Source organism: Leiobunum rupestre, chromosome 4, assembly GCF_980474605.1.
Source record: "Leiobunum rupestre chromosome 4, qqLeiRupe1.1.hap1, whole genome shotgun sequence".
Taxonomy (NCBI): Eukaryota; Metazoa; Arthropoda; class Arachnida; order Opiliones; family Sclerosomatidae; genus Leiobunum; species Leiobunum rupestre.
This window is the reverse complement of record NC_143387.1, coordinates 60,609,690-60,739,769: the sequence shown is the minus strand read 5'-3', so window position 1 is coordinate 60,739,769 and position 130,080 is coordinate 60,609,690. Positions and strand designations below refer to the sequence as shown.

General features: G+C 37.5%; 12 protein-coding genes and 1 long non-coding RNA gene across 15 annotated transcripts; 7 read left to right on the top strand and 6 right to left on the bottom strand.

The window, feature by feature from the left end:
* Positions 1-30,852: 30,852 nt before the first annotated feature.
* Positions 30,853-33,686, bottom strand: LOC149948597 (uncharacterized). Its single transcript, XM_090173644.1, has 4 exons — positions 33,527-33,686; positions 32,849-32,900; positions 31,915-32,595; positions 30,853-31,163 (listed from the first exon to the last, which is right to left on the bottom strand). The coding sequence occupies exons 2-3, from the start codon at positions 32,874-32,876 to the stop codon at positions 31,928-31,930; spliced, it is 696 nt and encodes a 231-aa protein (XP_090029770.1). The 5' UTR covers positions 32,877-32,900; positions 33,527-33,686; the 3' UTR covers positions 30,853-31,163; positions 31,915-31,927.
* A 1,236-nt stretch (positions 33,687-34,922) lies between these two features.
* Positions 34,923-39,459, bottom strand: LOC149948596 (GPI ethanolamine phosphate transferase 1-like). The gene is made up of 23 exons (XM_090172212.1): positions 39,002-39,459; positions 38,714-38,934; positions 38,548-38,654; positions 38,366-38,490; positions 38,180-38,307; positions 38,004-38,120; positions 37,809-37,909; positions 37,601-37,749; positions 37,437-37,515; positions 37,296-37,375; positions 37,019-37,212; positions 36,786-36,961; positions 36,543-36,727; positions 36,430-36,480; positions 36,286-36,367; positions 36,115-36,223; positions 35,958-36,060; positions 35,797-35,884; positions 35,630-35,728; positions 35,501-35,556; positions 35,353-35,428; positions 35,179-35,295; positions 34,923-35,117 (listed from the first exon to the last, which is right to left on the bottom strand). Exons 1-23 carry the CDS (start codon positions 39,229-39,231, stop codon positions 34,938-34,940), a joined length of 2,853 nt encoding a protein of 950 aa, XP_090028338.1. The 5' UTR covers positions 39,232-39,459; the 3' UTR covers positions 34,923-34,937.
* Positions 39,460-54,508: 15,049 nt separating this feature from the next.
* Positions 54,509-58,838, top strand: LOC149948595 (2-Hydroxyacid oxidase 1-like). The gene is made up of 10 exons (XM_090172211.1): positions 54,509-54,867; positions 54,953-55,118; positions 55,201-55,352; positions 55,645-55,903; positions 56,441-56,562; positions 56,626-56,717; positions 57,010-57,168; positions 58,476-58,545; positions 58,621-58,681; positions 58,758-58,838. The coding sequence occupies exons 1-9, from the start codon at positions 54,780-54,782 to the stop codon at positions 58,677-58,679; spliced, it is 1,167 nt and encodes a 388-aa protein (XP_090028337.1). The 5' UTR covers positions 54,509-54,779; the 3' UTR covers positions 58,680-58,681; positions 58,758-58,838.
* A 727-nt stretch (positions 58,839-59,565) lies between these two features.
* Nelf-A (Negative elongation factor A) lies at positions 59,566-62,770 on the bottom strand. The gene is made up of 9 exons (XM_090173642.1): positions 62,561-62,770; positions 62,301-62,472; positions 62,080-62,241; positions 61,699-62,016; positions 61,445-61,633; positions 60,900-61,072; positions 60,754-60,837; positions 60,590-60,689; positions 59,566-60,486 (listed from the first exon to the last, which is right to left on the bottom strand). The coding sequence occupies exons 1-9, from the start codon at positions 62,768-62,770 to the stop codon at positions 60,314-60,316; spliced, it is 1,581 nt and encodes a 526-aa protein (XP_090029768.1). The 3' UTR covers positions 59,566-60,313.
* On the top strand, positions 61,357-63,011 carry LOC149948593 (uncharacterized). The gene is made up of 2 exons (XR_016480672.1): positions 61,357-61,468; positions 61,789-63,011. It is a non-coding gene; the product is annotated as an uncharacterized LOC149948593 (long non-coding RNA).
* Positions 63,012-63,885: 874 nt separating this feature from the next.
* Positions 63,886-65,336, bottom strand: LOC149948592 (ribosome biogenesis protein NOP53). The gene has a single exon (XM_090173640.1). It carries the CDS (start codon positions 65,289-65,291, stop codon positions 63,972-63,974), a length of 1,320 nt encoding a protein of 439 aa, XP_090029766.1. The 5' UTR covers positions 65,292-65,336; the 3' UTR covers positions 63,886-63,971.
* A 908-nt stretch (positions 65,337-66,244) lies between these two features.
* Positions 66,245-76,052, top strand: Pdcd4 (Programmed cell death 4). 2 transcript variants are annotated; one of them, XM_090173638.1, is made up of 8 exons: positions 66,245-66,980; positions 70,585-70,691; positions 73,892-74,005; positions 74,076-74,297; positions 74,356-74,453; positions 74,556-74,889; positions 74,977-75,116; positions 75,198-76,052. In XM_090173638.1, the coding sequence occupies exons 1-8, from the start codon at positions 66,632-66,634 to the stop codon at positions 75,256-75,258; spliced, it is 1,425 nt and encodes a 474-aa protein (XP_090029764.1). In that variant the 5' UTR covers positions 66,245-66,631; the 3' UTR covers positions 75,259-76,052. The 2 variants fall into 2 exon arrangements, with proteins under 2 accessions (XP_090029764.1, XP_090029765.1); XM_090173639.1 differs by lacking the exon at positions 66,245-66,980 and adding an exon at positions 67,621-67,713.
* Positions 76,053-77,545: 1,493 nt separating this feature from the next.
* DCTN2-p50 (dynactin subunit 2) lies at positions 77,546-79,041 on the bottom strand. The gene has a single exon (XM_090172210.1). It carries the CDS (start codon positions 78,923-78,925, stop codon positions 77,711-77,713), a length of 1,215 nt encoding a protein of 404 aa, XP_090028336.1. The 5' UTR covers positions 78,926-79,041; the 3' UTR covers positions 77,546-77,710.
* A 6,514-nt stretch (positions 79,042-85,555) lies between these two features.
* On the top strand, positions 85,556-87,758 carry LOC149948589 (rRNA N(6)-adenosine-methyltransferase ZCCHC4). The gene is made up of 5 exons (XM_090173637.1): positions 85,556-85,764; positions 85,831-86,228; positions 86,318-86,479; positions 86,543-87,243; positions 87,537-87,758. The coding sequence occupies exons 1-5, from the start codon at positions 85,686-85,688 to the stop codon at positions 87,556-87,558; spliced, it is 1,362 nt and encodes a 453-aa protein (XP_090029763.1). The 5' UTR covers positions 85,556-85,685; the 3' UTR covers positions 87,559-87,758.
* On the bottom strand, positions 87,635-90,856 carry Trc8 (TRC8 ring finger protein). The gene is made up of 3 exons (XM_090173636.1): positions 90,209-90,856; positions 88,957-90,139; positions 87,635-88,899 (listed from the first exon to the last, which is right to left on the bottom strand). Exons 1-3 carry the CDS (start codon positions 90,486-90,488, stop codon positions 88,413-88,415), a joined length of 1,950 nt encoding a protein of 649 aa, XP_090029762.1. The 5' UTR covers positions 90,489-90,856; the 3' UTR covers positions 87,635-88,412.
* Positions 90,857-93,337: 2,481 nt separating this feature from the next.
* Positions 93,338-94,545, top strand: RfC4 (replication factor C subunit RfC4). The gene has a single exon (XM_090172208.1). It carries the CDS (start codon positions 93,444-93,446, stop codon positions 94,488-94,490), a length of 1,047 nt encoding a protein of 348 aa, XP_090028334.1. The 5' UTR covers positions 93,338-93,443; the 3' UTR covers positions 94,491-94,545.
* A 299-nt stretch (positions 94,546-94,844) lies between these two features.
* On the top strand, positions 94,845-106,705 carry LOC149948586 (glutathione reductase, mitochondrial-like). The gene is made up of 12 exons (XM_090173635.1): positions 94,845-95,143; positions 101,986-102,101; positions 102,204-102,273; positions 102,345-102,480; positions 103,433-103,487; positions 103,552-103,651; positions 103,721-103,807; positions 104,210-104,341; positions 104,491-104,602; positions 104,731-104,862; positions 105,139-105,272; positions 106,381-106,705. The coding sequence occupies exons 1-12, from the start codon at positions 94,919-94,921 to the stop codon at positions 106,528-106,530; spliced, it is 1,449 nt and encodes a 482-aa protein (XP_090029761.1). The 5' UTR covers positions 94,845-94,918; the 3' UTR covers positions 106,531-106,705.
* A 1,182-nt stretch (positions 106,706-107,887) lies between these two features.
* Positions 107,888-123,029, top strand: LOC149948585 (protein phosphatase 1 regulatory subunit 3B-like). Of its 2 annotated transcripts, none has more exons than XM_090173634.1 (3): positions 107,888-108,203; positions 120,337-122,042; positions 122,321-123,029. In XM_090173634.1, the coding sequence occupies exon 2, from the start codon at positions 120,419-120,421 to the stop codon at positions 121,502-121,504; it is 1,086 nt and encodes a 361-aa protein (XP_090029760.1). In that variant the 5' UTR covers positions 107,888-108,203; positions 120,337-120,418; the 3' UTR covers positions 121,505-122,042; positions 122,321-123,029. The 2 variants fall into 2 exon arrangements, with proteins under 2 accessions (XP_090029760.1, XP_090029759.1); XM_090173633.1 differs by lacking the exon at positions 107,888-108,203 and adding an exon at positions 119,196-119,720.
* Positions 123,030-130,080: the final 7,051 nt, after the last annotated feature.

Genomic DNA, 130,080 nt, shown 5'->3' with positions numbered 1-130,080 from the left:
TTAAGCTACAAAGGCTGCGAGGATGGGAATCAGAATCCTGTAGTCCGATATTCTTAGTCACTTCAATGCATTCTTGATACTATACATTACACGAAGTCAATAACTAAACACTTAAGTATTCTTCAAATATTTTTCAAAAGTCACGTACCTTCCTCTCAGGTAGCGATTAGTTGGAGTGTTATTTTGTTGGAAAAATGTTGAACACATAAATTGTAAGCTAATTGTATAACATTGTGAAAGCTTTAAAAAAATTCTATAAAATATTCTATTATAATCATGACAGAGCTGTTTTTGAAGGCTATGCAAATTTTAGTCATTAAGGGCGCAACGTTTGAAGAACAGAAATAGATATTATTATGGTCATTCTGAAGTTCAAGCCAATTAAAAATAAATAATAAATAATTTTGAAGTGTATAGGATTTATGTTTATTTTTCTTTCAATACAATTATATTACTAATGTAATGACATAATAACATAAACACAATTATAATCAGTAATGTATGAAATCATTTGTTTAAAGTCATCTGGGCACTTTTTTCATTGATTTTATTCGGCATAAATTTAATATTTATATGAAATAAACTAATAACCCAATAAATCTAATGTTTATCTCTTTATCACAGTTGTTCTAGTAGGATAAAAAAACATGTAGTTTTAAATAAATATATAATTTACTTCATAATTAAAATAATTTTATCAGCTGCATTTTGAATCCTGGATGTTACGTATTCACATTAGAAATCCTGAATTAATTACCTTGACGACAATTCTTTCACTTACTTAGAATGTCTATAAATTGTATTTCATGATAAGCCGAATTTTTTAGAAAAACAACCCAATTATTCACCCACCATATTTTGAAATTTTCCATTAAAACTATTTCCTATTTTAAAAGATATGAAATATTTAATTTACTAAAATATTTTATCTTATTAAAAAGTATACCTTTCATAATTTTATCGGCAATGTTAAAAGTCATCCAAGACGCGTTATTTTAAAGATCTTTACGTATCCCGACCGCAGACGACGGCCGGCGAACACGCGTACGGAATAGGACGCGTTTGTTTTCCGCCACGTTTAAGTAGAGCCCTAGAGTGCCGCGGAATGATCTATCATGAATAAACCGAAGTGGAATACTTCCCCCGAAGGAATTTATCATTGACTTCTGATAATACTAATTATTATTTACATTTTAATTGGCAAATCTCAATAATTGTCGAATGTTTAACAAAAAAGATAAATCTGGCCTACTGACGCCTGTAGAAGTGTTCCACACGTTATACACCAGAGTTTAAGGATAAGTTAATTTACAGTGTTTGACCTATACTAGCGCCATCTATCAGCGGAATAAAAAGATATATTATACATTTTAATTGGCAAATCTCAATAATTGACGAATGTTTAAAATAAGAAGCATCTGCTATATTGGTTCCTGTAGAAGTGTTCCACACGCTATGAATGAACCAATGTGTATTTAATAATAATAATAATAATCAGCTAGGCTAATACCAAAGGCACCATCTTAGGCACAAGTCATCTAGCTACTTTTAATCCCTTTTAAATCAGGGTTGAGCCTCTTTTGAGGCTCTCAAGTAGCGATGCTGCTTTATTAGTATCGACAAAAGCCAAAATTAGAAAATTTAGAAAACGTATATACAATATTTAAAAAAAGAATAAAAATTCGAGTAGGTTAATATACAGGGTTTGACCTATACTAGTGCCATCTGTCCACGGAATAGAAAGATATATTTTTCATTTTGAAAAGTAATTTTCTTTGTACGAAGCGCGGGTAAGGTTTATCCACGACTATAATAACGGCAATGGAAAAACGAATTTGACGATTTATCTCCGCGAACAGGACGGTTTTATTTTTCAGCTGATCCGGTTTGACCATCAGTGCGGTTGCATCTCGGTCATTCCTTATTCAATTGAGGATGACGCCGGACGGAGAGAGCCGCGGCACGCGAAGGAATATAAGAGCCTCAGAACCGGACGTGCTTCGCTCAAAGTTTTAGAAAGTTGCCGCTATCGCTAAATTCCCGCAGCGTTTCGCTTCCCGTCCGTCGACCCTCCAATACGTCGCCTTATCGTTACAAGAGCTCTCCCCGAAGGCGCGACGCTTACGTTAGGGAGTGGCTGGAGGTCGGTCGCTTTTGCTACGTGGCTTTTGCAATAAATGAATTTCGTTTACTTATTTGCGACGATGAGATGAGATGGAAGGACCTCGATCTGATTAGCCTCGAAGTCACCGCTACTCTCATTACGGCGAACTCCAACTACTCTATTTTGACCCTATTGTTCCGGAACATTTCTGGGATAGTTACGAGTTTAATAAGCCGACCACACAGCCAAGATTGACGAAACTATACTAGAGATGCACCTACTCTAATAGACGATATTTTGAAAATGTCAAAACCGAGGAATACTTGAGCATACCCTATTAAAACTATGACCCTTTTTCGATGTAAATAATTAGTGTGTAATAATTTGTACCTTAAAATAATTATCGGTAAATTTTTATGTATTTTCAAAATGTTCCTTGTAGGAAATTTTCGTGGTATTGGAAGTTATTGTAAATATTGTAGGTTTTTTCAAGTGCAGGTGGTGGGAATTTTCTGGAAAGTTTTTTGGGAAACCACACTTACCCCCAACCCGACCAACCAAAAATAATCGATTACCAAGTAATACCATAAAACCTCGGTTACCGGTATTTTTAATAAAATATTCTGTTTTCAACAAAGTCGAAATTCATGATTTAAAAAATAACAAAATAAAGCCCATTTCGGTATATTTACTATCAGGAGTGAGAGTTAAAAATTACGATTTTTAGTATCAAGGCATTGGCGCCCCACAAACAAAATTGAGCACCCCCGAGTTTTGACGGCTGGTTACGGGCCTGGTGAAACCAATGTCATTTAACAGTTTCTAGAATCTCCGGAGCTTTCATAATCAGGCCCGACAAGAAAGGGAGGAAAACGGTACAAATGAACAGGGCCCAGCCTAGGGGCGAGTGTTTGAACAAACATGGTTTATCTCCGAAAATGTATAGTTATCTCCAGTAGTAACGGCTCTCCCGGGGCCCGGAACTTTTATTTTACCGGGGCCCGGGCTCGCTCTCGGAAGCCCTGTTGATTATTAATAGTTCAGCAAAGAATCACAATCAGCTATGCTAATACCCAAGGCACCACTTTAGGCCCAAGTCATCGAGGGACTTTTTAATGTCTTTAAACAGGAGGCCGGGTTACAATGCGTAGGAGGGTGGTGGCAAGCCCTTCATGCCACGCGAGCCAACAGCTCCCTACACTTACTAATATTAACTAAGCTAGGCTAATACCAAGGCACCAACTAAGGCCCAAGTCATCTAATGACTTATAATGCCTTTTAAACAGGTGGCCGGGTTACTATTACCGCTAGCCTCTACAGGTTTTTATGGGTAGGAAAAAACCACTTTAACCAGTGAGGAGAAAACTTGCAAACTCAACGCGGAAGGAGTGGTTCCGAGTTTTCACCCAGTGCCACAAGCTATAAATTTAAGCGTGGACTAGAACAGTGGTTTTCAACCTGTGTCGTATAAAAAATTTATAAAAAGGTTAAAAAAAGAAAAACCCAAAAAACAATTATAATCTAGCCTATTCTACTTCATATTTGTGTGGTATTCTGCAGTTTTGTTTATAAATAAATAATTATTATTATAAATAATAGTTTATTTTTTATAAAAAATAATTATTATAAATAATAGTTTATTTTTATAAAAAAATAATTATTATAAATAATAGTTTATTTTTTATAAAAAATAATTATTATAAATAATAGTTTCTTTTTATAAAAAAATAATTATTATAAATAATAGTTTATTTTTTATAAAAAATAATTATTATAAATAATAGTTTATTTTTTATAAAAAATAATTATTATAAATAATAGTTTATTTTTTATAAAAAAATAATTATTATAAATAATAGTTTATTTTTTATAAAAAATAATTATTATAAATAATAGTTTATTTTTTATAAAAAATAATTATTATAAATAATAGTTTATTTTTTATAAAAAATAATTATTATAAATAATAATTTATTTATTTTTAATTAAAAAATCATATATTTGAAATCTGAATCGTTTTGGTTTACAAAAATTGGTTTTCTATTTTACGTAGAGAAAGTTTAAGTCTGATTTGTGAAAAACATTTTTGGTTGCCATGGCAAAACGAATGGCCATTGATAACTTTCCCTTTTGGAGCTTTCAAGGTACATGAAGGTCTACTTAACCCCCGAGTTTGAAAAAAATCGGGGAGAAACACCTCGCCCCCCCCCCCCAAATAGTTGATATTTACGATGAGTATCATTTTAATATACGTGTAAGAAATCAATACAGCTTACTTTTTACATGCCGTCACGGTCTTTTACATGCAAGAGATACTGCAGCTACAGAAGAGCTACGTAACGTATACCTGCGGAGATAAATTTGCCAGAGCTTTAACAGCGGAACTTCGACCGTCACCTATATGCTAAAGTTCTTGCAGCTGCAGGACGAGTCACTGACTCACTTCTGGAAAATCGAGACCGGTATTCGGTGATAAATTTCAAGGCCGCGGCAGCTGCAGCGCTTAACGGCGAGGTGTTGACGGCCATTTTCATTCCTTCTTCTAGAGGAGGCAAGGGCGCGAGCCAGGCCAATGGAAAATGTACGATACATTGTGTGTTTTTTTTATTTAACTTCATTAAATGTTATTGTTATTTATAATTACAATTTATAACTACACAAAAACCTCGTTTTTGTCGCTGCTTCAACTTGTTTGGGTGCACGTATGCGATTATGGTAAGTCACAAGTATCTTAGTGATAAAATTATTTTAGTAAGCCTATTTATGAAATTACGGTATACAAATCCACAAGTGTCTGTTTTTTATGTCTTGAAAAAATCTACGCTTTAACTGGTATTTAAAATTTAGATATGTTCGCAGCCCAAACAGACCCACACACAGACCCACCCACAGACAGACAGACGGACAGACACAATGATTGTATAACCCCTCCAATGATTGTATAACCCCTCCAATGATTGTATAACCCCTCCCAAAAACAAAATTTAATAAAAGATATCTACCGAAGTATTGTACTCTTCCGTACTATACCCATATTGATGTCAATGGCTCATAGGTAAGGCGTCCGGGTGCTAACAAATTGACCCGGGTTCGATTCCTACTTAAACGTAAAATAAATAATTTTACACATTTCACAATTAATAAATATCTAAAATAAAATATACTCATTGGTAGAGCACTCATCTGCCATGCAGAAGGGTCACATAGTACCCTCGGAGAGGTAAAAAATCTGATGTTTGTGACATCATTTTGTAAGCATTATTTCCAGAAGATAGTTTAATCTTCTATACCGTATTGCAAATATACATTATTTTGTAACGCGACGTTTTATCGATTCCGTTGCCTGCATTGTCTTCTCTGTTATTATTATTAAATTGTCGTATAGAGGAAATAATATAATCATGGGTTTTATATTTATTATTAAGCAGATGACAAACGAAATGACGTGTATATTTTTTCTCGATATCCCTTCAACGTAATATTCAATCTAAAATCGATTAATAAAACATTAAGCAGTTTCCCTTTCAGTAACGTACAAAGTAAGTTACGTACGCCAAAAAAATCAATGGGAATATTCATTGCCATCTGATAACCAAAGTCCGACGTTAGAGAAAGCGTGGTTAATCTATTTCGCGTCTCTTTGATCGGCGCGGTAGTCAGTTCCTGATAAAATGTCAAAGATAGCGTAAAATCAGTGTAATGCGCTAGGATCGGAGTCTCGGGGACTTCGCAACTAGCTGCCTCAACAAAGGTCAAGGGGCAAAACCGAACTCTCCGACTAAAACAGAACGTCGATAAAAACTTCACACTCCGCCATTTTAGACCGTGCCTGAAAAAGTCGTTATACCCTCTCCGACAGTTTCAGTATGGAAAGCGCGACACTTTGGCTGTATTATTTGGTTACTTGGTAACACCGTTTCTCCATCTTTAGGAGGAATAAAATGGGAGGTCGTTTGGCCACAACGCCTTCTCGGGAAACCCACTTCCCAGTACCAGAGTGTACGCGTAAAAAAGGAAGATAAAGAGATGCTAAAAAGAGGGTCGGCGGGTTTGTTGTCAGTGTTGAGAAGGTTGACGGACGTGGTCTAATGAGCGCGTTGCCAGTGCCAGTATTGGGTGACGTTTACTTGAGCACGGTGGGGCCGCTTCGCTTCTATTTTCCGGGTTGTCTTCCATTCTTCGTCCAAAGTATGTCGTCGTCCGCTTCTCTAAAGTGGATGGACGCGGGACTCGAAGATCAGCCTAATGACATCCTCGTTTTATCGCGTTAGCTTTCGCAGTGTGGCCATCGGAAAAATAATCTCCAAGATGGGAATGATCTCGGCGAGACCTTCGTTTCGAAATAAAAGGTTTCGAGGGATTTTTTGAATGCAGAATAGTACTAAGATACGTTTTAAATTATTGAAGCTAAGCGAGCGAAGTTTCCATATCTGAATAAGTAGATTAGTCCATTATGAAAAGAGATAATAAAGCTAAACCCTAAACAAATTGGAAGAAATTTAAAAACTTACTAATAGCTCGTACCGATAGGTCTTCGAGCGAACAAAAAGACGCGAAACTCGGACCAAATAGATCTAAATTAAATTAAATAGCCAGAAATTTCAACGGTAGATCGGTTTCGTCCTATTTGGGACTCGTCAGTACCGTGCGGGAAATCTGGCTCGCGACTATATCCTTTACAATGCAGTCCATAGGTGGTTCCTTTTAACTGAAGTTTCCATATCACCTACTCAAATGGAGACATGTTTATTTTCTTCGTAGGCGTAGTAAAAGGTCAACGGTTTGAATGGAATTTTCAACGTCAGCGAGGCTGCTACTCGAGGCACCACCTTAGCGACTTTTGTTGCTTTTGATACGGGTGGCCGGGTTAATTTGCGTAGGAGGGTGGTGGCAAGTCCTTCATGCCAATACAGACAACCGCTCCCTACACGAGATTTAATATTCGCTAGTCAATGGGTACCTACGGCCGAGTGAAAACAAAATGAAGTATCTGAATTTTCCCGATATTTTATGTACGTTCTTCAATTGAAAAGTAGGTTTCTTAAAAGATGTCACCTAGGAGCAACCAACACAAGGAGAACGCAGCAGTGTTGCGTACAAATTTTATTGGACGAGCCTTTACGCTGCACGTTTTACGGAAAGGGGGGGGGGAGATAATTTCCGTATTTTCCCCTTCCGACGGCAGCAGGCGCTAAAGCGTCTAACCAATGAAAAATGTACGCGAGAAAATGCTCGACTTTTGACAGGTTGCGTTCTCCTTGTGTGGAATGCTGTGTTTGTTGCTCCTAGATGTCACGGATATTAACTCGCTAGAGACAATCTAGAAGTGCTTCCAACCAATTGTTATATAACAGTTGCTTTATCTGAACCGATAAAATAATAAAGATAGAACAAATATCAGACTTTTGACGGGTTGCGTTCTCCTTGTGTGGAATGCTGTGTTTGTTGCTCCTAGATGTCACGGATATTAACTCGCTAGAGACAATCTAGAAGTGCTTCCAACCAATTGTTATATAACAGTTGCTTTATCTGAACCGATAAAATAAAAAAGATAGAACAAATATCAGATTACCTGTATTTACGTTCAGATATCATTAGATCAGTTGATATTGGTCAATATGCAAATATTTATCTGAATTAACTGCAAACCGACAAACAGAAGATTATCTTTTTATATATCCTTGATTAAAATTACTTTAAAAATTTTAATTGGTTTTTAAAAAGATTCTATATACTAAACGTATAAGTCAGGTATATGTTGAGCAAACTGAATCTGGTGAGATGAACTATGTTTTGATCAGTTCAGATCGGTTCGAAGAAACTACGGGATTGATACGAACTTAAATAAAATTTAAAGAAATACAACAATTTTAAAGAAATACAACAAAGCTTTGCTTCTTACTAAAGCTCTTTATTGAAGCCTTTTTATTCTATATTGTTACTAATTAATAAATTTGTTTGTTTCATTCGGAAACTCTATTTTCTGCATCAGGCAGAGGCTGATTTTCTAGCTAGTTTACGCGAGCTTAGCTGACTCTGAACAAAGATAATCTATACTACGTACCCTAGATTGGAAATCTCCCGACGGTATAGAGACACTCGATTCCCTACTTGCAGGGGACAAAGAAATGGGGTTAGGTTAGAAAGTCGGAAAAATTCAGTTCAGTTCAGTTTTCACACTCGATTTCGGACCTGACCGTCTAAGCATTTTGAATAAAAATAAATAAAAATCCGATTATCTGAACTGGAAGACAACGGTTTAAATCTCGGTTTGAAACGCCGTACTGGAACTGTGAATTTATATTACTTATTTTCCTGATCAGATTTCATGGCATTTTGCTTTCCAAAGGTATTTCTTTAGAGACAAATGTTACGTTACATATACATGAAATAAAATCAAATTAAGGTTGACCTTCTTGTTTAGATGTATCAGGCGCATCACTCCTGACGTAGAAGTGACGTTTCACTATATGATAGCCAATAGACCCTAGCATCTAGGAGCAACTAACACAACGCAGGGTTGTGTACGAATTTCATTGGACGAGTGTCACGAGCGGAACGGTTTACGTGCGGGAGGGGAAGACAATTTCCGAATTTCCCCCTTCCGACGGCAGCAGGCGCTAAAGCGTCTAGCCAATGAAAAATGTACACAAGAAAATCCACGACTTTTGACGGGTTGCGTTCTCCTTAATAATATTTATTTTGCAAATAACACAAGCTTTGCTGGCAACCACGGAGGCAAAGCCTATTCCTTGTGTCGGATGTTGTGTTTGTTGCTCCTAGCTAGCTAGCTAGCATAAAATCTATTTATGTCTTATTCAACTTATTTAAAGTTAAACGCGCGCGTCTTGGTATTTTAGCGTAAATGGGCTCGAGCTTTTTCGCACGTGCTCCCTGAATTAAAAAAGTGCGCGAGCCTTTTTCGCTAAAATATCAAAGAGTGCGTGGAACATTTTAACAAGTTGAATAAGACATGAATTAAAATTCGACGAGTCGCCCTTTTTCTAACCTTCGAAACTGAACTGAACTCCTACGTACCTCGTGACGAAAGCGATACATTAAAACAAGTTCGGCAAGCGTAATGACTTTATAGAAAGGCTTATTATATTTTACGAAGGCTCGAAGTGAATATGGGAAATTCGTGTAAGAATTATACCACTAACAAGAAGACAGCGGAAGTATTTTTTATTCAATTTCCAAATAAAATAAATAAATAAAAATATATATAAAAAAAAAACACATTAAGACTACAACGAAGATAATTAAAATTATAATAATGACGCGTACATTTCTACCCCGTGCTCTGAATAGCTTCTCTCGAGTTCCGGTCAATTTGTATTGACCATTTCTGCCTCCCCTTCTGCCGCTGGAAGGTTTTTAGGCGAAATTCCCCGGTGCACCAGTTCCCCGAACTTCTTGGCCCCTGGGGATAGGAAATTACAAAACTCGCCAAAGACACCCAAGGAGGGTTTTTCTGCGAATTTCGCGATACCCAAATATTTCCGTACAATACATGATACATCCAGCGGTTAAAAAAAATATATACAACGGAAAATAGGAAATGGAATACATACAACAAATTAAAACTTAAACTATACAATGAAATGAAATTTATACAATATTTAATATTAACGTAAACAGGAAAACTCTAATTAACTTTTTACATTTTTAACACGGTTACTTGGAAAAATGTATCAGAAACAGTTTGAAATGAGATTTCTGAGTGAGGCGAATATAAAAGATTAAACAGATCGGACCAATAGTCTTAAGCCGCATTCACACTATCCAACTTTAGTCACCTAACTATGTCTGTCTGACTAGTCAGGTCAGCTTGGTCATGTGTTGGATGCGTTTTGTCGGGTTGTTTAGTTCGAACGTTAGACGCATGAGATCGTTTATATATCATTAACCAATCAGAGAAAGGAAATTTAGGTAGAAGCTGTCTGCTTGTTTTTCTGATTTGGGAATGTTGGCTTTGGCTCAATATTGTGACTGGTTAAATTTATTGTTTTTAGTGATACTAAATATGGAGTCTGATCAAAAAAAGAAAATTGCTTTATTAGGTATTGTTTTGATCGTAAATTAACAAAGGGTGAACAAAGAACGAACAATTAGATTAATTCTGTTATAAATAAAAAGGAAAAGAAATAATTATAAAACTTACGGTTTCTTTTACTATCAAACTTTCTCCACACAAGGATCAATACGTCGAAAAGATTATAAAAAACCTAAATTTAACGTCGTCCGCTCACTGCGATTTCACACGTGATCGCATTGAAGTCACTTTTTCTCGGTTTCTATTGGCTGCTACCACCTGACTAGCTAGTCTGCCCGATTTTAATCGCCTCTCTTCCCGATTCAAAGTCGGAAGCTTCCCCAACAAAAATCTTATCAGGTGAAGCATTCACATTACCCGACTTGTCGGTCAGACAAAAATCGGGCAGCTTGTCAGCTGACTAAAGTTGGATAGTGTGAATGAGCCTTTACATTGTTAGTCGATAGCTACGCCGCAAAATTTTCGTTTTGAAAACGAAAACATTTGAGAGAGTTGGCCGTTTTCGGTCTATCGAAATCTGGCAGCCTTGCCTGCCTTCCGGCCTGTATCTCCATACCGAAAATGGCCGACGATTACGCCGCCGAAAATATTTTACTAAACTGATCGGCGTTGTTTGTAATCGTTATTTTGAATTGTCGACTAAGACTATTGGCGATACTATAAAGTAAATTTGGACTTGTTAAAATGGGAAAACAAAATCACGTGACTACCTTTTCACAGCCAGGTTTGATTCGCTAAATCGTGTAAATAGTTGGCCGTGCGACTTTAAAGAAAAAAATAGTCGCTCGATGACTTAGGCCTGAGGTGGTGTCTTGGGTATTAGCCTAGCTTATTATTATTATTATTAGATTCCTTCCAGATACTGCAGACAGCTAATTGACTTACACTTTTCTATTACAAAATGTTTTAAATAATAAAAATAAATAGATAATTTAGACGAGTTGATCAAAATGTAAACCACCATTAGCAAAATAAAATGAATCCTATTTCTTAGGATAGATGGCGCTGCAGTTCTCCACAAAATCACGTGACTTCCATCTTTTCAGCCCCCTGGACTTTATAGTTTCGCCTATTGGTTACCTTCAGCTATCTAATAATTCCGACCCGAAAACCCTGATCAGTTGGCCGTTGGAAGCACTACAAACTAATTTTATAGTAGTAGCAGTAGCCGTTGTATGAAACTGAAGGAATCGAGACGAGTCCAATAGAGCGTTCTATAAAATCGGTCTGGTGTGCTTTCCCCCTTTTGAGATCGGAGGAGGTGAAGGTTTGGCCGATTTTTTGTCTTAGATAAAAATATTTATCTGGCAAACCCGTGAGAAATTGAGAGCAGTCGATTTTTAGGAGTAGCGTAGTTGCTAGCCTAGGCTTCACTAATTTCCGGCTTTCCGCGCCGTTTTCTTATTTTAAATGATTTTTGTAATAAATGTATGATGGCAAATAAGCAAAATACTAGTCCCAAATCCACGGGTTTCAAAAGAAACTTAGATCATGAAAATATCCTTAACCCCAAACATACTTCAACACCTAGGGTGCCTCACTGCCTCCTACAAGGCTACAACTCCTAAAAGGTACGTCTCTAAAATATTCATATAAAGACAGGACATAAGCCGAATTCTCTTAAACCAAAGAATAACGAAAGTTGTTAGTCCTGCTGAACCAGCTCTATAGTCGGTTTGAAAGGTTTGACCGGTTATGGACCGATTTTATAGGACGCTCTATTCTGTTTGGATCAAATAGTTTCGGTCAAATCGTGATAAAATTGAGTTTTACGCATTTTAATTGAATCAAATATTGAATATTTTTTAATCCAATATTCAAAGTCGAACTTGGATTAGACCAATTTAGGACACAATTTTTTAAAATGTAGTTTGATAGGGGAGCTCAGGGTTGGAAAGAACCAGCCACCTAGATTTAAATGGTTTTATCCACTAGAAAAATCCATGGATAAAACCAATTTGTTAAAATATAAATTAATATCAATAGCTATGAAAACAAGTTAAATAATCTTTTACTTCGAATAAAATATGAATAACAAGTGTCATTCAATAACGAAAGTACGAAATTAAAACTTTCTAATTTGAATCGTCTGCTAAAAAAATCAACACTAGGAGAAATACATATTAGGGCCCGGTCTGATATAAGAGTTTTTTAATGGTGGTTTCATTCTGTTTTTATCCGGCGAAAATCGAGGTTTTAACAGATTAAAACCATACTGACTTTCTAATTTTTAGAAAAAGCCGGTTTTTTTTAAACCCCCGAGTACTTTCGGCTTACGTATATTTAAGTGAGCGAGGCTTAAATCATAACATTACCGGAAGGAAATAAGCCTAAAGTACCCCAAACGATAAATAGGGCGAGTTGATAATCCCCTTTTATATTTTCGAGGAATAGCTTTGTTTACGCACTCTACCTAAAGCGGATAAATAATCGGATCAGTCCTTAGACTCCTTACTCTATAGGAAACCTAATTAACTAATTTCCACTCCTTCGGAGATACGTGATTTTGACACTTGGTAAATAGATAGAGTAGTTGGTCCTGAATGCGTCGCACACACACACTGGGGTCTTCAATCTCGAGAAGTCTATATGGCTCTGCCAATCGAAGATATATGCTCGTTGAATGAGAGAAGCAGAGTGTAGTGCAGCCTGGGAACAAAATAAAAACTCCAAACTTTTCCAAAAGAGCGAAGCGAGGAGAGGCTGTCGGGGGGGGGGGGCAGAGTCAATTCCTGGGCGCGTGAAGTACCCTCTCTAATATATTGATGGAAAAAGGAAGGGGTACGCTGTTCAGATTGGGGATCGAAGTCTCGGGAGCGAGAAGAAAACGCGGTTTATCGGAGACGGAGAGAGAGGTGACCCTAGCCCAAGCCCCTGTTTACCCTGAGCCTAAATCCGGGACAAGGTAGAGGTAGTCCAAAAAATGGATCTATAATATTTCCGATGCTTCGGGCCGAGTGAACGGGAGCGGAAGGACGCGATAGCGGCGTGGACGGGACTACCAGACGACAAACTTGGCGTTTCTTCAAAACGACGAGCGGTGTTGCCGGACGACCAGAAAAGGGTTTTTCAATTAAGTCGAAGGTATCCGTAATGGCGTCACGCGAGTCAGGGGGTGGGTTAATTCCCCCCTTTGGATCGAATATGGGGCGGGTAAGAAACGATAGTTTTTATTTAGCAAGGTCGACGCCTCCACCCCTCTTCTTCCGTTTACATCGTTTTTATTGCCTTAATAAAAACGCCCAGTCTTAAGACATTTCATTTTTCTTCGACGGCGGCGGAACATACAACAAAAGATGATTTACAACCTCTCTCTTTCTAGCCTGCTCGTTTGGGAAATATAATATATAACACATTTGGATGCTCTATGGAGGATCTGTCTACTATCGATTTTCCACTTAGCACGTCTTACCATTATTTAGTCTATGACGATCCGCTATGACGATGGTATAACCCCCCCCCCCCTCCGTGCCCTAGGAGGGGGGGGGGAGGAAAACGCCACCAGCTTACACTTCAATCGCGTTGGAAGACGTACGTTTAAGGGTAATCAGCTAGGCTAATACCCAAGGCACCACCTTAGGCCTAAGTCATCGAGCGACTTTTAAAGCCATTAATTCAGGTGGCAGGGTTACAAATCGTAGGAGGGTGGTGGAAAGCCCTTCATGCCACGCGAGCCAACAGCTACCTACACTCACTATTACCATTAACCTCAACAAGTTTGCGATTTTCAATAAGAAAAATAATAATAATCAGCTAGGCCAATACCTACGGCACCACCTTAGGCCCAAGTCATCTAGCGACTTATAACGCTTCTAAACAGGTGGAAGGGTTCGAGGGGTCGGACATTTACCAAAATCCCGTACACTTTGTCTAAAATCGCAAAATCTTTTAACTCTCTCTATGGTAAATTAACATTTAAATCCCAAAATCACTTCAAAAAGTAATGATAAAATCGCCAAAATCTCTACGAAATCCCGAAATCCCGTACAAAATAATGGCAAGTGTCCGACCCCTCGGCCGGGTTACAATGCGTAGGAGGGTGGTGGCAAACCCTTCATTATTGTACAATTCAATAAATCTAGCTTCGAATTTTGGTCGTACCATAATTTTACCAGTGTGCCATATGGTACGCCTTTTTGCAATAATTTTAACAGACCGTACCCAATTTTCAATAATTCTGATAGGACACATCTTATTTTCAATAATTTTCGAACACACTAACATTTTCCTCTCATGACAGCCCAAAAAGGTTATTATAGTCGCCTTGGTTTAAAATTAATCTTGACGTTGATAACGGAAATTTTAGGTCGTTAACTTTATTTTTTTTTAAACTCACCAATATGGCTCGGCGTTCGGATAAGAAATTTTCCGTTCATTTCTTTTATACAGGGTGGAAGCCTGGGCTCAGCCGTGGTCCAGCCTCGGTACTTCTCCTAGTACACCAGAGTGCTGCGGGTCGAACACTTCTACAGGCACTGGTATTCCACAAATAGACCAATGGCATAATTAGAAGCGCATCTTTGTCCAATCGCCCGAAAAAGCATTTGGAGGATGCGTTTCTAATTCTCCCATTGGTCTTTTTTTAGATTAGGAAAAGTACCGAGGCTGGACCACGACTAAGGCATCCCATTCTCCCATTGGTCTATTTTTGGCCTACCAGCGCCTGTAGAAGTGTTCCACCCGCAGTACTCTGGTGTACTAGGAGAAGTACCGAGGCTAGACCACGGCTGAGGCTTCCACCCTGTATCCATATCCGAAAATTGTAAGAATGAAAACTTTAGCCCGAGCGGGTTGATATTCTGATTTGTTCTTATTTGATGTCGCTATATGTAAATGATCAAATTTGAGTACGGCAGGTGAACTTCCCAGAAAAAAAGAAATGTAAATAATGAATTTTTAGTATTTTTCAAAGTACGTCCTTCTAAAAACAGGACTAGCAAAAAAATTAGAACTTAAAAGATAAATATATAAAATGTACCTATTGATTTTAACTTTACTTTGCCTTCCATTTCATTTTAAATAAACAAATTATTTTTAAGGATATACATTATATTTTGAATAATATAAATAACGTGATAAAAGAAAATTACAGAAAGATATTATCTAATTCGATTTAATTAAATATAGTAATAAAGCGTTAATATTTAAATCAACCTGAAAACAGGAGGCGTTTCTAAAGGAAACCGATAAAATATTAAAAAACCTGACAATGTTCTTTCCGCTATAACAAAACCCACCACTAAAACCAGGTTCACACTTAAGCCCGGTTCACACGATGCGATTTTTCAAGTCGCATGCGGCTGCGACCAAAAATAGGTATGAATAGCGGGCTTTGCGGCCGTGTTTAAAGGCTAGCTACTATACCATTTATATTGCCAACTAATAACCAACCGCGAAAGCAATTTAGCCGGCCATGGTTTGTACAAAATGGATGCGTCGTGGACGTGGTTTGTACAAAATGGGACGAGGTTTGTACAAAATGGGACGAGGTTTGTACAAAATGGGACGAGGTTTGTACAAAATGGGACGAGGTTTTTACAAAATGGGACGAGGTTTTTACAAAATGGGACGAGGTTTGTACAAAATGGGACGAGGTTTGTACAAAATGGGACGAGGTTTGTACAAAATGGGACGAGGTTTGTACAAAATGGGACGAGGTTTGTACAAAATGGGACGAGGTTTGTACTAAATGGCACGAGTGTTGCACAAAATGGGACGAGGTTTGCACAAAATGGGACGAGGTTTGCACAAAATCGCACGAGGTTTGTACTAAATGGCACGAGGTTTGTACAAAATTGCACGAGGTTTGTACAAAATTGCACGAGGTTTGTATAAATCGGGACGAGGTTTGTACTAAATGGCACGAGTGTTGCACAAAATGGGACGAGGTTTGCACAAAATGGGACGAGGTTTGCACAAAATGGGACGAGGTTTGCACAAAATCGCACGAGGTTTGTACTAAATGGCACGAGGTTTGTACAAAATTGCACGAGGTTTGTATAAATCGGGACGAGGTTTGTACAAAATGGCATGAGGTTTGTACAAAATAGGTTATTATCCTTCAACTTGATTATACTCTTGCTTTAAATCATACAAACCTTCAAATATAGATTAGATAGATCCCATCAGGAATTCCTGACCTCATACATTCTCCATGAAGTCTCGAAAGGTTGTATGATTAAGGCAGGAAGAGCATTCGCGTTGGAAGATTAGATTAAAGAGATATGGAAAGTGTATACGCTCCGCTTTCGGTCGCCATTTCGTCAAGTTACGAAGTTAGTACCGCCAAAGAAAAGGTTCCCGCGTGAAGATTTGTTTCTACTAGCGCGCAAAATAGTACGCTTTTCGTTACGACCGTGGAAAATTTGTACGTACCAAAGTTACTTATACGCGCTGTAAAGCCCGCATTTGCAACCGCAAATGTAGGCTTTGTCCCTAGCCACCTTTCCCTTTACTTCGGAGAAAATTCTCGTTGTTTTGGGTGAACGCTGCTAGGGAGGGCCAAGACGACTCACCCTCGCTCGCGTCGTCTCTCTCTCGGAATTCTCCGAAAGCGGCGACCTCTGACCCAAAAGGTTAAGAGCGGGGTGAAGTCGCCGGTGACGCTTTATAGCACCTCCGAAGGTCCGTCAAGATTTCTTGGCGGGCTTTTTCCTTTAGCCAATCGGTTTAGAGGACGGTGGCGTCATCCGAGGGGACCCCTATAAATAGGGGTGCCGCGGGACGAAAGGGCATCTTTTTTTCCTGGAGCCAGCGAAGGACGAACTCGACATCTTCTTCCTCTCTTAAAGGGGTTTTTAGTTTATTCAATCTTTTTTTCATTTTTCTATTACGACTATGCCTAACTTGTAAATAAAGTTTTTTGTTTTATATTTTATATTGGTCTCTCGTACATGGGGTAAATATAAGCCGACAATTCTGGGCTTCACAGCGCGTAACTCAAAAAGTACACTTTTTGCGGAATAGTGGAAACCAAGCTTATAAAAGGATTTCTACCGTTTTCTTTCTGTATTTTCGTTCGTGAAAAAGGAGGTCTTCGTTTTAAACGGAAGGGGGAGAGGTGAAGTGTTTGAGCCTGAAAGGGAAGACGCGTTGACGCGAAATTGACCCATTAATATTATATTACAAAAAGACCTTTTCCTCGAAGTGAGATCCTTAAAACCGGGAGAGTGGAAAGCGAAAACGAGCAAAACATACTTGCTCAATCCGCGAAAACTCCTTAATTTCGGAGAGGGGGTATTAAAAGCGAGCAAACAACCCGGGGTGGAGTGAAAAGGTACCGAATAATATATGCAATTTTGGAAATATGCAAATCGCGGGGGGGGGGGGTATTTTAAAACCCTAGCCCCCCTCTTTGAACCAGCGGGGTGCGGGGGTGTTTACGCCGACTATTTAATTCAAATCGGTACCAAGGCCCAAATTTCCGAAGCATTACTCAATAGGCGGCCGTCTCATCGGGAGTTATAGGAACCCTTCGTCGAAATTTGCGCCACCCCCTTCGTAAATTGACTTTAGCGCGGTATATTCTATATTTTACACAAGTACGTATAAACAGAGAGATTGCTCGTGTTTACCGGCCCCGTTCAACCCTCTATCGAAATCGAATTAGTTAACTTCGATGATAATTAGTCTGCCAATGTCTGTTCGAACCTTGAGTAAACTCGAGTGATGTCAGGGAAGTTAAGCCCGAACAATAGAACGCCAAGAAAGCGTTTAATTTTTCGACATCTTGTTTTTAATGTGTTATTTGTTTCGAAGAACCTTAACTAGGACCATGAAATAATTATATGTGTTTACACTACACTGTTAAAAAAATTCGTTCAGAAGACGTTCAACTTAGAACAGTCTGTTCAAAAATGAACGATAGCGTTCTAAAGGTATGTAACAGAGAACGGTGTGTTCAAGGTATTTTTTTTCGTTCAAATAAGAACGAATGCTCTTTCGCCCTCTGGAGGAAGGCTTGTAAACTACACAATAGAATAGATTCGTTCCCCTTAGAACAGGTTTTACACACAACCCTATATGGATTTCTTTGTATTGGTTTCATGTACATGTACTAACATGTAAGCGTGACACTTTCAACGTATGGCCAAAAGTAATAAATAAGTGTGACACTATTTTGCGGAAAACGTCGTAAGGCCAAAAGTAACAAATAAGTGTTACACTATTTTGCGGAAAACTTCGTAAGGCCAAAAGTAACAAACAATTATAACATCCATAAAGTAATAAATAGGTGGTTTAGAGTGCGCTTTGTTATAGGTAGTTTTTCGTACATTATTATGTTGTTTTAAGTTATTGTACTGGTTGATTAAACTATTACTCGTAGTAGTTTATTTACAGGGTGAATTAGAACAGGTTGTAATGAAGTTGTTTTTGTAGCTGTATGTACAGTGTGTTTGGAAATTTACCGAAGATTCAATTTCATTAGCGACTCAAATGGTGTTAGGTCTGTAACGCTGTTTCTCAGAAACTACCCCACCTATTGAAAAGAAACTTCACACAAATAACAATATAAATAACCTCCGTGTCCTAACGAAGTGGAAAACGAAAAAGGGTTGTGAAAGGTCCGAACTTATAGGACACGCACCGTTTTTTTTAAGTATATTTTTATTTGATTGGCAAGGTAGACGAAATTCGTTCAGAAATGTAATTACCCAAGTTCCAGAATTTAAATTTACAGAAAATATTTCGTAATATACTGCAATTTGGTTTGACGTTTTAGCATAGAAATAAATTCTAAACTCGTTCGTTACCAGTTCTCGGCCTCTCGTCTGAGAATAGAATGTAATATCTTTTGCGCTATGAAAAGGTTTTATGTATGTTACCTGATGTTACGCATATCACTTTGGTGGTAGATATTTTAAATTTAATAAGATGGTTATAGTTGAGGTTGGAACTAAATTTAATTAAATAGTTTCAGGCCTGGTTCTCCTTTTCGGTGGGCAATGGGTTAGGTTAGGTTACTTTTATTAATTAAGCATGATGCACCGCCGGCAGGAGACATGAGCTATAATTTTGAAAGCAATTACTTCATGTACTCTTTGTATTGGATAACGATAAAGCATTCCAAGTCGAACCAGAAAATGATCCACGGCGAACGGCAAAGAGTTCTACCGCGAACGACAAAGCGTTCCGCGGCAAACTATAAAATGATCCACGGTGAATGACAAAGCGTTCCACCGCGAACGACAAAACGTTCTAATTTGAACAAAGAAGGTTTGTTCAATATAGAACATCTAAGTTCAATATTGAACGATCAACCATCGTTCTTTATCGAACGAATAATTTTTGTTCATATTAGAACAAAATGGCGTTCTGTTACAGGGACAACCTTCTGAACGGCAATTTGTTCAAATTAGAACAATTTTTTTTAACAGTGTAGGAATGTCAAAGGCGGCGAGAATTCCCATGGAAACGGGCGTGATTTACAGCGGAGAGTTTCGATCGCACCGAGGTAGTTTTCGCCATAGACAAACTATTCTCCAGGACTGCTATCTCCTCTAAAACGCGTCTACTCAACGTAACCAGGGGCGTAGGAACGTTCTAGAAGCTGGAGGGGGCAAAGAGAAACGAAAAGGGGTCTGGAGAATGGTTTTGAATTTTTAATGGAGTGTAGCTTCTCCGAAATCATGTGTACTCTTTACGACTATGTAAATTGGCGAGAAAAGAAATTTAAACACAGTTGAGGTTCTATAGGCTTTATATGCTTTTAAAATGAGAATTTCAGCCTTTTGAAGATTTCAACGGACCAAAAAGTTGGAAGGGGCAATAACATTAGTTTCCCCTCCCATCAAAATTCTAGGGAGGGGCATTGCCCCCTGGTTCCTACCCCCTGAACGTAACCCTCGACTACTAGCGACACGCGGAATTACTCCACTTTGGGTCACATACGTTTTAAAGATATTTGAGACTGACAAATATCGAACTTAATATTTTATTTGTCTATGATGAAGCTCGGTACCGATTTCACAAGAACTTATATCCATCTTCTTTTAAGTTTATTTTTGTGGGGGTCCTCCATTTTTTTTTTTTGAAGTGGCTTCTTAGCGACATCGGTGTAAAATAGTTAGAACGCGTCCCCTCTTTTACCCCCTTAGTATTTAATTCAAAGTTAATAATATGTGCGTGTTTAAATTTATTGTATAGTGTAATTTGTGATGTAAAATATAAAATTGATAAAAATGTAAAACTTCCCTTTCCTGTAAATAATTGGTGTATAATTTGTTATTCAATTCATTTCATTTATTTTGTTTCCATTTGGCGTATGTTTAATATGTATCTGTATTGTATCAATATATTTTGCTGTTTAATTTGTATTTTGAATTTATTTGTGGGAAAATTGGTTTCTTTTATGGTAATTGCGAAATCAAGGCTACTGTATGGGAGCCACCAGTTGATAAATATTGTGAAACGGGTAGGGCCGCGGAAATTGGGCAGAGGGTTAAGCCCGCCAGCTCTTTTTCCTCTTGTCGCCATTGTATTTGGAGAGAACGGGGAAACCGAGAAGTGGAAAGTTTCCAAAATATTGAAAGGAGAAATCCCGTGTTGTACGGGGTTTTTCCGAACATAAGACTAATTTTAGCGGTCAAGGAAGAGACTATAGTCGGTCTTAAGTCAGTTAGCAAGAACTCTCAACGAAAATCGGTCGCGGTAGAGACCACCTCTCCAGTTAGCGAGAAATTTACTTTCATTTACGCGAAGTGTAGCGTCTTGCAGTTATAATAAAGTTGTTTTGTTTAATCATCGCCTCGTCATTAAATAAGTTTAGTCGCGCCTAGTATTAAGTAATTTCAGATGTTTTTCAGTCGGCATCTGGAATAAATAGTAGCTCTCCCAACTTAGAAACCCCCTTTACCACCCGATAACGTCGATAACCTTTTCTTTAATCGGCGTAGTTTAAGCCCCACCCAAATGCATTCTGGGTACATCCAAGTATATAGATACATAATTTCCTAATCATACAAGGGCTTTTAAATATTATTAAATCAAGAAAGATGAGAGCCGCCGTTAGTATGAAATTGGGAGAATATTTATTACTTTAAAGGCCTAGGTTTTCTTCTGCCTGTCCCCCTTTAAATTAGGCCAACATGTTTAGCGGTTGGCCTACCACCAGGGTATTTGTACTCCACTAAGTTAATTTAAAGGGTGACAGGCAGAAGAAAACCTAGGCCTTTAAGCGAAACTTAATTAGATTGAAAGTGGTACTTCAGCCGTTAAGGCATTCTAGGAAAAAGGTCTTTGACTTTTTTTGGTGTAGTTTAATGTTTTTAAATATTGTAAGCTTTTAACATTATATTTTATTTAAGATCAAAGCGTACGTTTAAAAGGTCACAGAAGGCATTTTCCTTATTAAGTTGTTAATATTAAATTTGGGTCAAATAACCGAAGCTAAGTGGTTTTAAAAACCGAAATAACAGCAGAACTATACAGGGTGTTTCAATAAGTTATGCAAAAATGCCAATGTTAAGGAGTTGTAGGGGGTGAGTTGAGAAGTATGCCTGTTTTTTTCCTATTTTCCTACGATGAGTTAAAAGAGCTTGGTTTGGCGTTTGTTGCAGCCTACTTCCAGGGGCTAGTAGGCCACACTTTGAAGCTCTCTGGCGCTTTTGGAACTCATCGTAGGAAAATGGGAAAAAAAAACAGGCATACTTCTCAACTTACCCCCTACAACTCCTTAACATTTTTACATAACCTTTTATAACACCCTGTATACTTTTCGCTTGAAACATGTTCCTTCGCAGGCTCCCACTGATTTTTAAAAAGACGACAAAAAATAGTGGGTGAGTATCTAAAACTATTACACCTTGTAATTTATAAATAAGTGCATATCCCTAGAAAATGTTCACATAAGCGAATTGACGGGGAATTTACTGCAATTACATTTTGTATTTTAATAGCGTACATAAATACTTCCCTAGCAAGAGACATATTATATACTTCTGAAAATAGTAATAAAAATCATTCGTGTAGCCAAATCAGGGTTCGTACTAAATTTTCGATTTTAAAATCCCTGACTTATCCAGGTTATCCCTGACCATTTTTGGGCAATATCCCTGACCTTTTTGGTAATATTCAAAGTTTGTTAACTAATAAAATCCCTGACTTATCACGATATTATTTAAATCCCTGACTTCCCCCCCCCCCCTCAATTTGAGAATCCCGGACTTATCCAGGTTCCGTACGAACCCTGCAAATGTACCCGCCGTACGTGGTTTATTATACATAGCTTAACCTCTCCATTTTCTCGCGAGTCGATTATCTTCCATCGCGTTTCTTTTAGCGTATGGGCCATTTGTGTTCGGAAAGTTCCCAAAATAGGCCAAGAATGGATGTCAGTGGAACCGAAACATTGCGAATCGGACGATCATGGGTTGCGTACACGGACTGTGCTTCCTTCGAGGGGAACACGCGTTTTCGCCTTCGGTTTCCTGTCCTCCCGCGCGCCAGTTTTCCTTCAAACGCCGACCATTATTTACTTTCGCTTCCTGGCACGCGACGCCGAGCTACATCAAAAACGCATCAATGGCACCTGTTTCGAGGGTGGCCATAAGCGGAGAGGGGCCGCTACAAACTAGAACCCCTCCCACCTAAACGGGAAGAAAGCTTTCTGGGAAGGTAGTATTGGCATAAGTGAATAATATTGTGACATAAGTCTGAACCTTCCTATTCTTCACATGCAAAGGTTTTACTGAGAGCTATTCACAAGATAGGCTGTGGGGTGGCGGATGGTTAGCACTTTCGCCTCGCAGCAAGAGGAGACGGGTTGATCCCAGCTTGCGGCACTGGTTGAAAACTCGGAACAACTTCTTCCGCGTTGAGTTTGCAAGTTCCCTCCCCACTGGTTTAAGGGGTTTTCCCCTGAGATCTTCGGTTTCCCCTTCCATAAAAAACTTGTTGAGGTTAACGGTAATAGTTAGTGTAGGGAGCTGTTGGCTCGCATGGGATAAAGGGCTTGCCACCACCCTCCTACGAATTGTAACCCAACCACCTGAATTAATGGCGTTAAAAGTCGCTTGATGACTTGGGCCTAAGGTGGTTCCTTGGGTATTAGCTTAGCTGATTATTATTATTACTGGCTTCGTCGCCGTTTTGCGTCTCATGTACTTTTTGACAGCGCCTCGCTAGGGGGAGATTTTCTTCTTGTGATGACGTCACTTCGTTACTAGCTCTCGGTAAAATATTCCCCAAAGTGACAAACTTATGAAATAATATTATCGACTTATGGTATTGGTTCACTACGAAGCGGGATTGAAGGTTACCGGGTTTTTGGGGCGAAAGAATTAAACTAAGAAACTTTACCGTCCGTTTGTATTAAATGTACGGTAAGGTTAGGTTCGGGTGGAACTATAGAGCGGAGTTTTGGAAGAGGCAATTTCCGATGGGGGCCTCGGTTTTTCGGCGCGCATCGCGGTCTGGGCAGCCAAGTGTGGCCAGAAGGGAGGGTCCGAAGCGTAATGACCACAGGCCGTTCTCTTTCTCTCCCTTTTGCTGATCGATAGAGTCACTGGAGCGAAGATTGCGGGTCAAACTTCTTTGTCTCTTTCCGTTCGGTTGAGGTTCCGAAAAAAGGCGGATGGATGCCAACCAGTACATTGTCGCATTTATAAATTGATTTCAAATATAGAGCCGCGATTGAAGCGGAAACGTTACCATTTCCATCCCATTGCCGTTGAAATATTACCAGTTCCATCGCACTTCCGTTCATATTTTTTCGCATCGGTTACCGTTCCGCCATTTTCCATAAGGTTTTCCATCAGTGGCGGATGAAATCACGAAAATCCTTTACCGACTATTTTTAGTTTAAAAGGGGAAAACCATTTCCATTACAATTCATTTCGATTTTCCCATACATTCCCGATCCGAATCTGAAAACCGTCCATAAGCGCAGCCTGGTTAATGCTAAAATCATAGAGTAACCCACTCACATAAGAGTGGAAGGCTATCAGCGAAACTTGTTACAGGCCTAGGTTTTCTTCTGTCTGTCACCTTTTAAATGTACTTTCCTTCCAAACAAATACCCTGGTGGTAGGCCAACACGTTGGCCTACCACCAGACTACGCTTGTACTATTTTATTGTGTATATCGAGAAGTATATCAGTGTATAACGTGTTATTTTTATCTTCATCTCTGCTTGTGAATCCTATTTTAAATTAGATTCCTCCCTGTTATAAAAGGGACTTTTGTAAAAGAAGCAAATAAATATTCATTCAATATTCAGGGTATTTTTTTGGAAGGAAAGTATATTTAAATGGTGACAGGCAAAAAAAACGTCTTGATTTCGAGGCGTTAAATAAGCAAGTTGGCCTAAGGTTAATGTAAAAAGTAAGTTTATGCTCTAAAAAATTTAAAAATAACACCATCGTTCTTCGCACTACATTTATTCACGCCTCGAAAATAAGTTGGTCCGTTAGGATTAATGTTTCTTGAGCTTCCATAGGGCCTTCCACTCTATGTGAGTGGTTTACTCTATGGGTAAAATGCAGCTCTCTTATCTATTGTACACGATTTTTATTCAAGTGATAAAGATATCAATAGATGGCGTCTTAACCAAACGTTTAATATGTAATTAAGATAAAATTTGGATGTTAAGTAACGTTTTATGCCGCCAGATGGGGTAAATATTGCCTCATTAGCCAAAGGCGAGTAGAGGAGCTAAGAAACATCGTCTGTTAATTAATTCATATCTAGGTCCAGCAAATTCCAAATTAAGAGTTGTGTTTAGAAGTGTTGACAGAGCCGTACCTAGTCCAAATGGCGCCCCGGGCCAAAAATCAAAATGGCGCCCCGAGAATCTTAAGTAGAAATTTTTAAATTTTAAATATCTAATTTAAATGAAAATCCTCGATTTTGCACCACTAACATTTTGGCGCCCTGGGCCCCTGCCCCTCTCGCCCTACCCAAGAGACGGTTTTGAGTGTTGAAACTGTAATAAATAAAAGAAAAACACGGTCGATAACGCTTTATAAGTATCGAGAACGACGGTTAAAGTGTGACTTAAAACCCTTATTTTGAATGTTTATAAAACCATTAATGTGATCTGAGCAGAATTGAAAGTATTATCTATTTGAAAAAATAAAACAAACCCCATCTTATTATCTAACGCCATTCTCATAAAACATTATCGTATAATATTATAATTGTCAATAGAAACACGCGGTACTGGAAATAACTAAATGATTCAGGGGGCTAAGCAGCGCCCTGTACATTAACAAACGAACCAGAAATTTGCCAGAATAACTAACTGATCCAGGGGGCTAAGCAGCGCTCTGTACATTAACAAACGAACCAGAAATATCTCCAGAATAATTAACTAACTGATCCAGGGGGCTAAACAGCGCTCTGTACATTAACAAACGAACAAGAAATTTCTCCAGAATAACTAACTGATCCAGGGGGCTAAACAGCGCTCTGTACATTAACAAACGAACAAGAAATTTCTCCAGAATAACTAACTGATCCAGGGGGCTAAACAGCGCTCTGTACATTAACAAACGAACCAGAAATTTCTCTAGAATAACTAACTGATCCAGGGGTACTAAGCAGCGCCCTGTATATTAACAAAAAAACCAGAAAAACTAACTGGTCCAGGGGGCTAAGCAGCGCCCTGTACATTAACAAATGAACCAGAAAAACTAACTGATCCAGGGGGCTAAGCAGCACCCTGTACATTAACAAACAAACCAGAAAAACTAACAGGTCCAGGGGGCTAAGCAGCGCCCTGTACATTAACAAATGAACCAGAAAAACTAACTGATCCAGGGGGCTAAGCAGCACCCTGTACATTAACAAACGAACCAGAAAAACTAACTGGTCCAGGGGGCTAAACAGCGCTCTGTACATTAACAAACGAACCAGAAATTTCTCCAGAATAACTAACTGATCCAGGGGTACTAAGCAGCGCCCTGTATATTAACAAACGAACCAGGGAGCTAAGCGGCGCCCTGTACATTAACAAACGAACCAGAAATTTTGCCAGAATTACGTCCATAACAACAATTTTAAACAAATTAAAAATTTAGAGTTAGGCTACGCGTGCAAATTAATAATTAGAAGGCCGAAATTAAGTGTAATGAAACAGTAAAGTTGGGTTTAACTTACAACAAATTATGAATATAATAAAAAGTTGGAGTGAACGCCTCTTTTCTAATATGTAGAACGGGAGTCCAGGGATCAATTACAAGCAACACTAGCCAGCGAGAACATCAATTATAATTATCCCCTCGGGAGCGCCGATAGAAGTTATAATCAATCCAATCCCTCTTTTTCCTACGCTTTCAAAAATGTCACGTAAAATCATTTCTCCTCGCCACCCTATTTTTTTAAATTCCTCCTGGGCGGGGGGGGGCGCAATGGGGAGGGAAGCGAGAGAGAAATTCCAGAAATAAAAAAAGCGGAAACATTTTTAATCATTAGTAGACCTTAACAGCCATTGTTTTGGAAAGTGGGATAATTTTGTCGAAAACACGACCGAGCGGAGAAGCGGAGAATAAGGGCTGCGAAAATCGATTTTTGTTTTAGAAGGGGCTTTTGACTTTACGCCAGTGCCAGAGTTCAGAGTAGACGAGAAACTAGGTTGCGTTGGTCGCCTTACGATATTTATTTCATTTCGAAAGAGAAGGAAAGTTTAATTTAAGTGACCATCCTTCCGCATCAATTCTATTCAACATTTTGACTAAGAATATATTTATATACTTTAGAAATAAGACCAAATTGCTCGAATATTTGGAATTTCGCCAAGTAAATTTTCAGGTAATAGAGATTGGAAATTAAGTCCGAGGTCAAAAACGCGAGAGGACAACGTTAAGGAGTGTCAAAGTAGCTCTATCGTGTGTAGTTCTAAACTGGAACGCCAAGGTTGTCAAACCTTTCGGCGAGTTAACGAATTGCATAGCGCGGGTGGGGAGGGGTAACCATGGTCGCCCGGAGGGGGAGGGTAACGCTCAACGTCATTGGCTCACCCCTAAGGAGGAAGAATACCTTGGTGAGTTTTAAATCTTTGACACTAGATGTCGCTAGGTCAAAAGACACGCTCATGTTATTTGGAAGAAAATTTGGTCTGATTTTGTAATTGTTACTGTCCTTGCCCCATTTTGTATTGTATTACATTGTGTTTTGTACCATTTCACCTGTAAAAGATTGGAAGCCTGCATATAAGCCTATTACGGCTTTGTAGGCACAACATGTGATAATAAATAAAATAAAAATAGCTTTATTGCAAAACTTCCTCTAAATTTCTGGGTTTGGTATATTTAAAAATGTGTACGTTTCTAATTTAATTATACCTATTTAACTATAGTAAAAAATAAATTATTTTAAGATAAAGAGTAATATCGGCGTGGCATATGTCGACGTCACCCATTGTTTTTCCTATAGATAAAAAACTCCCCTCTAGCCCAAAGCTAAAGAGCGATACTACTCTATAGATTGATCTAATCAGCAAAATTTATTTTGAAAGACTTCAAAAGGTCACAGATACTACGTACTGAACCTACAAAAACGCCTGAGCAGCTACTGCTGATATAGGCGGACGTACTTAATGACCTTCGACCAAACCCCTTCAGAAAAATAACAGAGAACGCTTATGCAGGGTCAATAGAATGATACGTGTCGAATGTTTTTATCAGATTCAAAATGGTATTCTTTGTTAGTTTTTCCATTGTATATAAGTTCATAATATCATCATCTAACGTATCTCTGTTTACACTTTACTGTTTTCTTTATTTATTTTTATTCAGTGTATTTTACCATATTGTACCGGTAGAGTCATTGACTCCTCCCTGTTAAAAAAAGGGACCATTGTAATTTAAGGACGGTATTAAAGTCATTCATTCATTCAAAGTATGGCTTCGGTGATAACTATTAGTAAAATGACTGCTGTAAAGAGGAGCTAGTGCTAGACCCTGAGGTGCGCATAAAAATTTCCAACAGACAAAAAGAAACAGCAATAGCTCTTTCTATAAAATAATATATACGAATACATGTATAAAAAGTGTTATTTAGTGGAGCGCTTCCTAATATTTCCGTGTAGAGGGTCTCGTGCGTGCTCAACAAAATCAAAAATATTCACGCGCTCTCTCAAACTTTAACTGCACGATGAATCTAGCGTAATCACGTGACCTCTCGTATTGCATATAAAGAGCTAGTGGAATTTATTTATCGGAAACATGCAGGGTTCACGGTCGTGTCATTTCCGGTTTATACTTTTTCTTACCGGAAGTTAGGAACGATTGCCGTAACCTTTCTAATACTTAGGTTGCGTGTACTTTAGTTGGTTTAACCCGTACTTAAATCTTGTATTGATTGACTTTTTTACCATCTTTAATCCCCTGATATAGACAACTTCTGCATTTATTACGTAACCCCTAAGATATTAGCAATATAATCAAATAAAACGCAACAATTGTATATAAAATATACTTTATTGATAATCAAGATAAAGATACAAAACAAACTTACCAATTTCTCATCCATCAAAGTCGATAAATGCCAAATTACGCAACCTAGAGACGGGGAAAAAAGACAAACCGACCAAGGAAATAACCTTTGATTTGCTCTCGATCCAAATAAATCAAAATTTAGTACAAACATAAGTTTATAATATATGCCTAAGTGAGTCAGTTCGTCGAAATAACTACCGATGTTGAGTAATGTGGAATTGACGTCATACCGTAAACGAAAACTCCTCTAGCACGATAAATACGCTTATCACGCACCAATCTCACACCTCGGCCATTCTGCCAAATTAACTGGTTCAACTGACATACTTAGGTGAAGCGATTATAGACTTATGGTATAAGTGATCTTCTTCGTTGTTGTTATGTCCTCAAAGCTTCGATTTAATCAATATACGGAAAACATTGAGCAAAGTATAACCCCTATCAGGGTTGCCACAAAAATTTTAGATTCAAATTCCCTGACTATTTATAGAATTTCCTCGACTTAGAGCAAAATTTTAATTTCATATTTAAAATTACCTTCAAAAAGAGTCCAGATCAAATTGAATTCCCTGAATTTTTACAAATTCCTAAAAGCCCCTAACCTTTCAGGCCCATTTATAATTACCTGCCGCGTGGAAACCCTGCCTATGGCTTTCCCAATCGCCAAGGTTAAGAATTCTTAATTCACCCCGAATTTTGAAGTTGCCCTTCCTCGACCCATTAAATTCCGTAAATAAAACGATACTGTGTACCTTTAAATGGGGCTCACAGGTGCCCAATTGGTCGACCACCCCTTTGTTACGCGCAAGGATTTCTATACATTATTAGAAATTAACCGAAATTTAACTAAAAGCTCACTATCTGTTCTCCCAATTAAACGGAAAGATTTTCGCACTATCGCATTTAACTGGTAAAATATATCTTCATGAATATTTCTCCTTTAACTAATGTTATTTTTAGTTTTCAGAATACAAGTGGCGAAAGAGTTTCACGATTACCCAAATGATGGTCCCTGAAGAAACTTGCGGGAAACTATTTAATTATTTTTCATCTTCGTAGAACCAGTATTATTTTAATCAGACTTAATTGAATCACTCGCGTTACCCCCAATACTAACAAGTGGCGTAGACAAGAGGGGTTAAAATTTTAACCTCGCTTGGGTATGTCCTCTACTATGCCCCTTCTCGCCCCCCCCCCCTCCCCTCCCACTTGAAATTTATTCTGACCTCTACCCTTTGAGGAATTCTTGCCTACGCCACACTTATCAAGAAAGTGACCCGCATCTCTGAAACTTGACAACACAAAATTTGATAAAGGTAGCTACTTTAGGCTGAAGGCAGTCAATTTGGGGGAATCCACTTATTTTGCCATATATTAATACCGACCTTGGTCTTGTCAATTGTTAGTTGAACCTAGGAGCAACAAACACACCACACAAGGAAAACGCAACAAGTCAAAAGTCGTGAATTTTCTTGTGTACATTTTTCATTGGTTAGACGCTTTAGCGCCTGCTGCCGTCGGAAGGGGAAAATTCGGAAATAGTCTTCCCCATCTCCGTTGAACGCTCAGCGTAAAGGCTCGTCCAATGAAATTTGTACACAACACCGCGTTAGCGTGTTTAAAGGCTAGCTTTTGTTGCTCCGAGGTTGAACAAAAACCTAATAATTTTTTAGTTTTCGAAAACTAGGTAGGTTTAAACTTTAAAACGTTTTAACACGGTAAAACATGCATTGTGAAAGTTCTAGGAACTGAAGCCAAAGTTTGCGTTAGTAGAAAGGTAGATATTCAGGCGGTAATTTAAGGCGTGTCACTGGTATTTTTACGAATAGTCTGGGATTGAGGGGTAAAAACAGGTTGTGCGATTGAGAGAGATATGTATATAGAGAGAGAGAATAAAAACGATTTCTTTTAACCATAAGAACTGGCTCGAAGATCCAGTAGTTCTCTCCCATGTAGTCAGTCACGTAGAGCGATTCCATTGGCTGTTCAAAGAATGGTAGTTAATGCAGCAGGTCGAAACATATTTCATATAAAACTCGGTACTCCACATGTATCACTGATCTAATCTAAGCTAAATAGTTTATCAAAAATTATCTATTTGTTCCTGCAAAAGTCTGCCCTAGATAGTTTCAAAATAGCACTAACTATCGAAGATTTTAAATTGAGGAATTTAAAATTCAGATACAAATTAACTGAACGTAGAATCAGGTTTAACTCCTACAAAAAATTTCAAATAAAGTTTGTGAGACGTTAGGTATTTGGACCACGAAGTAGTTATTTTTATTTTTCACAAATGAGGGTTTTTGAAATCTTTTTAAATGAAAAACGTGATGATATATACACAGGTGATTAACTAATGTATGGAAATACCATACAACAAGTTAAAACTATTGAAAAATGTAGACAATGTTAAGCTGAATATTTTTTTAACGATTTAAGAAAAAATTATGGTTGAAACCCTCTTTTTAAAAAAACTGACACTTGCGAGATGGAACCATTTTGATATTTGACAAGCGTTGGTTTTGTTTTTGGCATCAGTTTTTGTCAGTTGCAGTTGTCGAAGAAACTAAGTTGAAGAGAAAATATCAAGAGTATAAAAAACCTCTGTTAAGCTGTCGAAAGAGGCTTTTTTTTAAATCCACTATATATTACATATAAAACGATCAACTCTTTTTCAACAGCAGTTATTTTTTTTTCAGTGTCAGAATTGCATGAACTACCATTCCAGTTTTCATTTTGAAGCAGTCAATGGTTTTACATTTTACGGGAAAGCGTCTGAGGGGGATCGAGATTTTTAAATTTGATTCAATGGAAGATTTTAAAACGATGATATCGGAGCCAGTCTTATAGTTAAAGGCGATATCGTAGATGTTGCGATTTTATAGAAGGTTACGTTTTCAGGGGAGGGGGGCTTTCATTTAACCGTAGCAACTGTACGGATGGACGCCCAAGGGCTAGTGAGAAAGTTTGTCAATGCGACGGCGTTTTGAAACGCTAGTGGCGCACAGCCGTATCTCACTGGAATCAAGAGTTCGGTAGTGGCATATATAAATGCGGTTTGGTGACACTGAGCGAGAAGTTCATGCAATGATCTGATGACAAAGATCATCATCAAAAATGTCAAAGTACTAAATGTATAAATACGAATGGCAGTTAAATAGAAACAAGTTTTTTAAGAGCATTTGAGGGGGGGAGTAAAACCTTGAGGCGATCGACGATCGGGTGGCATGCGTTAAAGCAAGCCATTTTCTCAAAAAAAGGTCACTAATTTGATGATAAAATGGAAAGATTGTTTGGAGCTAGAACATTTATCTTACATGTCCATTTTCTTTAATATCTGGACGAAATTCCGGATGGCGAGCGACTGCGATAGCTGGGCATTGAGCTCTTGTTGTAGTCATAGGATCCCATGTTGTCAAAGCCACCGGAACGGTCATTGGAAAAGTCTCGGGAGTTGCCGTCGAATCGGCCACTACCCCCTCGCGAGCCTCCCATTCCGCCTCCTCGGCGATTACCCCAGTTGCCGCCACCACCAGAGTTATTGCTTCCAGAATCGTAACTGGAACCGTAACGAGGGCGATCTCCACCGTAGCCGCCTCCTCCTCCTCCACCGCCGCCGCGCCCTCCGCGGAAGCCACCTCCTCCGCCCCCGCGACCGCCTCGCCCGAAAGACCTGCCCCTGCTACCGCCTCTGTCATTGCGGAATCCGCCCCCCCTGTCTCCTCTTCCTCCACGGCCCCTGCCTCGAGGCCTGCGTTCGCGGGATACTTCGACGCGTAATCTGGCACCATTGATGGTGACGCCATTCATTTCTTTCACCGCTTCGTTGGCATCGTCGGTATTGCTGAATTCGACGAAGGCAAAGCCCGGGGGGTTTTGGGCTACCCAAATATTGTTCAGCTTTCCATATTTGCTAAACTCTCTATCCAAATCTTCTTTTCCAAGGTGATCGCCGAGTCCACCGACAAATATTCGAGTGCTTTTCATGCGATCTCCATCTACAAATGCATTTTAGTAAAGTTAACGCTACCTAGACCCAGGAAATCTCGCTTAATTGACGAGTTAAATTCAAAAACATGACCCTAACTTAAAAAAAGATCGATTTAAATTTAAGTCAAATGACAACTCTTAGAAAATTTATCTTTAAATTAAATTAATTTAAATACTATTCTTTTTATTTATAATATAAAAAAATATTTTAAATTTATCTTATAAACTTTTTATGAAGTGGTATCAAAAATTCAAACGTACAATCGCCATCATCTGAATGATTACTCATGGTTTAACTGTAGATTTGGGTTACCTAGAAGAAATATGAAAATACTAAGCGAAAGTACTTCAGCAGTTTAACACTGCTCAATAATAATGAATTGTCAACAACGTATATCAAAAGAATAAGTTTGATTTGGTGAAATTACTTAAACGAAGATTTAGATTTTAAGCGCAGGTACAGGCAAGGATATAATAAATAAAACAATTATTTTACTTCCCCCTAAAGGAAATTATTAGATTACATGCAAATTAAAATTTGAGAAAGCGTTGTCCGTGCTTGAAATAACTAATGAAAACTAATATAGCTAATATTATATTATATAACCTTTGCTCTTAAGTAACAAAAATATAAATCTAATTAATTTAAATAAGTTTCCTAACAAATAGATTTCAGTAACTAACTTAAAATATAATTAACTAAATAAAAATGCCCTTGCCTTTTGTCTAATGCACCACCGCCCTTACAAGGCCTTGACAAGAAAAAGGCGCTTTTAGGCCTATTTCTTTGTCTGCACCAGTTTTAGGCAGTCGATGCCGCCATTGCCACTTTTGGCACAACACCGACGTTGTATTTTGCCGACAAAAATTTCAATTTCCCAGAAAACATATTACACAAATCTACCCCAAAAGTATTTAAAAGGTTAAAAAGAAACTCACAACAGTTCCAAGATTAGAAATATCGTCTCCTAAACGGTTTGTTACCTTACTAAAACTTTTCTAATTTGTAACAAAATCTTCCGGCTTCTCGACTGGTTCGCGACAAGAAAGAGAAAGAACGCCGCTTAAGCAGTCTTCCTCGTTTAGCGGAAAATTGGGGTGCCAAATGCCACGACACGAAACTACTACAAAATAACACTACTTTAGTAGTAAGAGAGACACTACTTCCATCCATTGGTTTAATTGGCTCGAATGGAGGGTATCACGTCCAACCACGGACTCTCAATAGTATACTTAATCCCAAATTATACTACATTTTACTACTATGCAGATTTAGTGGAACCAATGATAGCGCGATGCGGCCACATTTATTGTCAACCGCCCTTATTCAAATGATACGAGTCCTATGAAATGTGTAAACCGGTATTTGTTCAAATGGTGGTTTAGTAGCATTTAAACATTTTCCAACCACTCAATCTTTTTATCTTTCAGATATAAAAAATTAAAACAAGGTGCCTTCTAGCCTGCTTTTAGAAAGGACTTGATAACGACTGAAATCAGTTTCTTAGATTGTACTGGTTCAAGGAGTTTTAAAATCAACAAACTGTGTTATTTAGCAAGAGAGGCTGTCTGTTAAGCCATCAATGTGGCTTTTCCACAGACTTATCTGGAAAAACAGAGGCGTATACATGGAATGTCAAACAGAATACATAGATACATAACAAAAAAAAACAATATTATAAAATTCCATATTACTCTACACATTAAACTATATACATGTATGATATGTGGGGTGAGAACATGCTTTTAATGAATTGTGACTAGTGAACATGCACATTTGAAAATGCTGAAGAACAACTGAAAAAAGCCAAACATAGTTCCCATTTTTCCTTCCAAAATTAAGGAGAAATTCACAACAAAATCCCTGTAAAAGGAGGTTATACATTTCTAACATAGGAAAATTAAATATTTTATTTACTGATACAGGCTGTAAAGCGAGAGTAGCTTATGTACAGCCTTGCAGGGATACAAGATATAGGTGTGAATTACCATTAAGAATAATTGATAGTATAAAATAAAAACAAAATAGAGTAGGGATGAAACGGTTTAGAATATAATATGATATATAAGGCAAACAGCGATAAAAATAAAATAAGACAATCTGATTAGAGCTGAGAGATGTGTTCACGAACACTTCGGCAGAAAGTCCAACAGGTAGTGTTGTTGAAAACCTCTTTTGGGAGCGAGTTCCAATTCTTTATGATAGAATATTCCCTTAAAGGTTTATTGTAATTTCCTGTTGGTGCTTAATCCATAAATGCCAACAGTGTTTTAACGCATTTTAACATTTTTGGTGTTGCCATACACAAAGAAAAATTTAATAGGTTAAAGGGTATTAATTTTTTATTCTTTACAATACATGTCGCTTTAATCTATAAATAGGAATTTTGAGATGGGTGGAAGTTAGAAGCCAGGCTAGTCCGTAGAGTAAAGTTAAAAATAAGATGGTTCCCATCATGATGACATAATGGCTGATTGACGTTCCAATTTCAAGCCAACTTCCGTTATCTTTCACCATGAAAAAGAAATTCTGAAAGAGAAACCATAAATTAGACCACATACTATTAATTGCAAATATTTCAATAATTTACCAATGCCATTAAATCAGAAAATATCAAAACCAACATAAATAAGGCTTTAGTTGGAACTTTAATTGTGATGAGTATCGCTCTGAAAGCGCAACTGACCAGGAGAAATGGTATCATAATCTAAATTGAGCAGAATTGTATTATCTTAATTTTAAAATTGATAAGTTGCCTTTTTACTTTGATAAGAAGTAAGAAACCCATAGTAAATGGACTAAAAATTGTTAAGAAACAGTAAACACTGGTTGGTTCAAAACTGAAAAGGATAATAAGTTCACATGTTAATATAATAACTAAATTTCATTTTAACAAAACATTCATGATATACCTGTTTATACTGGCTATATTTCCAATGCCATAAAATGCGTAGAAGATAAAAAATAACTAAGTACAAATATATTAAGGAAATATATTTAGAAATTCAATGACCACAATTTAATAAAAACTAAAAAGATACAAATAAATAAGCTCTTCTTAGGTCTTCAGGACCTATTTTTTGGTCAGCGGTTTTCCGTTGAGGAGTTTGGTATTCACTTTGGAATGTGACATTGTGTAACTAGATCAAAATTATTGAGTACATTAAAATATTTTAATACAAGTTTTATATGTATTAATTTAAATTACTTCAATATGAAAATGACTAAGTTGATGTTCAATACACAACCACAGAAACATTAGTACACATAACCCTAAGCAAAATAATCCTTCGTGCCTTGATAATAATTTCCATGTTAAGGAACTTGTTAAATATCAAGTATTAATCGTAAAAATATGGATAAGGATACGTAATAGACATAAGTAACACGGCCGCTTGTAAAGACGTGGCTATGTTTAATAGTCTTGTTAGTAATGAGACGGACCCAAACAACGGAAGGAAAAATGAAATTCCTGTAATTTTTAAACTTTTAAATTTAGGAAAAAAATATATATAAAAATACAAACCTAAAATGGTCCAGGATATCAATTGGCACCAAATAGGCAGCCCTAATTTTGAGGTAATGCTAGTTGAAGAGGATTTAACGATAAATGTTGACAACCATATAATTAAAACCTACAAATCAAGGACATTCGTTAAGTTATTATTTTTTTTCATTTGTTGGTTTGACCATTTACTTGTACTCCAGTCAAAATCACAACGTGGAAGGGTTCTCTTCTTTGGGAATCTCTCCAACTTCTGACCAATCCAATCTCTTTTCTTTTAAATTTAATTTTCATCCATAAATCTTTTAAAAAATGCTCAAAATTAACGGAACATACCGTTTGGCACAAAACGCTGCTAATAGCATTGTCAACCAACCAGATAAAGTTCTGAAATTTTAATTTTTAAGAAGTTAATAATAACAACAACAAAAATATAAAGTAATACTAACACTATATTGTAGTTTGAATTTCGTCCAACTACTGGAAGCATTGGAAATACTGCCATGACTAGACAAGCAATAAACCAAGATAAAACTAAAATTTTACGCGATTGTTTGAGCTGAGTGAACAGCGGCCAAAATGCTATAGCTATTAATCCAACGGTGAATAGCTCCCGATAAAAGAACGATACAACCTGTAAAGCAAAAGCATAAAAAATATGATAATTCCTTAATATTAAAAAGGTAACTTACAAGCAATTCAACACCTATTATGAGTATTAGTCCAAAAGCAAAAGTTTTCAGCCAATTTTCGGTATGGGTTAAATGAGAAAATAATTTTTGAGCAATATCCCACTTCAGAAATACTTGCATCCAGAGAAAAATGGGTGTCAAGTAATAGGCATAGTACATAATTGGAGACGATTGTACTGCGCAATCATAGTATATTAGAAGTATTACTTACAATATTTCAGTAATATAATTACCATAAAGCATTGATATGACCAGGCCCGTCAGGAATGTAAAGAATATAATAGTTTTAAACTTTTGCCAAATTTTAGTTTCCTTGATTTTTGGTCCTTTAGATTCGAGAGTAGAATGCATCAAAACTGTGTGATCTTTAAGAACGATTAACATCACGTAAAAAATCCATCCAAAAAAGCTCATTAATACCGCAAAACTAAAAAAAAAAAAAAAAAAAAAAGAGTTAAAATATTTAAATGCACTTATTTATTTCGCGAAGATGTGCAAAAATATTTTTACCATAATGTAAATCTATCATATTTCTGATAATAGATAAACCCTTTTAACGCCAAATTGATTAACCTCAAAATGATTTGAATCTGAAAATGCAAATATCAAATTTTTAGTCGCAGAATTATATTGAAACAATAAATATTTTACCGAGTCTTTAAATCTTCTCTGTTTCATAACAGTGGATATCATTTCAAATAATTCACGTTCTTTTTCATGAGTTAATTCTCTATAAATTATTTCACAGTATTATATTATTATTATTGACAGTTATTTAAAGTTTCTAAACCATCATATCAATATATAATACTAACTTAAATGGATGGTAAAACATGGAAATAGTAGATTCTTCTTTAATGCTTCTTTTCATATGAAACTGGGCCAGAATTTGATGGCAGTTTAGTAATAACGCATCGGCCCTATGTTCCCATTCTGTATTTAAATAATCTACAGGCAATACTCCCTGAAATAGATCCCAAAATAAGATCAAAATAGCCCTGTAAAAATTAGAACTTAACATACGACAGAATTGACTGGAATGGGTATTCCAATTAAACTAGCGATTAAAGGTGCTATGTCTGCTTGATTTACATCGCTTCTTCTTACCGTGGATAATTTCCACTCTATTATGGATGAAAAATTTTGATTTTCATTAAATTTCTATGATAAATAATGCCAACTGAAATTCTAGATGGAACAATTGTACCACTAGAACACCTTCTGAAAGACTATCAAGATGATTATTCTTTCCAGGGCCTAACGGTTCCCGAATACCAGCGCCCCAGGCTACCAAAGGTGTCCTAGTCTCCTCGACATCTCCCGCTCCGTGCGAACCTAAAATGCGAAAACATTTAGCTTAAAATTAAATTATAACTTTATTTTAATGAACCTACCCCATTCAGTCATTCCATGATCAGACGTTAAAATAAACACTGTTTTTTCATCATCAAAATATTCATTAACAAGGTTGACAGTTTTTTCGATTATACCATCTACTATTTGTATGCTGTCATAGTATTCTCTATAAAATTGAATTAATGAAACATAAAAATTTTGAAGATTTTACTGCATTTCCATACTTTGATGACGGTTTATAGGCATGGCCGATAGTATCCAGGCCTAATAGATGCATAAAAAATATAATTCTGTCTTGTTTTATCATGTTAGACAATGTAGAGTTTTTTGGCACTTCTTTTAAAAAGATCTGAAATACAAGTTGGTATAATATAAATTATATATTAATAAATGTCAAATATTTTACTTCAAATTTTTCCATCACCCAAGTGTCAAGCTTCGAGGGATCCTCACTAGCAAAATCCTCATCATTGGAAGAGTAAGTAGATGTAAAAATATGCTTTATAGAAGGGTCTGTTGAGAAATACCATTCAGATGAATGGTTTTTTAAATATATATTTTGTTTAAATTACCCTTTGAAAATATATTTAGTATATCAGGGCTTCCCCAAGACCATGTGTATCGTGACTGATTGAAAACTGAGTCAAAATTTACTGGGTTTTCCTTCCAACCTTTTGTGACTGCACTAACGTCCTCGTAAAAACCAGCAATTATTGCGACATGACCAGGTCTTGACTCTGTGGGTACCCTTGTGTTCGAAATACCCCAACATCCATTACTCAGAGCAATATTTCTAAAAGTTATCAACTTTGATTAAATATTTATAAATAATACATATTAATGATCAGCGTAAAACATACCTAACATATGGTGCTCTAGTTAAGCCATTCTCATCCAACTCAAATAACCTATCTGCTCGCAAACCATCAGCCACAAATAAAACCAATCTCTTGGCTGGCGGAGCTGTTGGTTTGCCCAGTTCATAGGATGTTAACCCATGTAAAATCGGAGACCGAAAATAGATGTCAAAAATTGATGCAAAGAGTAGCAGGTGCACGCAAAGGCCTAAAACTGTCACAAACTTATCCATAGAAATTATAATAAAATATATAAAAATGTATCCATAATCATAGGAATATGCACCTGGCTCGCGTATAAAGATACAAATAATGAAAGAAAATGTAAGGTAAATCGAAAGATGCTCAGGAGTACTCTAGAATCATTTAAGATTTTATTATACAGCATGGATCAATCATTGAGTTGGGAATATTAATCTAGAGATCCAATTAAATCTGCTCCCCGCGAAACCGAATGTGCCGTCAGAGTGCCGTCTCCTCAAAAAAACACGGCCAACTTAGATTCACTGCTACTCGCACTAGAAGGCCCCCCAGCTTTATTTTCCTCCCATGTTAACGACCGTATGAGCACGGCCAACTTTGATCACGCGCTGTTTGCGCTACTACGGCCAACACATTCGTCGAAATTCCGCGAGCAAGGATTTTCCCCCTATAAACTGTACTATAATGTGTAGGAGTTCAGCGCCACGCTCGGTGGTTATATTGTCTTCAATGTAAAAACTATACTAAAAAAATAATCCGCTAGGGGCGCTGACGTCATACACATCTTTTGCTCATAGGTTAACACAGAAACATCAACGAATGAGATGGCCGCTGTAGCGCGAGAGATGCGCGAGAAATCAAAGTTGGCCGTGGTATGAGGAAAAGCCGATTTACGCGGGAAAATTCCGCTTGGCGCGTTAGGAACCGGGACCAGAGCTGCCAGTTGGGCTCTTTTACAGCCCAATTGGGCTTCTTTTTATGTCTACTTGCGGGAAAAAATGAATTGGGCTGTTGGGCTGTTTTTTGGGCTACTTTCAGAGGTTTTCGATAATATCAAAAGTGGATATAAAACAGAAAGTCTGGGAGGAAAAGGGTTCGTTAGCTTTCTCAGTGGTTTCCTTCAAAAATGAGGAGCTGTTTCCCCTATACAATGATTGAGCCAATCAGGAACGACTCTGTTACGTTTGGCCTATGTCTCATGACGTCACGGTCAGAGGAAATAGTTCAGATGGGCGATGCTAGCTAACCTAGCGGTAAAACCAAGAAGCATTCCTTGGTAAAATTCCCGAAGACGTTGTCACGTTGGTTAATTTATTCCTTTTTCAAAAATTTTGCCTCTGTTAAGTTCAGCGTGGCTCAAGCTCGTAAGAAATATACACCAAAAGAGTTAGCTTTAAAGCCGAAAAGTAAATTAAGTCAGTGTAATTTACTTATAAAAGATTTGTATTCAATTGGTACTATACAAACCAATGAAGATTTAAACCAAGGCTTAACTAAAATTCCAGTAGATAGGGATGTACAGACAAATTTTAGTATAGTAACATGGATTAAATAACCTTATAAGGTTATTTAATCAATGATAGTAATAACCAAGGTAATAATGCAGAATCGCAAACTGAGATTTTGGGTTCAATTGTATCTCAAGAAAAGGGGGATGAAATTAATTGTTTTACAACTAATAAACTTAAATGTGCTAAACGTAAATGTGAGCCAAATGAAGCTGCTAAGGAGACAAATTGTGATGAAGATTTTACACTGTTGAAGAAATAAAAAGTGGATAACTGCACCCCGATTAAATTACTAACTTCAGTTGATAATGTCCCATGTAGCCTGTCGTGTATAATATTTTATATTGAAACTTTTCTCAATCACCGCTGGGACTTATCGAATTATAGTTTAAAATGTTTCTTTAAATTTTAATCATATTTCACAACTGAAGTAGTTTCTTTAATTGTTTTCCCTGGATTATTTCTACCAGATGAGAGGTGAAACTGATCCGATAACCATTTTTGTAACTGTTGACACATACGGCATTAGGGAATCATGTGCAATAAATAAACCTCCGTTGTTAATTCCCCTCAAAACTACAGGGATTTTATTGAGGTTTTTTGCCAAGCTATCCAATGTACTACATTGGAGAGTTCATTTGCATATATTGGGTCATAAATTATAACTGGGTCAATTCCTTCTTCATTAAGTACTAAATTGTATACCCAATTATTCCATGCGTACAGAAAGCCACTATCCTCCTCTTTCTTCAGAGTAATGCGAATGTAACAACTCGTGTTGAGAACACATATCTTCTAGTAGTTCTTTTAAAGTTCCATTGTTTTTAAATTCGTTAAACACTTTAAGCCGCACACCCCATTCAAACAAAACAAAAATGTTTTTATCAATTATCTACCTAAGCCTTGCCAAACATGTGAATTTTCACAAAGAGCAGACGCACCAAATCCAGCCCAAAGACTATATAATCAGGTGGATAAGGAACTGAAGAAGAACTATAATATATCAGCCGATTTACGCAGGTACATGCGAGTAAAGCGCCATTTGTAATGCTCCGCCAAAGGGGGTAGGCACAAACTAGGGGCATGCTTGGGGGATCCTCATTTTTGATGGAACAGGGCTACCGGGTCCTCCCAGACTTTCTGTTTTATATCCACTTTTGATAATATACACTAAAATCGGTAGGATACCGATTTCTTTCAAATGAATACGCTTTAAAGCACTCCGAAATATATTACTCTCAATATATGTACAGTTTTTCTTCAAAAATTCGATTAATTTGTACTTAAAAAAATATGTCGAATAATAAAAATTGGAGTTTCTATAAAATTTCCCATGATACTTAAAACTATAACATCACGCAAACACCAATATTTTGAAAAGCACGCCTTTTAAAAAATAAACTCTCGCCAAATTGGGCTAGAATTTGGGCTTGTTTACAAAATAGGGCCTATTTATAATTGGGCTGGAAATTGGGCTCCTTTGAAGAGCTGTTGGGCGGTGAAGGTAAAATTATATCTGGCAGCTCTGACCGGGACAACCCTTCTAATGTTATCCTACGGGGAAAATTTTTCGAAACAGTCCCACTTTTAGGAACCTTTTCCCTTATCTTGCAATATTGTTCAACGCTGAGATTTTAATATGATTTGAAGTAAGGTTTTAGCTTTATTTTAAGACTATGTTTGTAATTTTCCGATCTTTGGTTCACGTACAATCTTCTTTTAAAATCGACCAAAATTTTAAGGCGAGGAATTGACTCCGTATCGAAAATAAGCCTCGGCGTCATCTTGCGCGCCTGATTGAAAACTAAACATAAATTCAAACTCTGTATTAAATTTTAAAAACTTGTCTTATATTAAATTTCATAGTTTTACAAATTGAATCTAATTTATTGTAACAAATTTCACGTGAAATATAAAATTGTTTTAGATAAAATTTAAAGTTTCAAAACTTTTCGACTAACTGGTTTGTATTGTAGGTGTTTAACTTTTTCAAAATTTTGAGAAATATTGTGTATCAAATGGTCCAGAAGAGGAGGAACTAAGCGATTCATAATGGTTTTATCCAATTTCTCAGTGTGTTGTTGATTGTTACAATCATAAATTAATACAAAACACTGTATTAGCTTAGGTTGTATCAGAGACAGCAAACTTTAACCATTTGAAATAATGCTTTGAACAGTTTAATAATAATAAAACGTAAAAATTTAAGTAATAAAATATTAACTTAAGTAAAAAATAGAACCCAAGTTGTATTATCAGATAATCTGAGATATTTTATTTTGTGTTCTTAGCTTTACATTTTTTAATCTCGCACCGCGCAAGATGACGCCGAGGCTTATTTTCGATACGGAGTCAATTCCTCGCCTTAAAATTTTGGTCGATTTTAAAAGAAGATTGTACGCGAACCAAAGATCGGAAAATTACAAACATAGTCTTAAAATAAAGCTAAAACCTTACTTCAAATCATATTAAAATCTCAGCGTTGAACAATATTGCAAGATAAGGGAAAAGGTTCCTAAAAGTGGGACTGTTTCGAAAGATTTTCCCCGTAGGATAACATTAGAAGGGTTGTCCCGGTTCCTAACGCGCCAAGCGGAATTTTCCCGCGTAAATCGGCTTTTCCTCATACGGTCGTTAACATGGGAGGAAAATAAAGCTGGGGGGCCTTCTAGTGCGAGTAGCAGTGGATCTAAGTTGGCCGTGTCGAAAATGACGAGAAAACGTTATCATATGACCCGTGGCGCTATCCATTATTTTTAAAAGAAAAATCTTTTTGCCGGAAAACGCGTCTTATTTGAACGAACCGTTGAGAGATAGACGGCGCCACGGGTAGAATGATAACGTTTTCTCGTCATTTGGGAGCAAACGGCAGTATTCTTATTTTTAAAAACTTGTTTCGCGAAATACTGAAGTCCGACGTTTAGATTGGACCTCTAGATTAATATTCCCAACTCAAAGGGATGAATCAACCAGGGAATGGGGAAATAGGGGGGGGGGTCGAAATAAAGGTAGCTGGGGCCTTCACACCAGGCGCGCAATTTGAAAAAAAAAACAACAAAAAGCCCGAAGAATACTGTACAAATGGTCGAATTACACCAAAAACAAATTAAAACAAAATAAATAAACCGATCTGACATCCATGTACTGCTTATGGATACAGCATGGATTAATCCGTTTGATTAACCCATAGAAATCTCATAGGTAACTAGAATGCTGCCGTGTAACTGGCAAATGGACCAAACGCCGTGGCAGACCAAGAATTTAATGTCACCAGAGAGAATGACGTCACCTAGCTCCTGAGATAGTAGCGGAACCAAGGAGGATTATTATCCTCCTTGGCGGAACCACTCTACGGCCTCTCATTGGCTGAAGGTTCAAAACGAACTGGCGACAAGCTCGGCCTATGAGATTTCTATGGATTAACCCAAGGACAGTAGCAGGGACGAGAAAGTGTATTGACGGCCTCTGTTGGAATATATTACCTAAAACGACCTAAACGCAAGGAGAGTTAGTTGTAAACAAAAAAAATGGCGGTCATCTAATTTTAGCGGTTCTTGGCGAGGCTTAAGTGTTCAAAACAAATGGGCTTTGGTTTTAATTTACGCGAAAATAACTACATTTGGACACGACGTCGAACGTCAAATTTTGTTTTTCGGATTTCGGTCGACGCAGAGTAATAGCATTTTCACTTAGCGGCAATAGATTCCAGTATTGCTATTTTGGCTATAGAGAGAGTCACTAATATAACCAAGGCTTATCCACATTTTAATTATCTTTAAATTTAAATGTTGCTTGGTTTATCGATATGTTTTCGAAAATTGCATTATAATAATCAGTGGCGGACTGGGTCTAATATTTTTTGGTTGCTAGGAGACTAAGGGTCCCAGCTTTAACAACTATAACGCTACCATGTTTACGGAGGCCCACTTCATGAACGGTCCATGGGATGCACGCCATCGGGCAGGTTACCTCTATGGCCAATCCGAGACTGATAATAATTTTTTACTTTAAATTCAATAAATGAAGCATTTGATATACTGCATTTTAGACGTCCAATACGTTTATAAAATCATATCACGATACCTTAAATTATATTTAAATGGAAAATAACATATCAAAATAGCAATATGTATGTTCACCGTGCGATGATAACCTTCGGGAGCAAAAATGATATTATTCGTAACTCAGATTTATTTCTGATTGGAAGGCTCAGAGCGTCAGTGGCGTAGCCAGAAGTTTGTCAAAGGGGGTCCAAGAATGGTAATATTAAGAGGGGTGTCGAGAAGTGGGTGTCAGTTTAGTATAGTCAAGGTAGACCCAGGGGGTGGACATTGAACCCTCCTTGTCTACGCCACTGCAGAGCGTTATCGTGGAGCACGACCAAAAAAATAAAAAGTCAATATCGAGCCTTCATCCGAATTTCGACCCGGCATAACTGCGAATAATTTTGGATGTCGTTTGACGTCAGGCCAGTGGCCTACCTCGGAAGGACCGTGGACTAATTAATGTACTTCGCACATTAAAACATTAAAACAAACGTTTTACAAATTGAGCCAGTCCCACGTGTTTTTCAGCTGCTGAGCTACATTTGTATTTTCAATCCCCTCACCCCTTTTCTTTCTTCCCCGGTTATCATTAGTTAGTTAGTTCCTAACTCCGCCGCCAGAGCGCACATTTAACAATCGCCCAAAGCAAATATTCGGAAATGGGGCGTCCCTGTGTAAAGTACATTAATTAGTCCATGGAAGGACTAGTACTAGTTGGTATTTGCCCTTGCCCTTCTGGTCGCGTGTTTTTTAAACTGTCGCTACAAGAAATAGCTCTAAAAATTTATACAAACGCCGGCGTACGCCGCCGCCGGTCATTTTGGCCACGCCGAAGACGCCGCCGCCGTAAGCCGCCGCCGCCGGTATATTTTGGGTCAAACGCCGCCGCCGACCCATATCAGATCGGCGCAGGCCTCTACCTGTATCTACTGTCCTTGAATGAACTTACAAATAGTACTAGAAATGACTTTTGTTTAAATTTGTACATTGCGGTGTCAATAACTGTGAAAATGAACTTACAAATAATACTGTAATGATCATATGAAGTTGATATTTTAGATTTAACAATGTTTTGGAATAAAATTATTTGACAGTTTAATATTTTCAATTATGGAGGTTGAAACATGTCTCTTAAAAAAAGTATTGCTACATAGTACAAACTGGTTTTTAGGCCATTTTCGACCCAACCAATTTCATTGGAACCTTTTTTGTATGCCCTATACATACAGTGATTTCAGTATCACGTGACACGACGTCACCTATGCTTTTTCCCATAGAGAAAAAATCCCGCACAAAATGGCGGCCATAGCCGAAGCTACGAACGGAAACTACTCTATAACATTCTTATTGAAAAGATAATTCTACTAATGACCGATAGTAAAATTTATTTTCCAAAACAGCAAAATAGTTTTTTTTTAATTTCTCTAAAATTTTCAAATTAAAGAGTTCCTTATAGGGAGCTAACAGTTCTACGTCCCAGGCTACAGAATGTTAGTTCCCTATTGAAAAAAAAGACCGTGAAAATTTCGTAATTCTAGATAACATACTTTTTGATAAAAGGGTCCGGTTTGAGCAAAGCAAGACATCATAAATAAATATAAATTGAGATTTTTTTTGGAATTGAAGAGGGTTCCATATCTAATAATCAGTGTCGTAAATAAGCCAATGCACCCAATGCGGCGCATTAGGGACCGTCTAATTTATAGGGCCCCCCAAGCTTAGCCGTGCACCACAACGGGTGTAATGTAACTGGCGCGCAAATATAGCGGTGCCTATTTTGCATTGGGGGCCCAATTTTTCTAGTTACGCCACTGCTAATAATGTTCTAATAGGGACTTGGTAGCATGACGTCACGCCGTACCTTTGGCTATGGCCACCATGCTGGTATTCTTTTTTTTTCTAATTGGAAAAAGCATGGGTGACTTATTAGATACGTCATGCTGCCAAGTCCCCATAGAAAAGATAATCCGTATAAACCATTTCAGAGACTTATCGTAGAAGGAAATTTTTTGGCATTTTTGGTAACGGGGAGCTCCTACTTTTTGAAAACCAGCATTTGAAAACAGCTCAAAAAAGGGGCCCAATTACTATCTAAAACCAAAGAAATAAAAACAAATAGCGCCAGGATTTCCGAGAGTGTTGGGTTAGCTGGCAGTCGCTTTTATAAAAGAGAAAATAAAATGAGTAAATAGATTTTAATAAACTAATTATTGAGCGTAGCTCTCACCATAGAAACTACATAGCATTGGTAATTTCTATGCTCTCACTGTGGAAACTGGCCAGGAAAGATGGCTGTCCGTCGCGCATTGGGGGAAAGGAAAAGAGGAGCTTCGGAAAGCGACTCAAGAGAAAAGATTGCTGTCCGTCGGAACAAGGATCCTATATGTTAGAAGGATAGGTAGCCCTCCGGCCAGCCCGTGTTTTCAAAACAATGGCAGCGTCGTCGATATTAAGAGAGCCTTTAAACGTGGGACGACTAGTTTCTATTCCCTCAAGGACAAATTTTGGCGATGCTTCCTCCATGTTTTGGCCTTGACGGAATCTAAAGACGGATTCTCTATCGCGCATGACTCACCGACGGCGCTGCCATTTTTCGTCCCTCGCCTCATATCCTTCTAACATATAGGATCCTTGGTCGGAAGCCAATGGAGTTGGTTGAAAGGGGGAGCTTCGGAAAGCGACTATCAGAAAATGTATAGTACTGGCATGGTACTAGTGTAATAAATAAGTTTCAAAGTTTTTGTTGAAAATGTAGCCTTTTCATCTCGCAGACCACGTACTTTTTCGAATATAGTTCCAAAGAGCGTTAATACGATTACAATTCACGAAAACATTAAAAATAAGGACATGTAATCTAGCGCGACTTCTTGTTTGGTATGCTTTTTCATCTTTCGGGTATGCTTTTTCTAGAAAAGCCCCCAAAAGGAGTTAAAATATTTTGAATTAACCTTTAAATTGGAAATAATGTAATTTAAATAATCTTGAAATGGTTGAGCATTGTAAACTTCCAGTAAAAATTAACTTAAAACGATTTAATGTTCACGAAAAAATTTGGAGGATCCCGTATAAAATGAATCTAGCGCACCTACTTGTTTGGTATGCCTTTTGTTCTCGTAGGTATGCTTTTTATTTCGTTGCCCCAAAACGGGGGAACGAAATTATATTAGGACCCAAAAGGGGAGAGTGGAAGTTTAAATCTTTTTATCGGTGTAAATTATGAAAATATGTTCTGTTTTTGTTCTGTGCGCGTAAATTGTTAAGTTTTGTTGACGTCGAAATAATTCCGTTTAATAAAAAAAAACCTTTGAGGGCTTCAAGGAAATTGCCCAGAAGTAATATTTCTGAGAGCCAGGACCTGCAAGTTACTGTTTATATAGTGTTTGTTGAAATAATGGAAAGTTTTCACGATGCAACAAGTGTTTAATTTGAACCAGGTAGCTTTTTTTTACATATTAAGGCTTAGCAAAAGCACGAAGTTCTGTTTATAGGTGAAATATTTTCATTATTTTCATAAGCACTTTAGCTTGCAGGTCCTGGCTCTCTGATATATTACTTCTTGGTTATTTCCTTGAGGTTTTTTATTTAAACACCTATTGGATGGAACGGGTGGAATTAAGAGTATTTTCTATATTGTGGAACCTCGCTTTAAGGCTAGCTCCATTTGAACTCTTACTTTTGACGATTTGCAATATTTTATCACACGTTATGGAAAGGGTAATAAAAATAATAATAATAATTTTGATTCACTTACGATTTTTAAACAACGGCAACGAAATAATGTTATCGCTCTTAGCGAACTTGTTTCTAGTAAAGCTCTTACCTTGGTTAACTGGTATGCCAAGCATGCCGGTATGCCTTTTAGTAGCTGCCCACGATTTGGTCTTCAAATGAGGATTATATCGAGTAGACGAAAAATAGACCAGAACCCCTGTAGATGTGTTCCAACCGCTTCGCTTAATGTTTTAGATGAAGTTGACTTCCAGGAATGATATAAAAACTGGTTCTTTTCAAATAAGATAAATTGAATTTAAGACCCTTTTGAGAAGATTGACATTCATTCGGTCACTGACTCTAAAGTCTAATCCGTAGAGATGCTATTGAACTTTTACATTTAGGTGCAAATATTTTACCGGTTGCTATTCGCAACTTGGTGGTGGTTAATTTGTTTCTGTAGGCGTCGAAAAACAAAAATTCTTTAAATTGCGATAGCGTTTTTCCCCGACATAGCCTGCATTCTGTTTTTGCGTAATCTAAAAAAATAGTCTGCATTCTTTTTTTTGCGTAATCTAAAAAATAGTCTGCATTCTTTTTTTGCGTAATCTAAAAAAATAGTCTGCATTCTTTTTTTGCGTAATCTAAAAAATAGTCTGCATTCTTTTTTTGCGTAATCTAAAAATATAGTAGGCATTCTTTTTTTGCGTAATCTAAAAAATAGTCTGCATTCTTTTTTTGCGTAATCTAAAAAAATAGTCTGCATTCTTTTTTTGCGTAATCTAAAAAAATAGTCTGCATTCTTTTTTTTGCGTAATCTAAAAAAAGTCTGCTTTCTTTTTTTGCGTAATCTAAAAAAATAGTCTGCATTTTTTTTTTGCGTAATCTAAAAATATAGCCTGCATTCTTTTTTGCGTAATCTAAAAAATAGTCTGCATTCTTTTTTGCGTGATTTAAAAAATAGTCTGAATTTTTTGAGTAATTAATAAAATAGTCGGCTTTCTTTTTTGCGTAATCTAAAAAGTCTGTATTCTTTTTTTTTTGCGTAAGCTAAAAAATTAGTCTGAATTTTTTGCGTAATTTATAAAATAGTCGGCTTTCTTTTTTGCGTAATCTAAAAAGTCTGTATTCTTTTTTTTTGCGTAAGCTTAAAAAATTAGTCTGAATTTTTTGCGTAATTAATAAAATAGTCGGCTTTCTTTTTTGCGTAATCTAAAAAAGTCTCTATTCTTTTTTTTGCGTAAGCTAAAAAAATTATTCTGAATTTTTTACGTAATCTAAAAAGTCTGTATTCTTTTTTTGCGTAATTAATAAAATAGTCGGCTTTCTTTTTTGCGTGATCTAAAAAAATAGTCTGCATTCATTTTGCGTGATCTAAAAAATAGTCTGCATTCTTTTTTTGCGTAATCTAAAAAAGTCTGTATTCTTTTTATTTGCGTAATCTAAAAAAGTCTGTATTTTTTTTGCGTAAGCTAAAAAAATTAGTCTGAATTTTTTGCGTAATTAATAAAATAGTCTGCTTTCTTTTTTGCGTAATGTAAGTTAATGTAAAAGTATAGTTTAATTTTAGCGAAAACTTGTTTTTCGTCATTATCTTTTGTTAATACGAATTTATTAAACTATATTTCGCTCACGACGGCTCTGGCCTTTTGGCCTACTTTTTCTACGAAAAAAAAACTATGCAATGCTCACGGCGAAACTATATTATCTTTACCCATAAATGATCAAATCTATTTTCCCACAGACCTCCGAAAAAGGGGTTAATTTTTGGTTTCGCTATTTTTCCCCCTAGTTTTTACCTTCAACGAAAAGAAAGCGAAAGGAAGATGCTACAATCGGTTTATCACGTTTACTGATAGATTTTTCGGTCTTCAAAAATATTCCTTGAAACCCTTTAAAACTGTTTATATTGAAAAATAAAATTACGTAGAAGGAATTTTAACGTTAGTTCTACGAATAATAATTACGCCAGAAAGCGCCAACTTCATTCAGTTGGTTAAAGTTTAGCTGGTCCAAAAATTCCAGTTCTCGGCGACAGACAGTTTAAAAAGAATTAAATTTTTTTTACAATAATATAAAAACCACGAAGGTTGCGTATGACACGGTGTTAAAACCGGACCTATTAAAAATATCAAGGATATATAATTAAAATTAAATACCACAATCGAAATTTATATTTAATCCTAGATTTAAGAATTTGGTATTACAGCTATCTGAATCGAGAGGAAGCTGTTAAACTCTTTTGAATTTATTACTATTTGTGTTTATACATAGGCGTGAAAAAGATCATTACTGTTGGCCCGAGGTTTTGTTTTTCCTGAAAAACGTGTAATCAAAATAGCCCATTGAATACGAGCAGTTTACAGGAAGTAAAATGTGAGCCTCCATCCTCCACCCAAAAAAGTAACAATATAGCCAAAACCATATTACATATTCACCCATCTCAACTTCTAGCTTGGTTTTCTCAGTTTCCCTTTAACCTCTCCGAAGGACAACCACAAAATATTTCCAGTCAGTATAGAGTAATGTTTTCGTCTACATTTACATATAGCTAACTGGCACGTGTCGCACAATATGTAATAACAGAAGTAAATTACAATTTCTTAGAGAAGTATATAATTTATATTTAAGTATTTATTAGGTATCTATATAATATATATCTAGTTATTAGTATTACCATAAGTCTATAATATTATTTCGTAAGTTTATCACTTTGGGGAATATTTTACTAAGAGCTAGTAAAGGAGTGACGTCATCACGTGAAGAAAATCTCCCCCTAGCGAGGCGCTGTCAAAGGCTACGTGTGAACGGTGTGACGCGTTAGCAAGCGGACGCATAACTGCCCCGAAGCCCGTATTGCAGTCTGTGAAAGCGTCACACTTATGTAACAATATTATATACTTATGGTATTACCCGGGTAGTCTTTTTTTTTTATTCGGGCTCAAGATATTTAAGATCATCGTATAATTTCGGGAGCTAGAGTGTAAGACACAATCTAAATTCACAAGATTATAACAATTAGAGTTCAAGAAACTAGAACATAATTTATTAATTTGCAATTTGAAGATACTAGAACATATGGTTGAAGAGTATAATTATATAGAGTAAGATCACTTTGTGATCCCACGGCCGCCATATTAGGCGAGATTTTTTCTGTATGGGAAAAATCATAGGTGACGCCGTGACGGTTGCCAATTTCTCATACTTTTATTTATTTCATATTTTATATTCGTGGGAAATTCATGAAAACCATAGATTTGCGAGGACCAAATCCATCTGAGGTTCGTGGTCCTCAGGTAAGTCAGGTTGGGAGAGTGTACATAAATAGGCCTAGGGTGATTCGCTTACTTTGTGTATTGCGAATAATTGTTCAAACTTTGGGCACTCTAGACCTTTTCACACGAGCAAAAATGGATTAGTGATCTATTTTTTTATCGCGTACATTTTTAGTGGATCATCTAATTAAACTTTTATTTATACGAACCAACTAGTTGACTCAACTCAAAGTTGACTTATCTAGTTGGGTCAAAAAGTTGGCTCGTGTGAAAAGGCCTTTAAGCAAAGGGTGGAACACCTTGTGAAAACTCACATTTCACATATTTTGTTATTTAAAATTAGATAAATAAATAGAACATTCTAATAAACAAATAAAACATTATAATAAACAAATAAAACCTTATAATAAACAAATAAAACATTCTAATAAACAAATAAAACATTCTAAAAAACAAATAAAACATTCTAATAAACAAATAAAACATTATAATAAACAAATAAAACATTCTAATAAACAAATAAAACATTCTAATAAACAAATAAAACATTCTAATAAACAAATAAAACATTCTAATCAACAAATAAAACATTCTAATAAACAAATAAAACATTCTAATAAACAAATAAAACATTCTAATCAACAAATAAAACATTCTAAAAACAAATAAAACATTCTAATAAACAAATAAAACATTCTAATAAACAAATAAAACATTCTAATAAACAAATAAAACATTCTAATAAACAAATAAAACATTCTAATAAACAAATAAAACATTCTAATAAACAAATAAAACATTCTAATAAACAAATAAAACATTCTAATAAACAAATAAAACTATGGTAATTTAAAATAGAAGAATTACACATGGTGGCATTTTTAAAAATTAAAAACCTTTATTAAGGTTGTTTTAAAATCATAGGAGCTTTCGAGCTCGAGGCTCTTTATCAACTGAGGGATATTTTAATTTTACATTCATTGCTCGGTTCAGTTGCACATGAGCAGAATCTCGCAGAATTTACAAGTGGTTTCCATTTTTTATTTTAATTTTTTCATTTTTAAAAACAACTAAAACATTCTATTAAACAAATAAAACATTCTAATAAATAAATTAAACACTAAACTGTACACAATTTTGCGTAAATAGACGGATAAAGAATGTAAGACTTAAACGTTGATAGAAAATATAACAAATATCCCCGCAAAAAAGTAGCTTTTTGTGAGGCGGCACATTTTTTTCGTTACCTAATTTCGAAAACTAACATAAGTGACACGGTGAAATGTTTTTTGTGTTCAACAAAAAAAACCTTGCTTTCTGAAGCAGACCATTCTACAACTTTTATTTTATTAATAACGATCTAAACCTTAGACAAAGACAAGTGGTCCAAAAGTAAAATTTCAACGAATAGAATTTAAAAAACGAATAAAGATAAAGGGGCAGATAATATTCTTTGATGGGCAATGGATTAAATTGAGGGGGCAGGTGGGGTCAAATAAAAATTTACATTTATTTTTGAGAGGGCATCGCCCCCGAATGCCCCCCCCCCCGTGGCTACGGGGCTGTCGGGGCCCTAGTCACATTCCTTTGACCCCAGGGGGTTCCAAATTCGGATCGTCCGTGGACAACTTTATCTCTTTGCCCATATACGGAGCGAATTTGGCCAACGAGGACGGTGATTGGTCGAGAACCTTTCATTCTACTTCTGAAAAATGTCTTGTTTGGTAGCTGTCGAGAAAAACCCCTAAAAGGGTTTTGTACTTTGGTCAGTTAGTCCCAAATTGGGTTCTAAAAAGGAAAGACTCCAAGAAACCATTTATTTTAGCAAAATAGAGTAATATCGGCGTGACGTATGTCGACGGCACCCATGCTTTTTCCTATAGACAAAAAACTGCCCTCAAAATGGCGGCCATAGCTCAAAGCTACAGAGCGATACTACTCTATAGTCTCGTCATTAAAATAAGTTATAACTTTTGCAGTCGCTTTTAGTACAGAAATAAGTTTCTTCCACAAACGGTGCGAAAAAAAATATAAATAAAGTAAAAACTTACGCGTGTTTCCTCACCCTTACAGGAGAAAAATACTTTATATATATATATATATATATTTATATAATATATATCCCTCTTTGGTTAATGTTTATCTTCAAACATGGACTTTCGCAGGGTTCCACTGATTTTTCCAAATACCTATCGGAAGAAAATCAGTAGTGCGGAACGAAATGTTCTATTATACTGATTTTCTAAAACTATTTCATCAGAAAATATGTTTTATAAATAAATAAATAATTATCTTTTTTATCGTAAATTTTGAACCTTGATGCGATGTATGCATCCGTGGGAAATCGTGCCCATTAAAAACTGCCTCGAGCCTGCGAAGGACCACGTTTCAACATGGATACTTTTCTCGTAAGAGATATATTATGTACGTCTATCATACAGGGTTTCCTCATTTGATCGGCCCAGGCATTTTTCTTAAACTTTTCTTTCTAGAAATATGATATTATCAGTATGTTATCTCTCGGGGGAGATCGTTGTTATTTGTAAATTTCAGAAAAATCGAGAAATGTTTCACGGTTTTAGAAGTGTTTTTGAACGCTACGTGGTAGACGAAAAGTTTCAATTTTGTTTGTTTTTCATGACCAATTATTTCAGTGACGAAATGTCCGATTTCCACCATACCAATTTTCGTCTACCACGTAGCGTTCAAAAACTAACACTTCTAAAACCGTGGAAAATTTCACGATTTTTCTGAAATTTACAAATAACAACGATCTCCCCCTAGAGAGTACATACCGAAAATTTCACATTTCTAGAAAGTATAATTTTTGAGAAAAATACCTGGGCCGATCAAATGAAGACACCCTGTATGTAACATAATCATTATTTAGTTGCATGATGTAATACCTAACATTAAATGATGTTGAAACGAAGGCTGATACAACACTAGTGGCCAGGTCTTTGCTTCTTTGCATCCTTGATGGGCTAATTAATTTTTATAGCTTCTGTGATCTACTAATTCTCTGTCACTACTACCACAACAACAGCTACTATTATTGCTGCCACTACGTCCTGATCGGAGCCATACTTTAAGGGGCAAGGGAGGCGAAAATAAAAATCCTGTTCTTTAACTTATGCAAAAGATCATTGTTTGGATAAATTTTATCCCTATTCCCCCCAAGTTTTAAAACGTACGCTCGAAATTCCCTCCCCGACTACGTTTCCTAGATAGAGATTAGAACTTTCTTAGACACCGAGCCATGCAGGGTACCTTGGGGCTAGCAGCGTTCTCAGCCTACCTGTTGTTTCATCTGTTTACGATACCAGTTTTCGCTCAAGATACGTCAAGTAATCTTATTTATGGCATAAATAATTAATTCGTAATTAGGTTAGTTGTTTATTTTTATTTTTTGTAAATTTAATGATTTCTTAGACCATGGTAAATGGATACCTCCTGATCAAGCTTGCGAAGGTCTCTACTCCGTTTCTGATTTTAAAGAACACGCCCGTCAAAATTTGGACTACCGCGCCTTTAATTACATCGACAGCGGAGCAACGCTAAGGATTACCAAGAAACTAAACCGAGACGCTTTCAATAAGTAATTAATCCATTCAGTCGTTGACTCGCGTTCACATAGTTACAATATGGATGACACGTGTTTTACATCTTTTTTCGGGTAGGTTAACCCTCCGACCTCGTTTTATGGTGAATGTATCTAATGTTGACTTGAAGACCACCGTCTTGGGGGAGGAAATCAACACACCCATTGGTATATCTCCGGCCGCGGCTCATCAAGTAGCCCATCCTGATGGTGAAAACGCCACCGTGCGAGGTAGGTTTATGTCTCTTTAAAGGCTGGCTTCCACTATAGAAAAAACGTTGACGCAAAAATAAATGAATTAGGCCCTACGGTATTTTTTGCTTTGCGATATTGAAATCCCGCCTTAAAGGGCCACACCGGCGTTTGAAAAATTTCGGAAATTCGGTCCCGATTTACCACGTGGTAGCAGATACGACCAATCATATTCTGGAAACAAACGCGTGGTACTTGTAAAATTCAAACACCGGTGTGTCCCTTTAAATGAATGTGTACAAATAGGTATTATATCGTGTTTTTTCTATAGCCGTTAGTGGGGCTGGTAGTATGATGATCGTCAGCAGTTACTCTACCATTCCCATGGAAGAAATTGCTGCCAACGCCGCTCCCGGTACTGTGATGTGGTTGCAAGTACATATTTTGCGGAAGCGAGATGTGGTTTTCGATATGGTAAAGAGAGCCGAAAGGTTGGGTTTCAAGGCCATTGTTCTGGGAGTAGACGTTCCGACTCTGGGAATCCGATACGATTCCAAGAGGGACAAGTATTTCTTGCCACCCGGTGGAAAGTAATTGATATTCATATTTTTTTATTTATTAAATGAACCATGGTTTTAATCGTTTGAAATTCGCGGGAACTATTATTGTCGAATGAAATTTTCCGTCGAAATATTGGCGGGAGAAATAGATCAATGTCATTGGAGATCAGTGTTGCCAGTTCTTGAAACTCAAATTATCGTACCACAGCCAAAAAATTATCGATCTCAGAAAAAATTATCGTATGCCTGAAAACTGGCAGTAGATTTAAATTGTATATGAAATAGTGACGTTAAACTTGTGAAAACAAAATTTTAAATAACACTTAAAGTTCGACCGATTGAAAACTTAAGTTTAAAAATCGCAGTTTTAACTGGTTTCCAGCCAATTAAAAAACATTATCGTACGCGTTAGCTGAATTATCTAAAAATACGTACTATAGTACGCCGTTAAAAATATCGTACGTTCCAAAAATTATCTCGAAATTATCGACGTGTACGATAATTATCGTACGTCTGGCAACGCTGCGAAAAAATTTAATTTATATAATTTTTTTCTTAATACACAAGATACGGAAACTTTATTAAGTATGGTGGAGCTGAGTTGGGTGATCCATCCGCTACTTGGAACGATGCCATTTGGTTGAGATCCATTACTCATCTGCCCATTGTGGCCAAAGGAATTTTGACTGGTACAAATCAAAGACACTATTATTTAGTCGAAATATACTGTTATTGAAACGTTAATTCTTCAGTTGAGGACGCTCTCCAAGCGGTACAAAGTGGCATTGTTGGTATAATTGTCTCCAACCATGGTGGACGTCAGTTGGATAGTTCTCCTGCCACGGTATTTAAAAAAATAGACACCATCCATAGTCTTAGTCGATAATTCAAAATAACGGTCAAAAATGCCGCCGATCAGTTTAGTAAAATATTTTCGGCGGCGTAATCGTCAGCCATTTTCGGTATGGAGATACAGGCCGGAAGGCAGGCAAGGCTGCCAGATTTCGATAGACCGAAAACGGCCAACTCTCTCAAATGTTTTCGTTTTCAAAACGGAAAATTTTGTAGCGTAGCTATCGACTAAGACTATAATTAAGGTCTACTTTAATCATCAGTTTTATCAACTGTTTCGTTAGATTGACGTTTTGCCTAAATTGAGACACGCCGTTAATGGAAAAGCCGAACTTTATCTTGACAGCGGTATTAGAACCGGAATTGACGTCCTGAAAGCTTTGGCTTTAGGCGCTAGAGCTGTTTTCATTGGAAGACCCAACTTTTACGGACTTTCTTATAACGTATGTATTATTTCATAGACTTAGCAGGGTCTATGATTACTTGATCTATTTTCGAGAGAGCGGGTTAAGTTCGGTTATTTTGGTCTGCTATTTTTAAAGTTAGTAGCAGAAAATATATAAGAAGTTGAAATACTCTACTCAACAATAACCTCTGAATCGTAAATCCGTAAGAATTCATGAGCACTACTAGATACCATAAGTCTATAATATTGTTCCATAACATTGTCACTTTAGGGAATATTTTACTGAGAGCTAGTAACGGAGTGACGTCATCACAATAAGAAAATCTCCCCCTAGCGAGGCGCTGTCAAAGGCTACGTGTGACGCGTTAGCAAGCGGCTTCAAAACCGTGACAAAGCCCGTAATGCAGTCTGTTTTGTGAATAGAACTCAGTAAAACCAATACCACTTATGGTAAAACACATTTCAGTAGCGGCGCTAAGGGAAGCCCGGATTGGGCTTTAGCCCCCCCCTGAATTTCTGAGAGGGGCCACATATTTATATTAAAAGGGCCACATATTTTTAATTAAGAGGCCACATATTTGAATTTAGGAATTTTCTTTATCTCTAGAAATTTGTTTTATTGCCAAGAAACGTTTTTCTGGAAAAAAAAATCTTTCAAAATCAATTCGTTTACTCAAGAAGATAGTAGACCATAAACAGATAGGGACAATAGAAAGAAAAGAAAGGGACTTAAGGGAATTTAGGGAAATACCCCGGGCATGCACGTGTCCCCTCCAGGTCATATACTAGGTCAGTAGGGGTCCAGTAAACGCGACGAGAGCCGCAACAATAAAACGACCTTGTTGTTCTCGCTTCCTGGAAATTTTGGGTTTTTTCGATTTATTGACATACGAGCAGACATTCCCAGATCTAGTAAAATATTTCGAAATTGTATTATGTATAGCTGTTTCTAATACTATTTCAGAGCGTAGTTTTAGTACACTTAATAGACTCAAATAATTTTTAAGAACAACTATGTCTGAAAATTGATTAACAAGTTTAGCCTGCAATTTATACTTTGAGTTAAATTTTAAAATTTTGAAATATGTGTACGTTTTAAGAGACATTTGGGAGGGCAAGCCACAAAATTATAAGGGGTCACTAAAGTTGTAAGGGCCACAAAATAATTAGCCCACCTGTGAAAAAACCTTAGCGACGCTACTGTCACATTTATGTAACAATAAAATACACTTATATAGATACTTACCATTCTTACACGAAAATCCAAGAAATCTTACCAGATTAGCTAGACGAATTGGGCTACTCAACCTTATCAAAAAATTTCAATGTGAAATTCTTAAATAGGGGGAAGTTGGAGCCAGATGTGTTTTAGACATTTTAACAGACGAGTTGAGGAACGCCATGATGTTAACGGGTTCGTTTCTCTTATTTTTCATTTCGGGATATGAAATGTTAATAATAATAATTATTATTATCTTTTCTGCTAAAGGAACCACAAGTGTTAAGAGCGTTCCTGGTTACCTGGTGTCTAAAAATATTTTAGGTTAAGTGTAAGTATTTTTATTTTACGATAATTTTGAATCACAGGGGTTAAAAAATAAAACGCTTTTGCATTTTTATTTCAAGAATGAAAGATATGTGCGTATTCGAACGTTACAGATAATTTTGTTCAAAAGTATTAAAACATTTTCACCATTGTTTTTTTTTTTTCAAATAAACTTAACCATGACATCAAAAGTACAAATTTCCTTAGTAACGACCTATTTGTGTATCAGGAAATTGTATATGTATATACTTGGAATGTCTACGACTCCTTTGCGTCGAATGAAAGACGTAAGAGACATTTTAAAATTCATTGGCCGCCGAAAATGAAACTCAGAAAATAAACTTATCAGAAAATGGATTTGAGAAACCTCGATATGTTCCCACAGTCCACACTGAACGAACAGTGGCGTAGCCAGAAATTCGTTAAGGGGGCCGAACTATGTGAATGTTGAGAGGGTGGTCGAGAAGGGGTGGAAATTTAGTACAGTCAAAGGTAGGCCAAGGGGGTCTGGACCCCGAAACCATCCCTTGTCTACGCCACTGACACTGAAGTTCGTGGAAAATTTACGAAACTGGTGGTATTTAAATTATTAAGATGGTAAAGTAAGTTAACTTGTTTCAGCCAAGGCATAAATGTATTCATATCCTAAAAGCTACGACTACCTAGCTTGTTCTTAATATAGTGCAGTCAAGCCTATGGACGAATTCATTAGCCCTCTTTAGTGAGAGAGCTGGGGGAAAACAGAAAACAAGACCAATTTATTTCATAGAAACATTTTTTCTTTCGTCACCACATCATAAAACCTGTGTTGGTTAAACTTGCGAATAAATTGAGGCAAATTTGGAAACATAATGAGAAATATACTTTTTAATACACATTAATGATTATATATTTTTGTCCTCATATTTACATGATAATATACAAGAACTTTGCAATGCTCTTCCCCTGCAAGAAACTTTTTTATTTCGTTTTAAATAAAATCTTTCAGTAAAGGAGGAAGACATTGGAAAAATGATCCACCTATTTATCTCATTAGGCAAATGAAAGTTGAAATTAATTACATTACACATGTACACCTATTGCATATATAATACATATGGAAAAAGATATTTAAATCCACAAAGAACATCTTTCAATTATGCTTTTTTTATAAGAAATAACACTTAGAACTTAATTTTTAGACTGTTTTAAATTAATAAAATTCACAAGGTTATTTTTTTTAGCCTAAACAAAACTCAGAATGGCACTTTTTAGAAACGAGCTACAAAGCTTGCAAAATTTTTAGAACATGCGATATTTACAATTTTACATCTACCATTTAACCCATTTTACATTTTTGAAGCTAGAAAAAGAGCCAAACGCAAAATATTATTTAAAAAATGATAATTTACATTCTATAAAACTAAAAATCTAGCATGGGCTTTAAATCTTTGTACAGTCGTGCAAAGTTTGTAGCAGTTTGTTCTGCGTAAAAATTAAATTAAAATCTACAATTAAACCAAATATGGTTCGAATTACGTTTACAAGAACATAAAGGAGTGGGGTAAATGTACTGGTTCTTTCTTCAATTTTTTTTTCCAAAAAAATTTGTTTAGTAAAATATAGACCCAATTTGAACTATCTTTGTTTAAGATATTTAACTTTCTGATTTGATATATTTTTTCACCCTCTTCCATTCTCCCGTGTTGTAATTCATTTGGAAGTGCGTTTCTACCGTCACAGTTTGCAAGATTCCATTCTCAACGATATCTTCTTTGTTTTCACTTAACTTTATTGTTACAATATTACCCAATGGTGGGCAAGGGTTATCTGTTGCAAAGAAAGTTTTATGAGGAAACAATTTAATTAAAATAAAAAAGAGCATGCGAAACATTTTACATTTAAGTAATTTTTATTTTAATAGCATTTATACCTCGAGATCCAGCCATGAAACCAAGAATAAGTGCTTTTTCTGGTCTGGTAACTTTGTTGGAAGTTTTGAACATTTCTTGGGCTTCCATCATTTGGTCTCGCTAATAAAAATGGTTATTTTATTAATTTATCACGTACAATTTTAAACAAGAACTAATTTATTACCGATAACTGAAGACCTTTCTTTGGTACAGTAACCGGCGTGGCTGTCATTTGCGTGTTTGATTGACCCTGTTGACTAACAAGCACCTGCTTTCGAAGAGATGCGTTAATATATGAAAGAAAATTTTATAAACTGGTTTGGAGCTCACTGGTTGGGCACTTGAAACGTGTACTGTAGTTCCTCCCATTGATGCAATATTTCCTATTGTTTTCGCCGTAGCTAAGGTATTACTGGGAGATAATGTGGTTACGTTTGGATTACTAATGATTACACCGGTGGAAGCATTTGTTGGAGAGCTGCTCGATGGAGACTCCAAGGAAGCTAACGAAGAAGATATTAGTTTTGTTTTTTGTTGTTAACGGAAGGAAATAATAGCTCATTTCAAGAATAGGTCCCACTAGTCAATTTTATTTCTGTTAGCTAAATCTTGAAGTACCCGGTGTGAATTACGAATATATAATTTATTTTTACCAGAAATGAATATTATTAAATATAAGTTTTAGGCTTACTGGATATAGCAATCTACCTTTGTCAAGGCGCATAATGGAAGTAATAAAATTAAATATTCATTTCTGGTAAAAATAAATTATATATTCGTAATCTACCCACAGAGTTCTTGAAAATTTAGCTAAGAGAAATAAAATTAGATTGTGAGACCTATTCTTGGAAAAACCCCGAAATAACTGCTATTACAATTTTGACCAGAAATGTTGCTTGGTAAATAATCAACTCCCACTGTGGAAGATGTGACGGAAGTAGTTGCACTAGATAACTGTGTAGAGGAAAGAAGACCAGCGGCGTAATCTGGTGTTGCAATTTGGACATTTGTAGTTCCAGGGGCAGTTGCAGCACCTTCTTTCTTTTGATCTGGTACCTCGTTTTCTAAATGAGGAATATAAATTTAAAAAAAACAAAGATACAAATTTAAGCAATAAAAGGTTATATACCTTGTAGCTTCTTCCGTCTTTTTGCATCTCTTCCATAGCCCTGCGGTTGTTCAGTAATATCTAAAAGTTTGATACCACCATCTTTTTTAGCTGGATTTGGTCGACCAATTCCACTGGTAACTGGTCCAGATCTGTTAATGGAATTCTGGCCGAGCCTTCCACTCTGTTGCGAGCGGAACGCTCCACCTCCGAGTGAATTCTTGGCTCCTAAGCCTCTGAATGTACCCGCATCACTGATGGATTTAGAGATTCCTCGGCACCTAATAGGCACAGATGTTGTTGTTGCATTCTTTTTTAAGCTCAGACTGGCATCACTCGCTATTGAAAGTAGTAATTTTTATTAAAATGAACACTCCAAAGGCACGTAAATAATGAATTTACATTTTTGCAAAAGTTCCGCTCTCAAAGCGGCTGATTTTGGTTTTCTTTTCAGTGCAAAATGTTTTGCGGGTTGAGGTAAATGTCCTACAACGGTGTTGAAAGAGTTACGGTTTAAATAGAGACATTCGAGAGGTAATATAGCTTGCTCGCAATATTTCTTCACTGTAAATTAAATGGTTTCAATTATTATGAAATCAAAAGATAAAATTTGCGAAGCTTACCAATCTTTCTAACATCATTAGTTAGGTCTGTGAACACTTTTGCATTTTCTTCAATCTGGAAATTCAAGTTTCCAGTACTTGGGAAAGCTTTCAACAGCTCCGCTAGCATCGATACCCATTGGTCATTATCTGCTGATGCCACTTCGATGACTTCTTCTAATTCGGTTCTCCACTAACAAATTTAAGTTTATTTCACTTTATTTAGTACTTTTTGCGTGTGCTTGGTAAATTTTTAATGACGCAACTCAAAATGTGTTTACCTCTTCTACATTCCTCCTGGGAATGTGTAGAAATGCTAACAACAATTTTAACTTAACTTGAGATTGCAAATCTATGAAACAGTCTCTAATATTTCGCAAAACATCTTGATTTAGCTGCGAACAAATAGATCCGCCGGTCCACAAGTCATTTGACGTCCCTAATTTATTATGAAGCCAAAGACTTGTGTCACTCGTCCTTACGTGCGCCATCTTGAAAATTTCTGATTTTTCTGCGCCATTTTGTATTTAATTTAAAAAAATCGCAGTATGTTTCCTCTTTATTACACTAGATGGCTCTTAAAATGTATTGACTTTTCTTTCCCGCGAGTGTTATTTATTTACCATGCCAATTTGGGCCAAAGTAACGGTGTAAAGGAGCGCGCTTCTTTAAAAAATTAAAAAAAAATTTAATTGTAAAATAAAAAGTTCAAATAAACCCCTCTATACACGATACCGTCAAAATCATTTAAAAAAAAAATGTAAATATCTCTTTTTTTTATATATGTTCAGTTTTTTACTCATTCCGTCGATGCTCCAAGAGACGCCCACTCTGTGGCTTATGGAGCCTTTTGTATAAATAAATAAATAGATGGCTTTCTTTTCGCGTTTATTGACCTGCCCCTAAATGTCGCCTCATTTTTTCGAATCAAAAATTAAAACTAAACCATTGAACTAGTCTAGAATAAAAACCCTTAAAAAATTATTTATTTTTCCGATTTGCGGAAAGTGGTTAGTCTGTCCTGGCTACCACACAGAGCTTACACTCCGGAAAATAGGTTGTTGCCCACTTGACTTATCTATAAAGCTACAGGAAAGTGGCGTAAAACATCTATAAAATCGTAAAGTACAAGTTTTATTTTTGACTTCTTAAATCGCCACACCGGTCACTGTGTCCCTTTAATCACTCCAACACCTTTTTTTTTTCAAAATAAGAAAGATATTTATTTGGTGCCTATGACAGCGGGGTCTTCGCACCACACACTCCAAAATTACATAAAAGGTCTTAGCACCAGAACAAAGAAGAGGAAAAATTAAAAACAAAAAAAAGTACCAGCTACAAAAAAACAAACGAAAATAGAAAAAACTGACAACAGACGAAATCTTATGACAGCCAATTAAAAAACTAGGCAAAACAAAGGTAGGAACCTAACATTAATTGATTTTCGCCACTTTAAAAATGTCACTCCAACACCGTAAGATTTCCTCCAGTTACACCAGATGGCGAGTAAAACTGAAAATATTCTTGTTCGTACTTTCAGTTTCATCTAAAAACGCGTTTATCGCAACTTGTCCTAAATTAAATACTGAATTTTTAATATGTAAAAAAGTACATTTTCACGGTTCATCTTTTTAATGTCGGAAAAAAATATAAATGGAAATTAAGCAATGTTTTAATATGAAAGTAGTTATTTTACATTTTTTTACGGTTTTTCAACAATTTATCTATTTCAGCCTGTGCTTCACGATGACTTCTTTTGACTTGTTTCTTCAATTTATATTTCCTCTTCATAATTTTCTTGGATCTAGGTTCAATGATATTCCTCTTTTGCATACTCATGAAGCGATCATCCAAAATGCTTCCTTCAATTTTCACTTGCCTTAAGCTACCCTTTAATTCCTCTGATAAATTAACTTCTATATCTGGATCCAAGTATTTTTCCTTCCCTAATCTTTTTGGCTTGTACATCGAATCCAATTTCATCTTGTCTTTCTTCTTTTGCTTTTCAATTGACATAATCTCCTTTTTCACAATTTCCCTTTTCATCTGTTTGATTCTCTGAAAATCATTTCTTAGTTTTTTTTCAAGCTTTTCTTCTGCTAAATTCTTAATTTTCTGTTTCTCCGCTTTCTCTGCATTTCTTTGCGCAGTAATTTTGCGAGTTTCCCTATCAATGGGTTTCCCCCATGTTTTGAAAACTGTAATTCCTTGGTCATCAGCTTTCTCCTCTTCATCAGATGGAGAATCGTAAAGGCCCTGAGACATTTCTTCTATCCATGAACCTACTGTTGGAGCATTATCCGCTGTTGGAAATTTTTTCTTGAGAACATTATCTAAATGTCTTTCTTCCTTTTCTTTGGCAACTTCCACTTCCACTGCTGCTTCTAGTAGTTTCTGGTGGTCTTCAAAAGTGGGGTTGTATGATGCTCCAGCATGAGGTACTTCAACTGCTGGTAGCAGTGATGGTTTTTGATATCGAAGAGCTGGAACTTTTGGAAAATGATGGCTCATAATCTGCTTGCTCAGTTCTTCAGTTTCATCCTTGACAACCTCATCTCCCCATAGATTGAAAAACTTGTCTTTTGGCTCTGACAAATCTTTTTTCTCAGGAACTTGGGTTACACGAACTTTCCTTTTTCTGGGTTGTTTTCTAGTAATTGTTTGGAGTTGGTACGCTTTTATTGGAGGTTGAACAGAGGATGAGTTTTGTAAACATTGCAAACTCTTCAGTGGGGCATTGAATTTTTTCCTTTTTGATTTTGTTTCAACCAAGGCTTCAGCGTTCGCTTTAACATCCACAAAAAATAGACTATCGTCCGCTTTTTCAACAACTGGACCACCTTGTCGTTCTTCGGCTCGTTGATCTTCTAGAAATTCCACTATTTCGTCTACATTTGAATGTTTTTTCCATCCTTTTTTCCGATTTTTACTCATACGAACTTTCCGAATTAAATTAGTTTGGGTATCCATTTTCGATTCCACGTGGTTGGGACGAGGATTGTTCATTTCCATGCTGAACAACAGATGGCGATAATTTCGCCACTTTCTAAGATAAGAATATTGAAAAATTTTTTGCAAAGAAACCCGCAAAAAGTGTGAGTTAGATGGCGACACTTTCGCTGATTGTCAAAATAAATGTAATTTTTTAGGTACCCGAGTCTGAATCATATTTTCACGTAAATTTTCAATGACGCATTGTTATTTTACGAACTCCTGTGTGGTCATTACGCAAAGGCACGAGTGTATTATTTTGATCTATTTAGCCTACGTCACATTATATGGGCTATGTACCACTTAATACTGTTTGTCTGTGGACAAGCCTTTAGTAGTCTAGTAGCTTCGTAAATAACTCAATATTAATTAATCTAAGCGTATCTATATTACAAAGTAAATTCGAATTTGATGATAGCTAAGTTGGCATCATTTATTTCTTTCGAATATAATGGTGTCACAATTGCGTCAGACTTGTTTTTGTCAGCGCGAAAAAAAACAGCTGCAAACCGCGGTGGGCTACGTGCGAGAAAAAAAGCAGCTATGGCTAACTAAACCAGCTTGATTCTCGTTGCGGCACAAATTAGAGCGACCAAAAAGTCGCTGATTGCGACAAACCATTCGACCCTAGTCACTGGAAACGTAGCCCTAATTTTCTACGTGTGAACTGTGCCCCACTATTTATTCACTCTATGGGCGCCTTTCCGCGCTGCGCTGAGATTCCCAAGGACGGAACACGTCGCTCTTTTCTGCAATGTTAGTAAACACTTCCAAAAAAAGTCGCCTGTTTTAGCGTCAACCAATCGGAAACGTCCATTTGGCAAGCCTTCGGGCTTTGTAGGAATCAGTCAGGCTTATTCAAACCGTACATATTTTCAGTTGGGTTAAATTGTGTTCTCGAAAAATACGATTGTCAAGAAGAATTTTTCTCAAAATAGAGCATCGTAAACGGATGACCAAAGATTCACGAAATTTAAATCGGTTGTTTACAAAATATGGCCGGATAGATTTTAGTCGGGAAGCCCCGCCTCTTCGCGCCTGCGCAATTGCTTTCCAAAGTTGTCAAGGGCCCCCTTTTCCGCCATCGAGAATTTTCCAAAACTCACACCACACGAAGCGTCGTTGCGTCTCTAGCGAGAAAGATTGTAAACAGTGCGCGCTCCCGTTTTCACCGAAAACCAGCCCTACTTTCCCCATATTTTTAACGTGAAAAACCGTTTGTCTTTAGATAAAGCTTACGGCAAATTAATAACCGAAATTTAAAGATCGTATTGTGAAAAATTCCGGTCGTGACAACTTGAAATTTCCCTTCGATAGGGTTTGAAAGATCATCGTATTTTTCGCGTTCGTTCCGTTCAACGATGGCCATGGCAGCTGCCGAAGTTAAGTTGAATGGCGGTTTCCTGCCTCCTCACGTAAACGGATTCCTGAACGGCGACTCCGAGGACCACGAAGAACTACCCGTTTTGGAAGTGGACGACGAAGATGAAGGGAACAATAATATTTTGACGACTAAAATAGTGTCTGTGGACGATAGGATCAAAAGAAAGGCGAAAAGGCCGTCCGTGTTATTAGCGGCCCGAGAAACTGCCTTGACCAATGGACAGAAAATCGCGCTCAATGGTGCTCACCCTAAAACAAGTTCTAGAACTCTCGCGAAAAACAGCCGTCGGTCGAGAGCAGGCTTCGGCAGGGGCTTGCCCAAGAAGGGTAAGATGATTTTCTAAACATATGTTTTGTCAGTTTTTGTTTATCTAAATCCCGTGTCACGGTTTATACAAAGGGGTTTGCTGTGTTTATTACCCAGATCCTTGGTAACAACATACTCAGTCTTATTGTTGTTTTAATTAATGCGTCTATACGCCGTATCTCTAAAGTCGATAATAAACCTAATATCTAATTGAAAAATAAGCTGACTTAGAAGATAGCATTTTATAACTTCTTGGAAAGTCGCAATTTCGTTATCAATTTGGTTAATTCTCTTGGAAAGATATGTTATAAAGTTGGTGTCAGGTTTTTTCGCTCTCACAACCTAGCCAAATATCCCATTATGGTAAATCAGATAACGTATCCACATACCTCGACTCAATCTGATCCAAAATATTTACCTCGCGCTGGCCTTGAAATTTTAATTTCGTCAAGCCAGTAGCTCCACGCGTTCTTTGGTTTTCTGGTTTACCTTGATAAGTGCAATCAGGTTTTAGACTTGTAGTTTTAATAGGGAATAAGTAGCTCTATTATTTAACACCAAATCTGACTACATCACGCGTATTTCCAAATACATGGGTTGATTTACAATATACGAGATATTTTATCACTATGACAACGCTCATAAAAGACGTCGAATAAGTCTAAAAGATGCCATGTAAAGTTGTCAAAATGTTAAGATCTACCAAATTTCTGGACGTTGAAATATTGCTACGCGTTAAAACGCTTTGTTTTCGTAAGTTACTTAAGGAATATTACGCGAATTTTGACGTCAATAAATGTCTACCTTATCCAATCTCCCTCCTAAAGAAACCGGGAAACTTGCCAAAGAAATAAAATTAGGCCTAGGTCTATAAAAATGATTGGCTGAACCTTTTTCAAGTAGTAACAGGAAGGTGTAGTCGGAAATCGGGGGCGTAGATAACGGGATGGCGTAATAACAATTTTACTTCGCGCTAAGTTTATTAACCCCTCGCTAAGTTAGTTATTAGATAGATGCTGGCCCGGGGTACAGAGAGAGATAATACCTGATTCCGGATTTAGTTCAAAATTCAACTCGTGGATAGTAGTATGCATTGCGTGCCAAAGCCGTATTGTTTTTTTTTTCCTTCCTTCCTTTTTTTAAAAGCTGATTATTTACATGTAGCAAATTTGTGGTACCGGTTTTCTCGACGCGGTATTTTTGGAAGATGGAAAAAAGGATCAGTTTATCCTTCCCACTAAGAAAAATATAGATCTCCACGAACTGCACGATCCTTTACCACAGTGGTACTTTTTGAAAAAGAGGGTTTTAAAAACTCAACGCCTCTGCCCCGGGTGTTTTCATTTTTTTTTCTACAAAAATATTAGAAAGAACCAGTCTCTTTAAATGTACAGTGACCCCTGAACAAAAAGGCGCTCAATTTCTGTGGGCGCGGTAAAATAAATTGCCAAAAATTCACGTCTGAACTCGGAACATCCCAAACTCGCAGAACGCGTTGTTTTTTTTTTCTTAAAGATGCGTTTTTGACGTTTCACCATCGGGGCTTCAGATAGAAATCGATTTTCTTTCAGAATTTGTTAACGTAATCCGTTTTTGCTCTCCCTCTTCTACTCCGTTTAAGCTTTATAATCTCTCAAATTCAATTTGTGACAGTTTTTTTTAAACTTTTAATAGGGGCAAAAGTAAATAAACCGAAGTCATCAGACCCCGCGATATCTCTCGTACAAAGTGCTTTTCCATATGGGATCTCCCTGTAATCGACGTTTTCAAGTGTCGCGCCTTCATAGCTCCACCATCGCCATCTAGCTACTAGTAGGTGATGAGGTGTATTTCGAATGTGAATACCCACAATTCCCTAGTGACATTTTTGGCGGTAATTGAAGGGGTGGCGAGATTCCGATAGTTTTTCACCTCCCCACGTTAAGGAAACTTTTGTAACTCTACAATAACTCCGGCTTATTTACTTCTGGTAGGAGTAGTAGCGTTTAAATTTATTGATTTCTTCGCGCTGAGTTTCTATTTTTCTGTCGAAATAATCAGTCTGATTTTAAAATAATGTATAATTCTCGATAGCAAAAATGAAACTTAAGACGAATTTCCCTTCAAATGCTACATCTGCCTAAAACAGATTCCGATTCATCATCCGAAATATTTTGGTCTGAACGTGCCCTGGCAGACAGTGATGATCCAACCCCAACCTGCCTACGATTTTTTTTTATTACGGTGGCCCCATGGATAGATAAGATAGATTGAGAGGTGAGGCTAGAGGCATAGTACCGATTGGATTTGGGTCGGCGGCGGCGTTTCGCGAAAATCACCCGGCAGCGGCGCGATTTTTCAAAAATCCTTGGAGGCATTGATTGTTTTCGGGGAAGGGGCGAAAATTTTGAAAAATAATTCCAAAATGTTTTGAAGGAAAAAAAATTAAGTTGCGTAGTAAATCTCAAATAAAAACGTAGTAAATCTCAAATAAAAACGTAGTAAATCTCAAATAAAAACGTAGTAAATCTCAAATAAAAACTTAGTAAATTTCAAATAAAACGTAGTAAATCTCAAATAAAAACGTAGAAAATCTCAAATAAAAACTTAGTAAATTTCAAATAAAACGTAGTAAATCTCAAATAAAAACGTAGTAAATCTCAAATAAAAACGTAGTAAATCTCAAATAAAAACGTAGTAAATCTCAAATAAAAAACGTAGAAAATCTCAAATAAAGATGTCGAAAATCTAAAAAAAAGTAGAAAATCGCAAAATCGTAATAAATCTCAAATAAAAACGTAGTAAATTTCAAATAAAAACGTAGAAAATCTCAAATAAAAACTTAGTAAATTTCAAATAAAACGTAGTAAATCTCAAATAAAAACGTAGTAAATCTCAAATAAAAACGTAGTAAATCTCAAATAAAAACGTAGTAAATCTCAAATAAAAACGTAGTAAATCTCAAATAAAAACGTAGTAAATCTCAAATAAAAAACGTAGAAAATCTCAAATAAAGATGTCGAAAATCTAAAAAAAAGTAGAAAATCGCAAAATCGTAATAAATCTCAAATAAAAACGTAGTAAATCTCAAATAAAAAGTAGAAAATCTCAAAAAAAATCGGTGGCGGGATTAAACTTTATCGGCGGCGCTAGTTGAGGCTACACCCTCTCCAAAAATTATCCCCAGCCAGACTCGTGGGGGGGGGATAGAATATCGTCGAGACATTTGTAGAAATATCGCGAAAACCGTTTGTACTCGAAAGAGAAGTAAGCAAAGTAGTTTATTACCGATTCAATGTTATTGTACCATATATCAGCCCTGAACTGTCAACATTCTTACAATAGGTAATAAAATATGTCATAGTCGAAGAAAGTCTAAGGGGGGGGGGATTACTTTTAAATGCGACCTCACATAGTAGTTTTTTATGGCTTTATTTCCCAGCAAATGTAATAAATTAGCCTTGGCACATTTTGGGTAAAGGTTACTTGCATTTTGTTTTGAAAAGGTGTTTTATTTTAAATAACCGCGAAAGACCTCGCATTTTTTTGTTAGACTTCTATGCCTCTTTTAATATAGATGATTCTGTAATTATCGTAAGTCCTTGTCAATAACTAATATTTAATTACCATGTTTTCCGCTTCTAGGGGGTGCTGGTGGCAAGGGTACTTGGGGGAAAATAGGCAGCGAGTTGATTGCCGAAGAGGATGATATTGAAGATGCTCGCGATCCTAATTACGATTCCGATAGTCAAGTGAGTTTTTTTTTTTCTATTTGGAATATATTTTCTCCGGTTTGTGGAGTCCTCGCGCTTAAATGCATATTTCTGGATGTTAAGCAATTTTATTCCCCTTTTCTTCGACGCGGGGGAAAACTGGTTTAACTACTTTCACTTTCCATAAGTAAAAAAAAAACTTATCCGATAATACTGTTGTTAGGGGTCTAGTGTTTTACCAAAAAATACTGGAGTTATTTTATTGTAAGAAACGTGAAAAATGTTAATTTTTTGGTTTTGGTAATTATTTTACTAAGCAGGGTTTCCACAGGCCAATGAAAAAAGTCGGGGAATTAAGAACTGGTGAAAAAAGTCGGGGAACTGAGAAATAGTAAAAAAAAAAGTCGGGGGATTATATAATGGTGAAAAAAGTTGGGGAATTAAGAAATATTGAAAAAAGTTGGGGAATTGAGAAATGGTGGTAAAAGTCGGGTAATTAAGAAATGGTGATAAAAGTCGGGGAATTACGAAATGGTCAAAGAGTCGGGGAACTTAATTTTAGATGGTTAAAAGTTAAAAATGGCTTCAAAGCGCGACTTAAAATTATTTAAAGTTTCTGTAAATGAAAAACTAGAAAAATCAGAGAATGACTCAAACTTTGAGGTAAAAAAAATTGAATTATCACCCCCCCCCCCCCTTAACTAGTTTTTATTTACCAACGAGTAACGAAACGTAAATATAGCGGCTTAATGTTGAGCAAGGGTTTAATAAGTCGTAACCGAATGGATATGTAAGCTTTACAGCTAGTTTTATGGTAGCCTATTACATTAACCTAGTTACGGGGAACCAGATTCGGTGAATAGTTTGTTTTTACACCTCCCTCCTCCAACCTCGGTGTGTTACTTCGGGTGAAGGTAAACTTTATAGAGTCAACGCACTGGAGAAACCTTTTAGCGCTTTCCTACGACTACCTAAATTAGGCCTACTTAGGAGCCGCTTAGAATTCATGGAAGACAACGTATAAAGAGTTTCGGAAACCGGTGTCGCTTTGCTTTTGGTTACGAAAATAGGTTAGAAATGGTCTGACAGCCTTTTTTCTTCGCGAGCCATTGCGCAACCATTTAGAAATGAGAGAGAGAGAGATAGAAAAAATACTTTTTCTTTTGGAATATTTTTCACTGGCGAAAACAACAGTTAATTGGCTCAATTCCAAAGCCACCGTGCCACCTTTCAAGGATATAGAAGCCCCTTTAGGTCCGAGGACCTGCGCGAGAAAGATTAAATTTAAACTTCCAGCTTCTATAAAGGAAACTAACGTCGAGCTAGCTATCTCAGATGTTTACCGGATTTCACTAAATTCTTTGTTCCTAGATATCAGTTCATTTATTTTTCTTTGAGAAGGGGCGTTTTCTTTTTGTTGTCAGGAAACCTTGATAGTTTCTGCTAAGGCTCTAGTTTCACCATGTGTTTTGCATCCAATGGATTGTGTATCGCAGGGGCAGTTCACTTCGATGATTAAGTTTGCGCCCTGATCGATTAATCCGACAAAATCACGATTAATCGTAAATATATTCAAAAAATTAGATCATGATTAAATCGATTTAATCGCGATTAAAAGATTAGATCGTGATTAAACAGATTAATTTGTGATTAGATCGTGATTAAACAGATTAATTTGTGATTAGATCGTGATTAAACAGATTAATTTGTGATTAGATCGTGATTAAACAGATAAATTTGTGATTAGATCGTGATTAAACAGATAAATTTGTGATTAGATCGTGATTAAACAGATAAATTTGTGATTAGATCGTGATTAAACAGATAAATTGGTGATTAGATCGTGATTAAACAGATAAATTGGTGATTAGATCGTGATTAAACAGATAAAATTGTGATTAGATCATGATTAAACAGATTAATTTGTGATTAGATCACGATTAAACAGATTAATTTGTGATTAGATCACGATTAAACAGATTAATTTGTGATTAGATCGTGATTAAACCATTTAATTTGTGATTATATCAAGATTAATCAAATTAATTTGTGATTATATCAAGATTAATCAATTTAATTTGTGATTATATCAAGATTAATCAATTTAATTTGTGATTATATCAAGATTAAAAAGAGTAAATCGGATTAAGTATTCACCCGAAAGAGGAGTATACCTAGGGTTCTATAGACATTTTTGACAAAAAACAAAAAGTACAATATTTTGAGTCAGTTAATAGACACAGCCTTTTGGTCATTTTATGGTGCTGGCTTAACCTGTCTATTTATTAATGGGTGAGAGTAGTTGTTTTGGCAGGGTTCAAAAGAGGTTGGAAGGAAAGCAGCAAAACCATTTTTTTTAGTTTAAACCTGGCTTCGAACAAAAGCAAAACCTTTTTTTTAGTTCAAACCTGGTTTAATTTCAAATACTGCATTAAATTAATTGTAGCTCCTGTACCTATTCGCCGTTAACCAATATTTTCGTTAAAGATATCAATTAAAATTAACATAATTTTTTACTTTGAAAATATTAAGTTTTTTGTTTAAGGCAGCCCCAAGGTTTTATATAAAAACTACATGGTTTAAATCAGCCAACCACTTGCTTTTGATTGTGGGAAATAGAGTAAATTGGCAAAATTGTACAAAAAAAAAACCAAAATACAATGTTTTATATCGAGTATATAGTTAAATTATCAAGGGTCAAGAGAGTTTTATTTTTGTTAAAACAGGATATTGGTTAACTTGTTCGAAAATTCAATATTTGAAGTCCAGCACATGAAAATTATCAGTGGTTGAAGAGAAGTTTTTTATTTTGGAAAAAGAGGAAATTGGTAAATTTGTTTGCAAAGAACCAGTTCCTCTATTTCAACTGTGCATAATTGCGCGGATTAAATATGCAGACTATACTCCTTTCCTCTCCTCTCTCCAAAATATCCCCTTTTTAGTATCAGAAAAAAAAACATTGCAAAAGTTCAAGGCCAACATTTTTTTTTAATCACAGGCTGTTGAAACCTTGTGCTAAGCCAACCATGCCTAACTTTAAAAAAATTAGGTTTTGGTATATATTTTTGGGGGAACAGAATCAGCTATAACAGGTCTTTTAATGTAATATGTGATGCATATATTATCTTGAGCAACTTGATTTTACTTTCCCTTTTTTAGAGTAAAATATCCGGTTTTATCTGTGTTATATTTTTAAATTTGCGCACTTCACTAATATTAATCCTAATTTATTTAATTAGGATAACATAGAATTGGAATCTTTCTTACCGGAACTCTCGGAAGAAGAATTGGAGAAATACGTTGATCCAATTCTTCACGAATACTATGAACATGGTGATACTAACGAAGTTATTGTAAGCTATTTTGCTTCAATAAATTTTTAAATGACATTCTATGGTATATAATAAGTAACTACTGTTGTAGCTTTCGCTGGATGAAATTAATTTGAAAGGAGTTTCCCACCAAGTGGTGGTTATGGCCATTAACTTGGCAATGGAGCGAAAGCCATCTCACCGGGAAATGACGTCCGTGATGATTTCTGATTTGTTTGGACGAGTCCTCACTCAGGAAGACATTGGGAAAGGCTTTGACTTGCTACTTAATAGTCTCACCGATCTAGTTTTAGACACTCCAGATGCGCCTATCGTGAGTTTTAACTATTATTATAATTTAAAAATGTAATATTAATTCTTGTTTTATAAAGGTATTGGGCAATTTCATTGCTCGGGCTGTTGCGGATGATTGCATTCCTCCCATGTTCGTTCAAGGTTACAGGGGAAAAGTGGACTGTGATCACGCCAGGTAATTTCTAGTTCTTAACGCTTGAAGTATTTTATGTTTTAAGCCTCTACCTTTCACGGTCTTTTTCTTTTCTTTTAATAATTTGAATTTTTGCCTCATTAGGGCTTCCTTGGAGCACGCTGATACTTTGCTTTCAATGAAGCATGGTTTAGTGAGGCTCGATAATGTATGGGGCGTCGGAGGAGGCATGCGCCCTGTCAAGTACCTGATTCGCAAGATACAGCTTCTCTTGCAAGAATATCTTTCTTCCGGGGACATGATCGAAGCGGTTCGATGTCTGCAAGAGCTCGAAGTACCTCATTTCCATCACGAGCTTGTTTACGAGGCCATAATTATGGTTATCGAAGATATGGGGGAGAGAGCGATGGATCTCATATGCAAGCTGTTGAAATTTATGGCAAGCACAATCATCGTAACTCCTAATCAGATGAAAAGAGTAAGAATTGTTATTCTATAATTTTTTGGGTGGTTTTCTTTTCTGCAAATTTTAAATAATACTTTTAAAATTTTTCTTGAAAACCAGGGGTTTGAAAGGGTATATCACGAACTCCCTGAAATTTCAATTGACGTTCCTCCTGCGTACACAATTCTGGAGAATTTGCTCACAAAGTGCCATCAAGCAGGATTTGTTCCACATGATCTGGTCAAAATGATGCCAACCAGGTTGGTATATCCCTCTTTGAAATTCATCTTAATTATCATCAAAATATCGAATTCACCCAAACTTTTATCTTTATTTAACAGGGGACGCAAACGTTTCGTTTCCGAGGGTGACGGTGGTCGTATTAAAGAGGAGGAATACTGAAGTTTCGAAATGATTTAAAGAAAAAAGGAATCCAGGTTTTATCCTTCCTTCAAACACAAAATCTATTCTTCATCATCGTAACAAAAAAATTTCATGACAAAAGTATTTTGATTTTCTTGTAAATAATTCCCTAAAAACCTGATCTTTCTACGCAGGTTTCTATTTCTTTTTTTGTGATAACTAAGTTTTGTCATTTTTTTTACATCATTCTTCCTCCCTCTTATCTCTTCCTAAAAAGTACAAATAGGGTTTAAATATAAGTCAGAATTTTTTAAACACCCTATTGCAGTATAATTTTCACTCAAATCTCAGCTAAAGAAAAGTGAAAAATATAAAAAAAAATTGCTTCGAAAAGTTAAAAAAAAAATAGGATACCACAGTTTTCATACGATACGATTCTCCACGTATTTTGTAAATCAAAAGATTTTCATAGAATCTTTGGGTGCTTCGGTTGATTATTTAGTCCACTTAATTTTTTTTTAAAGAAAAGCTTATGCACAATATTCCCTCTGGTACAACATTTTTACATCAAATACGAATGACCAGTTTAAAAAAATCTAAAAATACATGTAGTAAGAGATATTCTGGTGTTGTAAAATTCAAATTTTTTCTTTTGGTTTTTGCATACTTGTTTTGTTTATTACTGCCGTGGGACCATAGTTTGTTCTCATTGTCATTTTATTCCGTTTAATTTTATCACTGCGAAAGTCAAAAAGTCTTTGGTTTTTTTGAATGATGAAAAAATAGAAATGGAATAAATCTGTAATATAACCTTTTGCTTATTACACAAATTATGGACTTGTTTATTTTCATAACTGGCAATAAGACTTTGGAGTTATCATCAACTTGTATTAAAAAATAACCATTAAGTGATGAGCTATCAGAAGTGTAATTTCTACGGTTTTATTTTACAAGACATGAAGATCGCCTTTTTCCGTGAGAATAAACCTTAGCTACTCTACTTTCAACTATTATCATAAGTAATATCTTACATTCTTTGTCCACTTTTGGCCTTTTTGGTTTAAGATTGCTCTGGATCTCTTGTTTCAAGCTAAAGGAGGAGATAATTCCATTACCCCGGACTTCATTAAACTACTGGTAGAAAGTTTTGCATTAGGGAAAAACATTTTGTTCCTGATCAATAGATGTGATCGTTGACTAATTAAAGTACTTCACCTCAGGGATGCAAGATAATTTAATTAGTCCATGATGTGATAGGTGTAAATAGTAGAGAAAAGTGTTTGATTAGTTTTAGCTTTAGCATTTTCCATTTGCTGCTCTCAAGTGCTTGGATCACAGAGCAATTGCAATTTGTGCTTCATTAGGTGAGTACTTTAGGTCTGCCACTGAGCAGTGCCCAAGCATTTTTGAGGTACTGGTTTTTCTGTAACTAAAGTTGAAAGTTGGTAATAGTGTAGCTAGATTTTTGCATTTTCCAATGCGCTTAGTCCAATAGGCTATTTTTTCTTCTCAGCTCAAGAATAAAACACAGAAATCTTTGACACTTGTTTCATTTCTCTCTTAATTGGGATGTGCAAGCATTAAATTGTAATGCAAAGCTACGAAAGTTACACTTTTACAAATCATATGTGAGAGTATTTAAGTTCTACCATAAGTCTATAATATTGTTCCATAAGTTTGTCACTTTGGGGGAATTTTTACTGAGAGCTAGTAACAAAGTGACGTCATAAAAAAGAAAATCTGTCCCTGGCGAGGCGCTGTCAAGGGCGCAAAACGCTAACGAAGCGTGTAATGCAGTCTGTCTTGCGAATAGCTCTCAGTAAAACTTTTTGCATGCGAAGAATAGGAAGTGTCACGTCACACTTATGTAACAATATGTACACTTATGGTTCTACAGACTATTTTAAGCTACAATTTTGTTACTGAAATCAAGGTGACCAAAGAATAAGAAATTTGTAGTAAATTAATGGGAAGCATTTTTTGGAAAATATATGATAATTTCAGATTAAATCACAATTATACGTGTCAAATACACATTAATTAAAGGAGTATGGTTTATTAAGGGAGTTATGTTTAATAATTAGCTGAGCTGGTGGAAAACATTTGCCTGATGTGTTGATTCAGTTCAAAATGTTTTCTAACTTTGTAGTTTTAGAATGCCATTTATAGTAAAATACGTAATTGCAACTTTTTAAGTACATGTGGTAACCCAGTGAAAACCAAAAGGTTGGTGTAGCTCCATATAGCAAATAGTTTTCACCTGCCAAATGCTTTGAACAAGCGAATATGGTTTGAATTTTGATAATACCACAAAAATTTATACTTTTGAAAATGTAATTTATTTAAAGCTTTTCCATACAGTTAATACAGCATATTTTAAGAATATATTTATAAATTATTTGGGGTTATGTGAGGGGTCAATGCAACTGCTGATGTCAATTTGTTAAAAATAAAGTAACGTTAACTAATTATAAATATTGAAACTGTAACATTATTTGTGTTCCAGTTTAGAAATACGTTGGTCTAAAAATGACACATTTTTAGATATCATTTCAGAATTTTTGGAAAAGCTCTCTTGGGCTTCTTTCATCATTTTTTCATCATTCTTAAGTGTAATCAAAATTTGCTGCTGCACATTGTCAATTTGACTTAAAGCTTGGCTAAATTGCATAGCCTGTTCATGCAATTGTTGTAAAGAATCTAGTCGCTCTAGTGCTTTTGGTAGAGAATTGCTCATAGATTCAGTCTTTTTAGCCAAGTCGTACAACTCAGACACTTTGTTTTGCTTCTCCAAATCCAACTGAGACTTCTTTTCCGCTATCTGTTGCAAGTGCTGATTCAAGTAAGAAAGTCTGGCTTCTACTTTTTCTAAATTTCCAGGATCTAGCAGACTCAATCTGGATGATAAGAATTCTATGGATGCTAAAAGGCTTCTTGTTTGACCCTGAGGCGTTAAAAGGGTCAATTTTTTATCATCACTTCCCAATAAAGCTTCCAGTTTTTTAATTCTTCCTTCTAAATCTGTTGCTTTGGCAGAAATACCAGTTTGGGAGTCTGTAGGCTTATATAAGAGGTTGTACTGTATAAAATCCTCTTTCGTGTCTCCTTTGGTTTGGGGTGGTTTGCCAGTTTTAAACTCTGTTGGTTTAAAACTTCCAATTTCCACAATTAACTTCTTTTGCAATACTCCGTGGGGATCTGATATATTTCCAATTAACTCTGATCCCAAAACTTTCTGTAAATTTAAGTCAAGTATTTGATGCTGTAATAATTCAACATTTTTCGATAGATCTGTTACAGACAGGCCTCCTTCGTTTTCGGATTTAGAAGATTGCTTTAGTTTGTCAATTTCTTCAAATAATTCTGTTGTTTCATGTTTGAGCCTTTGATAGCGCTGTTGCATGGTTTCATTTTCCGGAGAGCCACTTCCAACCAACTCCCAGTCTCCAGATGTGACACTGTAGCCAGAGTGTTTAGTCTTCTTGATGCTGTCCGTAAAATCAACCCCTGATGCGTCTAGTTTTTGATCTTTGAATTTTTCATAAGCTTCGTTGGTGGAGATGGAAACTTTTTCCACTGTTTCACTTTGATCGCCAAAGGCTTCCAGGTTGTTTTGGTCTGATTCTGGAAGATCACTGGTTTCAAACACATCAGGTTGGTCAAAAGCGAATCCTGGTAATTCAGCGTATTTATTTGTGTTTGCCATATTAGTAGTTTTTTATTAATTAATTTCTTAAATTAATTAAAATTTATTTAATTGTAATAAACAAAAAATATTATGACAAATCAACAACCCAAGGATTCCAAACGTTGAGACTTTACACCCAGAGATACTTTTTTTTTTTGAGAGGCACACGTTATGGTGTTGGCTAGAGCCTTAGACACCAACTACACTCAGAGAACGTAGCTATAGGATCCATACTCCATAGAAATCTCATAGGTAACTAGAATGCTGCCGTGTAACTGGCAAATGGGCCAAACGCCGTGGCAGACGATAGCCAGATCTCAGCCAATCAGATCTCAAAGAGTGGTTCTGCCAAGAATTTAATGTCACCAGAGAGAATGACGTCGCCTATCTCCCGCTATAGTAGCGGATCCAAGGAGGATTATTATCCTCCTTGGCGGAACCACTCTACGGCCTCTCATTGGCTGAAGGTTCAAAGCGAATTGGCGTCAGGCTCGGCCGTAGGCGGCAGCATTCTAGTTACCCATGAGATTTCTATGATAGGATCTTTTACATCTTGGCAGATCAGTGCAGCGTTGCCAACCTTTTAAGAAGTGTTTATCCATAGTATTAAGAAATGTATATAAAGGTCTAGATAAATTTCGGGGCGTCTAAGCCTAACACAAAATATGGAATTGACACCTAGCAGACACCGAGGAAGGCCCGTGACCAAGAGCGCGAGCTCTCTTACCATTTTAGTACTAAGTGCTTGACCTTTCCGCAGGCCGTAGTCTTTAGACACCATCTGTTGGTGACTTTTAGTATAATTTTTAAGCAGGAGACAATGGCTCTCGGGACGATAGCACGAGCTTTCTTACCGATAGATAGCGCCTTATAAGGATAGCCTGCAGCAATTACGCGTTTCTGCTAGCTGTCACCTCCGTATTCACTCTCATTGAACTATTTTATCTAGACCTTTATATACGTTTCCTATATCTATGGGTTACACTTTAGTTTTTACTCCTACTCGAAAGGAGGTGTAGAGGGTGTGGCCAAGTATAAAATTCAAAACCTCCATACTTGAGAGAAAAATCATCCTATTTCCTCCTAAACTGATGGAGAAATCCTCCTACGCTATACTTATCAAAAAAACTGCTAGAAAAACTGGACGTTAGCTAGGGAGGGAACACCGGATTGGTTGGTATTTGAGCATGCGTAGAAACCGATTTTTGCGTATCACTGAGAAACATACAGATGTATTATGATTCCTCATGGAGCACGTGGCGCCATCTAAGTAAACTGACCGTTATATTTCAGGTTTGGTACGGTGGTCAAAGAGTCTGACTGTATCTGACGTTAAAATTTTGCGTCCTCCTATTTAATTTTTGCTTCCAACTATCGAAACCTCCTATGAGAGTCTACCTCCTGTTTTTCCTCCAACGTTCCTAACGTCTTCCTAGAAATAGGAGGAAACCTCCTAACTTGGCCACTCTAGCTTTGTTGTCTGCTTATATTTCGTTTCACGAAAACATGACGGGCCAACGGGGTCTCGATCGAGAAACGGTTTGAAAGAAAAATTCGTCGGTTGCTGACGTCACCCAGATGAGATCCCATTGATTTTCAATAGGATCTCATCTCAGTGACATCACAATGTTCGTTAGCAACGAAGTTTCCAACCTTAGCCCTTAGCAACCACAGCGTATCGAGGCAACCTTTTATAGCCTAAAATTTACTAACCTTGATGACGGGCAAGCTTTTTATAAATAACCTTTAACCTTTAACTACTCCCTTCTTACTAAATTTCGTTTTTTTCGTCAAGACAGAATTGAAGTAAAATGACGTCTTATGGCTACACTTTTTAACCTGCTCAAAAAAACCCAGAACAGGCGAAAAAAACCACCTTATGTCCAAGGTTAGTAAATTTTAGGCTATAAAAGGTTGCATCGATACGCTGTGGTTGCTCAGGGGGGGGGGGGGGCTGATTCTGTAAAAATTCGAATGGGAATTCCATCTCGATACCCTATAGATTCTTTTACGGATAATATTCGTGGGGGAATCCATAGCTTGACTACATGGGGAGGGGACCCGTTAGGGGGAAAATTCAATAGTGGAGGCAGAGGTAGTACGGCGGTGGCGGCCGCCACATGGGAGATTGTAAAGGGGGGGTCGATACGCTCGTAAAAGAGTGTATACCATGTCGAGATCGACTTCGACAATTTGTATTGATTTATGCTTATTCAAAATCTTTACCATACTATTCGTCGAGATCTCGAAGTTCGAAATGTAGTTTTCGATCGAAAATTGGATTTCGAATATTTACAGAATAGGCCCCCAGGGCGGTGAAGTATCATTTGTCCAACTGCTCATTTCTCCAACTACAAAATGCCCATAACGCCAACTGCTCATTTGGGTGACGTCAGCAACAGACGAATTTTGGAGGCAATCCAAAAAAAATTTCAAACCGTTTGTCGATCAAGATCCCGTTGCCTTATGTCTATGGGTAACGCCTATGATCTAGCGTCTGCTACAGACATATTAAAAAGTTATAAGAACTTTTTTCTTAAAATTAAATGTACTTATCAAAATATAAGCAAACGATACAAAAATTTTATAATAAAATCCAAGTATCTTCAAATTTACGAATACCGATGAGGAAAAAATAATAGCGTCTGCTTTAGCAGCTACCTATCTAGGTTTCAATGGCGAACCAAAGGGGGCGTAGCGATAGTTTTCGTTTGCGAAATTTTTGCAGCTAGTTAATAATGGCGTTTTCCATTGGGACTGCCCCGAGCGTGATCCGGATTTGCCTTCTACGTCATCGCTCTACCACGGAGAACTCCACTAGACTACCAGCCCTCCCAATGGAATGCGAATTGCTTAAAAATTGCTCTTTTTTGGTTGCCCCGTCCCTCGAGTTGGGGCAGCTCTGATCAATCCGCGAGGGAGCAACAGTGCCAATGGAAGACGTGCCTCCTTTATGGAGTTGCCCTTTTTGTCCCAATGGAACACGTTTTATATTTAGGAGTGCTCAGAGGACTCCAATGGAAAACGCCATAAGTTAAAAACAAGCACGTGTTAGCAGACGATTTTTAGATTTAGTTTGGCTAATTTTGAGCAAAGATAATTTAAACTCGTACCCTAGATTCGAATACTGAGAGCTTTCCCATTGACGGTTTTGTTACGAAGCGTTTACCCTTTTCCGGCCCGTGACCTCAGAAAAATCGGGCTCCATCGGTTGCGGTAAGGCACAAACCATGGAGCGAATTTTTTCTGAGTTCCAGCGGGAAGAGGGTAAACGCTATCGGCACGCGCGAGAGAGTGATTTCGAATCTAGGGTACGAGTTTAAATTATATTTGTTTTGAGCTACACTTTTGCTTTGGCTGAGTGTAAAAATTTGGTAGTGGTATAGCTGGGTACAGCCAAAGATAATTTAAACTGCGTTCCAGCGGGAAGTGGGTAAACCATAGAAATCTTATAACATAAATAAAAAATGGACCAATTACATATTCGGAGGTTTCGTCATTATCAGCCAATCACGATTCAAAGAGTGACTACGGCAACGACTCGTGGCCATCTAGTTTGAGTTACTGAAAATAATAATTCAATTTTAGATTACGTCACCTTAAGAACCCGCATTTGATTGGCCCACATCAATCGAGTCACGGCCCCTGCACGCGCTCACGTGAAAGATAAAGTTTGGGTTTCCTTAAGCCTCGGGGCAATTTGAAATGTTAACAAACGGCGGGCTTTCAAATTTATGATTTGGTTAAAGTTACTTCAGGAAGTTCAGTGAGCCTAGTGGAACAACAACTCAGGACTATAATTACTGCAATATTCCTTTTTTTAAAACACTTTATTTAACTTTGTAAATATCGGTCTTCGTTGAGTAATATCTCTTGTTTAACAGTGGAATGTTGAATTTAAGTGCGAGACATTTATCTTGGTTAAGCTTCTAAGAGAAAAAGCATATTATTAAATAGAAGGTAAAGTTTTGAAAAATAAGACAATTATCAGTATGATTGTTGCTGTTTAATTCAATGACTGTCGTCAATTCGTCATAAGTGTCATTCTTTAGTGTAATGTATTTTTTCGGGGATATAATTACTCTTTCATAAGGTTTTTGTTCATCTAAGTTTCTACAAACATAATAATAAATATAATATTACTTACTTTAAATACAAAGGTTAATACTAAGGACCTTCAGAAGGCTTCAGTCACTGCTTCTCCCAAAACTGCCATTGACATTTCCTGCTAATTTTAAAAGTTGGGCCTATGTCAGGCCTAGGCTTAAATATTTTCAAAGCGAACCTAAACGAAATCTTATTTATCTTCCTCACAATGACATTTAAATATTACTTATAATAAGTAAAGATGAAAACAAAACTAAAAGTTCAATAAATCTTAACACTATTATTAAATAAAAATCCAAAAACGTGGAAGTAGTTCATGTGAAAAACTCCAGCAAAAACCTATGGGATTTTTGCAAGCTTGGATCGGATGGATCCAGTAAAAATCGTCTGAGCTTCTACTATTTTTAACCGCCATGTTGTGGCGCTAGTGGCTTGCCGTAGTCAATGAATGGCCGCTGATTGGCTGAAGCTTAAGCAAAGACTATATAATCATTAGTCGTTGCTACAAAATGTCCTTTCGTCAGGTTCTCCCGTAGACGGAAGCATTCTAGGTAGGAGTATAAGATTTCTATGGGGTAAACGCTATCGGCAGCGCGCGAGAGAGTGATTTCGAATCTAGGGTACGAGTTTAAATTATTTTTGGTACAGCCAAAGATAATATGTAACTACGTACCCTAGATTCGAAATCACGGCGTTTCTCGATAGCGCGTTTTCTGTTGAGGCTCTTACTGAGTTCGCGCCGGAAGTTCGGAAAAATCGGGCTCCATAGCAGGGTGGGAAATAAGGAATTTCAAGAGATAACCCAAGATTATATTACTCACCTTTAGTTTTCTTTCGTTTAGAAACATTTTTAGAGCTACAGGTATGATCCATTATTGTTTTAAAACCATATAACGCAAAAATATCTGGTATCTTGAAAACCGCGAGTCAAAAACAACGGCGCAATTTACACTAAAACTTTACGTTTTAACTATATGTCGGTAGCCCTGCCAGCTCCATGGAGGCCATTTTTTCCGACTTCCGCCGGGAACTCAGTTAGAGGCCTGCGTTACGTTCAAGGAGCTTGATTTCCAATCTAGGGTACGTTCTTTAGTTCTTTAGTTCGAAATAGCTCAACAAAAGGTCGATGACCCATCACGTCGAGACTAAGCCTGGAATCAGGCCTGCAGTTCAAGGTAGGTAGTAAGTGCTTTCCTGAAGCACTTGGGGTTGGGAGTGCTCTTCAAAAAGTCAGGGAGAGCGTTCCAATCCTTCACTGATGACGGATCACCGGAGAGCAAGGCGGAAGCCAGGTAGAATAAAGGAGGCCTGCTCGATGCCCCTAGGGGTTCGCCACCAGCTGGAGACTGCTGAGGTGAGCGGGGCCAAGGCGCCGTTGGACCGGTGGATGATGCTGTTGACGAGGGTGAGGCGACGAAGTTTACGCCGGTCCGCAAGGGTATCCCAGCGGAAGTTCTTCAGTACCCTCGTCATGCTTATGCTCCATGAGAAGCCCACGCTGGCGGCGAAGCGGAGGGCACGCCTCTGGATTATTTCAACCGCGTGGATACCGCTAGTTGAAGTTGGGGACCAGACTGAAGAACAATATTCGAGAATAGGTAGAACATAGGTCTTGATCCCCAGCGATCGCGTGGTGAACGAGCAGTGGGCAAGATGCCGTCGGACAAATCCGAGGGCCCGAGCCGCCTTGGTAGTCGTCAGGGCAATATGGGATTGCCACTCTAGGGTGCTCGTGATAGTGACTCCCAGATACTTCTGTGACTCGACAGCCCGCAGCACCGAGCCCGCGAGGTTGTAGGACGGTTTCGGATCAGGCTGGCAACCAGGCTTGGAAATAAGCGGTGGTCACTGGGTCAAAGACCAGTTTATTAATTGCTCGGACCAGTTTTTTTATTCAAAAGCTAGGGGTTCACTGGTCCAGTGTCCAGTTTATTAATTCAAAATTATCTACCGTATTATTAACCAACTGGTCTACGAGACCACTTAAATAATTCAAGAGTTGGGAGTCACTGGCCAAATAGACCAGTTTAGAAATAAGCCTTATTTCCAAGCCTGCTGGCCATGCTTGTGTAGGGCTAACACAGTACATTTAGCAGTATTTAGGGGGAGTTTCCACTGGTCACTCCACGTGCTGATTCAATCGAGGTCTCCCTGCAGGATATCAGAGTCGCGCGCAGAGAAGATGGACCGGGAAAGGACCACGTCGTCTGCGAAGATGTAAATCTTTGGTACAGCCATGGACTGTACAGTCCATGATTAGACTGGCCGGGAGTAGTGGCTCACTCCTGTAATCCCAGGCGTCCGGGAGGCAGAGTTTGTGGAAGGCCGTGTGAGGACGACTACCAATTCCCCAATGGGTGGTCGGGATACTTCCGCCACGGGTGTCCCCATCCCTGTCCCCACGTATCCCCCCGTTGGCGTGGCCGTTACACGTATCTCACCCTGATTAATCAGTTATTGTGTGTGTGCTGGTGTCTAAGGCCTCGGGTCGACACCGATGTTTGTGTATCTCAAAAAAAAAAAAAAAGACGATTAGACTGCCAGAAAATCGCTATCAACCAATTAAATTCTAGAAAAAACGAAAGCAAGCCAATGAAACTCAGAATTTAAATGATTATCTCGTCATGCGGCCATTTTTGTAGTACACGTGGATTAATTAGAGATCTAAATAATGGAAGATACTGAGCCTTCTTATGGTGTTGAGGTGATTTTAGATACTGATTTGTCAAAACACCCATCATGCATTCATGGTATTAATTTACTACAAGTGTTTAAACTTTTCAGTTATGCTGTATTAATCCTCTAAAAAATCTTAGGGCCAACTTTACTATTTGAAAGATTCTTCCCAAAGTCAAAGAACAAAATTAGGAGGTTTTACGCTTGCTCATATAGCCGGAACAGAAAAATATGCAACTTCTTCCAGTTTACTGAACATAATGAACAACAATCAAATATTGGAAAAAGCTTTGATAAAAAGTTTAAATCATTATCTCTTCCAGATAGTCCTTCACGGCAGCAGTATGAGAGTCGTTACAAAATAATTAAAAATCTTCCTGAAAATCATCGAAAATATTGTCACAAGTGTGATAAACTTCTATTGCCAACAGAATGGAAAGAGCACACAATACATTCCTACTTGGAAAAATTGGCGTTAGAAGTTATGTTGAAACCTACCATGATGGTCCAACCTAAAGTGGCTAACCAATCAAATGCTGTCAGTAATTGTTACATACAATATTTCAACTAATTCAACTGTAGCTTTTAAAAAATGCTCAAGTATATTTTTGTTTCAATTATTTTTAGCAATACTTCTTTACTGATAAAAGTATAAAGTTTGTAGCTGAAACTATTAAACGTTATAATATGAAAAGGGTAATGTGTATTGGAGCACCGACTATTCACCATTGTATTGCCAATGAAAATTGCGCAGTTAAATCTCTGTTGATGGATATTGACAGTAGATTTGTATGTTTCCCATTTGATTTTATTGCCTGGGAAATGTTTTTAACAGCTTGTACAATTTTTTAGGTCCAGTTTAATATGGCAGATGAATTTTGCCACTATAACCTTTTCAATCACCATTTTTTTGATTATCCGTCTTCAGAAAATTTTGAAAATTTCATATCATGTGAAGATGATATGACTTTGATAATTGATCCTCCATTTGGTGGACTAGTTGATGTTATAGCTCATACTATCAATAAAATAAGCCTTGAAAGAAGAAAAAAATGTCCCAATGCAAAACCATTGTCCATACTTTGGTTTTTTCCCTATTTCAATGAAGATCGGGTTGTTAAAGCTCTCCCTGAATTGAAAATGATGGATTACAAAGTGGCATATTCAAACCATACTTCGTACAAGAACTCTGATGTCAAGAAAAAAGGCTCCCCAGTCAGAATTTTTACCAATTTGGATCCTGAAAAATTCATTATGCCTGCTGAAGAGCAATATCGTTTTTGCGAAACTTGCCACCGTTATGTTGCAGCGGAAAACAAACATTGCAAAAAGTGCCAGGCATGCACCTCTAAGGATGGTAGTGAATACAAGCATTGTAACCAGTGCGAACGATGTGTTAAAGGATCGAGAGTTCATTGCGTTAAATGTGATATTTGTGCTCTACCAAATCATGAGTGTGGGAAAATACTTGCAAAGAATACTTGTCATATCTGTGGAAAACAAGGACACAAACGTAAGGAATGCACATCTAAGGAAAGATTTCAACATCTGCGGTGAGTGGATTTTATATTTTATTGGGAAGAGAAGTTCACGGTTAGCCCTTCTTTTAAAATTTTTGTTTTGTGAAACCATGGAGATAATATTGCAGTTTTGTTATTACTAGTAATTAAGGGAAAGGTTCAGCAGCCTTTCACCGGTGAACAAACTGCTAATAACCAACATGCACAGTTACTAAATCTTTTTCCATAATCTTACTTTAATTACTACACAAATTCAAATATATAAAATCATACAAAATACATCATTATTAAACTAACAAGCTAAAATAATGCTTGTTCATTTTTAGGAAGAAGAAAAGGAAAAAGTAAAAGGAAACATTTCTTATTCACCAAACTTCTGAAAGTTTTATTTCATAATTTATCCATACATTTGATTTCATTGAGCTTTATCGAAAATTATAAACATAAATAAAACTTTTCATAATAAATTAAGGGAAATTATTCTCCAAATTAATCCATGTCAATTAAAAGAACTTATATTTTTACGGACATAAATATTTTAAATACTTTCCATCGATTTGCTACAAATTTTCTCAATATTTTGTACTTTTTTTAAACATCTGAAAAATTGGAGAATATAGACTATAAAGACAATATATATATATATATAAGGGTAGTATAAAACTAAAAATTAGGACATGGAAGCCTAAATTTAAAGTGTTATGGCCGTTTTCCATTTTAAAATTTTCTTAAAAAGGTGGCCCAATTGTAGAGATCTTATTAGTAACTTTTCTGTGCGTGTATGAATAGTAACGCCAGAAACATTAGGTTATTTTACCATTATTAGCAAGCATATATTAAATGGGGTGTCTTGAAATTTTAAGACGTAATACAGATTGTCGTAGTTGAACATAACATGTATTTATAAAACAAAATTATATATCTGTCATATTGGCAGTTTTTAAGTAAAGCCATTTTTTTAGAACTTTTATAAATTTGTAATAAATAATAAATCTTTATTGACTTAAGATGTGGGCCAAGGCAAAGAGACGGTCAAGTCTACAAAACATCTGCCTTTAGACATTTTAGTTGATTACTAAACGAAAACCATGGCCGTTTTATTATTGTGTAAAGTTTATTACACATGAACAAACAAAAAAAATCTATTTACCCTTCCTAAAAAATTTTATGTCCACGCCCAATTTATTTTTACAATCAAAACTTTATTCCTGGTGCAGATGCTGAAGTATATCTACAATCTCTTCCTTATTATTATCTTCCGAGTCATTGTAATAGAGAGTTTTGTGGCACAGAGGGCAAATGTCTTGAACATATAGCCATTTCCTTAGGCATACGCCATGAAAATAATGGTTACAACGGGTTATTCGCGCATTATTTAGTTCTTGATAACATATGGCGCACACATCATCAAAGACGAGTAATTGTTCTTCACTTGCTTCAGGAAGCAAATTAATTTTGTTGACCGCTGATCTACGTTTTATGAAAACTTTCCAACCAGATTTGGCTTGTAACCATATATTAAAATAAGCGTGAATGCACATCATGCACGCCCTTATTGTACCACCGGATTCAAAGAATAAAATCCAAGCTCCATTGAAGAAAAGAAATATTCCAAATATAAACTCAATGCTGCTGCCTGTGGCTCTGATATAGTATATGTAATCGTCGAGTTTCTCCCAAAACGTATTTCTGAAAAACAAAAAAATTATAAAAAAATTCACGGTTTTTGAAATTAGAAAATCATACCGATAAGCATCAATCATGAAAAGGAAATAAACCAGCAATGAAATGATGACTTTTATCACAACTTCAATGCTAAAGGCTGAGACAGCTAGCAGCCAAGTTGATACAACGTGACGATGCCACAAAAAGTTTAAAAACCAGCAAGGGAAGAGAATAAGAAAGGCACAAACAGCTAGAGCCCTGCCATGTTTGTTTATGGAAGTATTCCTAGAAGCGCTGAGGGATAGTAACAAGGGATTGACCATGTTATGTATAAAATGGAAGATGGCTGTGATGAGGAGACACAAGTTTCGGTATAGTCTTAAAAATCTTTTCTCTGGATCCATCCCTGACAGGCCAGTTTGCAAAGCTAGTATGAAGAATAAAATAGCTGAGACAGTTCCGATACTTTTGTCTTCAGGATCTTCCAATAATAGGAAATTTTGCATGACATAACCAATGTAATGGGATATTGAGGATATTACTGAAGTCATTCCCAACACAGCCACCACAGTTTCACATCCTCGAATCAACAGCTCTCGCGTTAGTCCATACATATTGTCCATGGTTAAGGCTATTATGCCATCAGTTCGATATTTCTCGTGGGTTGTGTCTACAATCATGAAGATGGCTTGTTCAGTTATTCTAGTTAGCCAAAAAACTCTTAAAACTTGGGGAACGTGAAGCCTAACCCACTGATTCTCTAGCAGAGTGTAAATTCCATAATGACGCACAACACTGCGACACCACGTAATTCCTCGTATTATGGTGTCGTAAATGTGTTTAGCTCGGAAAAGAAGGGTACAACAAATGTATATGAAAGCTATTGCTGCCGATATTACCGGAGTACATGCTATTATGTATTTTGGAAGTGGTAATATGCTCACAGCTATAGAGAGGATAAAACAAAGTCCAATTGCGTGCTTTGGTAAATAATTGTTGGAGGAATTGTTTGAAACACAAAAGATGACTGCCAAGAAAACTTGAAGGAGGTAATTTCCTCCAATTTGGCCAATGGCACGGGTGTTAAATGTTATTATTTCATACGCAATGCTACTTTGCTGTTCGTTTAGATCAACAACATATTTAATATATTCTTCATTCCACACATAAGACCAGACTATGTCTCCGGCTGAAGCTAACCATAAATACACGGATAATAATTGATTTGTAGCTAGAAGGAAGGTGGAAAATGCAGCTAAGAAAACTGAAAAAAAAAAAAAATGAAATATTAAATTTATCTAAATATAATTAATTTTTAACATGTACACTTTACCAAAACTGTAAATCAAAAGCCAGGCGATTGAGGGTCCATCAAGACCAATGCCTATGTTATTAAATGCTGTGACATTAGTAGTATTCCCTTTTTCAGGTAAAGTGTTCGTATTTGTTTCAACATCTGCAAGCTTCAGAGGTAACCTCATATCGCGGTTTAAGCCCATGCTAGCATTCAATATTCCATCCATTATAAAAACTGGTGGAACTCTTAGTATTACATCTAAGAGGGACCATATGCGGGCTTTCAAGGTTACACGCTGCAAGTTAGGACTTTCCATCTTTTAGCGGGTTCTAATTATGGCAAAGTGAAGGTAGAAGAATGGAAAGTTCTTGTCTCGGGGTCAAGGAACTACTTTCGGGTCCCAAGCAAAAATGTGTTTGTCTTGAGAGGGCACTGGGGAATTAGGATAGTGCGCCTGTTTGGTAGAACTGTCCACACTAAGCCTGGGCTTTGCTGTATTTATAACATACCATTCCTAGGTAAGTTATACCACAAGTTTACACCAGTTTCCTATCTTAAATAACTTTATAAACTTATTTAAAAAATACTGTTTCATTAGGTAAAGTTTGACCGTCAAAAGCTTTTATTCAGGAACTTGAATAACGGCTAAAAAACAAAACTTCCGGAAATTCAGGGTCAAGCGGTCAAAATAATTTATGAATATTATTTCGCTATAGATGGTAGCACAAGTACTAATAGATTAGCGTTGCCAGATGTACGATAATTATCGTGCAAGTTGAAAATTTCGAACCAATTATCGAGTGATAGCGACTTATGTGGTGTCAAAGATAATTTAAACTCGTACGGTCGTACCCTAGATTCGAAAGGGAGTATGAACTTCCATGTTTATGGTGGATCAACTAATTTCACATTAATACCCCTAGGCTTAGCATAAGCTATGGATTATTGGCGCTAGTTACGTAAAAAAAATCATTTCGCCTGTTAGCAGATAATTCTTTTATTTAGTTCATACTCCCTTTAACTTGGCTGCGTTCAGTAACACCAAACGGTTGGACCGTTGAATGCGTATTCGCTACTGTACGACTTTTTTCGCTTCCGGGATTGACGTCACGTTTGCAACGAAATAAGCGGCTGGAATAGAGGCTTGCGCCGCCACTAAACGCCGCCACCGCCGATACAAAGAACGGTGCGCCACCGTTTCTTTTTTTTCTTTATACACTTTTTTTTTGGTATATTAAGCTTGGTTTTCATTTACGTGAAAATAACGACATTTAAACACGACGTCAAACGTCAAATTTTGTTTTCGAATTTCGGTCGACGCAGAGTAATAGTATTTTCACTTAGCGTCAATAGATTCCAGCATTGCTATCTTGGCTATAGAGAGAGTCACTAATATAACCAAGGCTTATCGACATTTTAATTCCCTTTAAATTTAAATGTTGCTTGGTTTATCGATATGTTTTCCCCGCCCCCCCCCCCCCTTTCCTTCTTCCCCTAGTTTTCCGTTAGTTCCTAAATCCGCCGCCAGAGCGCACATTTAACAATCTCCCGAAGCAAATATTCGGAAACGGGGCGTCCCTGTGTACATTAATTAGTCCATGGAAGGACTAGTACGAGTTGGTATTTGCCCTTGCCCTTCTGGTCGCATGTTTTTTAAACTGTCGCTACAAAAAATAGCTCTAACATTTATACAAACGCCGGAGTACGCCGCCGCCGCCGGTCATTTTGGACACGCCAAAGACGCCGCCGCCGTAGGCCTAAACGCTGGCGTAAGCCGCCGCCGCCGCCGACCCATATCAGATCGGCGCAGGCTCTAGCGGGAAGGCTAGTTGCAGACGACACGACAGACGGTATAAAATTTACAACAATCGTAAAAAAGCGTTCAACAGGCGTGGCATCACGATTGCAAACGGAAATCAACGGTTAATTCACAATTTCCCCTCCGTTGACCGTCACTGAACGCGGCCAAGTAGGTTTTTGTGTTAGAAATATTAAAATTTTTTGTGTTTTCAAATGCTTTTAAATACTTATTCATAATAATAGAGAACGCGATCTATCGATCGAATGCAAAAGTCTACCAAGAGCATCTCCTTTAATGCGATCGGCATATTGTCCATACAGTGTTGGCATATGTAACATAATTACTCATAAGTATGCCACTAGCTCTATTTCTTCACTAGTGGTTTGTTTCACAGATATTGCGTCATCCGTACCCTACGTAATATTTGACGTCATCGAATTTCAAATGCCGATAATGCCGTCGCCCAATTAGCTCTATATCTGATAAACCGACGGCCATTATTTTAGTAAACAAACCGGTTTGAATAACCAAGGCTTAGGAGCTAAAATGAACTACAATATAGTGTCAAGTTCTGTTAATGTAATTAATTTGGAAATTAAGGAAGTTCTCGGAGACTCACGTTCTAAAATAAATTTGCTTTGTTAAATAAAAGAAGCAGGTTTATTGGAAAAAATAGTTGAAATTCAGGTTGAATTTTTTCCGGGGCATCTACAAGGCTGGAGTCTTTGCAGATTCTTTTGAGCCTAGGCCTAACTCTTCTAGGCTTGATATGGGTTTTAATAACGCTGGTGGAATATTCGACTTCGACGACTTTTTCCATTTTCGGAAAGCGATCACTTATTGATCATTTTCCCTAACCTTTAATTTTTCTAAATTACTCATTATTTAACTTAATCCGCACAAACCGAGCGAGTTTATAAATTTCAATAAAGCTACATTGGGCTGACTAAAATTCCGACGCAAAAAATTCCTTCTCAATTTAGAAGTTTTCCATTGGCTTAAATAAATATGTTAGTAGCCAATAGTGTGACTCCCAAAATTACTAGGATGAATAAAAAGATTAAAATCTAACGTAGTCCATCTTTTTACTGGTTCGTGGTGAAACAAACCGTTAGTGAAGATTTTTGAATGGAATAAAAGTACAGTGGCATACTTATGAGTAATTATGTTACATATGGTGTTGGTTTTAGCTAGGAGGATGGAAATCCGCAGTATTATATTCCTAGGTTTTAGCACCGACCATGTATACCCCTCGATTATCCATCGTGTTCAAATTTACCGCCAATTTTTAAGTGTTACGAAATATTTTAGAAATCGATAATTTTATCTCCTTGTTACTACAATTTGGTTTTCACGATCTGGCAAAATAAGCGGGAAACGTATATTTTCTTTTCACTACGAGAGTATATACATTATCGTGCTACTTTGATCATTTTGTATTGTCCATAATTTAAAATTTGTGAGAAGAAGATGGATATTATGGAAGTAGATGAAGGTCCAAGTACAAGTGGTATACCAAAAACAACGACAATCTCAGGGTCTTCCAGTAAAAGAGCACTGAATGTTGTGCCATGGGTCGAAAAATACAGGCCCATAAATTTCTCAGATATCATGGGAAATGAAGAAACAGTATCCAGACTAGAGGTGTTTTCCAGGGAAGGAAATGTACCCAATGTCATTTTGGCTGGTCCACCAGGTGTTGGAAAAACTACAACAATATTGTGTCTTGCTCGTCATCTGCTTGGTCCGGCATTCAAAGATGGTGTTTTGGAGTTGAATGCGTCTAATGACAGAGGTATCGAAGTAGTTCGGAACAAAATAAAGATGTTTGCCCAGCAAAAAGTAACTTTGCCACCAGGAAGACACAAAATAATCATTCTAGATGAAGCAGATAGCATGACTGAAGGGGCCCAACAAGCTTTGAGAAGAACAATGGAGATTTACTCAAAAACAACTCGCTTTGCCTTGGCTTGCAACACCTCTGACAAAATTATTGAACCTATTCAGTCTCGCTGTGCCATGATTAGATTTGGAAAACTCAGTGATGCTCAAGTTTTGGCCAAATTATTAAATGTGTGTCAGAAAGAGAATGTGAGCTACACGGAAGACGGCATTGAAGCCATTGTTTTCACAGCTCAAGGAGACATGCGACAGGGTCTCAATAACTTGCAATCTACATTTTCGGGATTTGCACATGTCAATAGTGAAAATGTGTTTAAAGTGTGTGACGAACCCCATCCCCTTTTGATCAAGGACATGATTCAACATTGTGTTGATGGAAAGTTTGATGATGCTTTCAAGGTCATGAACCATCTCTGGAAACTAGGATATGCTGCTGAAGATATAATCAGCAATATTTTTCGAGTCACCAAAAATCACGACATGCCGGAGTTTTTGAAGTTGGAATTTATCCGCGAAATTGGGGTTACTAATATGAGAATAGTACAAGGTGTTCATTCTCTGTTACAAATGTCAGGTTTACTCGCTAAACTTTGTATGAAAAATGCAGAAACCTAAAATTAATAATAATTGTAATTTTTTTTGTTATTTTTAATTAATAAAATAATTTTCTTTATTATATTATTTTTAGTTTTATCAGTTGTATTTCCAACTCTTTTTGTTGTCTCCAAATAATTAAAAATTATATTCTAGTTAAGTTCACATTTTTGATACAAATGGTGGTAGCGCATGGTAATAAAAATTGAGAAAATAAGGGGGCGAAATACATAAATTTAAATTTTCTTATATAGTTGAAATAATTAGGGATTATTCATTTTATTTTTCGATGTCCAAAGTACCCCATTCAAGCCTTTTGCGGAATTGCGTCATAAGCTCCGAAAGGTTTTAGTAAAGTGTTTGCTTATTGGCCAAAGTAGTTTAAAGCGCGATTGACAGAGCTTTAGCAGTGCTCAAAGATAAGAATATCAAGAGGAAACCGGTTGCATATGGCATTGTTTACCCGCGGAAAATGCTTAGTCATTGGATTCCGGTTTTGTAATAGTTCTCAATCTCAGTCGCGCAAAATTCATATTTCTCAAATTATGTCTGTGAAAGAGTTCGATTACTTGGTTATCGGAGGAGGGTCAGGCGGAATCGCCAGTGCAAGGAGGGCCGCCGAATTCGGGGTCAAAGTGGGTCTTGTCGAAAAACAGCGCCTTGGAGGAACTTGTGTAAGATATTTTTGGTTCTTTGCATTGTCAAGCGGGCCTTAGCGTGCAATAAACGATCCCCGGTTCGTAAAAATTACTAGCGACAAGTCTAGCGTCCCAAACTACTGTTAAATTTTGTGATAGCAGATAAAATTTTATAATTATACGACGGTGGCGCTAGTGTAATTACATTTGATTTGTTACTGACAACCATAGAGATAGAAAAGAAATAGAGGGAAGATTACCGTGTTAAAGCACCCCTGTTTTTGACCGGGAAAATTCATCCCTCCCACCGCGCATGTATGAAAGCGGAGATGGGCAGAATTTGCAACGCCATCTATCCTTCTTTTGTTTACATAAAATGACAGTTGATTTTCAAAAAGGCATAATGTATTTCAATTCACCGCGCGTTGATGGCGCCACGTAATCTGCCCATCTCATGGCTTCCTACATTGGCGAAAAGGGGGTCGGCACTCGTGGTCAACTTCGCCAGATACAATAGAGATGTATCACGTCGTCTGCTCTCCCTAGCTTTACCAGAGGAAACGGTCGCCTTGTTGGGGGGGTTTCTCTTTGCTAAAAAGCATTAGTGACGTTAGTCACGTGGTCACTAAAATATCTCTATAGTGCCTCTATCTCTTTTCTATCTCTATGGAACCAACGTTTAGTAGACGACCGTTTCTAGAATTTGATCCGGAAAGCTTTGAGAATTATTAGTTCAGTAATGAATCTAGAGAAGCCACTCGTTACCAGACTTGTAAATAGTGGATATTTTTAAGAGAGTCCGCTGGACCCGGACCCCTCCGCCGATCTGTTTTTTCAACGAGTCCAGGACTCCGTGGCCGTGCGAACATCCAGTATACAATTCGATTTTATTTTGTATTATCAAAATTTTCCCCTTATTTACACAATTTACGATATAATTGGAAGACGGTGGCGTCGGCAGCACCGTAACCAGGATTTGATTTCAGGGGGGGGGGGGGCACGCAATGGAAAAAAAAATGTACATACAACCATACGTTTCAGGGCGGGCATGGCCCGACCGCCCCCCCCCGTTACGGCCCTGGGTGTCGGTCAAAGACCAGTTTATTTTGGGCCAGTAAATTATTAAATCAAATCTGGGGGGGGGGGGTTCACTGGTCATAATGGCCAGTTTATTTTTAATTAAAAGTATAATTCTATACCGAAAAGAAAAAATGATAAAAGCGTTGCGCTCTCAGCTTCTCACAGCCAATGAAATTGCGGATTTTGACTCCTATAGGCTAAATTGAGCGCATTTCGTGGCATCTGGCAGTAATGCCATTTGACGTTCTTCTGCTACAATCAGTCAGATTCGTCGAACTAAATGCGAAACATCTAGATCAATCATTAAGAATATGTGTAAGAAAATAAGCATAGAAGATATTGCAATTTATTTATGACTTTTAGAAACAAAAAGAAGGTCAAAAAGGAGTAAAATTGTTTTTATTCGAAGAACGAGAAGATGATGAAATATTTTTTAAAGTTTCTTAAGAAATTTCATAAATATCAAAGTTCTTTGGTTTGTGATAAATAAAACTAATTATAGTTCCTAATCGCTATTAACAATTCACTTTCAAAGGTAAAATAAATGGGGGGGGGAGAGTGGGGCAGAAAAGGGTGGTCATGACCAATTAATTTATTTTTTAAGTACCTTTAAAAAGCTTATTTCCAACACTGGTGGGATAGGCCTAGTAGATGGCGATAGCGTTTCCAAATTTATTCTATAACTGTCTATAAGACAATTCCACCCTAAATTAGCAAAAATATACAGATTCCCAAACTGTAGACGTAGAATATCTTCCGTAAAATACGACAGAACAGGCTATAGTTGCATTTGCACATTCTTAAATCAGCTAGGGTAATACCAAAGGCACTTAGGCCCAAGTTATATATCGACTTTTAATTCCTTTAAATCAGGCACGGCCAACTTAGATCCACTGCTACTAGCAGTGGATCTAAGTTGGCCGTGAATCAGGTGGCAGGGTTCAGACAAGGAGAGGGTTTCCGTGTAACTTTGTCTGTACTAAAATTTAACCCCTTCTCGACCCCTCTCTGGTATTTTACATAGTTTGAACCCCTCCCTTGAAGGATTTCTGACTACGCCACTGGCAGGGTTAGTGGAAAGCCCTTAATGCCACGCGAGCCAACAGCTCCCTACACTCACTATTACCGCTAACATCAACAAGTTTTTATGGAAAGGGGAAACTGAAAAACTCATGAGAAAACCTATTTAAACAGTGGGGAGAGAACTTCCATGAACAACCCGACTCCTGACTTTTTTCTCTGTAAATTAGCATGTCATCCTTCGTAATGAGAGTTTCAGGGCCTTATTAAAAGGTTTGACCCCACGAAATTCTAAAATTTGTAGACGTCTATAATATTGGAAATGTTTCATCCTCAAATTCGGACGATCCTTAAAAGGAATATTACCTCTATTATTTCCGTCGCCTCCTCCCCAAAGGTTTCCAACATATTGTCCACTCCCTGTAGATAACAATAGTATAGACTAGCCGAGAAGGCCACCCTACGGGCGGGCCCTCAGCTAGTTGTGTGTTTCGAGGCACTCGCCCCCCCCCCCCAGTAAGCCCCCTACCCCTCTTTCCCATGCGAGAATTTCCATGGTACCACCCCAGTAAGGCATTCCTCCCCTTTTTAGTTCCACATCGAGATATATATATATATATATCGAAGTGGGACTATTGCTATCGTTAAGTGTTGTGTGTGTGTTTGTTTGTTTGTTTGGTGTGGAAAGCAACGACACAGCAGATGGCGCTGCGAAAATAATTTGCAGTTTTGGCAAAACCGGGATTCGAACTCACAGTCTAAAACTCCGATTATTGACGCCTTTACGCTCTCGGCCACTGGAAGCTTAACATTTGTTCGGAACTTCTACTGTATTCTCGTCAGTATTAGCGACGCGGGGGGAGTTGGCTAGTTAAGTTGTCGAAATTCTCGTCCGTTTTTACGCCTTATTTTTCGTATATTTTCGGAGTTTAAGGTCAAGTGAACCTCAAACTTCGCGTCGGGTGGTGGGTGGTGGGCACACTCGCTTAAGATGCCTCGCTCGAAAGTGAGTACTCGAATAAACGAGCTCGAAAATTTTAAATGTTCGGGTGGTGAGCAGTGGTAGGTGGGCACACTCGCTTAAGATGCCTCGCTCGAAAGTGAGTACTCGAATAAACGAGCTTGGAAATTTTAAATGTTCGGGTGGTGAGCAGTGGTAGGTGGGCACGCTCGCTTAAGATGCCTCGCTCGAAAGTGAGTACTCGAATAAACGAGCTCGAAAATTTTAAATGCCCATATGTACTTATAAATGCTCTAAAAGCCCCCCAATGAGAGACTTATTTTCTTATTTAAATAAATCAACAAGAGACATTAAAAAACTTCATCACTCGTTACACCAAACAAAAGGTTCAAGACAAACTACGAGTTCAATCCACACTGACGAACTTCCTTTTGGGTAATAAAAGCAATAGAACCATAGAGAAACAATTATAAATTGAAGTCACTATCGGGAGAAGGTATTATATTATTAAGAACACGCGTACGCTTAAAAAGTTAAAGCATTGAAGACTCTATTTCCCTTCACACACTTACGTACCGCCATTATTAATTATTAGACTCCCATACTCATCCAAAAACTAGGGGCATTCGGGCATATGTAGTTTTATATCTATGAAGGTAAATTTTTATTTCGATAATCTTTGCCGTATACCATTCGCAAAACTTAGGTATATTAACTTACAAGTTAACGTAAAGACTACCCGTTTATAGCTCTACCACAAATAGATCGAAATTTAAAATATAGCTTTTTGTCAAATTACCTTGCAAGTTAAGTCAATAAATGACCTCAACAGCTTATGAATTGGTTTGCCCACCCGTGTATCCTGAGGGTGGGCGGTGGCCTCTCTTTAACATAGGATGGTAAATAGTATATCTAACTATAGGAAATCACATGGGCTCAACAGTTTTTATATTAGTTTGCCCACCCGGGTCTCCTGATGGTGGGCGGCATCCACCCTTTCACTTAGGGTGGCAATTTATATATCCAACGATAAGAAATCACAAAGCCTCAAAAGCTTTGTATTAGTTGCCTACCTGTGTCTACTAAGGGTGTATGGCTTTGCCCATTCGAATACACTGATGTGGAACTAATATTACGGCCTGGGCCGACTTGTTCCCCATGCCAGAATTACAGGGGTACCCTTTTCCCCCGAAAAAATAACAAAAACCTCTCCTTTCTCTTTCGTCGCAAACCCCCCTTTACCCGCTCCCCCTCATGACGAACAGAAACAAATACGCTCGTCCCTGAGCCCCGATTCCCCTCTGGCCCGCGCTGTTTATGGTGACTGGTCGAACCACATCCGTAACGAAGCGAAAGGCAGTCACGGTTTCCCTCTGTTCCGCGGAAGCGTGGGAGGCGAGGGGGGGGGGAAGGGAGACGTCGCTGGCGCCTCGCTATCTCTGCCTATAGGCTGGTCAAACCACCACCAGTAACAAAGCGAAAGGCAGTCCCGGTTTCTCTCTGTCCCGTCCCGCCTGTGTCTTCGCCCGGTGGGGTGCCTTTGGTACCCATACTGACTAAGCAAAAACACAAAAAAGGCTACAGTTGCGCCACTAACGAAGCGAAAGGCTGCAGCTTCTCTCTCCGTCCCGCGCTGTCTTTGTCTTCGCCGCCCCGCCTTTGGCTTCATGACAGATTAAGCAAACATTCCAGAAAGCTCGGACGAACGACGACGACCGACGTACCAAGCGCTACTTATAATATAGACTAGCCGAGAAGCCCGCCTTACAGGCGGGCCCTCAGCTAGTTGTGTGTTTCGAGGGCCTCCACCCCAGTACGCCCCCCAACCCTTCTTTCCATGCGAGAATTTCCGTGGCACCCTTTTCCCCAAAGTAGAACCACCCCAGTAAGGCCCTACCTCCCCCTTTTGCCCATGTGATAATTACCGTGGTACCCCCTCTCCGCTTTTCCCATGTGATAATTACCGTGGTACCCCCTCTCCGCTTTTCCCATGTGATAATTACCGTTGTACCCACCTCCCCCTTTCCAATGCGAAAATTTCCGTGGTACCCTTTTCCCAGCAAAAATAACTCAATCTCGCAGTCGTACCAAACCCCCCTGTACCACTTTAAACCCCCTGTATACAATGGCTGATGCATAACGCCGAGAGGGCCACGGGACTTTCAACCTCCCCGTTTCCGAAACTCGCAGGCCTTCTGAAACTACCCCATACGATCCCCCCCCCCCCTCCCCGTTTCCGAAACTCACAGGCCTTATGAAACTACCCCATACGATTTCCCCCCCCCCCCCTCCGAAATTCGCGGCGGAAACAGAGAGAAAATTTCGGGTGTATTGCGGGTTGGGACAAACACGGCCCAACTCTCAGGGGCGACAGATTTTGAGAAAATAGATAGTCGAACCACCTCAGTAACGCTGCGAAAGGCAGTCTCGGTTTCCCTCGCCGCCCCGCCTTTGGCTTCATGACAGACTAAGCACACATTCCTGAAAGCTGGGACGTACGACCGACGACGACCAACGTACCAAGCGCTCCTTATAATATAGATAGAATAGAATGAAAATTCCCAAAGGTAAAAGTTACAATGGGCTTTAGGTTTCCCATGGCAACCGAAAATGTTTTTGACCTCTCAAAACAAAAAAATCTCCATTTAAAAAAGCATGGGATTTTCTCGTAGACTCTGTTTCAAACTTAAAAAAATATCCAAAACTTACCCAAAATGAAAAATTTGACCTATTTTTGGTAAAATGTATAATTTTTAACAAATTTGGTAAAATTTCAATAAATTACATGTATAAAGTAATATTGAGATAATTTTAAGTTAAATTGGGTGAAGTCAAATAAAATTGTTTGAAATCGACTAAAATTGAGTAAAAAATTAAAATTGGTTAAAATATCGAAATTGAGTAAAAATACTAAAATTGGGTGAATCTAATAAAATTCGTTAAAAATTAGGTAAATGTGATTAAATTTCGATGAAATTGGACCAACCGAAGAAAATTGGGTAAACCTTATAAAGTTGACCGAAAATTGGGTAAACGCATTAAAATTCGTTAAAAATTAGGTAAATGTAATTCCATGCACGTCGTCTGTTTTGTTTTAAGAGGTCAAAAACATATATACTGATGAAATTTTCTTAGAAGTCGGAAATTATTAGCTTCTTCGGTGCCTTTGGTGTAGCGTTAAGAGAGTAACTAACGCGCGCTACTAATGTTTTTCTAAACATTAAAGTTCTAAATTGGATCCATGGTAAAATATCTTTTTACAGGACCGGAACCGAACCGAAAAATAGTAGGAACCGAACTGAGAACCGAAACAAAAATTGGGGAGAAATCTGTAAAGCTATTTTCGCTTATTTTTACATATTTGGAAGTAACATAGAACACGCGGCGAAATAAAAACCAATAGTTTGGACAAAACGAAATTAAGTGATTTCTAAATACAACGGTTTTTCCTTCCAATTGAGACAATAGACATAATAGTCCTTGTCACTTGTCACGGTTTTCAGTGGTTTATTTATTCTTTTTCGCGGATTTTTCAAAAGTAATAGTATTCGGTTCTTTCGGTTCGGTCCGGTTCGGTTCTCCTTCGGTTCCGGTTCGGTTCTACATGGAAGTTGGAACCGAAACCGAACCGAGAATTTCGGTTCGGTTCCGGCGATTCTAAACGGCAACACTAATTCAGACCAATCTTATTTGCCCTTCTACAGCGAATTTCTAAAAATAGTTTAGTAACAAATTGGGAAGCGAATAATTCGGAAAAAGCGTAAAAGTTGTAAACTGTGTAAGCGAATAAACTTGTGACGATCTTGCGATATTTTAGGTCAACGTTGGCTGTATTCCCAAAAAATTATGTTTCTACGCATCTCAGCACGTGGAATTTGCCAAGGAGCACTCGGATTATGGCCTACAAGCGACAATCGGAGACTTTGATTACAGGTATATAAAGATAAAACTGTTAATTTGATTTATTTCAAATCCTGGCCGCATTTACGGCTAACGTGGCCGTAAAAAATTAATGCGTTCTATTCCGCGAAATAGTCTGTTCAAAAACAAGAGGGACGCCTACATCGCCAGGCTCAACGGGATTTATCAGACTAATTTAGACAAGGTAGAAATTCTACGAGAAAAGAGCGAGTTAAAGGAAATAGGACGTAAAAGTCTGTCGAAATCTATTTTCAGAGTAACGTAGAAGTAATTGAAGGAAAGGCTCGATTTGTCGCTGATCGCGAAATAGAAGTTCAAGGACGAAAATATCGCGGCAGGCACGTTCTTATCGCGACTGGGGGTTATCCAACTATTCCAAAAGATATCCCAGGTAAAATTTATAATCCTAATTTATTTATACAGTGAAAGAGGGTGAAAATCAAGCGCATAGGTCTTTAAATCTGAAATGTAACAAGGACTATTTTTCCTCCGACTATGCCGAGCGTGGCTTCATGATGTTTTCCCGTTTATATTTAACTAGCTTTAATACCCGGCTTCGCCCGGGGTCTTTTTAATTTGCGCACGGTGCCACGTTTATGTCGCTACACAACACTAGGGGGGCTTTCCCGTTTATATTTAATAGGTGGTTTTTTTTTCGCCTGTCCCAGGACAAAAAGTGTAAACTTTTTACCCTACAACGATTTATTCCCCTGTTCTCGGGGTAAGATTTACCCTGTCCCGAATTTTGTTCGCTTGTTCCAGAGCTCAAACGTTACACTTTTTACTCCTCCTCGAAAGGAGGTGTAGACGGAGTAATCTAGCTTATATAGAAAATTCGTCTGCTTAAATTTCGTTTCATGAAAATCTAACGGGTTTTGAACATCTTCACATGTGACAAGCTTTTAATAACGAATATCCAATTGTTAAATGCTATTTAATGACTTTAAAAGTTGCTTGATGACTTAGACCTCAGGTGGTGTCTTGGGTATTAGCCTAGCTGATTATTATTATTATTAAATAAATAAGAAAAATGAGTCCTATATTGATGATCTCACCACCGGTCGCCATCTTAAAAACAAAACAAATATATAACCTTTAACCTCTAAGCACTCCCTTCTTACTCCAACTCGTTTTTTCGTCAAGATAGAATTGGAGTAATATGACGTCATAGGGCTACACTTTTGAGCCTGCTCTAAAAACCCAGAACAGGCGAAAAAAAAACACCTTATAACGGCACGAGACAGACCCGCGGTGCTACGTTTATGTCAAAAAAATGTATCGCACTTTCTGATTATCTGTTATTTAATAAGATTTATTAAATTAAATGATTAATAATTGTATAGGCGCTGATTACGGAATTACTAGCGATGGCTTTTTCGAATTGGAGGCAATACCCAAGTTAGTGGAAATCATTTCTTGATTTTGGCGAAATTATCTGACATTGGTGTAATTCAATTTGTAGGAAGTCAGTGGTTGTTGGTGCTGGGTATATTGGGGTGGAACTGTCGTCCATTTTGCACCAGTTGGGGTCAGAGGTCGATTTTGTTATTCGTAAAGATAAGGTATGGTATTCCATTGAGCGTAAATTAAACTAGCAACAATGTAATAATAAAAAAACTAAATTCCGAAAGGTATTGAGGAATTTCGATTCCACCGTCAGCACTGCTCTTACGGAATCTATTGTCGAATCTGGAATCAACCTTCGTAAAAACAACAAGGTATATTGATCCCAACGCGAGTAGTTCATAACCTGCTGAATTTCCGTCTGCTAAACAGACGATTTTACATAATAAAAAACAATGCGTCTGCTTCGCTGTGTGCACTAAAAAAGGCTAATAGGCGCTTCAATAAAACATCTTCAAGGACCTGCAAGCTACTGCTTATATAGTACTTGTTGAAATAATGGAAACTTTTCACCTGTAAACAAAACGTCAAAATAAGCTACGCGGTTAAAAGTAATCAATTTTTGCTTACCGTGAAAAGTTTTCATTATTTTAACAAGCACTATATAAACAGTGATTTGCAGGTCCTGGCTCTCGGAAATATTACTTCTGCGCGATTTGCTTGAAGATGTTTTATTGAAGGGTCTATTGACGTATCATACAATTCCTCACGTACAGATAACGAAAGTGGTGAAAAATGGAACCAAGCTGACCATAACGCTGGCCAATGGTGAAATGGTGGACAACGTCGACTGCCTACTATGGTGTATTGGACGCGATCCAGACATTGACCTTGACCTTGGCAAAACGGTAGGGATATTTCGGGTACTTTGGCAAAACATCTACATTCGATTCCCGTCATCAGAAACCTTCATAAACGAGAGATGCTGAATCAAATGTTTTGACGAGAGGGAGCTAAAAATATATTTTTCTTTCCCCATCCCATCCCATCCGTACAGGGCGTGCAATTAGACGCAACGCGACACATCGCTGTTGACGAATACCAGAATACCTCGGCCAAGAATGTCCACGCCTTGGGTGACGTGTGTGGCAAGCACTTGCTGACGCCTGGTAAGTCACTCAATGACTATTAATAACGCGTCAACAACATCCGGTGGGATGATGGCTGAAATCTTTCGTATTATTCCAATCATTTGTATACGAACTTGACGACTCGGTTTGTTTTTGTCTCGCTCCAGTGGCCATCAAAGCGGGCCGTCTATTGGCCCATCGTCTTTTCGACAACAAACCTGACTTCAAAATGGACTATTCCAACATTCCGACCGTTGTCTTTAGTCATCCTCCTCTTGGCACCGTCGGATTGACGGAAGGTACGAAAATATACGCCACGTCTGTCGCTCTCGAGAATGAGACCCTAATCCTATAGACCGGTTGCGTATCTTAGCCTAATTGGTACGTCGGCCTACTTCCTTAATACTGCCAAAATACGAAACCGTTTTGGAAGTTGGCCGCCAACCAGCCTTTGCCTAGTCGTTTCAGCAATATGGCGGCGCTCGTTGTAAATCGCACCCAACCGCTCTATAGATTGTTACCCGCGATAAAGGCGCGAAAGGGTTGAAAAAAAAATGCATAATTGTCTCTAACAGAGGAAGCTGTGGCGAAACACGGAAGAGAAGATCTCCGAATCTACCGTAGCGCTTTTACGCCTCTGTATTACAATATGACGGAAAAGAAGGGAAAATTCGTGGCCAAGTTGATTTGTCAAGGCCCTGATGAAAAGGTTCTTTATTTATTTACCGGAATCCGCCTTCCAGGACCTACCGTTTCGCGGGACAGTATTTGTTGAGTTGGAGAGTTAGGTCTAGTAAATGAACTTACTCAAATCGTGTTGGCACCATTCTATCGTGTTATTGGAAAACTAAACCTCAACATATTTTGCAAGAGTGTCTGCTTATAGAAACAGATGGCGCCAACACGATTGGATAAAGTTGTAACTTAAGCCTAATTCTCCTACTCAAATAAAACGTGTCCCACGAATCCCAGATTTCTTAGTATCTCTAGTTCATATTCTACCTCATTGACCGGAACTAGTAGTCGTAGAAAATATAAAAGAGGAATAGCAACCCCGACGATTTATCGTCTCGAGGTAATTTAGGCCTATCGAAAGTGACATAATTATCAAAAGTGTGTCAATGTAATCGTTTTTGAAATGAATGTTATACGCTAAGTAAAAGTTGGGAGGGAGGCGCGTTTGGTCTACCCACCTTGTTGCAGTCAACCAAGGATCTTGAGTCAACCAATGGGGAATTCGTCGTGCAATACCAAAATCCCAAATGTCGCCATGGGTCAGTAGAGGGTTAAATTAGACGCAATAATTATTAAAAATGTATCAAATCTACTCCTCTTTTATATTGTCTATGGCAGTAGGCAGGGCCGTCTTAAGAAATGGGCTACAGCCCAGGGCCCCCAGTCAGTTTTTGGCCCCAGAAAGGCCAGCCATACACCCTCTACTCTAGGGATAAGGGTTTAGTTAGTTAAATATTATTTATGCTCATTTAATATTATGTATCTTTTAGTTACGTCTAGAGTAATTTGACTCATCGTCACATAGCGTTATCATACGATACCAGCAACTCCTAAAACCTAACAGCGAGTCACTGTCAGTAAAAATCTTATTTTCAGTAGGCCTATGTTATACTTTTGAAATTAAAAGTTTTGGTTTGATTATTAAGTAGTTGAATTTAGACAACGGACATACAAAGGCTGACTGTTGGGGATCGCAAAGGTCTTAAGAAATAATTTAGCCCAGGGCCCCAAAAGGTCTTAAGACGGGCCTGGCAGTAGGCTTAGGGGACAGGGTGGCTTACCCGATTTGTGTGTGTTTGCAGGTAATTGGACTGCATCTTTTGGGTAATGGCAGCGACGAGATGTTGCAGGGCTTCGCGGTGGCTGTTAAAATGGGCGCTACCAAGAAACAGTTCGACGAGTGCGTCGCCATCCACCCGACATCTGCGGAGGAAATTGTCCTCTTCCGTTGAAATACCTTCAATGCGCTCTCCATTTATGTATTTTCGCCTTTCAACAGGGTAATTTTGTATTAGCCGTTATTGAAACAGTCGTTTCAATTTCTTATTAATGTCGTTGCTTGACTCGTATTCATTTATACACGTATTCACTGTTGACGGCAAAAACTACAAAAATAAATATCTTTATTTGCAATTAAAAATAATTATAATTTTTTATTTTTTTTAATTAATTCCCAAAGTTACTGTGTGAACATTTGAATCTCCATATCTTGTGAAGACTCATTTCCCCTACGTCATAACGTCGTATATTTCGTAGTCTTCTTTTCCACTCTGCTAAGCTTAAAGGATGTATGAACTAAATCGAAAAATCGTCCGCTAAAACGCGCTACGACTTATTTTAAACGTAATTAGCGCCAATCACCCGTAGGTTCCCTTAAACCTAGTGGCAGAAATGTGAAATACGTTGATCCACCATAAATATAGAAATCCATACTCCCTTTAAGGGAAGACGACGTCGAGCGACAGCCTACTTATCTTTCGCTGCTCCAAGTATATTTACTCGCCAGGCTTGGCTGCGCTAACAAGGAGACATCCCGAGGTGTTTCACCCCGATTTTTTTCAAACTCGGGGATTAAGTAGACTTTCACGTAACGTGAAAGCTCCTAAAGGGAAAAGTTTCAATGGCCATTCGTTTTGTAACGGCAACCAAAACTGTTTTTCACAACTTAAGTTTAAACTTTCTTTACGTAAAATAGCATGGCAAAATCACGGCTTGAAAACCCATACGATTTTACCGAAATTATATTGATTTTAAACGTTTTTACCCATTTGTTTTTCCGAAAATTTAATTTTTTAATTTTTTGAAAATGTCAAACCGTTATTTTGTCATGCTATTTTACGTAGAGAAAGTTTAAACTTAAGTTGTGAAAAACATTTTTGGTTGCCATGGCAAAACGAATGACCATTGATAACTTTCCCTTTAGGAGCTTTCAAGGTACATGAAGGTTTACTTAACCCCCGAGTTTGAAAAAAATCGGGGAGGAACACCACCTCGGGATGTCTCGAAAGATGTTTGAGGGGTGAACTTTCTTGAAACTAAGCCTGTCATCCGCCACTGTGCTATGGAGTGATTTGCGTAGTTTTTTAAAAGAAATCCTTAGAAATTAAATATTGTCATCATTCCAAACTAAAATGGGAAAAAAACTGGCCCATTTTCATTCCCTTAAAAAATGCTTACAATTTTTTTGTTCCGCTCCTTACCGAAAAGTTAGTAGGTAGAAAGGTGGCCTATTTTAGAAATCGACCGATTTAATTTTAGTTCTTCCCGCGGTTCATTTTGCAACCAACAGAGCCCGTGCGTAACCGCTTGTTATATAGTCCTAATTCGTGGTCAAAGCGAGCGATCGCGGTATTCATTTTGGATGGCATAATTGCTATTAATATAGTGTTGAGTCGCCGAGAATTCGGAACTATTCGGGGGACATTGTCTTAAGCGTTAAATTTGGCGGTTGGTGCGTCATTCGTCTTCTTCTGATTGAAGAATTGTGGTGGAAATTGCGGCCCTTGTTATCGTGCTCAACCCTTGGTTGCCTGTTCCGCGTTACTGGATGGAAGATACGAGTATTTTTAGCCTCGAATGGAGGATTCTTCGGCTCTTGCCAGCGGCGGATTTGGGACGAATCTGAGTAAGTGAAATTTCTTACTTTTTTGGGCTTCCCAAAGTAGGTTTCTAAGTTAGGGTCATTGCTATCCGTTAAGATACTGTTGTGGAAGAATAACCTTTGTACCGTCTAAGACAAGCAAAGGGTTTTGTACCGTTGACCTAGTAAAGCTTTTAACACCATTCTTTGTCCACTGCTATTCGTTGTTAAGAGGATACACCCCAGTTTTGATAAGCTCGAACAGTGGTTCACCGACGGGCTGCTCCCAAACATTTCTTAATTAGTTTTTACAGTTTAAGTAGAGCCACGTAGTGGACAACGCGAGAAGTTCATCAACTGCTTCATTTTCGTCTACTAAGCAGACACTTTATGCTTCATAATACCAAATTTGTCTGCTTAATGGGTGGCAATCCAGCAGTTTACGAACTAATCGCATTGGCCACTACTTAAATAAATTGAAAGAGTTTAATTCCAGCGTTACTTGATTAAATGACATAAAATTCCGTTGTAAATTAACAACTCGATTAAAGACTAGACGGCTATTCTGTACTATCTGGGACAACAAAAGTAGAACTGATGAAGACACAGTTTTATTGTTTAATCTATACTAAGTAAAAAGAGTATTGATACGTTTTGATATTCCTCAGGGTATACGAAGATACAATTATTATTTGTAGACGAAACTAATGGATTTTTTTTATTATAATGTTAAAATTTTTTCAACGGATTTTTCTTGTGTTTTTTAAATCCACCATCTAGCATTTTGAGCACGTGATGGACGTGCAATTTATTTAGCATGTTTTAGAACTTAGGCCAAAGTAGATTAATATTGGGAGATATCGTAGGTCTCGTTGGTATTTGGGCTACAAAATCGATTTCCACTCTGGTGCCATATCGTTCTGTGGCGGGTTTTGTTTTGTTTATAAATATGAATTCCCACAGAGTTTCGCATCATCTCTCGGTCTTTTGGCTAAGAATAAATGTGGTATTTGATACGTTCTCTAGCACAAATATCGCTGCTCGACTAAGCGAAAAGTGTAGTATTCACTACGTAATGCTAATAACAAACAAAGCCTTCTCTTTAAATTAGATTATGTTAGGTTAAGGTAAAAAACTGTATTATTTGAAGGTTTTCATAATAAAGAACGAGGCTATCATTTGCAATTGTTTTATTCTTTGAAATGTTCCAGTAAATTAAAATGTTAATTTTATACGTTATCGTTACTATCACGTTTGTTAGGATTGTATACTTTAGCCGCACATTGAAGAAAATGGAAGAAAACGTCTTCACTTATTAAAGGTTCTCGTCGCCACAAATATTCACACAAATGCATGGCCAATTCATCGGTACGCACTCCACCTCTGTAAATATGTTTGGTTAATGGACGCCATTGAGACTCAATTGTCTGAGTGTTTGCCCAGGTATTCGGGTCGACGAAAGCCTCCTCGTGATTCACGGTTAGATGATTATATCCATGATCCTTTAGGTTGAAGTAACCTCTCCAACAGTCAGTCATAATCGTTGTACCCGGTTTAACGTGCTTTTTAATAATGGCTAATAAGGTTTCTTGATCACGGTGATTGTCGGGACAAATCTCAATCCTAAAACATCCTCCACGGCGTTTTTTCCCAGCTTCCCCCGCCTGTATTTCAATCATGCCAACGATCCACTGGCCATCCACCTTTCGTCCTCTATGGTACTTCATTTTTCCAATTTTAGTCTTATCGATTTCGACCACAATTCCTTCTCCGCCAATTTGATGTTCCTTCTCCATCATGTCGTCCAAAGAAACGAAACAAATTTCACGGCAAAATACCAACCATTGACGAATGGTTTTTTCAGACGTTGTTGTTTCTTCCGTTGAAGTCTCGCGGATCAAGAATGTGTAATCCGTTTTCCCAACAGCAAAGAAGTAAAAAAATTCCAGCAAACGATCTATACCAAATTTTGAATCTTCAAATACCGTATTTTTCGTAATTGATTCAGAGAAGTGAGGATTGGGATTGTCTGCACTTCTTTTACGACAACGCCAACGCGGATTGCCTTGTTCTCGGTATTCAAGTTGAGCATCTTTACCACATGAACAAATTAAATTCTCTAAAATTAACTTTTTTCCTGCAACCACGAAATAATTTTTTTTCGTCATCGAGAATGCGGACTAACTGCCTGTGATTAAACATGATTGATAAATAAAGTTATAAAGTCATTTATATTAATTAGAGCGGCGTTATAATATTTTTAAAAGTAAGGATATATTTACCCGATATGAAGTAACTTTCCCGAGTAGACACTATGACCTACCCGAGAAAACACTAAGACCTACCCGAGATGACACTATTATAGGCTTAATTTAATTAGTAAGCTCTATTCGCTATTAGCATTACGTAGTGTCCTCGATAGCGTAACAGATACCACATTTATTCCTCTGTGGGAATTCATATTTATAAACAAAACAAAACCCGCCACAGAACGATAAGGCACCAGAGTGGAAATCGATTTTGTAGGCCAAATACCAACGAGACCTACGATATCTCCCAATATTCATCTACTTTGGCCTAAGTTCTAAAAAATGCTAAAACATTTGCACGTCCATCACGTGCTCTACGTGCTCAAAACGCTAAAAATAAAAAAAAATTAAGTCCAAATAATATTAATATTACTAAAATCAAGGAAATATATCCCCACCCAAATCCCATACTTTTACCCCTGGTCCCGCTTAGATGGTGGAATCAAAAAACACAAGAAAAATCCGTTGAAAAAATTTTAACATTATAATAAAAAAAATCCATTAGTTTCGTCTACAAATAATAATTGTATCTTCGTATACCCTGAGGAATATCAAAATGTACCAATACTCTTTTTACTTAGTATAGATTAAACAATAAAACTGTGTCTTCATCAGTTCTACTTATGTTGTCCCAGATAGAGTAAAGAATCCCCGACTAGACAATTGAAATAATGGATACGCATTGTAACCCGTCCACCATTAAAAATCGTTAGACGACCTAAACTTCTGGGGTACAAATTTCGGAACCAACGAATACAAACCGGAGTGTGTGCCAAATTTGAGGTCATCCCATTTTCCTCCAACGATCCCTTATCCCAATAATTTCTATTATAGTTTCCTATGGGTAAAGTTAAGACCATAGATAAAATAACTTCTTATATAGATAGGAAACTATATGTTGTAGAGGTGACTCGAGAATTTGGTCCGAGATCTGGTGGCGGCACCCGAATAATATTATTTGGTGAAGTTCGCACTACTCGAAGTCCGTACTACTTTAGCTCAGCGTACGCCTTGGCTATAAACATTGCTTTAATGTTTCAGCTTGGATTAATAATATAAACTTATATTTTTAATCCAACATCTCTGGCTTCCATAAGTTCAGTGGTGGCGTAAGGGGGGGGTGAGGGAGGTTGTCCGCCCCGGGTACCAGGGTAGCCAGGGCTGCCATCGGAGAAGCTCGAGGGGGGGGGGGTGAAAATCAGAACGATAAAACTTGAAGAAGACGGACCCGTGAAAACGTCTGCACGGTCCTGGGGGTGTCACAAAACACTGCCGCCCCGGGGACCCAGCCTTCTTAAGCCGCCACTGCATAAGTTATGACTTATACGAGCTTAGGATAAAAAAAAGTATGATGAATTAGAATTATTTAGCTTTAGTTATTATTTCAAGGTTAAGATATGTTAAAAAATTATTTAAATGATACTAAAATTGGCTGAATGTATGTCGCAATGCCAATTTCAAAGGCTTAAGTGAGCTAGGTGTATTAAAAGTACTTTTTTCATGTGCTGAAAGCAAATTTAAAATAAGCACAAATAAATAGCATTCAGTAAAGATTTCTAGTTTGTTTTACTTGTATATTGCTTGTATATTTGAAGGAATATACCTTTATAAATAAGTTTATTAGCAAAAACGCCGACTCCAATTCCTACATACTTTCTACGCTCTTGAGAACACAGCCAACTGGCGCTTTCACTAGATGTCAGGGGAATCTGCTGAGAGTCAGTTTGCCCCATTGAAGTTTCCTATCTATATACGAAGTTATTTTATCTATGGTTAAGAGCCAAGGACCGTTACGTTAACTTGTAGGCCTTTGTGTTAGATGACCCAAATTATAGGTTCACAGAAAAATTCGGGCCGTATTTCAGGTGTTCTGCCGTACCCTTCTCGCTTCCCAAAACACGTGATTACGTTGGCCACGCTCTAAATGCAATCGATTCTATGGCCCTTAAAGTCATGGGCGCCCACGGGGGGGGGGAAGAACTGGGCCAATGCTCCCCCTTTTATGAGCTATAAATGCACTAATAAAGGTATGAAGTTCTTTCCCCTTTTAACTAGGTATGATGATTAGCCCCCCTTTAAAAACTTTCTGCGTTCGCCCCTGAAAGTAACTAAGTTTCTAACTTTCCCGCACGTGCTCCGGAAATACGACTGTGAAAATCTACGAATGTCCGGATTTGCTATCGATGGCGGCGGAAGGACAATATTTGGTGGGGTACAAAAGTATATATCCGGACCAGCCAACAGCGCTCCGAGAAAATGATGTATTTGCGTGGCATATTCGTTAGTGATTTTCACGACAATAGAGCAGTGTTTAGCAAATAACGAGTTTAATTCAGTAGTTTTACAACCACCGTGTCTGTCTGTCAGGCCTGCGAACGCGTTCGCATTTTCGGGGCAAAGGGTAATCACTGCGTACCCAGTTTCTTAGAATCAGGGAAAAGGTTTTTCCAAAAAGCGCCCTCTTTTTGTCATTGTGTGTAGTATAATTCTTCAAACGGCCGGGATTCGAACCCGAGCCCTCTTGCACGACAGTTGAGCGTTCTACCGCAAAACCACGGATACAGTTACGCTTCAATGAAAATTAAACTATTCCGAGGAGAGGTATATTTTGGCTTGTCAACTTGTATTAAATGACTTTCTCAATTTATAATTATATGAATATATTGTTACATTATATATACAGGATGTCCACTAAAAAACGGAAAATTATAACTGAAAATTCCACGTGCAGGGGGACATTTACTAGTTTAAAATTGAATGACCCAAATTTAGGTAACGCCGGGGTGACCTTTAACTTAAATCAGTTCACCGGCAGCCTCAAATCGGTGAAATTAGTAGGCGCACGTGATTAGAGTACGAGTATACTCAAAGCACATAGTAACACAGTTTTGCTCGCATTGTATCGTAAGTTCGTAACTCGCTTTATCAGTAAGAGATGTTCTAGCCGTGAACAAGGCCTCCATCGCCCTCTTGCAGGTTTCATTGAACTCTAATTTTGACTGCTCTAATCGAAGCGTGATATATGTTATACGTTTTATTTATAACCCCACCTCCCCCCTTTAATTTGGGTTTTACACACAATCTCTAACTACACACAATCCGTAAGGGATTTGCGTGTACTGGGCTCTCGTACAGTGTAGCCGATGTCGCCGTATTCCACATCACTCTTCAACAATTGGGTCTAGAAGGGTCAATGATATGTCCATCGAAAGCGTATAACACGGCCTCGGTGGCTCGTTGTAAATTTTGGAAATCGGAGCCCAATAAGCTAATCATTTTTCCATTTAAAAGCTTTTTGGCGATTTTCGCTTTAAAATCTATATAGGTACCAAGAATGTATTTATTTCGAGGGGTTGGACACTTGGCATTATTTTGTACGGGATTTCGGGATTTCGTAGAGATTTTGGTGATTTTATCATCACTTTTTGAAGTGATTTTGGGATTTCAATGTTAATTTACCATAGAGAGAGAGTTAAAAGATTTTGCGATTTTGGACAAAGTGTACGGGATTTTGGTAAATGTCCGACCCCTCGATTTATTTATACCCAGGGAGAATGTCTATGTCGAGACGGTTTTTAGCCTTTCTCTCAATCCACTCGTTGGTCCCCCCAGTACGCTCCTCCACTTAAAATAAAACGAATAGTCCCGGTATTTCATTGGCTGCTTAAAATTTACGTCACCTAACGCGATGGAAATCAAACGCCGGTGACGTGTTGTCTGCCCCCCCCCCCCCCCCCGCGCGAGACGGGGGAAAGGCGTTCAACGTGCCCGGCGATTGTCCCACCATAATCATTAATAAATAAATACATTCTTGTAGGTACTTTTTTACATAAAGAGCGACTTTGATGAATATTATATTTCTATTTAGTACTGAATACTGATCAGTATTCAGTACTAAGTTTTCGGTTGCATCAAAGATCATATAAACCTCGTACCTTAGATTCGAAATAACTAGCTCGCGCGTAGTCAATAGCGGTTACCCACTTCCGGCCGCAACTCAGAAAAACTTAGTTACCACATTAATCGACTATATATTAGACCACGGTCAACTTTGAAGACTCCTTGTGTGGGGTGCTGTGTTTGTGGCTCCTAGATGGCAGCGACCGATGGAGTCCAATTTTTCTGAGGTCACGTGCCGGAAGTGGGTAAACGCTTCGTTACAAAACCGTCAATCGGAAAGCTACCAGAATTCGAATCTAGGGTACGGAGTTCTGTGTTATCTTTGGTTGAATTACGAAATTTTAATTTTAAGTGATATTTCTGGCTAATTCGCAGGACCCCACAACCTCTCCCACAACCCGCGTACGCACTATTGTCACATTTGTATTTTGTGCCAATTGTTACCGGCGGCATCTAACTCGTTCGCGTTTCGCTAGCTTATTTCCAAAACCAGGTAACTCGAAAAATTCGTTTTGTCTAAAAATTAATTTAATGTGTTCACGTTTCGCTCCCTTATTTCCAAAACCAGGTAACTCGAAAAATTATTTTTTGATAAAATTCCTCTTGGGTTTATTAAATTAATGTACAAGAAGATTACAAATTTGTTACAATTAAAATTTAATATTTAAAATCTAGTGAATACATCGGGGGGATTGTGTGGACTTAAATGTCCGTGACATCTTGTTAATCTTAGGCCGGGGAAAGGCAAAAGAGAGGGAATTATATTTGGCAGTTTGTAATATTAAAAAAACCTTAATTTAGCAAGTCGCGTGTAATCAATCGAGACATAGTCTAGCTGCTTCGCGCCGCCGAAACATTATATTCTTTATCTTTCGGGCTCCCGGTCAGGGGTGGGCGAGGTGGCCGAGTTACGCGAGGCTGAAGGTGGGGAGGATTAGGAGCGTGCTCTTGGAAACGAATTCGAAACAACTCTGTTGTAACCCGTAATATTCTGTCAGATATCGAGTTTCGAGGATTGTACGATAGATCTATTACAGTTTCTTTAAATCAGGATTTCGTCGTCTGTGGCAATAATGCCACTATGGCAGTGGGTGACAGAGAGGAATTAATCGCGGTAATGACATGCCTCGTCGCGGGTATAGGGAGGACTAGAAACGTTTTATAGTCGGGTGGTTCCACTATTCGCGGATTGAAACTCGCTGGGGAGATTCCAACCCAAAAATTAGTTAATTCCAATACTAGCCCACCTGCTCACGGCTTTATTATCAGCAAACTAAATCGTTAAATAAACTGGGAGGTTATTCTGTAAAAATCAAAAATGACCAAACTATCCTGGTTTCGTCAAAAATGACAATGCGCGTGTGAAGAAATATCAAACCATCGATAGTAATGGTCAAATTCAAAATCGTGGCGGTCTGTAATTCCGACGTCAGTGATGCCAATTTAAGCATTGGGCACCAAAAATAAACAGATATTTGTCGTCCACTTAAGCATTTAGTTCATAATTTGACTCTCAAATACCGTATATACAATCATCTATAATTCAAAATTCGCTCTATTTTTGTTAGTTTAAATTAGTGTTTTAAATCTGAAATGACCGAGGCCCTTTTTCCGGAAAATTTTCCGTATTTTTCCGAAAAAAAATGTTTTCATTCGATGATGAGTCTAATATTGTTTGCAAATTTAAATAAAGCGGCATTTTCGCCTCAGTAAAACTAAACCTCTAGACTAGCTTTAAACTGATTAACAATGTAACACTATTAATGTATAGTAGTATGTTTACTGTTATTAGACATTTTATATCGATAAAAAGTTAAAAAATTAAAAACCCTTAAAAAGTAATTTGTTTCAATTTTTTATTTTTCCGATTTACGGAAAATATTCTGGAAAATTTTCCGCATTTTATTTTTCCGGAAAGTTAACAACACTAGTTTAAATATTAATCTAAACTTGGATTCCGCTTCACCTGGTGGCATAAGTATGGAATTCGTCGATCTACCATAAAAAGGAGCTGTATAACTAGCTTTATTCTTAAACGCCATTTTGGATTATTTGTTCGCATACTGTACATTCCAATCTCATTATCCAAGGCTTGGCGGGATTAGTCAGTTTCCATTATTTTTCGAAATCTTTGTAATCGTTTGTGTAAAGATTACTAGTTTCTAGGTATTTTAGCTTTTCATCGTACCTTTCCTTAAATTCCACTTGATCTATCGTAAATGACTAGGCCCACAACCCACGATCGACCAACCAACATGAATCAAATACTCTGTTTTCAATCACTGCATTTTTGAAAAGTCAGGTTGTACTTACACCGGCTACGCCACTGAATTAAGAGGTCAGGTGCTGTTGTTTGAATGCTAATTTTTCTACCGAACTTTTTTTCTACAATGACACTCTAGTTCTGCTCCGACTAGGACTTTCAACTGGAACTGATAAGTCTATAATCGTCCTTGGTAATTATATAAATAGTATAAAATGGTTTACGTATGGTTGTCAGGCTTGTTCGTAATGTTTTTTTTGTTCAAAATGAAAAATGCTTTCTCAATACATAGTTTGCACCTAAGGGAGGGGCCTATGGTCTCCTTGGAAACCAGGAGGGGAGTGAGAATTTAAAACCATTTCGCGCGTAGCTACCAAATAGGTAGCCATTTTGTTGGTAATCTCATCAAAGCGACAAAACGTACGAAAATTAGATTTATACTTTCAAATTTTTAAATTAATATCGTTAAGGGCCTTAAGAAAACCCAGATAGGATTTTAAACCCGGGTTATTTAAATAAAATAGCAAATACCGACAGGAATATCTAAGAAAAGAAGTTAGCAAAGTTTATCAAATTAGGCCTTTGGGGTGATCTCTTTTACAATTACCTTCGGTATTGAATAAAATGACAATTTTTCAATATCTAATTTAAATGAAAATCTTTGATTGTGCGCCCCAAAAACTTTGGCGCCCTGGGCCACTTCCCCGCTCGCCCTACTCAAGGGACGGTTCTGCCCATAAACCAAAATCTGGGCAGCAACACCGTTTTCGTTTCATCATTAAGGTCTACTCTATCCCCTCAATATCGATGTTTTTTTAACATTTAAAAATTTTATTTCTAATCTATATCGCGTATTTTGTTTTTTAAAGCATATTTAGTGATTAATTGGTTCTCTGTCTAGTATTAATTATTTAGTTGGTTAATCAAAAAAATATATTGTCAAGTCACGAAGAAGAAATGGATTTCGAAATTTCAACGTCTGAGACTAGTTTAGAAATAAAAACACGCGTTTGTCTGTTCGGCGCCTCGAAATATCACTAATAGACATCCTTTTACTGTGTTCGTCGGTTACCTAACTGGCTAGTTTTGTTACGAATTAACTCGCTGACGAGGCAGTTTTTACCGAATTAGACAAGAAGCCAGTGGCGTAGCCAGAGGGGGGCACAGGGGGCACGTGCCCCCCCGAAACGTAGGGTTGTATGTACAATTTTTTTATGTTTTATTTTATTACATTGTGTGCCCTCCCCGAAACCAAATCCTGGCTACGCCACTGCAAGAAGCATATTAGGTGAAGTGACCTGAGGTGTTGCAATACTTACTAGTGAAGAATCTTTGCTGAAAATAGCAAAAACTTTCGCTTTACAAGACGCGAATTAAGTAGTTTCCCCGGTAAACATCGAGGCGTAGCGGCCATATGTTTATTTAAAAATAAAAAATATTCGTCCTGGGAAGCCACCCGCCCGCAAAGGTCGAAATCCCGGCTCTTAAATTGATATAATATCGGTTATCTGTTTTTTATTTGCGCAAATAATGCTTGTTTATAGAAATCGTGCGAATTTTTTTTGCGCTTATCTATTTCCACAATGCGAAATTGCGCGCTTTATCTATCCAGAAAAAAAGTATTTTCGACATGTCTCGTTGTATTTTCGTCGGAATATCGATTTATAGGCGTATTACGGGCGTAACGTTACTAAACAATTTTGTCGACGGCTTACGCTGCGGATAACGGTCTAGAGATGGCGTGGCGGTCGCTTAAAGAGACAATCGTTGAAAAGCTGGCGAGGGGAAGGGAATTCCCGGCCATCCGTTTCCACGTGAGCGAAGCGTGTTGATCTCGAGCTCTCGGCGACAAGACGTGACGCAACATTGGGTCCAATGTTTTTAATTCGCCACTTCACGGTAAATTTGGAAACACGTACGTGAAAGGGTTAAAACCAATCTCGTAATTTCAAAAGATAGTTTATAATTAGTTCCTCGATACTCAGAAACGCGTCGCCGTCTCGAAATCCGACACTTTGAGATCTATTTATACCATCAACCGGCTATCGAAATCGGCCTCTAATGAGCTTATTTACGGGGCACTTTCTCTCAATTAATTAACCCAGATTAGTACGATTGATAAACGCAAATAAAACTCAAAAGCCTTGAAATTATGCCTTTTAAAATTTGTTTAACGACAAAACACTTCGCGAAACAATTTCGTTCAAGGTTTAAATAAATTTTAGACGAATAAGGGCAAAGGATTCGTGACCAAAAACGTCTTATATAAGTTTTTAAAGGGACTCCTTTAAACGGGGATGTAGTAACCCATATGCCGCCTCGATACGATGCAAATTCAGATGGAGTAGGTTACGGTATCAGTAGGCCCTGGCACACTATAAAACCGTCGACGCAATCATCCCTAAACACAATAGATCCATAAATGGGGTACAGTTTTGAGTCTCGTGATTGGGGGGGGGGGGGGAAATGGAGCCCTCCTGGGGCGCATTTTTGCTATAAAGAAAAAAAATAAAAACGTCTCGAATATTTTTAGCCTCTTGTTGTCCAAAGCCGATCTCGGGGGTTGATGGTTGCGAAGAGATGAGACGTTCGGAGAGGAATTACGTTGGCAAAGTTGCCAACAAACTGTTCAGAGTGTCGGTAGCACGCGAAACGCGTCGCCCGGCGCCAGCGATACGGCTCCTTCCATTGGCTCAGTCTCCTATCGCGAAAGACGTAACACTCGTATCAAGCGGCTCCGCGATTGGTCGATCGTAACGTCGCACGTGAGCGTTGGGTGCCTGTTCCGGTATAGAGGGACAAAAAAATCGGGCTACGTATTCTCTCAAACCGGCGGAATTACTCTCACAACTGCTAAGCGACTCTCAGCGAAAGGAAGCCAGAAAGGCGTTCTTTTTGCCCGCGCGCGCTCTAACTAACGAAGGCGGCTCATTTACTGGGGATAAAGTCCCTTAATTTTAAGTACCGAAAGAAAATTGCTCACGCCTTCTAATCATTCATGATTGAACAAAATCGTGTAGCGGAGATATTACTTGGAATGACAATATTGAATTAAAACTGTTGTTAATTCACGCATTTCCATTTTACCCGGTAAGTGCCTAGTAACAATTTTTAAATTTAATTTAAAAGATTTTTAAGTTAAGCTCATTTTTTTTCAGTAATAAACTAGAATGTTTCGAAATAATACGCGTAATTTTTCGGTCAATTTCCGCTTTGCTTGTCTGTCTCGCATTTCCGGCAAATTTCGTGGGAAAAACAGTTATTGATCAACGGAGTCCAATGACGTATTTAGCTACTCCTCCCATTTAATACGCGCTTGTCAAATGTATGCGCGGAGTTTTTAATAGTTAATATGACCTAGGCCTTAAAAAACACGCGGTGCGAGTCCCGCGTACAACATATTAAAATGTGGGTCTAGGACTTTCCTTAAACTCGTTGCTCGCTAATTAAAATGGCAGAGGGGAGAATTCGAGTCCCGTTTTTTTTCCGCGTGGGTTTGCACGATCCATTAGCGTTCTCCTTTTTTACATTTCAAACAAAAGTCCCGTTGTTTTATCTCCAAGACGTATTAAATAAACGAAAGCGAATAATTTAATTGTTGAATCACGCGCTGACATTGACCCCGTAGAAAAGGCTTAGGTAGACTCCAAGTTTATCGCTAATTAAGATCTTGTACGGTATTTAAAGGGAATGTGTTTGATTTCAGGTGAATGTTTTTGGTCTGGTCGTCAACTTCGGCGGGCTGTAAACATTGTTGACCTTGAAAGCAGCTTCGGTTCGCGACACCGATGCCGGCAGATTTGGATATGATCTTGTCAGAGAGTCCACCGCTGTTTAGTCAATCGGCGCTGGCCGATTTCCACTACGCCTACAACCATCAGAGCATGCCAACCGGAAGGAACCACCACTTACCGCATCGCAAGAACACGCTGCGCCTTAACGCCCTGAACGAAAGTCACAAGCAAGCTAACAATGGCAAAGGGACGGTTCTGACCACGCCCATTCGACCCATCCTCATGATCAAGACCGTCACCCAGTCTCCCGATGACGAGCTCGTGGTCCCGGATATCGAGTCGCCTACGAGTCCTTCCGGCAGGGACAAGAAGAGGGTCTGGTTCGCCGACGACAAAGGCTTGGCCTTGACGCACGTCCGTATCATGACGGAGCCTTCGGACTGTCCTCCGAGATGGACGGATTCCTTCCTGGAACACGTCACGGGACGCGGGGGGTTGAGCACCGGATTCGCCCTGGGAGGCGTCAAATGCCGTCGCTCGTTTCGCGTCGCTGGCAATGGTCAAATGAAAGAGTCTCACTGGGAACCCACCTTCCCGCAGCCCGCGTCGGACTACGTCGCCTTCCGCCACAAACTCGAGGCCGACCACGTCTCCCTCGAGAACGTCATAGTCAAGGAAGAGGGTCAGGACGCGCCCCTAGTCACCGGCACCGTCAAAGTTAAGAACATTTCCTTCGACAAGGAGGTCGTCGTTAGATTCACCTTCGACCGATGGTTGAGTCACGTAGACAGTCCTTGCGTGTTCGTCTCCAACGGGTTGGAACTGAACGTCACGACTCAGTACGACACTTTCAGCTTCAGCGAGCCTATTCCTCCGACGGCGGACAAGTACGAGACGGTCGAATTTTGCGTCAAATACGCTTGCGGCGGCAACGAATTTTGGGACAGCAATGGCGGCACCAACTTCCGGTTGAAACTGATGGAGAAACCCGTTCCGGAAGCGGACAAGCCGGCGCTGGACCCCGTCGTGGCCAGGTACACCGACGTCCCCAAATTCGCGGATCCCGTCACGGCCGACTTCGACAGGTGGACGGAGTTTGCCAGTTGGAACCATCTCATCAATGACTCCCCCTACTGGTGAAAACTCGCGACCATCCGTCAAGCCAACTGTACCGTGGACGACGATTCTTGCCAAGCATACGCCAAATATAATCGCGGCCGAAACTGAAACGGTGTCACGTGGCTGTTCTTCCAATTCCACTTTTTTGAACCAAGATCCTTCGAGCCGCGTAATTGCCAATAATAACCCTCCTCCTCCAAAGTGTCAACGTTTATATACATATATATTTTGTGATCTGATCAGTTCAAAACGCGGAAAGACAAACCGGCATTGGATTTATTGCCAAGTTTATTCGTTGCCTTTGTTACTTTTTTAATATAATCCAAAGCTCCATCCCATTTACGACGACTGGATTAAGAGTAATCTGTTAATCCGGGATTTATATACCCGCACGCGCCACCCGAACATTTAAACGTTTATAATAACCGAATAACTTTGCCTGGATACACATTTTTACTGATGGAACGTTTCGTGTTAATTTCGCTATAACATTTTGTTTTATTGATCATGATAATTTGGATGAATAACGCTTGATGGATTATCAGTCGCTGTCGAAAAGGTACTAATTATTTTTAATTAACTCTCTAGAGGCCTTTTCCCTCAAGACCCGATAAGACTTTTTGGAAAACGAAAAGATAGTCAACGAAATCAAGGATTTTTTCCGCAAGCAACGCTGGTTACAAGGACTGATAGCGCGCGGTCCTTCGCGAGAAGATTCGCCAAGGCTTCGCTTTTCGCTTTCCAAAATGTTTCGTGAGGGGGAGAAAAGGCTTAATTCGCGAGAGAAGAGAAAATGTAACGGTAAAATTTAACCCTTTTTTCGCGTCTGTTCTCTAGGCGACCTTGATAATCAATAGCTACAGCTGTCTTTGGCAGCCTACGTGACGTCACAGCCACCAAATCGATACGTAAAGGGCGTCTGGCGGAGAACCAGGATAATCGAATTCGGAGGTCGAGGCTGGTACTCGCGTCCGAATTGGTTCAAAATGAAGAAATGAAAACGTTGTGGGGCCTAGTTACTCCTTAGTTAGTGGGGCCTAGTTACTCCTTAGTTAGTGGGGCCTAGTTACTCCTGGCGCTCCTAAAATAAACTGTCCATCGGTCCCCATCCCACTCTGTAGCGGCATTTCACCCCCCCCCCCACACATGGCCTTTATTTAACCGGAAGTGTCTGTGACGAACCGGAAATGGATGGTTCCTATAAATATCCTTATGGCTACCATGTTATTTTTAGCTGAGACAGTTTGAAAAAAAAGTAAAGCCTTTCGCCTAGTCGTTTGGTACAACTCCCGAACGTATATTTTAAACCATTAGCGAATGGGAAGACTTACGCGCCATGGAGCAAACGGGGGCGGCAATTTAAACACGCGAAGAAACCAATGCCCCTCTCCTCCCAAAAATGTTGGTTTTTTTCCGCGACGGTTTTATGGTTCCTATCTCCGGATTTAGTTTTAGATTTTATATTAAAAAAAATTCATGTTTTGTTTCTTTTCTTTTTTTTAAATTTCGTCAATATCTTAAACTCGTCATATCACTTAAGACAAAATGAAGAAAAAACCATTTTGATATATCAAATTGGAAGAATTAAGTGTTAAAAAAAATGTTCATACTGTTTTAAGCATGAATTTTTTACTAAAAGTGAAAGAATTTGGTTTTGTACCGTAGCTTGGGTACGTCATTGGAAATGTTCTTGTTATAACAATTAACCCCATTTAATTAACGCTTCGGTACGAAATACTTATTAAACGGTACTTGTATATTCGCTATATGTATGTTTGCCTATTTTAAAATCACTAATTCGTTTGACTTAACTTTAAATAAAAACAGACACGGAAAGAGATTATATAGTTATCGTAACTTTTGTACCTGAACCAAAATGTTCACGCGTGTTTCAGATATTAAAGGATCTTAAGAAATGTCCATAAGGTGAAAAAAATGTAATAAAAAATACCCATATTTTGATATAAAAAACGGGGTTTTCATCGAGAAAGTGCCATAAAAATGTGACAGCCAAATTAGAAACGAGTTTACGGTTGTGACGTAAAAGTTAAAAGGATTTATCTTTGAATTAAGCGCCATTCGGTGGGGCTTTTTTGTCGCGTGTTTTATATTTTTTAAATTGTTTTTTTTCTGGTATTTATATTTTTTTGTTGTATATGAAATGTTTAAAATTACGTGAAAATGGCCAAACCTTTCGCGTTTTTTGTGCGAAGAGAAAATGGTTGTATAAAGTTCCGATTTTTTGTTTTGGAGAAAAAAAACTGGTGCCAACTTTGTAAATATAAAATTAAATAGGCATAAATTATATATTGAAAAATAAAATATCAAAAACAATATAATACTTTAGTTTTTATTTGTAGCCTACGTTTAGATTTAAGGGGGAGTTTTTATTCGAAGCATTTTATTCTTTGCTATTAATTTACGCAGGGTGACCACAATTCCTATATTTTATAATTTTTCCTATATATTTCGATTGTCTTACTATAATTCGACAATTTTATTGTTTTTGGTACTTGGAGCTTTGATTTCAATATAGTTTTAAAGTTAGATAGAAGGCGTTCAAAAACAGCCAGCCTAGCCTATTAATAAAACTGTTTAAAACACTTATTATTGGCGTTTACGGCTGGCTGGTGTTTTTCAAATGAAAATGCAATATTTCTATAATTCATTTAGCTAGTCACGAGGTCTGCGAGGTTTTCATATTAAAGGGAATATAACCTCAGGTATTTGGTGTGGAACACCAACGTTTGCAGCTCTGGCCGCTCTTGCCTTTGGCTTTAGAAATGTTTGGCGTCACTGGACAGGGAAATTTGAAAAATTGAAGGGGTCTTCTATAAAGATTGCTTTGCAGGTTATATTCCCTTTAAAGGTAATATTTAAATTCCACCAAAGTTTCTTTAAAAGCATGTCTTATTTTTCCCATAAGTTCCTATAAATTAACCTGAACGTTCCTATAATTTCCTATATTTACATGAAAATTACTCCTATAATTTCCTATATTTACATGAAAATTACTCCTATAATTTCCTATATTTACATGAAAATTACTCCTATAATTTAATATATTTACATGAAAATTACTCCTATAATTTCCTATATTTACATGAAAATTACTCCTATAATTTCCTTTAAAATGACTAAATATTTCCTATTTTTTCTATAAAAAATTGAAGGGTTTCCTGTGGTCACCCTGATTTACACAATGAAGGACCCAGCCTTAAAGTTTAGAGCGTGAAGAGTTCAAAGTTCTAATGTCATTGCTCCGATGTCACCATGAGCTATCACTTTATCAAACAGTTCTGCCATATCCTGTTTATCCTACTTTATCAAAGCTCACAAGAAATTGAATTACGCAATACACGCATTGACAGTTTGCTACGCTTACATCACCTAAGATTAACCCCACCAAAATTCACGTTGCATTGACACTTCGAATAGCCTTGACAACGGTGCTCAGTGACTTTCGACTCGAATAGCCTCTAACCTCGATTTTTGTATAGCGTAGATTTACCAGGCCCTCCTCCTTTCTCCAAACTATCCGGTGACAATACGATGTTGATAATGTAATATTTTCCATTTCTATCAATGTTTTTATTTTATTTCGTGGGTGTGTTTATGTTGAAAAGTTCAAGAGATAAGTGGTTTAAATTTTCTAATAGCCCCAATTTAAAACGAAAAAAAAAGTATCGAATAACGGATCAGTTCGCTTGGAAACAAGATAAATTAAAATTAATCTGCAATTTTATCTTATCGCAATGAGCGTAACAATAAACAATTCCACGCAAAAATATTTAGTTATCGTATTTTTTCCTTTATTTTAAACTTAAAATCAAGACTATTTTGTGTTCATCCTTCGATCACTATTTTTATCGCCACAAGTTTTCGGGCACTGGCTTAATCTGTCTAATATTCAGACTAATGTCGAATTTCTTTTGCCGTACTTTTAAAAATCAAAAACATAATTCAAATCAGGGACAATTTTAATGTTTCTATTTTGGTAGTTCTAAAATTTAGTACTACCAAAATAACGTTTCAGTCTGGAAAGTAATTGGGTTTTGACAAACTGAATTTTTGCAAGTGACATAATTACCAATTTAAACTTAATTTTTGGTTCATTATGGGTAGTTTTAATTGAATACAACCAAAAGTAAATGAACCGAAGTTATCAGTTTTCTATGCTTTCCATGTTGGAGGCGTTTTCCTTATGAAGTTACATTTTGACCTCGAATTTGAAATTTTGCGCGCTCCTAGACCGGAAATTAGCTTTTATTTAATTCGATTTTCTCATCATTTTCATAAGAAAAACGCCCTCCGATTCTGAGCGCTATTTCGATAACTTCGGTTCATTTACTTCTGATACAACCCAAAAAAAGTTTTAGTCTGGAAGTTATTTTGGGTAGTGGTAAAATAGGTTTTGGATAAGTAAATTTTACCAATCATATCATAATTTTGGGTAGTTCTAAATAAATCCTTAAAGCAGGTCCTGATTCGAATTGTCATCTGAGCTCCACAATAAATAAATAATATTACGTAATAAATCAACGGATTACAATATCTCGCCAAAGATATTAAATTCGTAAAACAACGCGATTTTCAATTTAAAACATTAAAGCGTGAAATTGTTTTCTAGTTAAGATCAAAAATTATAATTCGCGAACGCGTATAGAAACAAGTCTCAGGGCGTGACACGTGAAATTCATATTTATTTCCTCCCCGAGTGAGGTTTCCGAGAAGCCTTTATAGCGCCATATTTCTGGCCGCGCGAATGTATGCAAATTTTCAAGGTCTTTTTCGACGTAACTGCTAATGACTTCTTTCCTCGCTATCTTTAATCTAGCTGTTAAGGGCAGACTGCGGTGGGACAATTCCGATAGCGCTTCTGAAGTTACGAGTCAGCGAGGTTTATGAACGTTTCAATTGTTAATTAATTAATTAATATAATTATTGTCGTCCACCTCGCATTGTTCATATTTAAAATATCAGCTATTATTAAACGTGGTATAAATTCCATTTCAATATTTTTTGAGCGTAATATAATTTTAACAATTGGTGTTAAAGGTAAAGAATGTTTTAAGAAACGCTTAGAAACGTCTAATTTAATGTTAATTGGAGTTAATTACTTAAGACTTAAATCTTAGGAATAGAGCTAAGCCAATTTATCCAGTATTACTCAGCAACTTTCTGAGAAGAAAACAACAGTGTAATGTGACTAAATTGTTCACGTGCTTTTTTAGTTTGTCAAACTTTTTAGTTTAGTTGTGAGCCCGCAAAATATAACATTGAAATGATTAAATTTACACGATTAATAAATTGGATTTAGAAATATCACTCATCTGAAGCCTCAGGCAAAATGACATATCTTAAAATTATTACGTAACACTTAAATTTAGCTCTTCAATATCAAAATCACTTTATTTACATTTGTAGAAATATTTCAGTCGTCGTAAAAGTCTTAAATAAATATACCTTTCTTGAAATTATCACGTAACACCATAAGTAACATAATCTTAGTATGAAAATTAACAAAAATTATTAAACCCATTTTCAGCCTCCTACGCAATTTAACCTGGCCACCTGGGATAATAATAATAATAATAATCAGCTAGGCTAATAACCAAGGCACCACCTTAGGCCCAAGTCATCGAGTGACTTTAAATACCTTTAAACAGGTGGCCGGGTTACAACGCGTAGGAGGGTGGTGGCCAGCCCTTCGTGCCACGCGAGCCAACAGCTCCCTACACTAACTATTACCTTTAACCTCTACAAGTGTTATGGGATCTTGGATTAACAATAGTAGTGCCCACCTGGATATATTACTTGGAAAAAATCTGATCAGCAAATGGATTTTGCGACAGCTGCGCCGCTTCTGCGAAGTTAACGGAGAATTTCCGAAACTCCCGTAACACGTAGCCTTCTACAAGCCATAACCCGTAACAAACACTTAGCAAATGCACACGGAACGATAGAGTGATATATCCAGGTAGGCACTACTATTGTTAATCTAAGATGGGATCAAGGCATTCAAACTCGGCAAGTCGCCAATCAGAGATTAATGCAGCACAGAGCCTCCTAGCGTCTAAATTTTCCAAGGACCATAAATAAACCAATATGCAAGTGCAGCTCTGTTGCAAGTCCAAGTCTAGGCGAGAGCGTCAGTGTCAAATATTAGATTGAAAAGAAGAGGAATGTCATACATATTGTTACTTATGATTATATATCAAAATCACTTTATTTACATTTGGTGAAATATATCACGGTTGACGTAATAACGTTTTCCCTATGGGCTATATTTATAACTGAATATACCTCGACCTCGACCTTGACCTTGACTTTTATAGATACGGCTAAAAGATACTACAAAAATAATTTCCAAGATGTTTAATATTATATACATTCTGATGCAAAAAGTACTTCGAAAATAGGAAGCCTATCTCGTGCGTAGCTCGTGGGAGCCTATATTGGATGCTACAACGCATTTCAACTTTTTCAAGGTCCCCTCTGCCCAACGCGTTCAATTTTTTCCCAACTGTACGTACAGTTTGCAAGGTCATCATGAATTATCATTACGCGCGTTAAATACAGGTTCTCCACGAAAACGTCTCGGTGTTATAATAGAACGAAGAACGCGGTATGCCAGTTTGAATATTGCCCGCTTAAATTGATAGCGCGGGTCGAAGGAGAAAACGAGGGTACGGTTTGCGGGTTTGATTACGCGGCTAATTTCTTCGGTCGGCGTGACTGTCTCACGTGAACGGAACCTGCCCGGTTTAATCCACCAAGATGACCTTGTCGGGAAAAGTCTTTGTTGATTTATTAACTAACCGCTTTATAGGAATTGATCTATGGCTGTCAATACGGGGGTTCACGTGATCGTCTATTGGATTCGATATTTTAGCAGCAATCCGTACACACCGCCCCCTTTGATAATAAAGAACTTTTTTTTGGTTTATTTTTTGCCATGGTTCTATATTCGAATAGATAGCTATATATATCTTTACACTGATTTGTTTATATATTTTTTTCCTTATATATTGAATACTTAAAACAACGCTAGGCCTAGTTTGATGGTCACCCAATTAAGGTTAATTTTATGTAAATTACTAGCCTATTTTACGTAAACCTGATTTGAATTCATTTCTTAAAATTAAGTTTAATTGAAGTTTCTTTTTGACATCTCTTCTATAGCGAATGCTGATTTTAATTTTTATCACAAATTTGAAACAGGATTTGAGCTACTGCAAATTATTATTATCTATTTAATATTTATAGATAAAAATGCTTATTGAATTTTAACTTATTTTCGATTGTCAATTCCATCTGTTTAATTAGGTTTAAAGTACATTTTTTTCCATCTCTCTTAAGGGGGAAGCAAACAGTAAAAGCCTCTTTTTCGTTCAAGCTGAACGTTTCTGCTTTAACAATAACATAATTGAATTATATTTTTCTTATTAGGCTGAACCTTCCTCTAGTGCTTAAAATAATTTTGATAATTCTAATATTAATAGTTAACGAGATATAAGGTCCTAACTAAAGGGTAGTTTGGGTGCTTGCCCAACTTGTTTAGCTCCGGGGGTCCGAATTAAAACGTAATAACTTAATTACTTTTAAATTTAAAATTGTCAAAATTATTTTAGTCATTAAACAAGAGGCGGTTTTACACATCAATATTAATTTTATAAGTTAAAATACAAAATTAAAAGAGTTCAGCTTGAAATAGCGCGAAAGTAGACAATGGCCACTGTAGTCTTCCCCCTTAATACTACAAATGTTATTCGCTTGAAATATGTTCTTTTGCCGATATTTCAAAATAAATTTCGGAACGATAAATGGTGCAGCTCTAAATACATCATACACTAACTTCCGGAAAAATTTTGTATTTATGTAATTTAATTTCCATAATGGAAAGAAATGTTAACATTATACTTCGCTAGAATGAGTAAAACTCGTAGTAAAATTTGGGAATTTGGGGGTCATTAATTCTCATTGAAAAGTGGCTCGAGACACGTGTTTAATTTTAATGACTTAGACGTATACTTATGTCTTAAACATATACACTTCTGGTAATACAAAGCAGCTACTACCGTGTCCACCCTAATACGTGACGCGTGTTATGGAAGACAACCTTGTATATATGATATTTGTTCGAGATGAAAAAAATGGGCCCTCTAGCCAATATCCCACACTTCCGGTTTGCTGTTTCAGACGGAAACTAACTCCAAAACAAAAACAATAAGATTTCATGGCCAGCCGGATAGGGGTACCGTAAAGAGTCTGACCCCGACGAAATAGTTGATTATTCAAATGAGCTCTTTGTCATTGGATAGGGCCTTGCTCGGCAGACCTTAAGTCCTACTACGATATCCGTATATATTTCAAAGAATTCGTGTTTTCTCTCCGCATTTTAATCGTGCTGGGGGATAGTTTTCACGCATTCGTGAGTATGAGCCTGTTAAATAAATTCCCAACGGATGAAATAGGATAGGTAGAGAAACCTTGAGACAAAAGTCACACCTTTGCCTGATGAAATTAATTTATCTTTTTTTTATAGAGAGGAACTCTATGAATATTAAAATTGGTAAATTCACCTTCGATTTAAT

What these genes read in the sequence shown, in the direction of transcription:
- LOC149948597 (XM_090173644.1), bottom strand. Translation starts at nt 32,876, where the DNA reads ATGAGTAATCATTCAGATGATGGCGATT. An exon ending in TCATTCAGATGATGGCGATT is followed by an intron (nt 32,596 to 32,848) that starts GTACGTTTGAAT and finishes ATGCATTTGTAG; the next exon opens with ATGGAGATCGCATGAAAAGC.
- LOC149948596 (XM_090172212.1), bottom strand. Translation starts at nt 39,231, where the DNA reads ATGGATAAGTTTGTGACAGTTTTAGGCCTTTGCGTGCACCTGCTACTC. An exon ending in TCATGGAATGACTGAATGGG is followed by an intron (nt 38,121 to 38,179) that starts GTAGGTTCATTA and finishes TTCGCATTTTAG; the next exon opens with GTTCGCACGGAGCGGGAGAT. An exon ending in TGATTTTGACTGGAGTACAA is followed by an intron (nt 36,224 to 36,285) that starts GTAAATGGTCAA and finishes CTTGATTTGTAG; the next exon opens with GTTTTAATTATATGGTTGTC.
- LOC149948595 (XM_090172211.1), top strand. Translation starts at nt 54,780, where the DNA reads ATGCAGGGTACCTTGGGGCTAGCAGCGTTCTCAGCCTACCTGTTGTTT. An exon ending in AACCGAGACGCTTTCAATAA is followed by an intron (nt 55,119 to 55,200) that starts GTAATTAATCCA and finishes TTTTTCGGGTAG; the next exon opens with GTTAACCCTCCGACCTCGTT. An exon ending in GGCCAAAGGAATTTTGACTG is followed by an intron (nt 56,563 to 56,625) that starts GTACAAATCAAA and finishes TTAATTCTTCAG; the next exon opens with TTGAGGACGCTCTCCAAGCG.
- Nelf-A (XM_090173642.1), bottom strand. Translation starts at nt 62,770, where the DNA reads ATGGCGCACGTAAGGACGAGTGACACAAGTCTTTGGCTTCATAATAAA. An exon ending in AGCGGAACTTTTGCAAAAAT is followed by an intron (nt 62,017 to 62,079) that starts GTAAATTCATTA and finishes TACTTTCAATAG; the next exon opens with CGAGTGATGCCAGTCTGAGC. An exon ending in TTTCATGGCTGGATCTCGAG is followed by an intron (nt 60,487 to 60,589) that starts GTATAAATGCTA and finishes TCTTTGCAACAG; the next exon opens with ATAACCCTTGCCCACCATTG.
- LOC149948592 (XM_090173640.1), bottom strand. Translation starts at nt 65,291, where the DNA reads ATGGAAATGAACAATCCTCGTCCCAACCACGTGGAATCGAAAATGGAT.
- Pdcd4 (XM_090173638.1), top strand. Translation starts at nt 66,632, where the DNA reads ATGGCCATGGCAGCTGCCGAAGTTAAGTTGAATGGCGGTTTCCTGCCT. An exon ending in GTGATACTAACGAAGTTATT is followed by an intron (nt 74,006 to 74,075) that starts GTAAGCTATTTT and finishes CTACTGTTGTAG; the next exon opens with CTTTCGCTGGATGAAATTAA. An exon ending in GTCAAAATGATGCCAACCAG is followed by an intron (nt 75,117 to 75,197) that starts GTTGGTATATCC and finishes TTTATTTAACAG; the next exon opens with GGGACGCAAACGTTTCGTTT.
- DCTN2-p50 (XM_090172210.1), bottom strand. Translation starts at nt 78,925, where the DNA reads ATGGCAAACACAAATAAATACGCTGAATTACCAGGATTCGCTTTTGAC.
- LOC149948589 (XM_090173637.1), top strand. Translation starts at nt 85,686, where the DNA reads ATGGAAGATACTGAGCCTTCTTATGGTGTTGAGGTGATTTTAGATACT. An exon ending in ACACCCATCATGCATTCATG is followed by an intron (nt 85,765 to 85,830) that starts GTATTAATTTAC and finishes AAAAAATCTTAG; the next exon opens with GGCCAACTTTACTATTTGAA. An exon ending in TGGATATTGACAGTAGATTT is followed by an intron (nt 86,480 to 86,542) that starts GTATGTTTCCCA and finishes ACAATTTTTTAG; the next exon opens with GTCCAGTTTAATATGGCAGA.
- Trc8 (XM_090173636.1), bottom strand. Translation starts at nt 90,488, where the DNA reads ATGGAAAGTCCTAACTTGCAGCGTGTAACCTTGAAAGCCCGCATATGG. An exon ending in GCTTTTGATTTACAGTTTTG is followed by an intron (nt 90,140 to 90,208) that starts GTAAAGTGTACA and finishes TTTTTTTTTCAG; the next exon opens with TTTTCTTAGCTGCATTTTCC. An exon ending in TTCATGATTGATGCTTATCG is followed by an intron (nt 88,900 to 88,956) that starts GTATGATTTTCT and finishes TTTGTTTTTCAG; the next exon opens with AAATACGTTTTGGGAGAAAC.
- RfC4 (XM_090172208.1), top strand. Translation starts at nt 93,444, where the DNA reads ATGGATATTATGGAAGTAGATGAAGGTCCAAGTACAAGTGGTATACCA.
- LOC149948586 (XM_090173635.1), top strand. Translation starts at nt 94,919, where the DNA reads ATGGCATTGTTTACCCGCGGAAAATGCTTAGTCATTGGATTCCGGTTT. An exon ending in ATCAGACTAATTTAGACAAG is followed by an intron (nt 102,274 to 102,344) that starts GTAGAAATTCTA and finishes ATCTATTTTCAG; the next exon opens with AGTAACGTAGAAGTAATTGA. An exon ending in CACCGTCGGATTGACGGAAG is followed by an intron (nt 104,863 to 105,138) that starts GTACGAAAATAT and finishes TGTCTCTAACAG; the next exon opens with AGGAAGCTGTGGCGAAACAC.
- LOC149948585 (XM_090173634.1), top strand. Translation starts at nt 120,419, where the DNA reads ATGCCGGCAGATTTGGATATGATCTTGTCAGAGAGTCCACCGCTGTTT.